At 36.7% G+C, this 140,321-nt stretch overlaps 6 protein-coding genes and 2 non-coding genes across 9 annotated transcripts; all 8 read right to left on the bottom strand.

The window, feature by feature from the left end:
• Positions 1-5,219: 5,219 nt before the first annotated feature.
• LOC133525295 (uncharacterized) lies at positions 5,220-7,434 on the bottom strand. The gene is made up of 4 exons (XM_061861581.1): positions 6,323-7,434; positions 5,666-6,024; positions 5,531-5,556; positions 5,220-5,485 (listed from the first exon to the last, which is right to left on the bottom strand). The coding sequence occupies exons 1-4, from the start codon at positions 7,031-7,033 to the stop codon at positions 5,316-5,318; spliced, it is 1,266 nt and encodes a 421-aa protein (XP_061717565.1). The 5' UTR covers positions 7,034-7,434; the 3' UTR covers positions 5,220-5,315.
• Positions 7,435-11,174: 3,740 nt separating this feature from the next.
• On the bottom strand, positions 11,175-16,309 carry LOC133525296 (uncharacterized). Its single transcript, XM_061861583.1, has 2 exons — positions 15,074-16,309; positions 11,175-11,802 (listed from the first exon to the last, which is right to left on the bottom strand). Exons 1-2 carry the CDS (start codon positions 15,779-15,781, stop codon positions 11,629-11,631), a joined length of 882 nt encoding a protein of 293 aa, XP_061717567.1. The 5' UTR covers positions 15,782-16,309; the 3' UTR covers positions 11,175-11,628.
• A 1,658-nt stretch (positions 16,310-17,967) lies between these two features.
• LOC133525297 (uncharacterized) lies at positions 17,968-20,365 on the bottom strand. Its single transcript, XM_061861584.1, has 2 exons — positions 19,377-20,365; positions 17,968-18,323 (listed from the first exon to the last, which is right to left on the bottom strand). Exons 1-2 carry the CDS (start codon positions 19,585-19,587, stop codon positions 18,154-18,156), a joined length of 381 nt encoding a protein of 126 aa, XP_061717568.1. The 5' UTR covers positions 19,588-20,365; the 3' UTR covers positions 17,968-18,153.
• Positions 20,366-27,763: 7,398 nt separating this feature from the next.
• Positions 27,764-35,952, bottom strand: LOC133525298 (uncharacterized). The gene is made up of 2 exons (XM_061861585.1): positions 34,588-35,952; positions 27,764-28,545 (listed from the first exon to the last, which is right to left on the bottom strand). Exons 1-2 carry the CDS (start codon positions 35,261-35,263, stop codon positions 28,376-28,378), a joined length of 846 nt encoding a protein of 281 aa, XP_061717569.1. The 5' UTR covers positions 35,264-35,952; the 3' UTR covers positions 27,764-28,375.
• Positions 35,953-37,044: 1,092 nt separating this feature from the next.
• On the bottom strand, positions 37,045-41,664 carry LOC133525125 (uncharacterized protein K02A2.6-like). 2 transcript variants are annotated; one of them, XM_061861378.1, is made up of 2 exons: positions 40,658-41,664; positions 37,045-37,156 (listed from the first exon to the last, which is right to left on the bottom strand). In XM_061861378.1, exons 1-2 carry the CDS (start codon positions 41,479-41,481, stop codon positions 37,144-37,146), a joined length of 837 nt encoding a protein of 278 aa, XP_061717362.1. In that variant the 5' UTR covers positions 41,482-41,664; the 3' UTR covers positions 37,045-37,143. The 2 variants fall into 2 exon arrangements, with proteins under 2 accessions (XP_061717362.1, XP_061717363.1); XM_061861379.1 differs by lacking the exon at positions 40,658-41,664 and adding an exon at positions 38,359-39,084.
• Positions 41,665-52,097: 10,433 nt separating this feature from the next.
• LOC133525299 (uncharacterized) lies at positions 52,098-53,842 on the bottom strand. Its single transcript, XM_061861586.1, has 2 exons — positions 53,060-53,842; positions 52,098-52,318 (listed from the first exon to the last, which is right to left on the bottom strand). The coding sequence occupies exons 1-2, from the start codon at positions 53,765-53,767 to the stop codon at positions 52,100-52,102; spliced, it is 927 nt and encodes a 308-aa protein (XP_061717570.1). The 5' UTR covers positions 53,768-53,842; the 3' UTR covers positions 52,098-52,099.
• Positions 53,843-57,596: 3,754 nt separating this feature from the next.
• Positions 57,597-57,686, bottom strand: Trnay-gua (transfer RNA tyrosine (anticodon GUA)). Its single transcript is given in 2 exon segments — positions 57,597-57,632; positions 57,650-57,686. It is a non-coding gene; the product is annotated as a tRNA-Tyr (tRNA).
• Positions 57,687-58,574: 888 nt separating this feature from the next.
• Trnan-guu (transfer RNA asparagine (anticodon GUU)) lies at positions 58,575-58,648 on the bottom strand. Its single transcript has one exon. It is a non-coding gene; the product is annotated as a tRNA-Asn (tRNA).
• Positions 58,649-140,321: the final 81,673 nt, after the last annotated feature.

Below are 140,321 nucleotides of genomic sequence, written 5' to 3' on the forward strand. Positions count from 1 at the left end.
GGCTCCATAAACATGTGGTTGAGATTACCAGATTTGAATAGATTCAACAATCTACAAGACATTGTTGAATTTTCCAAAATATTTACATTAAAGTCGCCGCATATAAATAATTTCTTACTAGAAGATGATATTTTAAGTAGCACAGAATCCATTACACTTTCAAATATTTCAAAATTACTTAATGGCGGCCTATACACACAGACAACAATAAATTGCTCCAATTCTACTGCACTTAGTTCTATAGTCCGTTCAACAGACATGGATACAATATCCTTACGTTCCTTAAATTTTAACTGACTATTTAATATAATTAACGACCCACCATGTATGGAACTAATTCTGGTGAACGAACTTCCCACCTGATGATTATTAAATTGAGGCATTAATTCATTATTTGTTAACCAATGTTCAGTAATACATAAAATATCAACATAAAAATCGTTCATAAAAAGTTCAATCTGTAAATCTTTTCCTCTAATACATTGAATGTTTTGATGCACCAGGTGGATATACTTTCCATGTTTACAGTATTTTTCATTATATTTATTTAAAACTAAATTGCCAGAGACAGAATCTTTTGTCTTAACAGCTAGTTTAAATCATTGGTTATGACTGGAACCAATTCCAAGCTCATAATGGGCTGCTCAATAGGAGCAGAGTTGTCTGCCAAATTCTTGGCAGAAATGTCAAGTAAATAAGATAGCGATAAAGCTATTTGTCTCTTGTAATAATTTGAAAGGTAACACTTACCTTTAGTCAAAAACACCATAGGCATATGGTATTTACTAACAAATTTGTTAGTGTCAATTATGATAAACTTACTACTATATGTACAAAGATTATATAGAGATATATTCAACTTAAATTAAATCATTATTATAATATTTTGACATGTCATAATTATCAAATTAAATAATATTAAATATAACAAAATAAAATAGTAATAATCAACACAATTCATACATCCAATAAATTAAATTAAATTAAAATTCAAATCATCATTATGGGGCCATTATGGGGTCAAAGGGGTTTTGACCAGGATGGGACATTCCGAAATCACCGATTGTCGAATGTGTGGTGAAGAGGAAGAGACAGTAACACACCTAATGTGTGAATGTCACGCCCTCGCCAGACAAAGAATGAAGGACTTTGGAGCAGGCTATCTGGAACCAAAGGAATTCAAAAGGCTACCCATAAGCTCCATCATCCGGCACATGGAAATGGTCAAAAAAGCTCTTGAGTAGCTAATAGGTCTTTCCTTAGGGGGCAACTACACAAAAGATCCCTATGGGTCGAAGTGTATCCACAAGGGCCCCCGGAAATTAGAAGATAAGATAAGATAAGAAGACATAGAAAGATGCCCCTTAATCTACGGCAGGCCCTCAGATTGACCCTAAGGAGGTATCACATTGGAATTCGCACGTCGCTCCGTGCGTGTATAGCGCTGTCACGCTCATGCACCGGTGCGACGTGCGAATTCGGATCAGTGCGATAACCGCGTAAATAGAGCGAGTGTAACGCATAACAGCCTAGACGCTAGACAATAAAAGTGCGACCATCATATCCGTAAGAAGGCACTGAATTATGCTACAGAGATAGGTACGATTTCAGGTTCTTCGAAATTTATGAACGAAAACAATATTTATTCACTATCCCTTTTGGCTATTTAGGGTTTTCAAAATTCATGTCATTATCTTATCTGTGGTTGTGCACGCAAAGGAATGTCAAGTTTTGCCAACCCAAATAATTGCTCGTAGCAACCTAGCAACGCTGAGCCGAGCTCCCTGCCGAGGGGGTCTACATGGTTTTGAAGGGTCGGCAACGTGCATGTATCATTTTTGGCGACCATAAGCGACAGTGTCTGCTTACCATCAGGCGGGCCGTATGCTTGTTTGCCACCGACGTAGTGTGAAAAAATAGGCACACATATATTAATTTAGCAATAAGTAATGCAGTTACAGACAGAACGACAGAGAAGGACATACATTACACAATATTATCTCAACGTACTTACAACAACCAATGAGAATTTGAAATAGAGGTGGATTGTCAAAGAAAACTTTGCAGCCACAGTTACTGCCATCTTTATGCCAAAGGCGGCATCGTCTCGGGTGGCGCCAATGGCGCCATATTAAGCTTTGACCTATGCTCTATTAGATGGCGCCATTTTTTGATATTTAACAAAGTTAACACATATCAGTGAAAGAATAATGATCAAAGTCAAATGGCGGTCTAAAATTTTTAATCATGTGACGAAAGACGGCAGTAAATTTAATGTGGCTTCAAAGTTTTCTTTGACAACCAGCTCTATTTCAAATTCTCTTCGCTACAATTCAACTGAACGGATATACAAATAGATAGCCCTTGATTTGCCGAGGATGCATGGAGACAGAAGAAACAGCCTCTCACGTGGTGCTGGAATGCAGCGGAGTGACTCCATACAGGGCTAAACATCGCGGATCTCCGAGAGACCTCCCCGAGGTTCTACTCAACATTAAAGGTTTGATAGGATTCCTTGAGGAGCTGGGCTGGCAGGACTAGCCCACCCCCAACATATCACGCAAAATAGGCGCAAGTCGTCGAGTTGCGGAAAATCGCCACAAATACAATAGCCCTTGATTTTTCCCATCACAAGGAGTCCGATTGAGGTTTAACAACTTGTTATGGTTTGAGCTGGTTTTGACACAACCTTGCCGATCGTGTTGGTGATTGGCGCGTATCTCACGCACGACTTTCACTTCATTTTGCGTGCATCAAACAGCGTGAGCGATGTATATACTTTATTGTACATAGAGATAAAAAATACGAAGAACACAGTTACAGAGTAAATTAAATACAGCAAATTCGAACTTATCCCTGTATGGGATCTCTTCCAGTTAACCTTTGAGGAAATGAGTAGAACAGCAGTTACGATGAATGAATGACAAATACAAACAAAAGTGTACAATCACTGAAATTAATGAAATGCAAGTTTTGAATACACATTGATACAAATATACATAGATAGAAAAATAACCATAAAATGATGCATACATATATAAATACCTATAACATAAATTAAAAATAAATAAATATTCAATATATAATATAAAAAGTGGCGCTGACATAATCGGACAGACAGACGGACATGACGAATCTATAAGGGTTCCGTTTTTTGCCATTTGGCTACGGAACCCTAAAAAGATATGAAATGAGCGATTGTATTGTCGACGAATGGCGCCTATTTTGTGGGGCATACTCATTTGGACCTTCCAGCTTCCCTAGTTGAAGGAGCGCCCTTGTGAGCTTTCCGTTGATAACCGGATGGCTTGTTTGGCCTGTCTGCATTCAGTCTGGTTTGTCCGGTGTTCTTTATTTATTTTAAACTTTATTACACAATAAAAAGAAGTACAAATGGCGGACTCTACCAGTCAACCATAGGGCAAAACAGAAATTCTCGAATGAGGAGAAAAATAACCCAGAAAAAAATTACAGTAATTTTGTAAAACTATTTACAATTTTGGACATTCATAACATTATTTACAATGTATTTGTTATGTGTGTAGTTTCCCTGTGCGTGCCAGCAGCATTGAGCGTAACTCGTGAGCGATCGCAAAATAAGACCAAAACCGTATCAAGTTGTTGAATCTACATCGGCCCATCGGGCTCCTTGTTTTTTCCCACGACTATGCAAAATTTAGAAAGGAACATATTCAAGGCGGTCCGCTCTGATTCTGATATGATGCAGGATGTTAGTATGCGGTGTAAAGGAAATGGTAATTGTATCGACATAAATTTGATGACCTTGAATGGTCAATCTTAGAGCATTTAACATCCGCCGTCGCTTGCCCCTCTTAAAAACCTCGCCCAATGGTCCTTATTGCATGGACTGACGTTTATCTGACGCATACATTTCACGTGCCCCTCCCTCGCTAAAATCGGCATACTATTTGTACAGAAAAATACAGACAAGGCGTCTTCAATTGTTATACATTTATAATCGATACTATTTTGAACTAGTTGGGATATTTTTTATAGTTGTACACTATCCTTTTTTTATATTACAATTTTTTTATGTTTTTTTTTTACTTCATCACGAGCCTTTTCGACGCTAACGGAAAAAAGCGTTGTAAGGTTTGTATTTCCATTCTACAATAAAATGTTTTAATACTAAAAATTGTAGTGTATAACTGTGATAAAAGGGCCCGTGGATGGCTTTCGTTTAGACAAAACGAAAGAGAATTAAAATTAATAATACAGGTATGGGCAGGTATGGGTAAGACAGGTATGAACATTGTTGTGAATATCATCTCGCTTTGTGTGGTAATAGGTCACATCACAGCGGATGTCATTCCAGATCTAGAGAAGAGCCCAACTGTGGAAATACCTCCACCTTAAGCTGGCCATAGACACTAGGGTATGCCTGCGCAGTTTTGCCTGTACAATTCAACTGCACAGGTAAAGCTGTATAGGAAACTGCACAGTCGTATGCAACACACGCTCCGTTTACCTGTGCAGTTGATAAAACTGCGCAGGCATAACCTAGTGTATATGGCCAGCTTTACAGAAAACCGCAGCCAAATAACACTAGAACCTACTCATAGTGTTGTGTTCCTGCCGGTGAGTAGGGTTGTCAGAGCTCAACGAGGGTGCGGAGTCATAGGGTCGGCAAAGCGCATGTAACTCCTCTGGAGTTGCGGGCGTATATGGGCTATGGAGACTGCCTACCATCAGGCGGACTGTATGCTTGTTTGCCACTGACGTAGTATAAAAAAAGGTATATTCAATTATTATCGTAACACGTTATTATGATCCATGATTTACCTAATTCTTTACCTGTATTGTTTGTCAACATATACCTACTTGTTTATGGATAAGGGCCATAATGACGATATAAAATAAGAATCAAAGATAAAAACAATAAATTACATTATTATGAAGACAAAGGTTAGATATACAGGATTATACACGCACTAAGAAAAAAGTTTACCTACCCTTCAGTACTACTAGGTACTTTTACATCAGTTACAACAGTAAACATAATTAAAATCATAATGAAAAAAATATCATTCAACTTGGCCGTTATTTAAAAAAAAAAAACATAACAAAATAGTTAACGAAGTTATAAACAATGTTTAGTCAGGATCAATATATAAATGAAATATAATTCATATCACATTTAATTGCAACAAAAGGCACACAGTCCCAGCTAGCCTACACATACACATATTATTTTATCTTATTGATATTATACGTGAAAATGATTACAGCATATTATATTTTAAAACTACACTCCCATGTTAAAGTTATACAAAGTTATACGACGTTACACGGCATTAAACAACGTTGTTGAACTGCAGAGTGACGACGGTATATGAAGTGATGAGCCCAACGCACGCGGGAACCAGCGTCATATTGACGTTCACGGTGCCAAACGTTTTGATGTATATCGGTTGATTTAATATAACACGTAGAAACTTTAGTAGTTCAGTTTGTTCTGTATTCTCTGAAAATTATAATATCTACGTAGTTATAATATAAGTTATTTAACCAAGTAGAATAGTCGTTGAGGCTTTACTCAAGGTAGTAATAGTAGAATCGGCTAAAAGCTGCAAAATTGCATAGAGAAATTATGAATTAATTAAAAAGTAGCAAATTAAATTACACATGACTATGCCAAACAAACTATAAAAAAATATTATGTGGATATGAACCAAAGGTTTTGCAAGATATAATTTTACCTGTTTGTAAGCACGCTTGCAAGTGTAGCTGTTTCAAACATCGTGACAAATTTTCTGCGTTGTTCTGTAGATTTTGCGCCGATAGAGCAAAATTTATTACAATCGTGATGGAGAGTATAACAGCAACATACGTCGCAACAGCACTGACAACTTCAAGCGTCGAAGAATAACCCTTAAAAATAAAATTTGTGTAAACTCCTTGTATACTATCTTCATCGGATCGTTTCCATAATTTTTTCATACATTTATATATAAATGTATATATGTAGATATAAATGTAGTAATATAGATTAAGACCAGAGAAAAAAAAATAATTGGATGAGAAAAGCACTATTATTTGATTTTTGCGTCATTCCTACTTAATGGCTTTTTTATTAATAACATATGAACGACGTTAAAGAAAGGAAGAGATAATCATGGGTGACTATTACTTGCCTTGATTCCAATGCAGACAAATCTGTAAAATAATGCTATGTAATATGTAACAAATAAGAAGAGCAACCATGACATCTGCAAGAAACAATTGCGTGTTTTGTAAGTATTGATTACTAAGTACACTAGTATAATATTAAACTTGTTATAATTAATAATTATCAGTGTACCTGTATGCCGTAAATTTCGTTAAAAAGATTAGAACTTTTTTGTACTTTTGAATAGTTGAAAAGCCATTGGTCGAGATTTCTTGATAAGTTTTCAACGTCGTTTTCATCCTTCATTATTGTTACTCTCGCAACAGAATCATTGGCGTGTTCTTTTTTTATAGATCGTGTAATGCTCTGCAATTGCTCAGACATAGTGCACAGTGTGCAGGTTATAACTGCCAACTCGATGTGAAAGCGGAGATTAACTAACACCCTATTGATTACTAATAAAGTGCTAGTGGCGTCAATATAGTAGAACATATTGATTCTTACCACTGCTATTACGCAAATTGATATAAAATATCCGGACCAGAGATAAAATTCCAACTTTAGAGATGTGATCAGATTACTTCTATACACGCTGTCACTTTTGAATATAATATTATTAGTTTGTATATTGCCAATAAACCTCAAGTATGTTCTAGAGTAATAGCATGAAAGCAACATGGAACCAAATGATAGTGTGTTCGTCAGTATAAACTCTACAATACTGTTTATGGTTCCTATCCTCTGGATAATGAATATTACAAATATTGCTAAACTGAATTCGATCAACGATCTAAAAAATACAAATAACTTTCCTGGAATACTCCTCGTCACAAACCTTCGGCTAAAACCAAATATTTCTTCTATTTTCAATAATATTTGTAACCATTTTAGCTCCACAGTCATTTTCTATTAATTGTAATCAGTAAGTACTTATCCAATACTAACTCCGTCGAGGAACGCTAGTTAGTGGGTTTGTTAGTAATTTTGTTGATTGAATACTTCGAGTAAATGTAATTAATTTATCAGAGTACCTTCGATTTGAAAATAATTAGTTTACACATGTACCTAAGTATATTAATAAGACATGTTTGGACAACTTCGTTTATTGTACTTTAATTTTAATCTATTGTAATGCACTTTAATTTTCATAGCTCCGGTGGTTTTCTGTATAATTTTTCTTTTGACATGTTGTTTAATTTTATTATAATTTATGTGCATTTTTAATTTTTAATATGGACATATATATTAATTTGATATTGTTTTAATTTTTGTATTGTGTATGAGCATTTAGTAGCTTAGCCTGAAATAAATAATTTGAATTTTAAATTGCACATTTAAACTACGTTAATAACTACTTTATTTTCTTATAATCGTTTGGGTTTTAACCGTGAATTGTACAATAAAGTTTTACTGTAGGTAGTAGGTAATTATTTTATTAATTGTAGAAAAACACTATTAATTTGATAAAAAAAACTGCCACCTACACGCTGTGATAGGTACGTACAAAATTAAATAACTGCCGTTATTATTAAAACATTTAAACAGTTTTATAACAAAGAAAGTTATAGCTGTAATACAAAAAAAAATCTTGCTATATTATTCTAATCACAGAGATAATACTTCGGGCCATTTCAATAGTAGAGGTAATAAAATGGATTTAAAAAACGTCACTTTTAAAGCTACGACGATGTATAACGCAACGACAGAGAAGCATTACAATACACTTAAATGATTATGTCGTAATCATAGCAATAAGAAATTCTAATTACATTATCAAAATTATGTTGACTTGAGTCAATATTATCCTTCATAAAACTAATACTTTAGTTAAAACTAGTGGCGGTATTCTTCGCGAATGAGTCCGCCTTTAAAAAAAACTCAAAATACCGATTCTACAAAGATCTATATGAATACTGAGCCAGCTAACAAAACTTTGTCATGAGAATGTCAAGTTGGCACGTTGCACTCTACACGCATGTACATACCGTGCCCCCTCCATAGTAGTCGTCATAAAAATTATGTTATATGACATTGTTGAACTGAAGAGCAACGACAGTGTATGACGTTATTGCAGAGATACATGCGGGCACTAGGGCCTTATTGATATTGAGGGCACCAAAGCTTTCAACGTATATTGGTCGAGTTGAAATCACTCTAAATACTTGCATGAGTTTCTTTTGATCCGTGTTGTCTGGAAAAAAAAATACTTTATAATATTAAACACACCTTATTTATTTTAAGTAAATGAGATTTAATCTAAAAGAGAATATGTCGTTGTTTTTCGAGCGTTTTAAACTACCAGATTTTGTGGTTATATTTATCGAGAACGGGTCCTGAAAAAAAATCTGGTTATTACTAACCCAGGCTTTATTAGTTACTGTACAAGTGTACACGAACTGTGTATTTGAGTTTTGGGGGATTTTAATGAATGACGTCATGAGAGTGGTACATTTATTAACAATAGATCATTTCATTTTCCTTCAATTTAAAAATTACAATTTAGTAAGCAAACAAATAATCAAATATGCTTATTCAACTTATAAAATACCTGTATGTACGTACATATGTACGAGTAGTCGTTGTAAGCCACATTTTATTTTGTTGTCGTTAATTTGTAAGTTTTGCGCTCCCCTAGTAACCATATTTACAAGTATCAAGGAATACACTGTCAATATATAAAGCATTGTCACGCTGGCCCAGTCCCATCTTGAGGAAAAACCCTGTAAAAATTCAAACAAAATAAAAAGTTTCTTCCGAAATTTAATACAAAGAAAGTAGCATTTTACTTGTAAAGATAACTCAATTCAGTTCAGTCATTCAATACTTTAAAAATTGTTTGTACATTTAATGATAATTAAATATTTGCAAATGCTTATTGTTTATAAAAAAAGAGGATACTACCAACTCATGGCTGTCATAATCTGTCTGAGTATGAACATGAATATTATGTTTTGTCAAATGATGTAGGCAATATTATACACATTCCCTGTTAACTTATTCTGTAGTTAATGATACTAAACTTAAACACGATTATAAAATATTAAATCAAATACTTTAAAACAAATTGGAAAATAACTGAATAGTAAAAAAATATATATTTAATTCTAGCATAATTTACCTTGACTCCTACGACAGCAATATTATAAAATATCACAACGTAATGCGTAATGAATACGAAAATGCTCAAAGATATCTGTAAGAAATAATTAATATTTAGCTTCATCTGACATAATGTATAATTTTATTATGTTTTTGTCTCACTTTATTATTGGCTACTAACCTGAAATAAACTATATTTTATTAATTTATAATTTGTGACATATTCAATTTATAACTACCTGTATACCGTAGATTTCATTAAAAGTATCACAGCAAATTTTAATTTTCAAATAGTCTAGTCGCCATTCTTCTAATATATTTGTTAATTTTTTTCCTCCGTTACCATTCTCCAACACATTTTTAACGGAACGTTCAATGCACTGCAGTTGTTCAGCCAAAATGCAAAGTGTGACGTATTGAACTACACACTCAAGGTGAAATCGAAGACTGACCAGCACTTTATTTATCACTACTAACGAAACGGCATTGTACAAAATGCTATGAAAACATAACAACGGCATACCAAATGCGCAAGTTAACAACAAAAACCCGAACCACAAATATGTGCCTAGCTTTAAAGTATTATTCAAGCAGCCTCTATACACACTATCAACTTTGAATTTCATGTGAAAATTGCAAATAACGTCGAGGAACCTCAAAAACTGTTTGGAGTAGTAGATAGACAGCATTATAGAACCAAATACTAGCATATGCGTTAACGCAGTCTCCATAACAATGCTAGCACTATTTATTTTACATAAACAGTACAGTGATAAAGCGATTTCAACTAACATACGAATTATAACAAAAACTTTTACAGGAATAGCTAAAGTAACAAACTGTCTGCTAAAACCCAAAAAGGTTTCAAATTTTAATAGTATTCTAAACCATTTTAGTTCGATATTCATTTTTTAGTAATTACACGTTGGACAAAGACCACTATTGATTTCCAATTCAGCCCTCTAACTGGATGTACACGAAAAGTTGTTTTGACAATTCATTATTTTTCGATTTCATTAATTATAAGATATGTATCTATACTAAATAGAGTACCTTCTTTGACATTATTGAATGTTTTTTGTGTAAAAATATTAAAGTATATTACTATTTAGCCGATATCACCTTAATTTGGTTTTATTTGTACTATTATAGCTATCATCAAAATTACTTTTAATTTGGATAGGTATATATTAGTAGTGTGTAAAATAGAAAATCGATTGAAAATTTTAAATTATGTGTCTCCCACATAAAATTAAAACGCGAATGTTAAAGCAAAAAAGAAATATCAAATTTCGTCGCCGATTTCATTTATTAATCTACTCATATTGTAATGAACGTCGGCTAAGATCGTGTGGCTAATTTTTTTTATTGCAATAAGACACGGTTAAATACATTTTAAATTTAATGGTTAATTATATATTACGCTATATTGTAAAATATGCATTTTTCATTATACCAACAATTTAACAATACTCCAAGCATAAAATATTAATTTACGATACAAGTGCAGAAAATAGGAAATTCGCAACGAGTGGTGTTAAATCGACGACCAAAGGGAGTGTTTTAAATCGTCACGAGTTGCCAATTACCTATTCGCACGTGTATTGTACAACGTTTTACAGTACATATGGCTTTTTAAAGTTTCGACACATGCACGGAAAGTGCTCATTCCTCATGTACTGTAAAAAAACTTAAAAATGGTTTACTCAAGAAAAATGTGTCGATAAAGTTAATCAAGATTATACGCGCAAGAAAAAATGTTACCTACACTTCAGTACTACTACTTCTACGGAAATCAGAAATATTTATTGTGTAATCTATGTAGATACATGAAGTATAACTAGGTACATTCTTTGATGTGTATCAATATAAACATTACAATTTTAGCCTTTTCGGATATACAATTTATTTTATCTTAAACTTAGTTTTATTATTTTATCTTAAAGTAAAGTTATACAATTATTTTATGTTATAGATGACTTTGTTTATTAAAAGCTTTTTCAGCATCTTTTAAAAGTATTTCTTTTGTGGCATTTTATTTCGTTAGGCAGATGATTGAAAATATTAATAGCAGATATGGATGTATGTGTTAAGCTAGTACCTTAATGGCTCTCGGAAATATTGTATTTATATTGTGATCTGATATCTTTGCATGAACGTTTTGTGAAATATTTAAGGTGTTTTTTTTACAAATAGGCTTAATTCCAATATATAAATAGCGGTAAGTGAAATTTGTGAAAACTATCACGGTTTATGAGATACAGTCTGGTGACAGACGGACGGACGGACGGACAGCGGAGTCTCAGTAATAAGGTCCCGTGTAACCCTTTGGGTACGAAACCCTAAAAACTACACTCACGTCTTAAAAGTTATACAAAGTTATACGGCTTTACACGACATTATACAACATTGTTGAACTGTAGAGCGACGACGGTATATGACACGATAAGCCCAAAGCACGCGGGGACCAGCGTCATATTGACGCTCACGGCGCCAAATGTTTTGATATATATCGGTTGATTTATTACAACACGTAGAAGCTTCAGTAGTTCCTTTTGTTCTGCATTATCTGAAAATCATTATACCGGGTCAGGTATTATATTGATCAACAACAATTAGAAGTAACAAAGTGGTTTTGTACAAGTTAGCATTCAAACTTTAAAAAGTTGCTGAAATGTTGCTATATTTAAAGGGGTAAAAGAAATTAATTAAAGCCAAAAAGGAGCAACAGCAAACTTTAATTTTTTTTAAATTAAAGTTCTAAGCATTAAATATTCGCAGTTTCATGTTTCTTGACTGCTAAGCCAAAAATGGCTTGTTTACAGCTGAGTTGAGTTCGGACTAACGCACTATTTATGTATGTTATAATATTATATACGTTACATTATTGTTATTCTTTATGAAAATAAATTCATGGTTATTAGATGATAACAAGTTTTTTTTATATCTTCAGTTGATTCAGGATTAATTTGGTATAAATCTTGTAAATGTTTCGGAAGGCTGTTTAGTATTTTTGGAAGTAAGTAATAGTTGGTTCTTATACCGTACTTAATATCTCGTCTCGAAAGCCTTGCTGTGGGAATAAGATAAGGTAAGAAAATTAAACGAAATTATTGTCTTACAAACGTTAATACAAACTAACTATTGCCTTAAGGACGTTTTGTAGCTACATACTTAAAGGTTCTAAATGTATCACTTGTATTATTTCACAATAAACCAAACTTGACACAATTTGACTTGAAAAAAAGCTCAGTGGTAAGCTGGACCGTCTTAAAAGGTCCCGTATCGGAGCACCTTTCCAAAGTTTGTAGTTTTAGTGTGCCAGTTTTACATATCACTTGTTATTATTAACTTCAAAGTTGTTCTCAAATGTCACAAGATTATCTATAATTTTGGTTATATTTATAACGTGACAACCCCATATACAGATAATCAAAAAGTGCATTCAGATGCAGTTCGTTCGGGACAACGTTAAAACTATTTAAATGAGAAAGAGATGTTTTATTTTACATTATTAATTAAATTTATTTAAAATGGTCAAAAAATTACTACGTTTATTATATAATTATATGCTAAACACACCATTTTGTTAATAAACCGTTAGGCAGTGCTGCCCGAAAGTTAATTAGAATTGACCAATAACCATTACAAATTGAACCGTAAACGGTAACGAACGGTTACAGAAATTTACAGTTCAATTTGTAATGGTTATTGGTTAATTCTAATTAAGGTTCGGCCAACACTGCCGTTAGGAACTGCGTTATATTAAAAATGAACGTCAATCTTAACATTTTGTAGGTACCAAACGTTATACACTTTGTAATATTACCTTTTCGTAAGCACGCTTGTAATTGTAGTTGTTTCAAACATCGTGACAAATTTTCCGCGTTGTTCTGCAGATTTTGCGCCGATCGTGTAAAATTTATTACAATTATGATGGAGAGCAAAACAGCAACATACATCGCAATACCACTGACAACTTCAAGCGTCGAAGAATAACCCTTGAAAGCAACAGTTAAATAATTATAAATGTTATAGGAAAATATATATAGATCGACCTTCTCCCACATAACACAAGCCTTATTGCTTGTGTTATGGGTATTAGATGGCAATATATGTAATATAAAAAAGTATAAATATTTTTTCATAGATATATTATTCAGAGTTGCCAATTATATACGGAAGATAAAGTCTGGATTATTTCTGTGGGGCTATCTAAAATGACGTGTCTATGCGGACAAGCTGATGAAATTTAAATAGTTAAAATCGACCATCCGACACTAATTTACTGTGATAACGATGAAAATGTGCTCGAATATGCCGAAAATTGCAATGATAAGGGCTCACATTTGCCTGCTGTTACTGGTGGACATTTGTTAGAATTATGTTCCGCATGTATTAGCCAATTCTGGATAATATATTTTTAAAACAATACTTAATAATTTTTGAACTTGATATAGTGAAAATGTATAAACATAATGTATCATTCTTATTTGCCCATCCTATATGACCACGAGAGTCAAGTTCCTCCTCCTCATGCATTCTTTTGCCGATGAAGTCAACAACGACGCATATTCTTAATATTGAACTCGGATATCATTGTACAGAAATTATTTGTATTCATCATGCCTAGTTGATTTTGAAACTAATATTTATTTTTGCTATTACAAATTAGATAGGAGCCTAGTTAGTGGGTACATAAAAACTGTTTTTGGAAAATATTACAATTAGTAAAAAAATACTGTTTTCTTTTTCTTAGATTCGTAACCACACAATTTCCCAGCTTGATGTCAAATTTCAACGTGCTAGGTCACCTAGAAGTGGGATAGGTTTTTGATGTCAATGAGAAAAATTTCGATTATTTGATGTTTGTATCTTAATAACCGGTTGAGCTATATTCATGAAATATGGGGTTCTAGTTAGCCTTAAGTATCTTAATAAATTAACCGATTTTCATATGTCTGTGTTTAATAGAATTTAAGTGGTTTAAAAGTGACTCCAAAAGGTTCGTGTAATATAATATAACACACGGCCGCTGCGTCGCCAGTTTTCTTGAATTTGGCTTGACACGCTACCATGTACCACGCTAACACTTTGTAATCGGATTATATCGCGTATAATGACATTAAAAGAACACTGTAAAGGGTTCAAACCGTCGGGCTGTATTTTAAATTCATCATCCGCGATTTAATTCAATTTCATAGTTTTTTTCATGAGTAGCTATTCTGGTAACCGAAAACTATTTTATATAGGTATTAATACTTATTTATAACCAGAGCAAACACCCATAGCTCAGGAACAAATATTTGTAATGATCACACAAATAAATCCCAGGATTCGAACCCGGGAGCTCCTGCTTCGTAATCTTCGTATATAATAAAGGTATACTACCGACTAGGCTAGGAGTAAAGTTGTGTAAACCCTTTACATATTAACTTGTTAAGATTAATGGAAACAAACACATTATCATTAATATTTTTAAGGCCAATGTTTCAATTTATACTATAAACTAAGACCAGAGAAAATTTTGATAGTTAGATTCGAAAAGCACTTAGTAAGGTAATTTTTAGGATATAATCATTGATTTCTGCGTGAGATATCACACCTTGATGGTTTTTTAATTTATAAAAAATAACGATGTAAAAGAAAGTGATAAAACATAACAGGTTAATATTACTTGCCTTGATCTCTCTGCAGACAAATCTGTAAAATAATGTTATGTAATGTGTAATAAATAATAAGAGTAACCATGACATCTGAAAAAATATAGGAGGTTTAGTAAGTTTCAGTTATTAAATGCATCAGAATTACATACATATATAAAACTTCTTATAAATAATAATGACATTCGAGTACCTGTATGCCGTAAATTTCGTTAAAAATATTGGAACATTTTTTAACATTTGAATAGTTGAAAAGCCATTGGTCGACATTTTTGATTAAGCCTTCGACGTCGTTATCATCCTTAACTAATGTTTTTCTAGCAGGAGAATCAATGGCGTGTTCTTTTTTTATAGATCGTGTTATGCTCTGCAATTGCTCAGACATAGTGCAGAGTGTGCAGGTTATAACTGCCAACTCGATGTGGAAACGGAGGTTAACTAGTACTTTATTTATAAAAAACATTATAGTGCCTTCAATATGGTAGAACATATTGATGTTTATCGTTGCTATTACGCAAATTGATATAAAATATCCGAACCAGATATAAACTTCCAACTTTAGAGATATGATTAGATTATTACTATACACGCTGTCACTTTTGAATATAATATTATTAGTCTGTATATTACTAATAAATCTCAAGAAAGTTTTAGAGTAATAGCATGACAGCAACAACGAACCAAATGAGAGTGTGTTCGTCAATATAAACTCTGCAATACTGTTTAATGTTTTTTTCTTCTGGAGAACAAATATTGCTAAAACGAATTCGACCAACACTCTTAAAAATACAGATAACTTTCCAGGAATACTCCACGTAACAAAGGTCCGGCTAAAACCAAAAAATTCTTCTATTTTTAAAAATATTTCTAACCACTTTAGCACTGTCATTTTTTATGAACTCTAATCAGCAACTACACCGTTACTGTCGGAGAAATAGTGATAGTCATGACGCAGTTTCCTTATAATTGTTTTTATTACTACCTAATTTAGTTAATTGAATACTTCAAAGATACAAACAATACAATTCATTAATCAGAGCAAATTGAAAGGAACAATGTCATGTAAATTTGTTTATCTTTATTTTTGACGATTACGTTGGAGTGGGTGCGATAGGTAATACCTATACGCGTTTAAAGTAAAAATACTTACAGTAAATTACTTTTTATTTAGCTAGGTGACGTGCATGATAGAATATCGATTGAAAAATTAGCCTCACCCCACATCACTTTAAAACGTGACTGTGTATGTTAACAATTCAACAAATAATTATTAAAGCAGATATGTAAGTTATTTATTTATCAACACCCACATAGTTTCAGGAATGTAGCAATTGTCTATAACTCGCTATCGCGAGAAGACACTGTTGGCCAACTGGGCGAGATATCCTTATTTCTCAACAATTTACAATACAATACAATACAATACAATACAAATCATCTTTATTGCACAACCTCAGAACAAAAATACATGGAAACACATATAATACATGAAGATAGAGGTAAACAACAGGCGGCCTTATCGCTACAGAGCGATCTCTTCCAGACAACCTTTAGGTAGTGGAGAAATGAAACTTTTAATTTAACTAATTAGGAGATGCAAAAAACTAAATTAAAATTAAATAGCAGTAGAGACAATACCTTTAAAATTTAAGTCTACAACAGTAAGACAATGCTACTTACATAATTATATACCTACATATATACATATATACAATACTATATAATTCTATTTCCACTAATACATGAATTAAAACAAACACTTTTACAGGAATAGCTAAAGTGACAAACTGTCTGCTAAAACTCAAAAAAAATTTTTTAACAAAAAACCAGTTTAATTCAATATTCATTTTTAACTAATTATACCTTGGACAAAGACCACTATTGACTCTTAACTCAGCCCTCGAACTGGAAATACATAAAAAGTTTATTTTGACAATTTATTATGTTTTGATGTAATTCATTAAAAGATATGAATGAACTGTTTGTATAGAGTGCATTTGTTGACATGATTGAATATTTTTTGTGTAAAAATATTAAAGTATATTACAATCTAGCCGCCATTGCCCCTATTGAATTATTTGTACTGTCGCTATAATCAAAATTATTATAATTTGGCTAGTTCCGAATACTACTACTAGTAAAGTGTATTGAAAAATAAGGACTACATGTTTCCCATCACGTTGAAGCCCCTTTGACACTTAAATGAAACGTAAGGGGTACACCGAGCGGATGCTGTCCTTGTCCGTGTCATGGAACAAACGCAGAGACAGCACCACCCAGGGTGTAAAGGCTATTAGTCGTTGATTGAATCTAAAATGTACTGCTCTATTGGGTAAAAGCGATGGACTAAACACTATGGGATAAAAAACCGGACGCATCATAAAACGGTATCCATATTTATTTCTGACAGATGCTGACTCGGCCCCACAAGATAGGCTCCGACATCTAGGATAGCTCAAGGGCAACAAGGTGTAAGCGGCTTAGGGGTATTGAGAGGTGTGCGCCGCTTTCACTGTGCCAACACGCGTCTTATGCATGTTTCACTTCCACCCCTGGAGCGGCTGGAGTATATAGCTCTAACGACTCCACTCTGGACGGCCAGGCAAGATAAGCTAGAGGCAGATAATCCTGACTCACCAACCTACCCTCCTTCGGGTGGCAGAACTCTACAGGAGCACTCGGATACGTGGGGTCGCTACTCCCTAAGTCACAAGCTGCCCTGTGTTTTGATTACGTTTTATTATTATTTTACTAACTTATTACAGTTTTGACACGAAGATAACTTTTGTATATGTAATTTAAAAATCATTATAAGCTTTAATAGAAACGGTGTTTAGCTGTCAAATCACTTCTTATAACAATTTATCTTTCGAAATAAAAATGCATTGTAACACTTTCTATTGGTATTTACTATAAAGTCGGCGTATAAACTGTAGAACATATTTTATTTTAAAAATACGCTCCGATTTAAAAAGCTCTTCAAAATTTAATGACGTTACACAAACACACACATTATTACAAAAGACATTTAATATCTACCCTAGACATTCACGTGTTTCGAGTTGATTCAGGTATCTTATTTCTTTCATCATAATACATAGATACTAGTGATGACGCATCGGTATCTACGGTCGCCAAACCCGTTGTCTTAACAGCAATGCATAAATCGTCTGCAATAGACGAAAAGGCCTGTGATTAATGATAACAATATATTAAAACTCCGATACACTTCGATTAAAAGTTATACAACGTTACACGACATTATACGACGTTGTTGAACTGTAGAGCGACGACGGTATATGACATGATAAGCCCAAAGCACGCGGGGACCAGAGACATATTGACGTTCACGGCGCCAAACGCTTTGATGTATATCGGTTGATTTAATATAACACGTAGAATCTGCAGTACTTCCTTTTGTTTTGCATTATCTGAAAATAATTAATACCTAGTTATAATATTGATCAGTCATTTAAATAAGCGTATCAATGAGGCTTTACTCAAGTTAGTATTACTATTACAGATTCTGATTCTGATTACTAGAATCATTTTGTCAAACAATCGTTATCGTAATACCTACGTTACAGGATATTTGTGCTTGTGTTTAAATGCTAATGTTAATAATAATATTATTCGGTTTCTCTCTCTGCGGCTCTGACCACATTTTGTAAGTGTTTTTATATTTTGCTATTATATATAAATTATTAAAAAAGCGCTGATGGCTTAGCGGTAAGAGCGTGCGACTTGCAATCCGGAGGTCGCGGGTTCAAACCCTGGCTCGTACCAATGAGTTTTTCGGAACTTATGTACGAAATATCATTTGATATTTACCAGTCGCTTTTCGGTGAAGGAAAACATCGTGAGGAAACCGGACTAATCCCAACAAGGCCTAGTTTACCCTCTGGGTTGGAAGGTCAGATGGCAGTCGCTTTCGTAAAAACTAGTGCCTAGGCCAAACCTTGGGATTAGTTGTCAAGCGGACCCCAGACTCCTACGAGCCGTGGCAAAATGCCGGGACAACGCGAGGAAGAAGAAGGATATATAAATTATTAAAAAAACCTAATCTCAGATGTTCAATGAATACAGAGAATAATAACATTAGTAATAAACGTTCAACTAAAATAGAAAATGGATAAAGAGGCATAATAAACCTTAGGAGGGAAAGTATAAAAAGGGAAAAAGTTTTTCCACTTTTAAATATTTTCCATTTTCCATGATTTTTTAGTATGTTATTGACACAATAAAAAACTAGGTTTATAGGTTTTCCTTTTTTAATTTCTAAGAGTAATATAGATATAACTATATATTTTAAGTGAAACCTATAAATCTAGAATCTATTATGCTGAAGCTATCGACATAAAAATCAAAGTGATTTGTTAAGATTTAGTTAAGGAAAACATTTTCTCCCGGAATAGAATTTCATAGAAAAAGTACCGTTATTTCGCTAGGCTCGCAAAGACATTCTTCCCTCTTAAACTAAGTGCGTGCCTTATTAATTACGATCGACGTAGGTTTAACATCCACAGTAGTACCAAACGTTATGCACTTAGTAATTTTACCTGTTTGTAAGCACGCGTGTAAGTGTAGTTGCTTCAAACTGCGTGACAAATTGTCCGCGTTGTTCTGTAGATTTTGCGCCGATCGAGTAAGATTTATTAAAATTGTGATGGACAGCAAAACCGCAACAGATATCATTATAGCACCGGCAACTTCAAGTTTCGAAGAATAACCCTTAAAAGTAACAGTTAAATAAAAAAGTGTGTGACTTCCACGACAGTCTTTCGGTTGGAACGAAATTTATTACTTTTGATAAACGTAGTATATTATTGATTTACAAATACAAAAAAAAACTTATTCCCAAAATAATAATTATCGAAACTGCTCACAAAATTTCATTAGCACACTCGCTTTGTCAATAAAAGTATGAAATCCAAGTCCAAAAAAATACAAAAAGTTATATCTGCATACACGTCCGGGGATCAAACTCGGATCGTCGCTGTTACCACCTGTTTCTAATCGGCAGTTGCTGCGCCTCGGTAGGATATACGAAAGTCGGTGAAAAGTGAGGTAGGCTTACTTATTTTCGAGAAATAATTTAAACAAAAGAGGGCCGTGACGGAGAAATCTTATTTTCACTTTTTTTCGGCTATGTAAGAATATCCCCCTCTACCAGAAGTGGGGATGATGTTTTTTTTTTCAGTTCAACCCTATACTTTGAGGTGTCGTTAGATATGTCTTTTAACACTAGGTGTTTTCACGAATCATTATTTGATAAACGAAATATTTTTGGAAAAAAGTCGTTCTGTAAGGAGAAATATATGTTTCCCCCTCTACTTCCCCTAACTTCTGAACCATGGAGCCATAAAATATGAAAAATATCATGAAAGTAGAGCTTAGTAACGACTTTCGAGGAAAACTATAGCAAACGTGATCGGTCTAGCCGTTTTCGAGTTTTTGCAAAAAGTCTATTTTGATGGACGGGTAACTACGGAACTCTACACTGAGCACGGCCCGACATGCTCTGACCGTTTTTTTTTATATTTGGTCAGCAGGTGACTAAGCTTGATATTCTAAAGTAAAAATTTGAGTTATGATGAACAATTACGTCTATTCTTAGTCTCTTTGTTAGCTTTAACACCCTGTCGATCCTAAAGTATTTATTTTAGAGTAAAATTAAAAATAACCAAATTTGTTGGAAATTTTATGGTAAGACTTTAGACCCAGGAAATTATAAAGCTATTTGTAAAAATATTCAGGATATGAGCAAAAATCTGAAAAAAAGGACCTTCAATCCCCCCCCCCCCCCTCTCTACATTCTCAGCACAACCCGTAGACTTAGTATGTTCATTTGGACCCCACAAGGTAGAATTTGCTCATATTAGGGTTAATTTTCTTGAGCTATTAACAGAAAATAAAGAATATAACAGGTAATTTTTACTTACCTTGATCCCTCTGCAGACAAATCTATATAATAATCCTATGTAATATGTAACAAATAAGAACAGCAACCATGAAATCTGCCAAAAACAATAAAGGCTATTGTAATTATGAAGAAGTTGCACTAATATTACTAATATTAAACTTGTTATAATTTATAATGTTATTAGAGTACCTGTATGCCGTAAATTTCGTTAAAAAGATTGGAACTTTTTTTTACTTTTAAATAGTTAAGAAGCCATTGGTCGAGATTTCTTGATAAGTTTTCAATGTCGTTTTCATCCTTTATTATTGTTACTCTCGCAACAGAATCAATGGCGTGTTCTTTTGTTATAGATCGTGTAATGCTCTGCAATTGCTCAGACATAGTGCAGAGTGTGCAGGTTATAACTGCCAACTCGATGTGGAAGCGGATATAAACGAACACCCTATTGATCACTAATACTATATTAGGAAAGCAAGTGGCTGCAATATGGCATAACATATTTATTCGTATTATTACTATTGCGCACATTGATATAAAATATCCAAACCAGAGATAAACTTCCAACTTTAGAGATGTGATCAGATTACTTTTGTAAACACTGTCACTTTTGAATATAGCATTATTAGTCTGTATATTGCCAATAAATCTCAAGAATGTTTTAGAGTAATAGCATGACAGCAATATGGAACCAAATGATAGTGTGTTCATCAATATAAACTCTGCAATATTGTTTATTATTTCTTTCCTCTGAATAACAAATATTGCTAAAACGAATTCGACCAACAATCTTAAAAATACAGATAACTTTCCAGGAGTACTCCACGTGACAAATCTCCGGCTAAAACCGAAGATTTCTTCTATTTTGAATAATATTTGTAACCACTTAAGCTCCACAATCATTTTTTTAATGAATTCTAATCAGTACTCGAAAGTACCCGATACTAACACCATCGAGGAAGTAGTGTTAGTGATGACGCAGTTTTTAAATATATTTTTTTATTACTAATTTAGTTAATTGACTACTTCAAAGAAATAAAAATATACAATTAATCAGAGCGATTTGAAGAAACAATGTCATATCACGTCGTTTATCTTTATTTTTGACGACTTCGATGGTGGGGATACGGTAAATATTAATAGCGATTAGGGTAAAAATATTAGAGTAGATTACAACCCATCAACAACATAGATGTGAAATGAGAGCCAAGTTCAATAGATAGTACAAGTATATGCATTATTGTTGACTTTCCCGATAAAAGAATTGAGATCATGGGTGCCAAGGTCTATGTAGATTTTTCTTGGTATGACCGCCAACCGCTCCCTTCTTGCCGCCGCGAAATAGAGTGGCGCTCGTGCATAATTGATATTTGAGTGTTATCGATAAAAATGTATGGATATAGTGTGTATTGAAGTCATTATTTTTATTTATTTTTGACCTAATGTAGTATACTTATTAATTTTAATTAAAAATCGAGTAGGTACGGCAAAGAAAAAACTGTTTTCATTACAATTATATATTACATTGTAGTTTATACCTATAAGTATATTTTAGTCAGGTTCTTAGCAACTAATCGAATAACTCCAGTAGGTATAATCAAATTTGTTCATGCTTGCTAAAATACAATTTAACAATAGGTATATTTTTTTAATATTATTTGACTTCACGTTTAATTTTTTCCTTATTATTTGTTATTATTTTTTCCTGCACCAACATACACAAATGTCTCTGTTTGACCCAATAGTTACTTGTAGAGAATGCCTTTTGGCATTAAGTTCGCCATTTGTACATTTTTCTTTATGTGTGCAATAAAGTTTAAATAAATAAATATAAATAAATAATTTAACATAATTTGCTTTCGCAGTTCTTCATAACTCTATGTGATAATCGGATTCTGGTGACGATATATGCTATAATAAAGTAGGTTCATGAAAAAATAACTACTAAGCAAAAATAAATTGTAACTATTGTTTTAGTTTCACCCTGATTTTTACTCCCTTTTGTGAAGTACAATCCAGGCGAGTGCTCGCGTCTAACGACAACCCCAAAGTAAACAATTTAAACAAACAGTAAATAAAATCGTTACTAAAATTTAAACCAATTATATAACGTTATGATAAGCATAAAACTTTCGAATCATGGTACTTTTTATTTATTAAAAGCTTTGTATTACATTTTTTATAAGTAAAAACCTTTGTGGCAGAATTTATAGATCGACTAATATACCTTACTCGTACCTTGAAAATCTTAGCTCGCAAATAAGGTCAAATAATTAAAAGAATATAAATTAAGTCAAGGGCAATTATTTCTTAAAACGTTTTAATGTCAAAACAATAAGGTCATGTTCGGAACATATAAATTATCGATAGCTGTGACTTTATCGACTTTTCCTCCCTCTAGTGCCGCCACTCTCGTCTCATACTCCGTGCGGCTTAACCAATCACAGCGCGTGAGTTGGTTGTCTGGCCACGTCCTCAATGATGTGGTGGGGGACAGTTGGAGACAACGAGACTCATTGAAATTATGCTTCGTTATAAATCTCCTTACTTCTTATATCTGTAGCAGGACATGTAGGGTAGAAGTAGGACGGGGTTAGATTGCACAGATTTTCGAACGATACACTAGATTTTTAAGCACGTGTGTGAATTTCTCGGCGTCATTGTGAAACTAAGTAGGTTTTTTTTATTATTATAAGTAGTGACCTTTACATCAATACCTTAAAACTAGCATACAGTTTTAAATATATAACTTAAAATTAAAAATACACATTACGGCTGAAACTTGACAACTTTGAACAAAAAACGGCTGGAACTTGACAACTTTGAACAAAAAACGGCTGAATCTTGACAACTTTGAACAAAAACGGTTGGAACTCGACAACAATGTTGAACACATTAAAAGACGTTGTTTGACTGAAGAGCAACGACGGTGTATGATGCCACGAGCATAAAGCATGCGGGGATAAGCTTCATATTCACGGTGATGGCGCCAAACGCTTCTAGTTTTATCGGTCGCATCAAAACTATCCACAATAAATGATTCACCATTTTGTGCTCGTTTTTATCTGGAAACAAAATATAATATCGATGAGAAAATTATCTATAAAACGCTTTCTTAATTAACTACAAAATAGTAGGTTGGAACGAAGAATATTAATTAAAACAATAAGAAAACATTTTTGTACAAACTGAAACTGATACGCTTAGCTCGAGCACTACAGCATAGCAGCGAGCAGGTACAGCACCAACGATCATGATACGCGACGGAGATACGATGCGGAAAAATGATATGAAATGTGGACCCAGCTACCTTCAGTTTGCAAGACGAGAAGCTCCAAACAGCGAGTCAGTTCTCTAGCACTTTTCTGTATTCTCTGCGCTGAACGGGCCGTTGCAGTCACCATTGTTATTGAAAACGTCACTGTCGCAAAATATGGCAGGGATATAATAAAGTTATGATGATCCTATGGCAGTAAATAGCAAAGTTATAGAACTTAAAATAGACTTATATTTGTTAATTTATATTGAAGTTAAGTTACATATTAGGTACATACTATAAGGTTTGACACCACTGCGGAGTAAAATATCGTAATATAGCGTATAGCGATAATACAAAATGAAGATGCTAGCTGTAACATACAATACCTAATTTAAATCAAACATTCTATAAAATCAACAATATTAGATAACTTGTGAAGCTGCATATACTTGCCTGTAAGCCAAAAATTTCATTAAAAAACACAGTACTTTTTTTTACATTCTTATAATTTTGTAGCCATTTCTCTAAATGAATTAGTAGTGTTGTCTCGCTATCATCAAAACAGTGTAATTTATTTTTAACAGATCTTACTATGCATCGTAGCTGTTCAGATATTATATTAAATGTGTAATAAAGAAAATTGTATTCAAAATGAAAACGCAAATTATTTATCGACTTACTAAAAACTAATAAAATATTCTTTTCTTCATCATTAATTGTTACAAAGTTAACATCGAAAAGTTCAGACGACGTTAAAGTTAAACAATATAGAACTATATATACACACGATTGAGCAAGTGCAATTTTAAAATACGAACTCAAATGATCAGAATATACTTTGTCGTTTTTGAAATCCACGAGGATATCATTACCCTTTAAACAGCCAAGAAATTTTAAGAAAGATTTAGAATAATAGCAAGATAATGACAAACAAAATATAGCATTCATTTGAGTCAAGAACACATAGATCTTTGTATAATTTGGGAATATGATACATATACTGTATAAGCATAAAGATAATTGTAAAAAATGACAGCCAAAGCAATCGTTTTTCCCAGCGAGCTAAGCTGGCAAATATTTCTGAAGACACCGAATATATTTTCAATTAACAAGAGTATTTTAAAAGACTTATGTCCAATATTCATTGCGATATGTGGACGAACATTAACGTTTCGCTTATTGATGTGTCGTGAATGGTAACGTCGCTGAAGTAGTCTTCAACAAATATGAATGTAGATAAGTACGCTATAATCGGAATAAAACTAATGTATTATTCAAAATAATACTTGTGATAAATAAGGAACTAAGGCTTTAGCAGATTAAAACACATATCTTCGAATGTATTGGAAGTTAACCTACTTTAAATAATAATAAACAGGGCTCGAAGAAATCATGCCGATGACGTCAAGCCACTCATAGGATGATTTGAAATAGTATTTTTATTTTTCAGGTGTTTCTCAGAGCGTTTCTACCGCTGTCAGTCAGATCAGTTTTGGTTATTTTGAACAACAGATATGAAAATATCAGATGTGATATCGTTACTCCTGAGGTGACTCTGACCCTCCGGTAGCTTACAGTCCCCTGTTCGCATTTATGTCGAAGTTCCCCAAGATTTATATACCATTTTTGGTTACAGTAAACTATTAGTACCTTTCTTATTTCAAATAAAAAAACTGACCCAACAATCTTCTAGAACTTCATCATAAAATTGGGCAGGGGACTGTCAGCAGTTGAAACGCTGTGAGAAACGCCCATGGAGTGAGCACTCTAAGTTTGTTTATACCTCTATGCCTACAGTAACAAGTTTCGTGAGATTATTTTATTCAAGACATCACCCTGTCACCTAAATTTCATGGAATTAATTACGATTATTTTGTTAGTTAGTGCGACATGTCACACGGGTGGTTTAAATACAAACATCATCCTGTGTGCAAAATTACGTCACTTTTGCGTCCTCCGCATGATTTGTTCGAGCCCTGATAATAAAATAAGGCCCGAGAATTTTAAGACCGTCGCAGACAATATTTTTGTCGCCATACCTTTGGCCTTTGATCTATTAAATGGCGCCACTTTTTGATATTTTAACAAATTTGATACATATCAGTGAAAGAATAAGGATCAAAGTCAAATGGCGTTCTAAAAGTTTTAATCATGTGTCGAAAGATGGCAGTAAATTTACGTGGTTACAAAGTTTTCTTTGACAACACACATCTATTTTAAAATTCTCTTTAGATAATGTTGTTGTTGTATTAGAATTTGCTTTATCAAGAAAGTACGGTAAATATTCCTGAACACATTAATAAATATGTGAAAATATTTATTAAACCAGAAAACAGCCAGTGAAAAAGTTCTTAGTTTACAAAAAAAGTAAAAAAAGAAATTAGCCAAGAAGAATGAAAAATTTTTCAGACTGGTTAAGACTTGAACCCAGAATACGAAGCTTTACCTCCTGCGTTGAGATAACCACCAATATTTGAGATGTTAGCAAGACCATTAAATAAATAGAGATATAATTCGAGTTGATTGGCCACCGTCCTTCATTCTCAACCTCGTGAACAATTGCGTAGCAACTGAACCCCCTGTGTGTCGATTGATTTATTGTAATAATAAAAACAATATATATTTAATACACATTTATTTTCTTATGTATAGACGGATAGACGGACACCGCGCATGATTTAATGAAAGTTATCCTTAATATACAATCTACTAGGGCCATGTCTATTAGCAATAACTTTTGTCCGTGTTGACACTGCAGGACTAGCCTGAAATTTAATAAAATCGTGGTCAATATTCTACCGCAACACTACACAGTTAATTACCATCCAGTTTAAGTACAGTCAAAAGATGTAAACAAACAAAATGAAAGTCGCTTGTGACCTCATACTATTATAACATAAGACACGGATTAAATCTTTTTACTGTACTTTCTTTCTCACCTATAAATGATTATACATACAATAAAAAAAACATACTCCAGTATAATAAATTCAGCCTATACATGTCCCACTGCTGGGCACAGGCCTCCTCTCATGTGCGAGAGGGCTCGGGCTATAGTCCCCACGCTAGCCCAATGCGGATTGGGGACTTCACATACCTACACCTTTGAATTTCTTCGCAGATGTATACAGGTTTTCTCACGATGTTTTCCTTCACCGAAAAGCTAGTGGTAAATATCAAATGATATTTTGTACATAAGTTCCGAAAAACTCATTGGTACGAGCCAGGATTTGAACCCGCGACCTCCGGATTGAAAGTCGGACGTCGTATCCACTCGGCCACCACCGCTTACATAATTAGAGTAAAAATATTGTAACTATGTAGTATTTAAGGGTGTTCTCTGATTATAGTCTGTATCTTTAGGTATTTAAAAAAAGGTAAACAAAATCTACCCTCAAATGGCTCCTTAAGGCAGTTGAGGGTAGATGAAAACATTACATGATCAAATAAAGTAGGTTTAAAGTCAGGTCGTTCAGTGACAGATCCAGGCGGTTTTGTATTTGGTTGGTTAACCAATAAATGTTATACCTACCTGAAAATGTACAAATTGTTTGTTTACCTTTTTTTAAATACCTAAAGATACAGACTATAGGTACAGATAGCTGTGCCGGCGTTGATATCGCTGCTGTATTTGTCAATTTCCTTGATAATGAATCCGCCGCATTACTTTTAATCCGTTACATAAGGAGATAAATAAAAATAAACAAATATAAATATTATAAGGACATTATTACACAAATTGACTGAATCTCATAGTAAGCTCAATTATACTTGTATATAATATATAAATAAATACTTAAATACATAGACAACAGCCATGACTCAGAAACAAATTCCGTGCTCAACACCAGGACTTGAACCCGGGACCATCGGCTTCATAGGCAGGGTCACTATCCACTAGGCCAGACCGGTGGTTAAACAAACAAATTGACATATACAGCGCATGAATCTATGCCACAGCGGCATGAATCTAGTATTAAGTATGGATTGGGCATGAGTGGTGGGAGAACTGACAGAACGGGATTTACGGGATAGTCTTATGTATCTTTCAGTAGGTAGGTAGTCATCTTTTTTATTTCCCAATATATAATTTGTGGTGGGTAACAAATAACCCGACCAAATTACGTAGGTTGTCTTTGGTATGTTGTCAGGAAGGTGAAACCGTGTTTTTAATTTTGTCGCATTGCGTATATTCTGTGCCACACGGGCGCACGCGGTATCACATCTATAGGATAGCTACCATCTATGCACAGCGGTTATATCGCAACAGTAATGCAGCTGCAGTTGTCATCCAAACGTCACCATTACACGACGTTGTTGAACTGGAGAGTGACGATGGTGTAGCTCGCGACGACGGTGAGACACGCGGGAACTAGCGCCATGTTGACGTCAATACCGCCAAAGGTTTTCACTTTTATTGGTCGTGATGAAACTATTTGTATTAGCTGTTTTACTGTCCTGAGCTTCTTTTGATCTAAAATTATCAAATTTATTAATGTTACGATAAAGAAGCGTAAATATTATTTTAATAATAAAGTTTTTTTTTAAATTCCTTTAAACTCTATATTGCTAGTTAAACTATTATTGAATAATTTTATTGTTAAGAGAAGTTTAAACGATAAAACGTAAATCTCAATTGAATGCATACTTGCTTCACCGCGTACGAGAATTTGTTTTAAGCAGCGCGTGAGAGCTGTGGCACTGGTTTGTATGTTCTGCGCCGCATGAACCGTTGCACACATTATACTTATGGAAAATAGTATCCCAAGAAATACAGGAAGAGATTTTAAAACTTGTCGGTAGCCATTTATGGTGATATCATATAAAATTACGTCGTAGCTTATCACAATGTAACGTAGTGCGCTGTTACAAAAAATCGAAGAGAGCTGCAACATTTAAGCACATTAGATTAATAGTATTTAATACGATCGTGAAATAATAGAGAGCTTTTCAATCGAGTGCCATGTTTAGGCCACGAAGCTTGCTGAGTTGCCTAAGTAAGGTACGAGATTGGAAAGCTTGATTATGTCACTTTTGTATACAATAATTTTTCTACGAGTCATCTATAATAATACTTGTTTTACGATAAACCTAATAATTAATAACAATTGGTAAGTAGATAAAGATGTAGTACAAAAGACATAAATTCCCGCTCCGCACCCGTTTAGTCTTTTCTATAGGAGCGGTGGCCCGTGATTGGTAATTTTTTTATAGATGAGTGCAGCGTATCGAAATGAATATTATAGTTGAGTTGGAAGCACGAAGCAATTATAGTTTGGTATTTGAAATCTTAATTCAACCATTATAGTAGACTAGTAGAAAAAAAATTATAACACATAAATTAGAACCAACAGTAGAACTTTAGATAGCAAGCTGTAAAATTTCATAAACACTCATTGGAATTAATTCATTAAGTGATCGTGCACTTTGCAAGCTGAGTTTACCTGTATACCAAAAATTTTATTAAATAATTCCGTGCTCTTTTTGACATTTGTGTAATATTGGCGCCATTTCTCTACAATGATCATTTGATCGCTGCCTTCATGATAAAATTTGCTTTTAACAACAGATCTCATAATGCATTGCATTTGTTCAGATAATGTATGAACTGTATAATAAATATAGTTGCATTCAACATGTAAACGGATTATACTTATCACTCTGGCGAGAGTTACTATCATTTGTTCTCCCTTAGGGCGTGGAAAGTAAGTACAGATGGAACAAAAAATAATTACATATGCGCACAATCGAATGAGGCCAATTTTAAAATATGAAGCCAAGCGTTTAAAATATATCTTATCATTTTGAAAATCAACGAGTATGTCATTGGTGTTTAAGCACCTAAGAAATTTAACGTACTTTTTCGAATAGTAACAAGACAGCAAAATAGAAAGTATAGAATCTAACTGAGTGAGACACGTATATACATCTTTGAAATTGTTGAATTGATTGTTAGTAAAAACGATGTATAAACACAAAGATAATTCTATAGAAATTATAGTCACAGCTATCGTTTTTCCTAGTTTGCTGAAGGTGCTAATATTTCTATAGATTCCAAATATGTTTTCTGTTATATTAAGTATTTTAAATGATTTTTGGTTGATATTCATGTTTAATATTGTATGTTAGGTAACTAGTCTCACGTAAAGGCAGGCAGTTATTGGTTGGTGTGTCGTGAGTTATTACCTAGTCCTCAAAAATATCAAAGAACACCATTATTTGCTACTTAATCTTATTAAGTAAATGTTTAATACATAATAAATGCTTGTAGATACTTAACTGTTTTAATACCTGAGACCGAACTTTGCTCGGAAAACATATAAAAAACTCAAAATGGCGCATTTTCCCAGACACAAGACCTAGCTACTCGTAGATCGATTTGTCGCCTCCAAAACCCCCATGTAGCAAATTTCATCGAAATCGTTAGAGCCGTTTCCGAGATCCCGGACTTTAGTCAAAATATGCGGCTTGGCAGTTTCGCTACCGTCAAATGGGCGCAAGGTGAAAAATGTATTAACTATTCATTATTTTTTTATTATACAATAATTTTGTTAGTAACGAAACGGCCAAGTCACATATTTTGAGAAAGGTGTAGAGTTTGTGAAGTTAGGGCTTGTAAAGTTAGAAGCTTGGCTCTACAAGAGATCTGATAACTTTTTGACAGTGCGAGTCTTATTGTTCGTCTTGGCAACATTTGACATGAAATTTTTTTTGGTGAGATTTCACTTCTTTTTTTTAAGTTGCTTAACTTGCTTATGACAGTCTTCCATCCCCTAATTTAAAGGGTTGGGGGTGATTCAAAAAATCTTGAATTACTCATCTGGGGGATCTTTTATACAATCTGTTTTTTACTGATTCCCCATATAAACTTCTACCCCTTTTTCCCCAATGCCCTTTTCCACCCCCTTTTTACCCTTGCAGGATGATTTTGGGGTTAAAAACTATTCTGTACCCTTCCCCATAACAAAATTATTACGAATTAAACTGCGTTACGCGTGTACAACTTTTACACGCGTAACGCCGTTGCCTAGCAACGAATATGCACAACAGAACACCGTACCAAGCTAACTGAAAAATATTATATGTTGATGGTTGAATGCCAAGACGTTGTGTCACAATATGACGTTAAAAAACAATAGAAAGTTGCTTTACATGAAATTCCTTTACATATCATCTCACTCATCGCACTATGTAGTACTTCCGGACCTAATTTGACGTAAGTCATGTTATCATTTCATAGCAAGTTTGAGGAAATACCATTAACCAAAAAATCAGGACCTACCGGAGAACACAGGAATGAACCATATTAAAAATAAAACTGCTAGATAAAATAAAAAGCTCAGAAATAAGAGAAAAACCAAGATCGTAGATGCTCTCGAACATTGCAGGTGCATCACACTTGCCGCGCGCAACGTGTCAATCGCTTGGACCTTTGCACCAGGCACGAACTTTCTGAGGACCTTTCCCTAATTTTGCGCGCCACTGCTATAATGACGTCAGGGCCCAGCACCCTGTTGTCTTAAACGTGAGGGCTATGAAGTAATAGTTTGCCTCAAGGGGAGAATATTTTCCCCACTTTCTTGATTGCCATTCTCTTTGAACTCTCTTTCCTCGAGAATCTTTAATCATAAACGAAAAAAAAATCATATACAAATAATGAATAGAATTAGGCGTTACTCTGCGGAAGTCCATATTAATTAAAATAAAAAATATTACGTTGCTAATCCGCGGAAAGATAACTTACTAGACAATCAGTGCTAACCCGTTATACTTACTTGCGTATTTTTACATGCAATTAATGTTCCCACCCTTCCACCGTAAAAATAAATTACCTTTGCGGTAGGAAGGTGGGAACCTTAATTGCATGTAAAAATACACACTACTACTATTACTACTGCTAGTAGTAGTAGTTTTGTACTTTCGGTGGTGGGTTGTATTGTATATTTATATGCGTATTTATTTTTGCGGTGGAAGGGTGGGAACATTAATTGCATGTAAAAATACGCAAGTAAGTATAACGGGTTAGCACTGATTGACTAGCACGTTATATTTCGCGCATTAGCAAAGTAATATTTTTTGTTTTAATTCATATACAAAGGAAAAAATTACCAAAGCCTCCACTGATATTCCTGTCGCGTACACAGAGGACGCTGGTTCGATTCCATTAACCTTTTAACGCGTGCGTTAATTTATAATGGATTAACAAGCTAAAGAATAAAATACCGCCTATACAGAAGGAAATTGGATTATATAAAATTCAAAATTAGTATTGAAAATTAGTGTATTCATATTTCAATTGTAGTTAATATTAATCCCATTAAAAACATAAATGTGAAATGAGAGCCAAGTTCAATATAAAATTAAGATATGGTGCCGTTGTTGTCTTCGCCTACAAAAGAATTGAGATCTATATGGATGCCAAGTTCTGTGTTCAAAATCCTGAATTTTTAGATACTAGAATATGCAGCGTTCTGAAATGAATTTATATAACAATTTCTTGTTTCTTGATACTACCACAATGTTTGCTGCTTAATAGGAAATATATATTTAATACAATACAATACAAATATACTTTATTGCACACCTCAATACAGAAACAGTACAAATAATACAACACATAAAGAAGAGGTAAACAACAGGCGGTCTTATCGCTAAAAAGCGATCTCTTCCAGACAACCTTTAGGTAGCGGAATTAAAAAAAAAAAATGTTATGTCAGTAGGTGTTCCAGATGCAATAAAAGAAGTCTAAAAAATCTTAAATTTAAATAGACAATTATTTACACAATGCATTTATTTAACTTCCGACGTTATTCAATTTCAAGATTTGACTTGGCTAGTTTTTACGTACAGGCTATATTATATTATATTTGTCTATTTTACTTTTCTCAAATTTGGTTTGTTAGTAAAAACTAGCCAAGTCAAAGCCAATTTCCCAAAAAACGAAACGACAGAAAAATCGATCTAACTGTCAAAATTGCTTAAAAAAAATCACGAGACACGATTGAGAAATGCGACCTGCGAAGGAGAATATCCAGACATACGAAAGCGTTTTTGCCAAAGCTTCGCTAACACTTGGTCAATAATGCAATAACACAAATAGTATAAGTCAAATCTAAATTGTAATATTTTAAACACACATGGATTTAAAAATGCCAGCTTCATTGTTTTTTTATTTATTTAATAAATGTGCATTTGTGTTGCAGAGGTATCTACGTGAATACGTGTAAACTAAACTGATGTTTGTATATAAATCTAATTAAAACTATGAGAAAATAATTATTTACATCATAAACTAGAACTATTAAATATATAAAAGTTAAGCCCCCGGGGTATTACATTTTACATGGAATTACAATTATTACTTTCTTAAGAAATACAGCTAAAATTAAAAATAATAAGTAACTAATCCAGCTCCACTACAGGTTACATCATGCAAATATTAAAATCAGTATAGAAAACTTATAATTTATAATAGCGCGTGTTAAGAAAACAGTTAATTTTAAGCTGTAATGTGGTCCAGTTGAATCATTTTTATTTATTATTGCCTGAGTAACATGCCACCTGCATGCCACATATACGTCCTTGCGTTATAGGACATTGTTGAATTTGAGAGCGTCGTTATACGACGTTGTTGAACTGTAGAGTGACGACGGTGTAGCTCGCGACGACGGTGAGGCACGCGGGAACTAGCGTCATGTTGAAGGCAATTCTACCAAATGTTTTCACTTTTATTGGTCTCAATGAAACTATTCGTACTAGCTGTCTTACTGCTCTTAGCTTAGTTTGATCTGAAATTATCAAAATATTTGTAAATCATACAGATAACTTGATTTTTATTCAGATACTTTACAAATTAAACTAAAATTAGGCCTAAAAAAAACTAACAGAAATAAAGTAAGCTATGTATTAAACTAAACTAAAAATACCTAAAAAGTAAAAGCCTACAAATACAAAACTGGACCCAGGTCTGTGCCGTTCGGTAGGGAGCCCAGAAGGCTGCCAGCGTTGCCGCGCTGAATGGCAGCATTTTGGTTACCCGTTGCATCTATACGTATTATTTTATAAAATTTAATAATTATAAGTAATTTTAATAGCGTAACATATTACTAGTTAATCAACCAATAATTTTATTAAAAAGTGAAGAAAAAAATAAAACGTTACACGGTGAGGTTTCATCACCTGAATGGATGTTGGCTTCGCCATGTACGAGAATTTGTTTTAAACAGCGCGTGAGAGCTGTAGAACTGGTTTGAATCTTTTGCGCCGCAGAAACTGTCGCACACATCATGCAAATAGAAAAAAATATACCAAGTACATAAGGTACAGCTCCTAAAATGTGTTGGTAGCCTCGTACTTTGATACCAAACAAAATGGCAGTGTAGCTTATCACAATATAACGGATTGCGATGATACAAAAACTCGAAGTGAGCTGCAATATTTAAAACTTATTAAATTAAATACCAATATGAACCAACAGTAAGCACCACTGAGAGGGAGTAAAACTGTACCTGTGTACCATAAATTTTATTAAATAATTCCGTGCTTTCTTTGACATTTGTGTAGTATTGGCGCCATTTCTCTACATTAATCATTTGATCGCTGTCTCCATGATAAAATAATTTGCTTCTAACAACAGATCTCGTAATGCATTGCAGTTGTTCAGATAAAGTATGAAATGTATAGTAAATACAGTTGCATTCAACATGTAAACGCATTATACTTAGCACTCGGGCGAGAGTTAATATTCTTTCTTCTCCTTTGCGGTATTGAATGTAAACATTGAAAACTTCAGTGATGATTAACATTAAACAAAAAAAAGTTAAATATGCGCACAATCGAAATAGGCCAATTTTAAAATATGAAGCCAAGCGTTTAAAATATATCTCGTCCTTTTGGAAATCAACCAGTATGTCATTTGCCTTTAAACACCTAAGCAATTTAACGTATGATTTTGAATAATAACAAGACGACAAAATAGAAAGTATAGAATTTAACTGAGCGAGACACGTATATAAATATTTAAAATGGTTGAATTTAGTAAAAACTATATACAAACACAACGATAATTCAATAGAAATTACAGTTACAGCTATCGTTTTTCCTAGTTTGCTAAACGTGCTAATATTTCTATAGATGCCAAATACGTTTTCTGTTAAATTAAGTATTTTAAATGATTTTTGCTTGATATTCATTTTCAATATTTTATGTTTCTCGCGCTTCGACAAGCAAATATGTAAAATATCTGGTGATGTGTGTTGTTACATTGTCTCCAGAATTTTTTATAAGAACATGCCACTTAACCTTCATCAATCTCTCAGTAAGTAAACGTTTAAATAATAGGTAAATATTAATGTGAGTACTTAGCTATTTGTTTATTCATGTCATTAGTGAAGTGCACGGGGTACGAAATGAACCTTCGATTAATATTGAGGCAATAGTTTAATGCGGTTATTTTTCTTTTTTTTCATATTTATGTAAAAAAACTTTTACATTACACACAATATAAATGTTCTGAGATCACATAAAACTGACCGGTATCGTATCGCAATGCCATGTAATATACAAATACTGTAAAATCAATCAATATTCACGAGTCTAGGTTTTATTACATTATTACTATTAATATATGACTCGTTTTAACAATAAATAGTTATTATTTTTAATTAATTACCTAATCGTTTATTACTTTGAAACCTTCGAAACCTTTATCCACTGCCATCATATATTCTATTACTAATGTTAATCTTTCTTATGCCTTGTCCCGTGTCCGTACGTCCGTTCGTCCGTCTGTCACCAGGCTGTATCTCATGAACCGTGATAGTTAGCCAGTTGAAATTTCTACAGATTATGTATTTTTGTTTCCGCTATAACAACAAATACTAAACACAGAATAAAATAAATATTTCTTTCCAATTTCGAGGTTCTTATCCAATCACCAAAGTTAAGCAACGTCGGGCGGGGTCAGTACTTGGATGGGTGACCGTTTTTATAGAGAATGGTACGGAACCCTTCCTGTGCGAGTCCGGCTCGCACTTGGCCAGTTTTTTCACAAGGGAATACGAAGAGTAAATTACATGATAAGAGAAGATAAAATATGACCGCGGCCGGAAAAAACGTCCCACTTTGTCGCTTGCCATAAGGACGAGATTTGCTTGTATACAAATAACCTGACAAGACGTTTTGCCGGCCGCGGTCACAAATTGTTCCGTTTAAGATAAATGTAACCAGATTTGTACAATAGTTATTTGTTTTACAAGGGGGCAAAGTTGTTGTTTAACCGCTCGTGCTAATATTGATACCCGAGCAAGCGAAAGATTCCAAAATTGAACCACGAACGTAGCGAGTGGTTCGAGAAGTGAAATCTTGAGCGTTGCGAGGGTTTCAAGGCACGAGGGTTAAACAAACTTTGCCTCCGAGTGAAACACAACATTTTTCACCACACCAACGCGAGGAAAATAATAACTATGAAATAGCAAAAAAACAAACCAAATCAAATCCAAATGAACGTAATTCAATATTTATCATCCAAAATCATCATTTGAAAGTCAATTCTACCAGCTAACATAAGGAAACGACTCAAAATTTGCATCTGATTACTTTGTCCCACATGTGGATAAAATGCAACTTTCTCATTAGTTTTTGAACAATGAAGAGGGCCTTTACCAGTTGGTGTGGTGAAAATACTTTGGTTAAAAATATCATGTTTTTTAAAGAAATACTATGACTTTTACGGCTGACCACATATTAAAAGTAAAGCAATAATTATCAATGGGCCTGACAATGCCGATATAAAATTGCGTGATTTGCAACTTTAAGGGTATAAGGCCTGTACCGAAAAATAAACTGTAAATTTCAAGCCGCTGCAATTTTGTTTCTAAGCAAGATGACTACGGCATTCTTACCGCGATAAAAGTCTTATTATTATATTATATATTTGAGGTATCTACAAGTACTTTAGTGAAACAACCGGATCTGATAGATGCTCGTTTATTACTGGTTTTTGTACATTACAAGTAGCCGCGCCTGTGTGCGCGCGGACGCACACATGCAAATACACCACATTTCTCCACCGTTAATTGTAAGACCTGCCAATAGAATAAACAATACATGAGTACTTAACACTACATAAGGTGTATAATAACTAACACACACATAACTAAACCACATAATAACATTAACATTTGTAACTAATATTTTTATCTCTAGGCCTTAAATTCGGTCTAGTAATTGTCGGAAGCGGCGGCGGCAACCGTGCGTCGGCGGGCGCGGGCGCCACCTCCGCGGCAGGTGCGACCGCGGCCTCCGCGGCCTCCGGAACCACCGCGGCCGGCGCGCGCGACCCCTCACGCTCCTCTACTTCCTCCTCCTCCCCGGAAAGCCCGGTATCGTACTCATCGCTCACTACGTCACGCGGCTGAACATCCGCCTGTAGGGGACTGTCAGCCCGGAGGGAGGATGGCGGAGGGTTCACGCACGCCGCCGGGGGCGCGGAACCAGCCGGAGCTGGCGGCGGCTCGAGCGGTGGCGACCACGAGTCCTCGTCAGCCCCGGCATCCTCGGTTTCATTAATAACGTCAAATTCACCACCTGTATACATAAGCATTTGATCTACGTGGCGTCTACATACAGTATTTTTAGATTTTTTAGTATGCACATAAATCAAAAACATTCGGTTACCAATTTTATTTTGAATAGTGCCTAAAACCCAGATCTCTTTTTTTTCAGTAAACCATTTAACCCATACTTGATCCCCGATATTGAATTTTCTACAATTGTCTATAACACATTTGTCAATATTGTCTTTAGTTTTATTAACATCTGGTATCACAAGATCTAGCCGTGATCTTAAATTACGGCCCATCATCAAACTCGCTGGAGTTTGGCCCGTAGAACAATGGGGAGTATTACGGTACTCGAATAATAAGCCCATTAGTTTATCCTCAACTTTTGACTTATCTGTTTTATCTATACATTTAATCATCTTTTTACATGTTTTCACAGAATTTTCGGCCTGACCATTGCTGGCCGCGTGATAAACTGGAGAAGTGACGTAACGAATGCCATTCATTGCACAAAAAGAATTAAATTCGGCCGAATTAATTTTAATATCATTGTCGGATACAATGACATTCGGTACGCCAAATCTGGAAAATATTTCCTTAAGTTTACATATCAGCGCTCGAGTAGTAGTACCTTTGTCCATCAAAAGACACTCTAACCATTTGCTATATGCGTCAATGACAATTAGGTACACTTTCTGATGAATAGACATGTAATCGATATGTACCCGGTACCAGGCAGACGGAGGACGCGGCCAAGGCGCGGGAGCGGCGCGGGGAGGGGCGGCGCGCACGGCCACGCAGGCGGCGCATGAGCCGATCCAGCGCTCGATATCGCCATCAATGTTAGGCCACCACATCTTACCGCGCGCGATGCTTTTCGTCTTGACAATACCTAAATGTCCGGTGTGTAATTCACGTAACAGCTGATCTCGAAATATTGTCGGAATAACCACCCTGTGACCACGGAAAAGAATACCATGATCTATTTGTAAGTCGGCTTTGCATCTAAAATAAGGTACAATAGATGCACAGCTTATCTTTCGCGGCCAACCGAGACTCATATACCTAAAAACTTTTTTTAGTGTAGGGTCATTTCCGGTAGCTTGTCTTATTTTATCAGCTGTCACGGGAGTCACACTGTCGTCTAAAAAGTTTAAATAAGACACGTCATCGTAATCTTCGTTATGCTCATCATTGTTCATGTTAGGCAACGGCGCACGAGAAAAATAATCAGCTACGAGATTATTCGCACTGCTTATATACTGACCCTTATAATTATACGCTGATAAAATAATTGCATATCGCTGTAGCCGGGAAGCGGTCATGACAGGAATGCCGCTATTTTTGCCGAAAATGGACAACAAAGGCCTATGGTCGGTTTTTAAAATGAACGGATCTTGCCTGCCATATAGATACTGGTGGAACTTTTTAACACCAAAAATGATGGCCGCGGCTTCTTTCATTTCATTTCATTTCATTTATTAATTGCATTCCATGGTACATACAGATGTTATGTTAAATTAAAGTTTCTGAAGTTGACTGTAGTTCCTCTCGCTAGCATTGAGCGAGCGCGAGGCGAACGCGAGTGGGAGCTCGGCACCGGTTGCCGGGTCGCGTTGTGCCAGAAGGGCACCTAACCCCCCAGGTCCTGCATCCACACTGAGCACTGGCTGAGCCTCCGGGTCAAAATGAGCCAACACGCGCTCAGAGCCTAACTCCCTTTTGACTGCCTGAAACGCCTCCTCCTGTGAACGTCCCCACTCCCATTTTGCCTCCGCGCGCAGTAGTTCGTGTAACGGACTTAACATGTTCGATGCGTTCGGAATGAAACTACGGTAATAATTTACGAGTCCTAAAAAACTCTTTACCTCCGTTACATTAGTCGGCCTTGGTGCCTTATGAATAGCTTCCACCTTTTTTTGAGACGTTCGTAAGCCGTTTTTATTAATAACGTAGCCTAAATAAGTTACACTACTACCTAAGAAAACACATTTCTCTTTCTGTAACTTTAAACCTGCATCACTAAACCTAGTCAAAACCTCTCGCAATCGCGCCAAATGAATCTCGTTCGTCGGTCCCGTCACACACACGTCGTCCAACCAACAGCTGACTCCGTCAATACCTACCAACAGTGACTCCATAGCGCGTTGAAAAATAGCCGGGCCGTTGGCGAGACCATAAACTAGCCTAGTATATTTGTAAAGACCTTTTGTAGTGCTAATGGTCGTAAGCGCCTGAGAGCTATCAGACAAAACGAACTGATTGTACGCGTTGCTAAGGTCTAGTTTCGTGTAACTTTCACCACCGCCTAGTTTAGCAAACACCTCCTCTATACGCGGCATCGGATACTTATCGATAACCATGTCTTTATTTAACGTGACAGAGAAATCGCCTGCAATTTTGACCTTGCCATTTTCCTTCAAAACAGGCACAATAGGCGTTGCGTATTCAGAAAAATTAACCGGTACGAGTATACCTAAATCTACCAGCCGGTCGATTTCTTCCTCTACCCGTTTTTTTAGAGCAAACGGAACTGACCGCGGTTTGAAAAACTTAGGTTTAACGTTCTCTTTCAATTGCAAGTGTACTTTGAACTTATTAAATTTGCCCAACCCTTCTTCGAATAAACTCCTAAACTGTTCTAATAACCTTGTTACCTCACTCGAGCTCTGATTAATTTTTACATCTGTAACAAATTTGTTATCTACAGTGAATGACAAATTAAACTTCGCCATAAAATCACGGCCCAATAATGGCGGGCCGCCGTTTTCTATAACATAAATTTTCAAAAATCGGTCTTTTAACATAAACTTTACTTTCGCAACGAAAAAACCTATTGGCGTTATTTTATGATAATTGTATAGACACATTTTTAAATCACTTTTATATAATGATACATTAGGGAATATTTTCCTGTATAATTTATCGTTAATAATGGTAGCACCGGAGCCCGAGTCCAGTTCCATGTTCAATTCAAGGTTATTAATAGATACATTAAGTAATATTGGTTTATAATTAACGTACCTTAAACTTAGAAGTTTACACTCCTTGCAATTATCGCAGTCCCCACCTTCTACCGAGAACTCTGTCGCTTCAACATTGTTCACACGACTCTTGGACTGCTTCTTGGAAGTACACACTTTCTTGAGGTGTCCCTTTTCACCACACAGCTGGCACCGGTAGGACTTATATCGGCACCTACTCTCGTCGTGGCTCCTCATACCGCACACCGAGCAGGTCCTCGCCTCGGGGTCCCGGCGGCCGGCGGACGGCTGCGCGCCCGCCCGGTACACCGGCTCCTGCTTCACGGCCACGGCCACTGCATCGGCGCGTGCCTTCTGCGCGCACTCCGTCTGCTGTGCCAGCTCCATCGCCTTCGCCAGCGTGAGCGTGGTGGCGTCCTGCTCGAAGAGTCGCTCGCGCTCCTTGCCGGCGCGTAGCCCCAGCACGAACTTGTCCCGCAGCAGCATGTCCAGCGAGTTTCCAAACTCGCAGTGTACGGCGAGTCCTCTGATTCTAGCCGCCCACTTCTCGACACTCTCCCCCACGTCACGCATAGCCTCGTAGAATTTGGTCTTATCAGCGAAGGTACACCTCTTCGGAGTAAAATGACCGTCGAGCACCCTTAACAACTCGTCGTACCCGACCTCTTCTACCTTACTCGGGTACACAAGGTTCTTCAACAGCCGGTATGTATCGTCATGCAGATGTGTCAGTAGCACTGCCTGTCTCATATCATCTTTAATTTGGTTTAAAACAATGAACTGCTTCAAACGACTACTGAAAATTTCCCATTCTTGGGTGTTATGGTCAAAATGACTTAAATTTCCGATAAAAGTAGTAGCCATTATAAATAACAATTATTTTAAATACACACGCGGGTAAGTCACGGATCGTCGCCAGTGAGGTATCTACAAGTACTTTAGTGAAACAACCGGATCTGATAGATGCTCGTTTATTACTGGTTTTTGTACATTACAAGTAGCCGCGCCTGTGTGCGCGCGGACGCACACATGCAAATACACCACATTATTCCAATAATATAAATAATTCCGGTTTTACGCTGTTCGACTTTACACCGGTAAATAGAAGAGATCACTGAAAAGCGGTATTTTCCAAATAGCAAGAAAATTTTCAACATCTTACATGCCTGATTTCGAAACACTTAAAATTACCTCGAGGGTTTCGTGCGTTTCATAATAAATAACTAATTTAGTATGTTCTCTCTTGAACCGAGGCCTCGAAGCGGCAGATCTCTAGGACCAAGTGACCAAGTGATAACTAGGCCCATCACAAAAATTGCAAATAGAATTTGTGAAAACGAAGCATACCTGTCATAATTATAGTTAAAACTGGGGTAGATATGCGACCAAAGTGCAACGAACTACGATGAAAGTCAGTTCAGTACCCCTAGTGTAAATTTGATCGACATCATAACGTGACGAACGCGTTTGCGTTTAGTCTCATTTTGTATAGGATTTTGAGTTTCCAAAACGTCCCGCTTGGCGCGCTCTTTCTAAATCCAATACAAAATGAGACTAAACGCAAACGCGTACGTCACGTTTCGAAATCGAATTTATTTACACTAGGGGTACAGTTCTTTGTATGAAGGTTAGGATAACTAGAGTTAAAGAAAATGTGTGTTACTTAATTCTAGGTGTATCATGTTCGTAATTAAGTAATGAGTTTTGGAACGCACTACGATCACGTGACGGACGCTAGAAAAAGACGAGTGACAGAATACACCGAGTTCTCAATCAATCATGATATTGTTTTATTTAATAATCACAATATTGTATTTGTCTAACATTATACATGGCGCAGTCGCAGTCTCCATCAATCATGTCAATGTTTAACATACCTGAAAAACTAAACGTATCCGGAAATCTGTCAGAGAATTGGAGAACATTTGATCAAAACTTTAAAATATACTTGGTGGCGTCCGGTTTAGATAAAAGTGAAGATGCTAGGAAGGTGGCGATACTTTTAAATGTCATCGGGGAGGATGGCATTAAAATTTTCAATAATTTCGCGTTGACGGAAGATGAGAAAAACAATTTCGAAAATGTCATGAAAAAATTCCAAGAATACTGCGAGCCTAAAAAAATGTGCTTCATTCAAGGTTCCTTTTTTACACCAGAAAGCAGGAGGAAAGTGAACAATTTGACAGCTTCCTAACTGACGTAAAGAGGCTAGTTAAAAGTTGTAAATTTGAAGCGGAAGATGAAGCTGTTCGCGATCGACTCGTACTAGGTACCAATGATTTGAATACGCAGAAGAAAATAGTAATAGAAGGCGATGCGGATCTGGACACGGTAATCACAAAGTTGCGACTTGCTGAATTAGGACGTCAACAAGCTGCAGAGGTCCAGGGCAAAGTCAAGGTTGACAAGGTGGTTGACAGAAGATCCAACAGCAAACCAGTTCAAAATAATATGGTACTAAAATGCAAATGGTGTGGAGAGCAACATGAGCGTAAACTCGAAATGTGTCCGGCTCGAGGCAAATTATGTACAAAGTGCAATCGGTACAATCATTATGCAACAGTGTGCCGCAGCCGATATGTAAAAGTTATTGCAGACAGTAGCCTGCAAAATCAGGAAGATAGTGATGGTGAATTTTATTGTGGCAGTGTTCAGAAGGTACGTTCTAAAGAATGGACACAAACATTATTAATAGAAGACACCAAGAGTGTCAAGTTCAAGCTAGATTCTGGTTCCGATGTTAACTTGATTCCGTTGGGTATTTATCAAACTATTAAACAAAGAAAAAACCTGAAGTTGGAAACTTCTAAATGTAACCTTTATGCTTACAACAATACAGGAATAAAAGTATATGGCTCCATATTGTTGGAAGTCAAATTAATAAGTAAATGCTATTTTATAGAATTTATTGTGACAGATTCAGAATTTCAACCAACCCTTGGCAGAGATGCTTGTTCAATGCTAGGTTTAGTTGAAAGAAAATACATTAATAAAATTGACCTATTGGAAAATGATATTGTTACAGATGATCCAAGGAAATTGAATTAGTTTCAAAGTACCAAAATGTATTTACTGGACCAGGGAGATTTCCAGCTGAATGTCAAATACTACTGAAAGAAGGGTCTGTACCGATCTCAAAACCACCTCATCGTATTCCTCTAAAATTAAAAGAAAAACTTAAGTCTGAACTTGAACGATTGTGTCAAAAAGGTGTCATTTCAAAGACAGATGAAGCCACAGAATGGGTCAATAGAATTGTGATAGTTGAGAAAGACCAAAATGCAATCCGTGTGTGCTTAGACCCTAGGGTTCTAAATAAGTGTATTCTTAAGAAATATTATGAAATACCAACTATAAATGACCTTAAATCTAAAATATCTGAGGCAAAATATTTCTCGGTCCTAGACTTAAAAGAGTCTTTTTGGCAAATTGGTCTTTCTGAATCTAGTAAAAAGCTTTGTACATTCTCAACAGTCTTTGGCACATACAATTTTAATGTTTTACCATTCGGATTAGACATTTCAGCTGAAATTTTTCAAGAAAACTGTGAAAATTGTTTCAAAAACATTGAAAATACATTTATTTACATTGATGATTTTTTAATATATGGAAAAACAAAAGAGGAACATGATGTGGCTTTAGAAAAAGTCTTAAGGAGGGCACAAGAATTAAATATTAAATTTAATCTTAAAAAATTTCAGTATCTCCCTGAAATAGTAAAGTATTTTGGGCATGAGATAATTAATGGTTGTTTGATGCCTGATAAAAATAAGGTTAAAGCTATAATGGATTATGACTCACCCTCTGATAAACAAAGTTTACAAAGGTTTCTGGGCATGGTAAATTATATGAGAGATTACATCCCAAGATTGTCCGAATTAACAAGCCCGCTAAGAGAACTTTTAAAAAAAGATGTTATGTTTCAGTGGGGAGTGACTCATGAAAAGTGTATTGAACAAATTAAAAATATTCTTGTTAGTCCACCTGTTTTAAGAAATTTTGATCCCAAGCAACCTTTAACTATCCAAACAGATAGTTCAAAAAATGCAATAGGCTGTGTTTTAATGCAATTTAAACAACCAGTTGCATTTGCATCTAAAAGCCTAAGTAAAACTGAATGTGAATATGGTCAAATAGACAAGGAATTTTTAGCCATTTTATTTGCTTGTAAAAAATTTCATTATTATATATATGGTAGGCATACTGTAGTACAAACTGATCACCAACCATTAGTTGCATTAATGAAAAAAGAAATTTATTCCATTGAATCTCAAAGATTACGAAAAATTAGATTAAAACTAAATATATATGATATCGATGTCCGCTATGTTAAGGGTTCACAGATGTTGATTGCAGATGCTATAAGTAGAGCATCTTCAAAAGCTGATGCTAGTACACTTGAACAATCTTTGGACCGCGTTGTTCATACTGTGAATGTAAGTGATAGTTTTCTGATAGAGATTACAGAAGCCACATGTAAAGATGCAGCACTATCCCAACTGATAGAATACTATAATAATGGCTGGCCTACAAATATTGATAAAGTTACAGATCTTGTCAAACCTTACTGGAAATTAAAAAATAACATTGTAGTTGAAAATAATATTGTATATTTAGATCATAGGATTATAGTTCCCTCATCTCTTGTAAAAACTGTTTTGGAAAGAGTACATTCTTCACATTTTGGTATCACAAAAACACTGGGTAGAGCCAAGTCACTTTTCTTTTGGCTAAACATGAAAAGCAATATCATTGATACTATAAGTAAATGTCATTTATGTGAAAAATATAGTGCTAAAAAAGTAAAGGAATCCTTATTATTAGATGAAACTACGCCGTCACTCCCATATCATAAAGTGGGTTGTGATTTTCTAAATTATGGTAATGAAAACTATCTAGTAGTGGCTGACTACTATACTAAGTGGTTTGATCTAATTAAAGTTAATTCCATGACTGCTACAACAGTTATAAATATATTAAAAACCTTATTTGCTACTCATGGTATACCAAGCATTCTCAGAGCTGACAACATGCCATTCAACTCTATTGAATTTAAAAACTTTGCAAAACTGTATAAATTCTCTGTTGTTACATCTAGCCCGCTGTATCCTAAATCGAATGGCTTTGTTGAAAAATATGTTGGTATAGCAAAAACTATGTAAAAAAAATGCAAGGATGAGAATTTAGATATACATCTTGTTATCTTAGAATATAGAAATAGCCCAGTGATAGGTTCACCATATTCTCCATCACAATTGTTGTTTAGTCGTTTTACTAAGTCTACACTGCCAATACACAACAAATTGCTTGCACCAAAAGTAGTCACTGATTTTGATAAGTATCAAGAAAAAAGAAACATTATAAATAAAACCAATTATGATAAGACTGCTAGACATTATAATTATAATCTAGAAAAAGGGCAAGATGTTGTGTATCGCAGAGAAAATGTATGGTTGCCAGCCAAAATAGTGGGCCTTCACAGTTCGCCCAGGTCTTATTTGATCCAAGATGATCAGGGTTCTATATTAAGAAGGAACTCTCTTCGCAATTGAAGCCATCAGCAACTTCCAAGATCCCATCAGATGATTATGTTAGGTCGCCTAGACGATGTGTTATACCTTTAGAGGATGGGGATTCGGAGTTGCCTATGGGTTCGGAGCAGGTTATGGAACCTGGATGTTCGGCTAATTGTGAAGGAAGACCTAAACGTATTATTAACCCTCCAGCTTATCTTAAAGACTATGAGACAGACTTACCACATAAGGGGGAAGATGTATCATGTTCGTAGTTAAGTAATGAGTTTTGGAACGCACTACGATCACGTGACGGACGCTAGAAAAAGACGAGTGAGAGAATACACCGAGTTCTCAATCAATCATGATATTGTTTTATTTAATAATCACAATATTGTATTTGTCTAACATTATACACTAGGCCAAGTCGAAAATCATACAATGTCCTTCGTACAAAAATCGCATTAATTTAATTTATTTATTTCAAAAGACAACAATGGTCCATAATGGTTAGTAACATTTAAAGTTTAAAACTAAGTGTTAGTAGAACAAATACAAAAAGAAAAGCGAAAAGTACAGCAACAATAACAAACAATCACCTGGTAGCGGTCATGATACCCTCAAAATGTCGCACAACAGGTGAGTCGTATCGGCCCGCTACCGTAGCCAGGATGGGGTTGGAGCTGGCCCGCACTCTGCAGAGCAACGAGGAAATCCTCTTCCGTATTATGGCATAGTAGTCATCTGTGCGAGCTTGTGCAAACATGCCCGATGCGCTGCAGAAACGGGGCAGCCCCAACAACATCCTGAAACCATTATTGTATTGGACAGCATTTTGTAGTTGACATAGATTACAGTAAAAGCTCTAAACGTCCTGGGGGCCGATTTTTGAATTTCGCGTGCTCAATTTCGTGTAATTCCCTTCAATTTATCTCCACTACTAGGCATTTATATTCTACTAATATTGGGACCGTGCGAAGTGCATGATGGGCGTAAGTAAAGCGACCCCAGCGCATAAGGTGGTAAAAAGTAGAACTAACTGCGGATAGCGTCTTTAACATTTCGTACAAGTTATATGGCTCGAAATGAAACTTTAATTTAAGATTACTCCTGAAATATTCATTTAAATTGTATGGTGTAAGGGACCATTGTAATCTGTATGAAATGCTTAATATAACTAACTATTTAATTTGATAATTATTAATACTGTATCCGTGTAAATAGCTTTGCAAATGCCACATATTACGTGATCTTTTTCTAGAAGTTAAGAATGGATATAGTAAATTATCCTTAAAAGATAGGAATTCAACATCGCGGACTTTTTTGTAGACCCATGAAAGGGAGACAACCCCACCATACATTGTGTTGTTATAGCTCAAACGGATTAGGCAGCGTTTTCGATTAAAGCTCCTAGCCAGCGTGTATTTTTTCAACAACATCGTTATATATCAACCAATTTTACACAAAACCGCAAATTTTGAAAAAATAAACGGACAGACAGACGGACATGACGAATCTATAAGGGTTCCGTTTTTTGCCATTTGGCTACAGAACCCTAAAAAGGAAATCCCATAAACCTAGTTTTTCATTGTGGCAATAACATACTAAAAAAAAACATGAAGAATGGGAAATATTTAGAAGCGGAAAAACGTTTTCTCTTTTTATATGGAAAATCACATGGTATACTTCCCTCTCAAAGAAACATAATATATTATCTTAAAAAATCGGCCAAGTGCGAGTCGGACTCGCACAGGAAGGGTTCCGTACCATTATCTATAAAAACGGTCACCCATCCAAGTACTGACCCCGCCCGACGTTGTTTAACTTCGGTGATTGGATGAGGACCTCGAGGTCCTCGAGATTGGAAAAATATTTATTTTATTCTGTTTTTAGTATTTGTTATTATAGCGGCAACAGAAATACATAATCTGTAGAGATTTCAACTGGCTAACTTTCACAGTTCATGAAATACAGCCTGGTGACAAACGGACGGACTTTCAGTAATAGGGTCCCGTTTGACTCTTTAGGTACGGAACCCTAAAAAGAAGTGTGTTTACTTTCACTATGGTACTTTTTATATTTTGCCAATGTTTAAAGAAAGATTTATGGTCGTTTTACGCTCTTTCACTGAAAATTAAGGTAAAAACTGATTTTTAAAGGCAGTTCCGTAAGTAGGTACCGAATATACCGGGAAATCTAAATTGTAAAAACCGCGAAATCCCGGTTATTTTAAACAGTACCAGTACTGCAATCCCTAGTGTCAATACCACCAAAAGCTTTTACATTGATTGGTCACGTTGTAACCATTTGCAAAAGTTGTTTTACTATCCTTTACTATCTTAGCTTCTTTGCATCTGAAATGATTAAAATGTTTATTGTGTGAGTAAAAAAAATTGTTTGCTTGTTCTAGTATAGTCGTTAGATTTATAGCTGGCCCTCAACGGCTTATCCATTATCTATTATTAACTAAAACGGCGCGTACCACAGCACTACCTGCTGAAAAAAGGGTCGTATAATTCTAATTGGCACTTGAGCGCGGGCTAGTCTAACGCTCAACAAGCCAGTGTAGGTGTGCTCTCCGATAACGTGCCTTTGTTACGCATATCGAGGACACATTTTAGGCTGGTTCGGTAGCGTTCGACTCGCCGGCACTCAGTAACCGTATAGGGACCACACAAGAACTCGCAAATTATTTTTTCATTTGTTCATTTTGAATCTTATTTCAATTACCATAGGAGTTGTAATTAAAGTGACCGGGCCCTTTTTTTTGCAAGTAGTGGAACACGCCGTTTTAGTTAACAATGGACAAAGGATATCATCATTTTGAGCGGTTTTTCTCGAATATACCGGTAGAAACAACAAAGTCTCTTAATTCATCGCCAGACGTCGCTGAAGAAATTTTGAAGACAAATGTGGCGGAATGTACAGAAATTTTCAAATTTTCGTATGTCACTCCGAACATAGTTCTTAAGACTTTTAGGTCATTAAATATAAAGAAAACAGAAGACCTATGGGGTCTGTCAGTCAAAGTATTACATTCCATTATTGAATCGATTGCACCATACTTAGCTGAGATTTTCAACAGATGCATTGATGCTGGAATTTTTCCAGATATTATGAAACATAGCAAAATTATCCCGTTGTTTAAATCAGGAACAAGAACCGACTCCACAAACTTTAGACCTATTTCAATACTACCGGCATTAAGCAAAGTGTTCGAGAAACTTATTCTAAATCAACTATCGTCACATTTCAACAGAAATAAACTGCTTGATAGCAATCAATTTGGTTTTACCAGAGGTCGATCAACTACTGACGCCGGTGTGGTACTTCTAAAACACATCTTTGACGCTTGGGAAAAAGCTCAAGATGCTATTGGAATTTTCTGTGATCTGTCGAAGGCATTTGATTGCGTTGATCACGAAAATTTAAAGAGAAAATTAAGCCACTATGGGATAAAAGCTAGTGCCCTTGACCTTGTCTCATCGTACCTTTCGAATAGAACTCAGCGAGTAGTTATTAATGGAACTCAATCGGCTGGGTCCCCGGTAGCCCTCGGAGTGCCGCAAGGTTCAATTCTTGGCCCCTTCCTGTTTTTGGTATACATCAATGACCTACCAAAAGTTGTGCAAGAAAGACATGATATAGTGTTGTTTGCAGATGACACTTCCCTTATATTTAAAGTGAACAGAAAGGAAAATAGATTCGAGAGCATTAATGACGCGCTATCTACCGTATTAAACTGGTTTACGGCAAACAATTTGCTTTTGAACGCAAAGAAAACCAAATGCATCAAATTTACGCTACCTAACGTCAAGCAGGTAAATAACAGCAAGATTAAAATAAAAGGTGATACGCTGGAATTTGAAGATCGAACTGTTTTCCTGGGAGTCACTTTAGACTCAAAACTGCAATGGCATGCACATATAGCCACTTTAGCCGGCAAACTTAGTTCAGCAGCCTATGCAGTGAGGAGAATCAGACAGCTAACAAACGTAGAGACGGCCAGGCTGGTTTACTTTAGTTACTTCCATAGTGTTATGTCGTATGGAATTCTGTTGTGGGGAAAAGCGGCAGACATTCAGACAATATTTGTACTGCAAAAGCGAGCTGTACGTTCCATCTATGGACTGGGCGCTCGAGTATCCCTAAGAGAGAAATTTAAAGATGCAAGCATTCTTACCGTTGCATCTCAATACATACTTGAGAATATTATGTATGTTCGGAAAAACATTAACGAATTCAAGCTTAACAGTGATATCCATAACTATAACACTAGAAACAAGCATAAACTTGCTGTGCCCGCCCACCGCCTCCGTAAGGTTAGTACGTCTTTCGTCGGGAACTGTACACGTTTTTATAACAAAGTTCCCACTGATATAGTGAATTTGCCTCTTAACAAATTTAAGTCACACGTTAAGAGCTCTTTGTTAAGTAAGGCGTATTATGCTGTGAATGATTTCATAGATGATAAGGATGCCTTTAAGCCAGTAGCTTGATCTTGATAGTATGATAAAAATGTCAGTAATAGTGTTTTCGTTTTCTTCCTGTGAAATAACCATACTAGCGTCCAGTAGAACTGACACAAGAGAACATCATGTTCTCGTTTGATTGTATTATTTTAGTTTTGGACACTTAGAGACCTTATACACCTCTAAGATTTTATTTTATTTTAAATTTCATTTTATTTTAATACCTATTTTAATGATTTGGACACTTAGAGACCTGTACATCTCTAAGTCAATTTAAATTTATAATTTAGTTTTATAGGTAGGCACTCCTTATGAATAATATGTAGTCGCGTTTATGTGGCGCTATGCCGTCTTTAATGTAACTTACAAGCACAAATGTTGTATCTCACAATTTTTTTTATTATATTTATATTAATACAACCCGGCAGCTTGAACATGTCATGCTCGCTTAAAAGTCTTTACTTACGGTGGCGTCGTTGATCGGGTCGCCACTTTCCCGAATGAAGGTTGAGGGAGGCGATGGCTGAGATACACGTCATACTCGTGAACGGGTGCTGTTTGTGGAGACCGGTCTGTTTAAGCTTACACGGGGTACAGGTTATGTTAAAGTATGTAACTTTACTTTTGAGTGACATTAACGTGAGACACTTCATTCGGTTCTTGTCTGTTTTAATTTTTTTGTCTTTTAATTATTTATATAAGAATTCAAGCCTTGGCGACCCTCTACATCTCTAAGGATAATTTAATATATATTTTTATATTTTATCTCTGACACTTAGAGACTTATACATCTCTAAAGAATTTTAGTATTTTATGGTTTTATTTTTTTATCATAGTTTTTTTTGTGTAATTTGACATTTAGAGACAGTATACATCTCTAATAAAGTATTTATTATTTCATAGATTCGATATTTGTAATTGTTTTTTTTTTTAATTTATTGTTTGTAAAAATGGACATGTAAAAGTGTCCCTGTGGCCTATTTGCTGAATAAATGTTTGATATTTGATATTTGATATATAAGCCGTTGGGGGCCAGCTACAAATCTAACAACTATACAAAAAGTACATTTAAGCAACGCTTCAGAGTTTACATTGTTGTGCACATTCTGCGCTGCTTCGGTGGTTAAAAGCCCTATTAAAAGTTATTTGACATGAATGTGATTCATAACTGTAATTAAACAACACCGCAAGTCTGTTTGAGTGAGTAAGTAAGTTAGTAAATATTCTTTATTGCACCAACAAAGAATATGAGTGAGGTTTGCAGATTTAGGTTGAAAAAAAAATCTAATCACCGGTGACGATATCTGCATCCTGAATGGAATCATAATTAGAAATTAGAGAAATTCAATCGTAATTCATTAAGTTTTAATTTTAGATCGCCACAGTTCTGATAGTAAATACCAAGAAATATAATTATTTTACTTTACTCGACTTTTTTGGAGCGGAAGACGTCGCGTCGTCGCGTTGCGTGGATCTCACATCGCCACGGGCCACGCTTTATACGACATTATTGAACTGGAGAGCGACCACAGTGTAGCACCCGACGACGGTGAGGCACGCCGGAATGAGTGTCATGTTGACAACTATACCACCAAATGCTTTAACTTCTATTGGTCTTGTTGTAACAATTCGCAAAAGTTCTTTTACTACCTTTAGCTTCTTGTCATCTGTAATGTTTAAAACATTAAACAGTGTTTTTTTATGCAAAAAAAAAACTTAAAATCTTCTTCCTCGCGTTGTCCCGGCATTTTGCCACGGCTCATGGGAGCCTGGGGTCCGCTTGACAACTAATCCCAAGATTTGGCGTGGGCACTAGTTTTTACGAAAGCGACTGCCATCTGACCTTCCAACCCAGGGGGTAAACTAGGCCTTGTTGGGATTAGTCCGGTTTCCTCACGATGTTTTCCTTCACCGAAAAGCGACTGGTAAATAAATATCAAATGATATTACGTACATAAGTTCCGAAAAACTCATTGGTACGGCCGGGGTTTGAACCCGCGACCTCCGGATTGCAAGTCGCACGCTCTTACCGCTAGGCCACCAGCGCTTTTTTTTTTAAATGATAAGCGATAATCTAACCTGAATGTTCGTCCGCTTGTTCTAGTACGAAAAGTAGCTTTAAACAACGCGTCAGATCGTTGGCGCTTTTTTGTACATCCTGCGCTGCCTGTGCTGTTGCAGATGTTATCCATATAGAAAACAACACCCCAAAGAAAAACGGTACTGTTCCAAAAACATTGTCATGAGCCTTGAAAGAAAATAGCACGATAAGAAAATATCAAACACAGCTTTATTTCACACTAATGATGAAGACACCTACTGTGAGATCATACGCTACCACAGTATAGCATATCTTAATATAACGTAACGCGATGATACAAAACGATGAAGCCATCTGTAATATAAGTAAATACACATTGAAATAAACAGCATTTCAAAAATATCAAAATGTCAGTGAAACTGAAGATATACCTGTATTCCAAGTATTTTATTAAAGATCACGGTACATTTTTTGATATTTATATAATTTTGGAGCCATTTCTTTAAATTTATTTCTTGTATTGCGTCGGTTTCTTCACAATAATATGAAGTTCTTTCAACAACAGATCGTGTAATGCATTGCAGTTGTTCAGATATACTATGGAATATATAGCATATAAAATTTAGTTCAACATGTAAACGGAGCACACTTAAGGCTCTGCCGAAAATGATCATCACATCTTCCCCTCTACGGAGCGCAATGTTTACGTCGAAGATTTTGGAAGTAATTACCATCAAAAAATAAAAGAATATGTATGACCATAATCGCAGGAGGCCAATTTTAAAATGTGAAGCCAAACGTTTGGAATATATATTGTCATTTAGAAAATCAACGAGTATATCGTTGGAATTTAAACAATTTAAAAATTTCATATAAGCTTTCGAATAGTAGCAGGACAACAAAATAGAAATAATAGAATATAACTGAATCACGCACGTAAAATATGCATATTTGAAATTATTCAATTCGGTATAAATAACGTATAAACACATAGATATTTCGATGGAAATTATAGTTAAAGCAATTGTTTTTTTTATCTTGCTGAGTCTGCTAATGTTTTTGTAGATACCAAAAATGTTTTCTGTTAAGATATGTATACTCATAGGCTTCAGTTCGATATTCATTATTAATAATGGGTCTAGACCGCTCACGGGCTGTTTACACTTGTTACTATGACTTGAAGTAGTTTAGGTATCTTTAAAAATAAATAATGACAATTATTATAAGTGCTACTTTAATCAAATTAGTAGTTAACTGTATGCATTAACACTTTCAGTACCAAGCGACCCATTTCCAATACAATTTTTTTTTATTTGTTAGTTTATTTTCAGCATACATAAGCATTACAGTATTGTACCAAAGTGCTTACATACTAGTCATTTAAAAACATTCAGTAAACAATTTTTTTTTGAACACATCTAGCGTGTTCTTGTCAGTAAATGTGTTCAATATATTAATTAGATATTTCTAATAAATTAAGAAGCTAAGGAAAAGCATAACAGTACATAGAGTTAGACCAATATAAGTTTGCAACGATTTTAATAGCACACGCAGTGCAAGTGTTATTTATACGTCATAATTTCATAGAAGTTATCTAAATCGTTGTAGATTTGTCTTGGTCTGACTCTATCATACTAGGAGAAATTAGATTAAATAACATTTTAAATTCCTTTATATTGAATGTACGTTAATAAATGTTGCGTTTATACCGGGTATTAATTTACTTTTAAGTATAATAAATAATATATATAAGGCCGTCCCCTTTATGACCTCGGGCATTCTAACTCCCTCGAACCCCCTTCCTTGTTTTTCACCTTTACAACTTAAATTTGCACTTCGAAATATCAGACGACCTAATTAAAGAAAAAATACCAAGCTAACATATTGTGTACAGTACCCCTAGTGTAAATTTTATCGACATCATAACGTGACGAACGCGTTTGCGTTAAGTCTCATTTTGTATAGGATTTTGAGTTTCCAAAACGTCCCGCTTGGCGCGCTCTTTCTAAATCACATACATAATGAGACTAAACGCAAACGCGTACGTCACGTTTCGAAATCGAATTTATTTACACTAGGGGTACTGAACTTTATTGTTTTCTTATACAACGTTCACTGTTATGAGTCATGTTTTTAAAAAAAAAAACCCATCTTGTTATTCCAAACTAGTGGCTTACTAAACAACACAAAAAACACACAAATTATTACTATATAACCCTAACTACAAAAATAATAGACGTATCCGATCCAATTTATCCATGTAGCTAAATCTTCACGTACAAGATCGCACTTTGCAAGGTCGCAATTTAACGCGAAGTCTGCCTACTTATATAATAAAATAAATCAAGAAGTAGACATCCACTCAAAGTCACACCCAGATTGCAAAACGCTCCTTACTGAGTGGCTAAAAATGTAAAAATCGAAATTAGACGAGGAAACGGAAAAAGTACTAATCTTTAAATACTGAAAAAAAAAACAAATTACCAACACACACACACACACACACAGAGAGAGAGACACACACAGACACACACACACACACACACACACACACACACACACACACACACAGACACACACAAAAACATACAGACACACACAGACGCAGACGCAGACGCAGACGCAGACGCAGACGCAGACGCAAACGCAGACGCAGACGCAGACGCAGACGCAGACGCAGACGCAGACGCAGACGCAGACGCAGACGCAGACGCAGACGCAGACGCAGACGCAGACGCAGACGCAGACGCAGACGCAGACGCAGACGCAGACGCAGACGCAGACGCACACGCACACGCACACGCACCCTTCATGGGCGAGTCCGACTCGCACTTGGCCGCTTTTTTGATAAATGAACAAGTTAAGGGATGGAATGGTGGTCGATACTGAGACAGTTTTTTGAGCATTGACATATATATGGACGGGCCTTACGGACAATAAGAATGGGGCCAGTACAGCGGTGTCACGCACACGAATTCGAGCCAATCGTGCACTCTAACGTCGCAACGCGATTGGTTGATGCAGGTTGATGAATTCGCACCACGCGCGCGATTGGTCGCAACTAGTTCCGTTAGACTGCACGATTGGCTCGAATTCGAGAGTAACACCACTGAACTAGCGCCGTTCTTAGTGCCTGTAAGGCCTGTCCTTAGATATATATGTCAATGTTTTTGAGTCACTTTTGTGTAAGGTCCTCAGGTAAGGTCAACAGGGCTAAATGTCAGGTCAATTATGGGTTTATTCCGTCTATTTCGGAACGCTCTCAATCGGCCCAATTCGAAGAATGAGATACGATAACGATAAGTTCTGGTTTAGATAAGTTCTCATTTAGATATCGTTTGTATGTCGTATACCTAATTGACAGAAGCAACTCGATTCGGGCAACCAATGTCACTTTGACGTTAGAAATATCGTAGATAGAACTTATTGGGATCACAGCGGAATCGTAATAAACGTCAATTTTGACATGTCGTTTAGCTATCGATCTTTTAAAGATCTTAAACGAGTCTTAATCATTCTTCGAATCGGGCCGTATGTTAAGATTCGTTTCTTATTACTTCTACCACTAGACGACGGAAGATTGTGTAAATTCACTTTACTTAAAAAATCGACCAAGAGCATGTCAGACCTTGCTCAGTAAAAGGTTCCGTATTTCCGTAGTTACCATTCTGTCAGAATAGGCTCGTATTTGAAAGTACTTGTTATGCTTTTGTTTTGAATGTTTATAATATTTTTTGGACCCATGGTTCAAAGTAAGAGGTGGCGACACATTTTTTCACTTTCACAAATATTCACTTTATCAAAAAATGGTTGTTGGAGACCCATATTCGTTATTAAAACCATAATGGTGTGCACCATTGGGTTGAAGGAAGAAAAATAAAAATAAAGAATTTCTGTCGCCATCCATAAATAAATAAATATTATAGGACATCATTACACAAATTGACTAAGTCCCACAGTAAGCTCAATAAGGCTTGTGTTGAGGGTACTTAGACAACGATATATATAATATATAAATATTTATAAATACTTAAATACATAGAAAACACCCATGACTCAGGAACAAATATCCATGTTCATCACACAAATACATGCCCTTACCAGGATTTGAACCCGGGACCATTAGCTTCGTAGGCAGGGTCACTACCCACTAGGCCAAACCGGTCTTCAAAATCCATAATTTATGTATATTTGCCAAATTGCAGCTTTATAGCACTAACGATCACGGAAAAAAGCCGCGGACGGACGGACAGACGGACATGGCGAAACTATAAGGGTTAAGTAGACTACAGAACCCTAAAAACGAACTCAATTAACGCAATAATCCCACAATTGTATTTATCCCGATTGTCTTTATGTAGTGTTTGATCTGACTGTACAAACACTGAGCATGTTAATTACATTACATGTAATAAATAATTACTGATAACTGTATGATTTCAATGTCAACAAAACATAACTTACATATCCATATTAAGTCAATGTAGGTCAAAGACAGAATTTACTTGTAGATAGTTGACATGTTTGATTATCGTGTTTCATTGCAAACAAGCGGTAGGACTTATTTTTAACCGACTTTAATATTCGAGATGTAGATTAGGTGTCAAGACCGCTAAGCTTAGTGTAAGGCCTGAGTGGACGCTCGAGTTGAAGAGTGCAGCGGGCCGGGGCGTGGGGCGTACATGTTAAACAAATGCAAACGTATAGGAGCTGTCTTAGTGCACGCTGCTCACATCTCTTGTGAGCCCGACGCCACACGAGACACCTGAATTTGTTTACAAAATTTCACGAGAATCGGTCGAGAATGGCGACCTGTAGAGAAAGAACATGCGAACGTACCAATAAAATAAAGTAAAAAATAAAAAGACATACGAAAGCAGCTTGCTCGGTCATAAAGCTTCGGTCAATGAGCACTAAAATTAATTTCAACATTGGAAAAAAAAGCAAAAAGATTCCTTCGAGCCGGATTTGAACCAGCGACCTATGGATGACAGCTGCGTTTACCTCTACAGTCCACCGCTCTACCAACTGAGCTATCGAAGGTGATGGAGGGTGGCCGAAATTTATAGTTATAAGACAAATCGTATATTGGAATGTAATATTTGAAGGAAAAACGAGAAAAAATGTGAAATATTATCAAGAAAGATAAGAATCTTAAAATGCTGAAGAATAGTATCGATGTACCTTGCATATAAGTAATAAATCTATGTATTTGCCAGTGAAATTTGACCCTATATTGTAGGAAATAGAGTTGATTTTGCTTCGTTTAAAAATTGAACTAAACAAATAATAGCACAACTCTATTCCGATTGGAAATTATCTGAATTTTATCGCACATAATTAGTACTATGTAGGACCGTGAGCCTAATAGACAATATTGTCGCTATACTTACTCAAACTCGTATCCGATATACATATCTAATATATAGATACGAGGTTTAATAAGTATAGCGACGATATGTGACAAATGGTAAATACTTAACCCCTTATTCATAAACGTGTACTAAAGTTACGATGCCGCTAACCATCGTTTGTCCCTTTCCTCGTAACTTTAGTACACGTTTATGAATAAGGGGGTTAGTGCGGTAATAGTACATTACGATACAAGTGCGAAAAATAGGAAATTCGCACATGTATTGTGTAACGTTTTACAGTAAGTATAGCCCTTTAAAATTTCGATATAGTTACGTAATGTGCTAATTATCGCACTACAGCGAGAAAGTAGCACCTTATGTACTGAAACTAAAATTATAGCAAACCTGCTTGTTACAAATTCGATTTTAATTAGTGGCTTATTAATATTTGAAAATATGTAAAAGACATACCATTCTAACGAATTGAAAACCTCCTCTTTTTTTGAAGTCGGTTAAACAGTTTAAAACCGACCGCAGGATTATACCAGATTCTAAAAACTAAAAAATGCAAAACTGACGCCCCCGGGTGGGCTCGAACCACCAACCTTTCGGTTAACAGCCGAACGCGCTAACCAATTGCGCCACGGAGGCAGATGCTCCCTGCGTCGAAATTCACCATTACGTTCCTTTGACATATATAAAGCTATAGAATGAGGTTACGTCATTATGTGAACTCTGCCATCCTACTATCACGAATATCGAATACCGTTTCGTTCGCAAATCCTTATCTTTGTATTTGTAGTCATTGAAAAATGTGCCATACTTGCATTGGAGAAGGTCGCTTTTGGAACAGCATGACTGCGTGAAATACAACCTTGCGGAAACTCGATACGAAAACGTGCAACTCATTTCATTACAATACAATTAATTAAGATACACATTTATATTGATGTTATTGATTGTGGGTAATGAGTATTATTGTATTTTTATAAGACGAACAATAATGTACATTAACATTCAAACCGATTATTTACTTTTACGATCTAATTAGGTACAAGGAGTCTTGAAGACACTCAACAATTTCATAGTTATTATAAGTAATTGTTTATTATGCTCTTTATTAGCTTTCTTCCTCTTTTGACGACCGGTCTGGCCTCGTGGGTAGTGACCCTGCCTATAAGCCGATGGTTCCGGGTTCAAATCCTGGCAAGGGCATTTATTCGCGTGATGAGCATGGATATTTGTTCCTGAGTCATGGGTGTTTTCTATGTATTTAAGTATTTATAAAATATTTATACATTATATATATCGTTGTCTAAGTACCCTCAACACAAGCCTTATTGAGCTTACTGTGGGACTTAGTCAATTTGTGTAATAATGTCCTATAATATTTATTTATTTTATTATTTATCTAAGTGCATTACGTTAGGCAATTACCGCCTAACAAGTATGGGACATTAAGAGGGAAGTATATGTATACTCGTCCATACAAACAGAGAAATTGTTTTTCCACTTCTAAATATTTTCCATTTTCCGTTTTTTGTATGGTATTGACACATGAAAAACTTTTCCTTTATTTCTCAAATTAAAAAAAAAAAAAAACAAAAAAAAATCTTCAAAAACGCGAAAATCAAAATCAAAGTGACTTGTAAAGATTTAATTAGTCGAACCGTTTTCTCTCGGAATGGAATTTCATGCAAAAAGTACCGTTATTTCGTTAGGATCGCAAACAATACCTAATAATAGAATCTTTATTTCGAACCATGTAAGTCCATAGATTGTTAGTAATATTCTTAACTAGATATAAAAATAGGTTAGTAATATATACACCTACTTATATGTACTGTTCTACAAACGAAACAAAGCAAAGCTATTATTTCCTATAAATTATGTGTCAGTCGAAATCGTCAAACAAATGTAGGCCCCACGAAAGTTCTCATTTTTGCCACGACTGGTGTTTTCATCACTTTTACTTCCCCCGCCACGCACTTTGCATGCAGTCAATAAATAACATACGCAACAACGAAGAGTAGGTAATAATTAATGTAAGTAATCGATAATTACCTACTTAATATTTATACGAAAATACTTAGTTACAAAAACCTGTCGTTAAATGGTAAAACGCTGTAACTCAAGTTACAGCGTTTTAAGTTGTCTTGGATCAAATGATTCCTTTCATGTTCTTCTACCATCCCCTTTTTTAGATTTTTGATATCCGTTTAAGATTAAGGGCCGGTTGCACCAGTTGATGGAAAGACTAACGCCACTTAGCAGTGAACTATGAGATTTCCGATATAATAGAATTTATCGTACTCTTTAACGGTGACAGACAGTTTGTTGCAACAGACCTGTAGGTACCCCTAGTGTAAATAAATTCGATTTCGAAACGTGACGTACGCGTTTGCGTTTAGTCTCATTTTGTATTGGATTTAGAAAGAGCGCGCCAAGCGGGACGTTTTGGAAACTCAAAATCCTATACAAAATTAGACTTAACGCAAACGCGTTCGTCACGTTATGATGTCTATTAAATTTACACTAGGGGTACTGAACTCGGTACGCCTATTGTAAATTTATTCGATTGTGATACGTGACGTACGCGTTTTGCTTTCAGTCTCATTTTGTATGGGAGTTTGATTTTCAGTTTGCTTGGCGCGCTGTTTCTAAATCCCGTACAAAATGAGACTTAACGCAAACGCGTACGTCACGTCACGCTATCGAATAAATTTACACTAGCGGTTCTATAGACAACTGTCAAAACGTGGCAACTATAGTCGAGCATACCAAAATATGTAACAACAGTTAACGCGTGTTTATTTCTTTCAAGCCGAAACGCGGCAAGAGACTGAGAAAATGATAGCACTTAGTATTGTTTATTAAAATTTATAGTAAAATAATTCAATGACGAATTACACTTACAATGTTTTCTGTTTTCAATGAAATCAGTTTATGTATAGTTGTGGTTTATGAATTATTAACCTAATGGCCAAAACGATGCAACTAGAAAATAATTGTGGCAAAATGATGTTACTATGGAGTTACAGCATTTTGCTAAGAAATTCCATAGGTTATTTTTTGTTAGATCTTATTGGCAAAACACTTTGTGGCCAGTATTTAAATAAATACACTAATTTATAAGATGTTTTTGAGTCGGCTATATAAAATTCACGGTTACCTGGTATATGTTGTGAAAATTTCAACGTTATAAGTTTATAAAAAATAGGTGTTTCAAAGGCCGAAATGCGTTTTAAATGAGTTTTTCTCAAAACTGTATTCTTTGACTTTAAGCGTTCTACCATTTGACGGCAGAAACGTGTCTAATTTATTATTTTATTCCTAGATAGAACCTATTCAATTAACCAAGTAAGTTATTTCGACATTTCGGTATTAAAAAGGTGTTAATTATAAAACATACATTTATGCAATCTTTATGTTTTTACCTCAATTTGTCAGAACGCCGATGTTACTTAATAATGAATTAAACACACATTAGATAACTACAGTTACCTCAGTAACATTTGTTAATAATTATACCTAAGAGTGGGCTAATTGAACATTTTTAGTTTTTATAAATGATTTTTTATGTTTTAATCATACGTTTGCCCCTGATTGCCATGTTTTTTGCCACGAAAAATTCCAAGCTAACTATTAATTAGACTAAGGCGCCCGAGGAACCTGAGAGATTTTGACCATTGAATTTCTGAGGCTAAAAGAAGGAAAAGATGTTACCTATATGAGTCTAGATCAATTTCAAAAAAACATTTTTTTTTAAATGTTTTGTATCTATTTAAATTTTACATAAAATTTTAACGCTATTTTGTAAAACTAACTCAAAAGAATATGAACTTTTTTTTGTAAAACCTATTTTTTGCAAAGTGTTACTTGTCATTCTTTGAATGTCAATATTTGGACTAGGTACCATAGTGGCAGCATCGCCATCAAAAAGGTGTTTTGCACTAAGTAATTTTTTAGGGTTCCGTAGCCAAATGGCAAAAAATGGAACCCGTATGGATTCGTCATGTCTGTCTGTCCGTCTATGTCACAGCCACTTTTTTCTATACTGTTAAAACTTGGTAAGTAGATGTGAACTGTGAACCGCATTAAATTCATCACACAAAAATAGAAAAAAAAAAAAACAAACAATAAATTTTAGGAGTTTTCCATACTTAGAACTGAAACTCAAAAATGGATAGGTCTTCAAAAATGATATTGAGGATTCTAATATATTTTATCTCTAAACTGAATAGTTTGCGCGAAAGACACTTCCAAAGTGGTAAAATGTGTCCCCCTCCCCCTGTAACTTCTAAAATAACAGAATGGTAAAACTAAAAAAAATATATACTTATGATGTACTTTACCATGCAAACTTCCACTGAAAATTGGTTTGAACGAGATCTAGTAAGTAGTTTTTTTATACGTCATAAATAGTACGGAACCCTTCATGGGCGAGTCCGACTAGCACTTGGCCGCTTTTTTGTAAGTGACTTTAACTTTGAAATTAGGCGAATTCCAAAAAAGTTTATAGGACATTTTAGTTTTTAAATATGATCAAGAATATAACTATTATTTAAACCTGGAAGCTGGTCACTTCTTCAATGCTTTTAATTCCATACACTCCATACATAAATCAAAACATTGACATTTAAGACAAACGTTAAAATGTATACGTAAAAAATTATACGATATAGATTGGATAAGTCAGTGTTAAAGGTGGCGGTATTGTTTGAAGAAACGTTACTTTTGACATTGACATATCTAATCCATATCGTATATTTAGCAAATGTTTTAGGTATCTTAAAGTTTGAATCGGGCTGAAACAATAGGGTCGTTTCCAATTTTTTGAAACGCTTATATTACGTTCTATACTGACTAAAAGTTGCCCTAAAATTTAACTTTTATACTAAAAACGGCTTTAAATATGTTAAATTAACAAAATATATTTTGACAGATGCTTTCGCACCCAAAACCCTCTTTGAAAATAGTGTGACGTCACAGTTTACGGTTTGACACATAACTACATACACACGTAGAAGATACGAACTGTCAACTGATATTTGTCATTTGTTGTGTATCGCCTAACTGTCAACAGTGTCAATCCGAGAGTTGTGACGTCATCAGAATGTTCAATGACGTTTCGAGTTTGGTCACGTGACGTGTGCGAAACGATATTTTAAATTCAATATTTATAAAAATATGGTCATTACAGGTCCTCTAATTAAGTAGTTTAACATGTTCTTATAATCCAAAAGAATTTATTGGGATACAATTCTGTCCTAAGATTTGTAGATGGAAACAACCCTATTGTTGACATGACAGAAAGTGTTAAACATCTTGTCAGGTAAATGCACATGATAAATATTTTTAGATGGGTTAATACTTTTATTTTCTTCGCAGTTTTCTTAATTTGTATTTAAAGTAAATTGTTTTAATGATTCCGATCACAACCTTAAAAGCTCAAAGTTGGCTCGATGGAAAAAAAACACAAATTTGTGTCTAATTTTCATTTATTTTCAGCTGTTATCAAGTTATTTCTTTCCACGGATTGAAATAAAATTAAAACTATTTCGACACAGTATGACGGCCAATGCAAATTGAAATATACGTGGGCGTCCAGACGAGACAATCAAATTGACAGGACAACCGGATTGAATTTGATCAGAAATCAAATTGGGGACAATCTCATCTTGTGCCCACTGCCCACGTACAAAATTTAATCACCAATTTTAGATTTATGGTGACAGTCGAGCGGACATTAAAAAATTGCCCCCGTAAAGTAAAAAAATAGCATTTTGCGTCCGCTTCTCCTGATTTGATCTGTCAAAATATTACAATCGAAACAAGTGGGATTGTGCGAAAAATTGTTCCGTCTAGACACTGCTTCGCTCAGTGAAAGTGGCCCTATAATAGATTAGAATAGTCGGGTAAACTACGACTATTCTAATCTATTTAGAATAGTCGAGTAAACGCGTGTGGACGGGACACGACTCACATTGTTATCTTACTACATGTTTAAAGGGCTATTAGGTACGGTAAATACTTACTCTATTTACATTTTTTTTTATGGAGGATAGGCAGGCGTTCGACCACGATCACACCTGATGGTAAGTGATGATGCGGTCTACGGTGGAGCACGCTTACCTGTGAGATACCTATTTACTCTAGCCTTGAAGAGATTCAGATTGTACTCATACGGAAACACAGACTCGAGCAGGGCATTCCACTCCTTGGCAGTTCGCATAAGGAATGTTGAAGCGAAACGCTTCGTGCGTATTTGTGGAATACCTACCATGAAGCGATGCCGAAGTGCCGATTGTCTGGTAGTCCGATGGTGAAATGGGGACGGAGGAATAAATAAGGTTGTGCGATTCCTCAGCACACTCTCCGAAATGTATGTAATGTATGTGTATGTGTTAAAATGAAATTAAGATACATTATTTAAGACTATATATCTTATTTTAAGTTTTCCAGTTTGCATTATGCAAGAACCCCTCTGTAGGTGAAGGCTTCCTCCAAAGTTAGCCAATCTTCCCTTGATTGAGCTGTTTGTATCCAGTTTTGTCCTGCTGTTTTTCTGATCTCGTCTTCCTATCGTGCGTAGGGTCGCGCCTGGTTCCTTTTCCCTACTGGACCTTTCCATGTTGTCAGAATTTTTGTCCATCTCAGTACCCCTAGTGTAAATATTTTCGACAGCGAAACGTGACGTACGCGTTTGCGTTAAGTGTCAATTTGTATGAGATTTTTGACTTTCCAAAACGTCCCGCTTGGCGCGCTGTTCAAAAACCCATACAAAATGAGACTTAACGCAAACGCGTACGTCACGTTTCGCTATCGACTAAATTTACACTAGGGGTACTGGTCTCGTATACGTGACATGTCATGGCGGTAGTATTTATTATAAACAAACAAATTAGTTAGAACCTTAGGTGGGTCATCAATGAAAGTTCGTGATCATACTTATTCAGCAACATTTTGTACTTGTAACCAATGCTTTGTTTCTACACAATTTCTTCAAACCTGCCGGAACAGAATTTATTACACCGAAGATCGATCGGCACTCGTTATCAAGTTCACTAATCAGCAGATGAGATCTATTCGTTAATTACATTTACCACTTACCTAATCCATTGTTTTATATACAATTATGATAGATAATCAAAAAGTCAATCAATATTATTAGTCTGTTGTAAGACTCATATTTTAACGTAACTCCATGCAAGCGCCTTCACTTCAAACGGCTCAGTTTATATGGTATATTGATCGCCTGATGGTACCTAAAGTTTTTTTATAAATGCCATAGTAATTTAAAATTTATTTTTAATTTTATTCTTGATTGAAGTGTGCTCTAGCAAAGAAAGGTTATTTATTTATTTAATCTTTATTTCACAATACATGAAGGTACAAATGGCGGACTTAATGCCTTAAAGAAAGTTTAGTTTCGCGGTTGTTTCTTTCACGGCATTTGGCCTTGCTTTGGACTTAGGAATGATTTCTTGTATATATACATTAGTTTATTGTAAAATAAGTAGCAAAGAGAATTCAGTATAGAAGCGTATTGTCAAAGTATATCTTGTAGTCAACTAAATTTACCGCCATCTATCGACACAAGACTAAAACTCCATTGAATTAACTATTTTTTGGTTACTGTAAAACTTTCCCGCACCCAAAATCCCGGGATATGGTAAAAATTCAATATAGGGACCATGCGCGTTGGAAGGCCTGCCATCTTGAGGCCTGAATCGGAAATATAAACACGTTCATTGACACTTCACGCTAAAGCAAGTGCTGCCATCTAGTAGGTTCTGCAATCTTGTGGGCTACATTGGAAGCATAAACTTCACATTTACAACTTGCGCCAAAAATCTGACGTCTCCTGTGCTGCCCCCAACAGTTTATGCTCGCTATGGATAGGAACTACAAATTTTGCGTCCCTCCCTAGTGTTATTCTTTGTATTCTCGTCAAAATAAACGTATATTCTATTATTAAATAATTTCGGTCAAAGGTGAGGCCAGTCGGCATCGGTAACAAAACCCATGATTAACATTAACAAATGTTATTGGGCCGCGAACCTTTTCAACACCTTCACCTTTTGAAACTAGGGCGAAAACTATTATAAGTTTAAAAGGTTGTATCTCCGTAGCATTTGTATGTAACTTATGACCTTTTTATAGTTAAAAGTTTGTATGTCCAGATTCATAGATATGCAGCTTTTTTGTTTAGCATATACCTATATAGGCGTTAGTAGTAATAGTAGTAGCAATTATGTATAATTTTATTGTATTTAATAAAAAAAGTTAAATATAATATTAGATGGTAAAAAATGAGTTATCTTTTACGACTTTAAACATTATTATTATTATATGTTTGTTTTTTAAGTACTTATTTAGGTTTCAATTGTATTTTTGAATGCCTATAAATGAAACCTAATCTGAGTGGGATATGTTATAAGTATACGAAATATTTTCTGTTAAATATGTTTTTGCAGATTTATTTAATATGTATTGCATTATAAAGCAATGAAATACAAATGGGGACCTGATGCACAGCAGGCATTCTCCATCAGTCAACTGTTGGGTGACACAGAAAGGTACAGTCAAGTGTAAAAATATGGTATACATATCTTGCTCAAAAATATGTCCCATAGCATCTTATTCCAGTGTAATAAGAGCGTAATACCATATTTACACTTCTAGCTTAATCAAAATTAGGGCCCGATTCGAACTTCATGATACGTCAAATATTAGGTCTAGATACGATATGGATCAGATATGTCAGTGTCAAAAGTGATGATTCGTTAAACAAAAAGATCCACATCGTATCTAGACCTAATATTTGACGTATCTTGAAGTTCGAATCGGGACGTTTAGTCAGTTTTGCCATACCCTAACCTAACAATTACGGACAAACTAACCTTTACCATTATTATTATAGTAGAGTAATAACGTCAATTCAAAACATTCACTTCCTTAAGGCCGCGATATCTTGATCGTTGCAACTTGCCGCCAACTCCGATCCAAGTATCAAGGATGATTAATTATTACTTTGACGGTTTAATTACATACTTACAATTTAATTGTAATAAGTGTCAAGCGTAAGTTGATTTTAAGTTAAGAGTGAGTGTAAGATAAGATCAGCGGAGTCAAATCCATCTGTGAGAAAATAAAAACTTTTTGATTTCTCATTATACTCTGACTCGAAAAGAAGAGAGCAAGCTCTTAGTGGCGGAGAGGAAGATCTGGCGGAAGATTCTGGGACCTATCAGAGATGAAGATGGAACTTGGAGCTAGAGACGCTGGTTGCGATGCCCAATATAATTGGCGAGATCAAAGCCACACGACTCCGCTGGCTCGGTCACCTAGAGAGGATGGGAGAGGATCGTGCTGTGAGAAGAGCGTATGTGGGGCACCCGGGTGGAAAGCGTCCGTCTGGGTGTCCCAGATACCGCTGGAGTGACGAAGTCCTAAAAGACCTGTTTGCCCTCGGAATACCCAGCTGGCGCGAAGTGGCGCAGGATAGGGCAGAGTGGCGCTCTCTTGTGTCAGAGGCCAAGATCCTGTTTGGGTCACTGAACCAGTGAAGTAATAAATAATAAATAAATAAATATTATAGGACATTATTACACAAATTGACTCCCACAGTAAGTTCCATAAGGCTTGTGTTGAGGGTACTTAGACAACGATATATATGTATAATATATAAATATTGATAAATACTAATAGTAAGTAAGTAATTTCTCATGCTCCGAAAGAGGGTCATTATTGTTCTAAAAAGTGTGCAGAAAGTACGTTTCTGCACTAGAGCATTTTACTTTTCAAACCGTTGGTGGTCCCTGTCATAAAAAAATGTATACCCCATCCCATATTACTGAAATGCTAAAAACCACAGTTCAAAGGGTACACCTAGCATATCAACACCTGTTAAACCCATCACAAAAGGTCGCGTTGCGTCACGATGTCGTCACGACAGACGACAGTGTCGTATCGTGGGAACGATTTGCGACACGCCTCATTGAGATGAGATCTGCATTTGCTACATTTATGATGTAATCAGTATCTATTGTAAGTAGTAGTAGCCTTGATACGTGAGATGTATCCAATAGTAACTGTGGAAGTACCTTACAGAAAACCGCAGCCAAATGACACTAGACCCTACTCATAGTGTTGTGTTCCTACCGGTGAGTAAGGTTGCCAGAGCTCAACCAGGGTGCGGAGTGTTAGGGTCGGCAACGTGCATGTATAACTCTTCTTTTCTTGCATGTGTACATAGGCTTTTTTTTATACTACGTCGGTGGCAAACAAGCATACGGCCCGCCTGATTGTAAGCAGTTTCCGTAGCCTATGTACGCCTGCGACTCCAGAGGAGTTACATGCGCCTTGCCGACTCTAAACCCACCTCCACCTCGTTGAGCTCTGGCAACCTTACTCACCGGCACACAACACTATGAGTAGGGTCTAGTGTTATTTGGCTTCGGTTTTCTGTAAGGTGGAGGTACTTTCCCAGTTGGGCTCTGCTCTAGATCTGGAATGACATCCGCTGTGCTGTGCCCTACCACACAAAGCGAGATGACATTCACAATGCCCATACCTCCCTTTTGGACGTAGTTTAAGGACGTACCCGGGTCCAAGGCTACGGAGACTTACCATCAGGCTGGCCGTATGCTTGTTTGCCACCGACGTAGTATTAAAAAAATGACTGGTAACTACTATTTTTCGTAGCTAGAAATGTAATGCTAAGGAATTAGAGCGTGTAGGAGTTTTACATACAAAACTTCTATTGGCTCTACATTCTTTGTATCACAATATTTAGCAACAAAAGCTACTATATGACATCATCATCATCATCATGATACCCCTACAAATTTTATTCCTTTCCGAGGTCATAACGAGCAAAAAATGCCATATGAGTCTCGGTCAAATACTTTTTTGGCGAAAAAAGATTGTTGGCTTTTGCTGCTCCACTCATTATTTTATTTTACATCTTGGCGAAAAAAAAACATTATAAAGAATAAGTTAAGTTTTTATTTTATTTGCAAATACAAATTGCGAGATTCCTTTAAAACTTAATGTCTGTCTATATCAAGTCACATAGAGAGATAGATAGAATACTCTTTATTGGCACACCTCAGTAAAAGATACAGCTTAAATAAATAAATATTATAGGACATTATTACACAAATTGACTAAGTCCCACAGTAAGCTCAATAAGGCTTGTGTTGAGGGTACCTAGACAACGATATATATAATATATAAATATTTATAAATACTTAAATACATAGAAAACACCCATGACTCAGGAACAAATATCCATGCTCATCACACGAATAAATGCCCTTACCAGGATTTGAACCCGGGACCATCAGCTTCGTAGGCAGGGTCACTACCCACTAGGCCAAACCGGTCGTCAAAATAAAGCTTAAAGAAAAGCAATTGATTAGTGATAGAGGCAGACAATAGGCGGTCTTATCGCTAAAGAACGATCTCTTCCAGACAACCTTACACACACATACACACACACACACATAGTGACATTGTCACAGCCAAAAGTACGTGATGCCGTTATTGTATTTATTTTAAAAAACGGTTTTTACCAAGTTATTAGACAAATAAATTTTCACATGAATTGTCATTATCTCTAAAAGAAGATCGGTTTCAGGAAACTTTGTACGACATTTTAGTCTCTAAATATGTGGATGTTGTATAGGTAAAAAACTTAAGTAAGTCACCTGTTGTATGTAGTTGTGACGTGTTCGAATAGACATTTGTTTTGTTTGTGTGTGTGTCTTTTAAACATGTATTATCTATTCGAACACGTCACAACTACATACAACAGGTGACTTACTTAAGTTTTTTACCTATACACCTTTAAAATCTGTCGGGTTATACTCTAGCGCACGGTGTATATGTTAAGTTAATTTTAATGTCAATTTTCATGTTATTTAAACAGGTCGGTTTAAAATAACAGCGTAACTTAGATTGTATGGGAGGCTTTTGGCGGCGGATTCGTATGAGTTTAAATTTAACCCTTAAATCGTTACTTAAGAGTTTTAATAACCCAATCAATTAAATATATTAGATAATTAATCTTACCACTCTGTCTGATACGTGCGAATAGTTTTTTCATAATAATAGTACTTTGTTGAACAATAGGCGGGTTGCTACACTAATTCTTTCGATAGGTATGTGGGAAACGTAGCCTGTGGCTATTGTTTTTAATGTAATTTGTACACTGTACATGCCAAAGACTACCATTCACAGACAAAGTCAAACACAGTTCAGGTAAGAAAGCATATCAAATATTTTTTGTAGGTATTTCGTGGCAATCAGCCAGATTTCTAAAGGTATACTATTCACAGACAAAGTCAAACACAGTTCAGTGACACAGTTCAGGTAAGAAAGCATATCTTTTTTTTATGGTAGAGGAGGCAAACGAGCAGACGGATCACCTGATGGTAAGCGATTACCGCCGCCCATGGACACCTGCAACACCAGAGGGGTTGTAAGTGCGTTGCCGGCCTTTAAGATGGGAGTACGCTCTTTTCTTGAAGGTTTGAAGGTCGTATCGGTCCGGAAATACCGCAGGCGACAGTTCATTCCACAGTTTAGCAGTGCGAGGCAGAAAGTTCCTGGAAAAACGCACAGTTGAGGACTGCCAACAATATATCAAATATGTTTTGTAGGTATTTCGTGGCAATCAGCTAGATTTCTAAAGGTATATATACCTTTAGGGTTCCTAGGATCCCTTATAGTTTCGCCATGTCCGTCTGACCGTCCACGGCTTTGCTCCGTGATCGTTAGTGCTAGAAAGCTGCAATTTGGCGTGGATACATTTCCACCATACCGATACGTCGGAAAGGGACAAACGATTATTAGCGGCATGTCAACTTTAGTAGACGTTTATGAATAAGGGGTTAAATAGCTAAACAATTAAAGTCCGTGTCGATCTTTAAATAAAATGAACCGGTGACGTTGGAGTTGGAGGCTGCGGGTCGTTTTGTATCTATTCTCCATCTACTACGAAGTGATTTGTGGTACAGAATAGTATTGTACAGATCCCAGCTATTTGTTAGTGGTATAGCAACAAGACAGTCATTTTTTATGAGAAGGACGCATAAAAGAAGTGTGATCTAGAATAACTATGCATTTTGTTCGATCTATAGTCTGTTATTTTAGCATTAGAAAGAAGGTACGACCCGAGTACGTCCTTAAACTACGTCCAAAAGAGAGGTATGGATTGTGAATGTCATATATTCGTGTTAATGAATGCATAAATGACAGATAACAGTAGAGGAGTAGGAAAAATACTAAAAAGTGGCGCCATCTAATAGCTCAAAGGCCAAAGTTATAGCAGCATCGTTTCGAGCGATGGCACCATAACCTTTAGGTTATGCCCGGTAAGATGGCGCCACTTTTTGATATTTAATAAATTTAACACTTATCAGTGAAAGAATTTCTAAAACTTGACGTTCTAAAACTTATAATCATGTGTCGAAAGATGGCGGTAAATTTACGGTCTCGTTTTCTTTGACTATCCACCTCTATTTCAAATTCTCTTTGGTATCACTTCCCGCCATCTTGAATCTCGAGCACATTAATCTTATTATACGTACATTCAAAACCCACGTTAACAAAATCCCATGCTATCAGCAGAATCTACTTAATTTGAATTTAAATACATAATCTATTACAAAATAGTCAAATAGTGCGTGGAGATCAGATTTAGATGTAAGTAGATATTCACGAAACACTCTAGAATCAGTCTAGTATAATTTGACCTCTGGATCAAATTCGTTCAATTCAGCGTCAAATTAGGCAAAAGACGTGAACTGGTTAGGTTAGTCCTTGAGTTGTATTATAATTGGGAATATTACGCGAACCTCTGAACAGGGGGCGCCACTACCACAATCCATCAAAATCTGAGGGTCTACCGCGAAACAAGAAAATCGAGAGTTCGTTATATAACCTCTCTATCACTTACATATTCGAGCGATAAAGACGCAGATAGCTAAATTCCGTTTTTTGTGTTTTCCGGTAGGCCCTTTGTAAACAAACCGCCTTGATGCATCAATGTCATATTTTATTATCTGTGAAAACTTGTCAAAAAAACAGTTTAATTTATTCTGTGGTTTACTAAGGTGCTAGTGCTGCACTCAGCGGCAGAACATTGGAGTAATCCCTATTGTTATAACAGGTTATGAATTTGATCTACATTTGTTACGGATATGATCAGTCAAGCTGGGTCCAGACGGGTGTAACGTTTAATGTAATCCATCGTGTAACGTCATAGGAATTCTGCGTGTGGACGGCACTATTAACGCTCGTGATGCCGGATCCATCGGATTGGTTTTTGGGCAAACACAAAGTCGCTCGCACAAAGTTCTATATTACACGTAATCGTACATTATACGTTACACCCATCTGGACCCGGCTTCAGTGTACAAAATTACATTTATTAAACCATCAACGACACGTACAACAAATCACAGAACATCGCCACAGTGGTCGATCGAGCGAACGCGAAACTTAGGCAAAAAATGGTTTTGAATGTTTGGCTGACTGTCCGGCCGTTGTCCTCGGGTCGCATTTATTTTTCAACCGAATCTCGTGAATATCTACAAGGTGCATATGTACGTCATTTTTCAGTGGTTCGCATTTTTTTTTTATATAAATTGGTCAAATTTCAAATTTAAATGACGTAATCGACGAGCCAGGGTCCTGCCACTTGAAGTTTTATTCAAAATGGCGTTGCTATGGAGGTTCACGGGTTTACTGCTCACAAAACCGCTAGTTTAGCTGAGGCGGAGCTTTGTGAATACTAGGCTAGGACCGTGTAGCATTTTATAAACACAACAAAGGGGATATACCTTGTTGCAACAAGTACGCAGAATCAGCAGCTACGTACTTCATGAACAGGGTTGTCAATATAATATATTTATCAAATAAATAACCGACTTCACAAAAGAGTATGCCATAATTTTATTGTCGTCATAAGCACTATCAGCAGTTTCACTTGACCGAAAGTCGCTTTTTTGCTCTGTATGTTTAGGTATTTAAATAAATGTAAACAAACATTTTGTACATTTTCGGGTAGTTGTATCATTTATTGGTTAACCAACCAAATACAAAACCGCCTAGATCTGTCACTGAGGGACTGAGACTTTAACCTACATTATTTGATCATGTAATGTTTTCATCTACCCTCAACTGTCTTAAGGAGCCATTTGAGGGTAGATTTTGTTTACTTTTATTAAAATACCTAAAGCTATATAGTATATTTAATATAAAAATACACACATCAAGATCTAAAAAAGATATATTTTTTCTTTTTTTTGGGACAAAAACCGTAAAACACAGGTTTAGACAAAGAAATAGAATACAAAGTATAATAGTGTGAGACCAACAACATCGTCCACATATTTGGCCCGATTCGAACTTTAAGCTACGTCAAACATTTGCTAAAGATACTATATGGATTAGATACGAGTATGTCGGTGTCAAAGGTTACGTTTCTTCAATCAAAAACGTTGCTTTTGACACTGACATATATCCATATCATATCTTTCGGAATTTTTTGACGTATCTTAAAGTTAGAATCAGGCCGTAAGTTTTTACTACACTCACTACAGTATAAATAAAACTGTACATTATGCTGCTTAAATTCTTCCATGTAGGCGAACTTTACGACCATTGGGTTTCGTGTTTTTATTTTAATTTAAATATACAAATACGTGTTTTATTTTGCATGTAAGTACCTAAATAGTTTAAGGCCACTCATGTCTTTTATAAGATGGAACACATCAATATAGACCAAGATACTCATTGTCAGAAGATTGAAATATAGTCTTATCTATAAAATTCAAGTTTGTAACTTATAAAAATGTATATGTACCTACTTATTTTAAATATATCTAAAAAACTAAAACAGTTCGCCACCGCGCAGTGTCAGGGATATATTTTTGATCTATATTTTATATGGTTGCGCTGCGCTGCAAGCGCTGGTGGCCATGGCCTAGCGGTAAGAGCGTGCGACTTGCAATCCGGAGGACGCGAGTTCAAACGGCTCGTACCAATCAGATTTTCGGGACTTATGTACGAAATATCCTTTGATATTCACCAGTCGGTTTTCGGTGAAGGAAAACATCGTGAGGAACCCGGACTAATCCCAATAAGGACTAGTTTACCCTCTGGGTTGGAAGGTCAGATGGCAGTCGCTTTCGTAATACTACTGCATACGTCAATTCTCGGGATTAGTTGCCAAGCGGGCCCCAGGCTCCCAAGAGCCGTGGCCAATAACGTGAGGAAGAAATAGTTGTTACAGGCAACCCTAGCTCATATCGCGCGACACAAAGCCAAAGGCGATGTTGCGACATTAAGCGAATGCCATGGGATCAAGGGTTATTGTAGCTCTGGATCTATAGAGCAGAATTAATTTGATACCATGGTAAAAAGGCCATAGACTCGTGCGTCATTTCATTTAAATTGGTACCTACAGTAAACTTTTTTTAGACTTGGGAATTTTTGTGACGATCCTAATGGCCTCCTAAGACCCAGCCATTCAAATGAAAAATTCAAAATGTACCACTAAAATTTTAACCTATAGTGCAGAGAATACAGTTGATATTATTTTGTTTGAAAATTGAACGAAATAAAAAAATACAACTCTGTACTAATTTAATATGATTTTAATGTCACCTTGGGCCTTGGGCCTTATTAGTTTATAAAAAAAAGTATCCTAAAATTTCCATATATTTTTCGATCTTTCCATTCCGTAACCGTCTACAAATTTGATGAAAAATGATAACGGAATGGAAATACCAATCTTGGGGCACATTTTTTTTCCTACAAGGATCAAAAATTAACATAATAAAAATGTCTGAATAAAATAAAATGAAGTGTGTATGTAGTTTAAAAAAATGGCTCACGCCCATATTAGGTAGCTCTGCCTGCGACCTCGCCTGCATTAAGTCATTTAATTAAAATTAAATTAAAAACTAAGTATCCTATTTATGCCATTATTGTCCTTAACTACGGAAGGTGGAGATAAGGAACGAAATCTCCATGTACCAAAAAGTGTCATCAAAAAACTTTAAATAGGTGGCGCTACAATACCTAGAATACTTGAACAAAAAAATGAAATCATAGACAGCGCAATTCACTCCATCAATAACGCCTAGGTTCTTAGCTACTCTAGCGCTACTCTGGAGAGATTTGGAACTATTATTTATAGCTGACAGCTGGACACTTTTGCAACAGTTTTTCCATAAGAGATGCCACTCCTCTTAATTCCACACTACATATCCTTAACAGATTATTAGTCAGATTACTAGTAACTTTTTCCGTCACAAATGGGGATGGACCGACTCCGCGCTGTGTGATTGTGGCATCGAAGACCAAACTATGGAGCACATCATTCGGAGATGTCCTCTCCGCGCCTACCCGGGGAAACCAGATGATCTCGTCAACCTGACGCCCGAAACTGTGCAGTGGCTGCATAACCTGGATGTTGCCTTATAATCTTTTATGTAACTTTGCCTATTTGACAATATCGCCATACGATTAAATAAAAGTCAGATTACTGATCAGTCAGTGTTAAAAGTGACATTTTTGGTTGAAGGTTGACATATGTGCAATTCAACAAGTCCTCTAAAGGAGATTGGAACCATCTCGTATTTGGAATGATGTCAGATCCATGTTAGATCATCATCATCATCATATCAGCCCTTTATCGCCCACTGCTGAGCATAGGCCTCTCTTCCAGTACGTCACTTACCCTGGGCTATACCACGAAAATCAAAGTTCGTCAATTGTGGCATTTTTCTCTGTCATTCTAATTACGTCTTACTGAGAGTGAAAGTGAAAGATCCCCGCAATTTGTGAATTTCGGTTTTCCCGGTAGGCCCCCTGGTCCTGTGTTAATCTGATCCAGAAGTCACCCTAGTAGCGTATTTAACATGTTCGATCAGGATCACATTTATATTGTAGGTATTTACTGTAAGTCGGTTCAGTGTTTTTAAACGTGACGAGGACAGAAACAGACAACTGACGTGAGCTATAAATCATTGCTATTTTTAAAACTTTTTGTACTAGATTCTAGGTGTTAAGAATGTTCGATGAGAACCAAGTGAAGACTCCGTAATTGGAATAACCTATAGCTGACAAAAAGTACATAAGTAAAGATTTCTTTGATCTTTACATACCTAACCATTCGGATGAAACAAAAAACTTACTCAACCGTCCATCGAAAACGACCTCCAGTTTTTAACACAGCACATCTGCCTAAAAACCTGACATAGTTCACAAAAACAACGAAAGAAAAACCATCAGACGAAATAAATGAGGTCAGTGACATAATGAAACATGGTATTTTAAAAGACTAATAAAAACATTGGCAAAGGAAAATAAAATGGTTTTTGACCTCGAGCACGGTTTAGCATAGAGTGATAATAAAACCGGACACACTAATAAGCTATAAATTGTTGAGTTCTGGCATAATGTTCTCAATTTAAAAAGAAACAAGATCAATTTATTTTATTTATCGATATTCTGCGTTTTAAGTTAAGGGTTCTACTTTAAAAAAGGTCTAATTCTAAGGTCACTGGCCGTAAAAATAATGGCTTTGTTGACATTTCGTTGGTTCGAAATTAACGTGAATTTGGTCACATTTTGTATCATTAAGATTGAGAGATGAGTATGCTAATGTGCATGTTTCGAAAGGTTTCGTTGTAGATTTTTAGATTTTGACAGCGGTGAGGCAATTCCAAATAAGTTTTATTAGCAGTGATAATTGAATACCTATAGGGAGCTAGTGGAGCTGATGCGGTGCCCAATATAATTGGCGAGATGAAAGCAACACGACTCTGCTGGCTCGGTCACCTAGAGAGGATGAAAGAGGATCGTGCTGTGAGAAGAGCGTATGTGGGGCACTCGGGTGGAAAACGTCCGTCTGGACGTCCCAGATACCGTTGGAGTAACGAAGCCCTAAAAGACCTGTCCGCTCTCGATGACTAACCGGCGTGAAATGGCGTAGAATAGGGCAGAGTGGCGCTGTCTTGTGTCAGAGGCCAAGATCCTGTTTGGGTCACTAAGCCAGTGAAGTAAGTAAGTAAGCAGTGATAAAACAGTTTTCATATGCACTAAGCTAAAATGAAAATACACCCGTATTTTCAAGCGTAAGTCATATCCTGCTAAGTCAATTATATACCTATAAAATGTTTGTCCTACCATCCTCCAGAGAGGCCTCCTCTACAATCACCACTACACATACAGTAGCGGAAAATAATCTATCATATTGGTGTTTTTTTTTTTTAAGTATTTTTTATGAGAACGACTAAGGCTGCCTAAACGATTATCATGTGAAAGTCCTTTAGATGGAGAGTAAAATCATATACTACATTTGTATGACACCAAATAAGAAACTCGTTTTGTACGAGTTTATTAAAAAGTGCATAAAATAACTAATACTCGAAATATAGGTAAAAGTGGTTTATTAATAAAGAAAACAACAAAAATTACAGATTCTGCACTGAAAATGTAAATATTAGATTAGTACTTGGTACTGAAACCCATTGCATCTTCAGCTTGGCATCTTCGGGGCAGTGATGCAATCAACTTCGTGAGGAAAGTACTTGGAATGCGTTCCCACTCTTCCTTTAATTGTTCAAATCTTTCGTTGACATTTCTTGCATTTCTTGCACTCATATTCAATTCAATTCAAATATACTTTATTCATGTAGGCCTAGCAACAAGCACTTATGAATAGTAAGACAGTATTACATATAATTATCTTAATCTAATTATCAGAGCAATTTATTGATGTTGTAAATATTATTCCATATATAATACTAATGAATATAATTCATAGATCAAATTTAATACTAAAACTTGCACAAAATATAGTCATACAAAAAAAAATAAAAAAATGTATAAAAAATACTAGTCTAGATTGTTTCTAGAATAAATTCTAAATGTCAAACAAATATAATAAAAACAACAAAGGAAATACATGCATTGGAATATCCATTTCATCATCATTATTCAAATATAATAAATAATTAATCATTTCGAATCACAATTAATCCCACGTTGTTTTATCATTCATGTAGTCTTGTGTGGTATAATAAGCTTTAGAAATAAGTTTACGCTTTACATGATTCTTAAATTTATTAATTGGTAACTCAGTAATATGGTTTGGAAGTTTATTATAAAATCTCACACAATTACCCATGAATGATTTTTTAATTTTATGGAGCCGAGTGAAGGGCACGGCGAACTTATGTTTATTTCTAGTATTAATATTATGAATGTCACAATTTTTCTTAAAATCGGCAATATTTTTATGCACATACAGAATATTCTCATAAATGTATTGACAGTGCACTGTCATGATGTCAATTTCCTTAAATTTATCTCTCAGTGAGTCTCTATGGTTCATTTTATATATATACGACTGCTCCTTCCATAGGTTTTCTATAGGATTCAAGTCCGGACTTTGGCTGGGCCATTCCAAAACCCTCACTCTACGTTTTTTGAACCATTGTTTAACAAGATTAGACGAATGTTTCGGGTCATTATCTTGCTTAAATATAAACGCTCTGCCGAAATTTTGGCGTGCCCAGGGAAGAAACACATCTTGTAATATTCCTTCATAAACTTCCTTCGTCATAATGCCGTTTATTCGATGTAAAGGACCAACTCCACTTGCATTGAAACAGCCCCACACCATAAGGGAGCCGCCGCCGTGTCTGACTGTAGGGAGCTGATACTTGGGGTCATAGCGAGCATTGTCGGGACATCGTACCCTGGTAATTCCATCTGTTCCGAACAGTAAAAACTTGGATTCATCGCTCCAGATTAACTTTTCCCACATTTCCGCAGTCCAAGAAAGATGTTCTTTCGCATATTTTTCTCTAGCTGCTCGATTTTTCTTGGAAATCAGTGGTTTCTTTGCAGGACGACGAGCACGAAGTCCACCATCCATCAGGCGATTTCTTACAGTACGTACGGACACAGAAACTGAATTTCCACACGATATTTCCCGCATAATGTCGCTCGCCGTGAGTCGTGGATTGTGTCTTGCTATTCGCAAAATGTTGCGGTCTACCAAACTTGATGTGCAGCGTGGGCGACCAGGTCTGTTGGGCCTTTTGAAACCTCCGTGAGCTTTTACCCGTTTCAAAACCTTGGATATAGTAGACTGATGAACTTCAAATTGCTTAGCCAGCGTCGATTGTGTGAAGCCATTTCTATAGCCTTTTATAATTGCTTCTTGTATAGCTACTGTTAAGTTTTTATTTGCACGAGGTCTCCCTATGACGGAACTGATATTTCTTACAAATATGATTATGAATTAGCACGATATTCCGTTTTTTATCGACTTAAATACTACAAGTGACGGACGCTAAATTCCAGAAAAATTAATTCAAATTGATTCAAAAGCTATTTTTTACATACTACGTCGGTGGCAAACAAGCATACGGCCCGTCTGACGTATCCTATGGACGCCTGCAACTCGAGAGGTGTTACATGCGCGTTGCCGACCTCAACACTCCGCACCCTCGTTGAGCTCTGGCAGCCTTACTCATCGGCAGAAAAACAAACTAAATTACAATTACAAGGTTAAATATGTTTGATTTCAAATGATCAGACAATTAAATATTATATCATCTGGAACTCTAACCTTTTAAGGTCAAAACCGCAAAAACCAATGTCAGGAGCGTTGACCTCAGGTTCGTTTTTGCGTTCGATTGTTCTGCTATTACGATGATTCTCAAATCATGATACTTATCATTATCATTATCATGGCAAAAACGTAAATTCTAGTCCATTGTTAAAAGATCTAGGAAACAAAGTTAGTGCGTTGGGGCAGAGAAAAATAAAATTTATACTGTTAGAGTTAAAACTGAAATAGATGTTAGGGCTTGTGCACAAATCACGCGAGGTTCGATAGGGGGGGAGGGGGAGTCACGAAAAAATCACGAGGGATCACGTTGGGGGAGGGGGGGTATAAGGAAACCTCACGTGTATTTTTCTATGGTGAACGAAACTAAGAAAAATATCTACCACATACTTTTTCCCGGTTTTTTTAAACATAAATCTTCACTTGGCACTTCAAAATAGCGAGTCTAAACAAGATGTACTCTGATACAATACTATCTTAAAATTAGGTCGAACGAAAAAATTTACAAAAAATACACGTGAGGTTATGTGGGGGAGGGGGGTTCGCCAAGAACCTCACCAAATATCACCAAAGGGGAGGGAGGGGTCAAAAAGTATTTGAAAAAACCTCGCGTGATTTGTGCATAAGCCCTTATTTACTTAGGCCATCTTTTTTTAAATTTAATGTATACATATAGGAGGAGGAGACCTGCTTGCACTTACTTTGTTCTGCAGGAAAATAAGAAGATTTGAGGAGAATAGTGTGGGAATGCCGCTAGGACAGTAACCTGCACCTCAAACACCAGGGAATTGGGATGAATGAACGCATCGAGCAATCGACAACCCGTGCCTGCTTCCGACAGAATAACTAGAATAAGTTACCTACCGTACAGAAAAGAAACTTCCAATAAAACCGAAGTTTGATAGCGATTCAGGGACGAAGCATGCTGTCCCTTTCTATGTATGTATGGCACTATCCCTTTCGGCTGTTTGGGATTGTCAAAATTCAAGTCATTATCTGTGGTTGTGCACGCAAAGGGACCAACCCTAATTGCTCGTAGAAATGCTAAGCCGAACGGTGCCGAGCATGAATGGAGAATGGGAGATTAACAGTCTTAATTTTGGTCATGTCTCTAGACAGAGTCGGAAAACGGCATTTATTCACGGCATGTATCAACGTTGCCGCCAGTAAATGTCAGAATGCGATCAATTTGATTGGAACTTCATAATCTTCCGCAATAAAAGCTAAAAATATTTCCTACCAAACATAAAAGCAGGTGTTAAATATCAAAAAGTGGCGTCATCTTACCGGGCATCGGCTAAAGGTTGTGGCGCCATCGCTCAAAACGATACCGCCATACCTTTGGCCTTTAACCTATTAGATGGCGCCACTTTTTGATATTTAACACATATCAGTGAAAGAATAAGGATCAAAGTCAAATGGCGTTCTAAAAGTTTTAATCATGTTCGACTCATGATGCGTATGCGGCAGTACATGTAACGTGGCTACAAAGTTTTCTTTGACAATCCATCTCTATTCCCAATTATCTCTGATAAAAGGAAATATTATAGGTACTATAAAAATAAATAGCGGCTTACAAAATATCTGTGTATCCCTAAATTTATGAATTTATATGAAATTTATGAATACCTATGCAATTTATAGTTTCTAAGTAAATGATAGTCTAAAATAAACGAACAGACAAACCGGCAGAGACGAAGAAACTTCTATTTTGGCATTTTTGGCTAACGAGATCTAATAAGATTTTGTTGAAGCAACACGCACTTAGCCCTACCACCGCCATCTGTTAGAACTAATTTACAACGCGCGCTTTGGTAGCCAAGCAATGCATTAGAAGTAAACTCTTTCTCTGATACCTGGTATTGCTACTAGATGACGCTGTAATAAACATTTGAAAATAATTGTATTAATGGTTCTTATTTACATTTGTCATTTTGTACGCCAGGACGTTTGTATGTATGGTCAAATAAAACTTTAGAGTAGAACTCAAAAGTTCCTCATTGCAAGAACTATTTATATGTCAACTTTCAAGAAGATCGATAGATGGCGACACCATGACGACAAAAGCACTAGGCATAATTTTATTATTGAGACTAAAAGTATGCTAAAGTAGTTTAAATAGTAAATAATTAGCTAATACTACTTATATAGAGAACCGCCCCAAATAAACCATGACAATGTTCAATCAATCAATCAAATCATTTATTTGTTAGAATACAGTCAAGTGGATGTTATCAACTACATTTCAAAGAACAGTGTATTCAGCCAGCTAACGGGCATACAAATCTTATATTCATAAATAAAATTAATCTAATGTATACTACATTATACTAAATTTAATAACTATGCGGAATATGGTCAAAATATTCATTTAAAGAGTAAAAAGCATTTTGTACAAAAAAGTCCAATAAATGTTTCCTAAATACAGGCATTTCAGATTCTCTTATTGAATTGGGTAATTTATTATACAATTTGGGTGCCATACCATAAACACTTAGTAACAATAAATCGAATATTATGTATTATCCTCAATAACTTGATTTTTAGGATTTAATAGGGATAGGTAATTAAATTACGGTTTGTATTTTTTTTTCTAATACGCGAACAAAATAATTATATTACTGTAAGGAAAGGCTAATTATCATACTAATGTACCTATAATATATGTAAAATTTAAATATAAATATAGTATTTTAAACAATTACCTCTTACCAATTATCGTAAAAACTGGTACTATAAAAATAATTCGAATAATTATTTTATTTGGTATTTACTAAAAAAATCCAAAGAATAATTTGTAAAAAAAAGATTCCCAAAATAATGAAATATTGTCCTTTCTGTAAAACATCAGGCATAAAAAGTCTATTAAAAATCACTTCACGTGACCAATAAATCATATAGTCATTGATATCTTCGAATTACAATTCTGCAACAGCATTTCCCCTCGTTTTCGCAGATTCGTGGCGCCTTTTCCGCGCGCCCTGATTGGCCGGAACTACGTGACGTCATCGCGCCCACGCGTTCGCTGTGACGCAAGCCGATCGATAAATATACTCGTCTCGGTCTAACCTTTAGTTTTAGATGTGCGGTTGTATTGGTTGTCTCTGTCTGGCGCGTATGAATGCTTCGAAATTCGAATCCGTGGGTGTTTCGTGCGTAACCGGGCGCGGTGTCAATGTGTCCGATTTACGAGCATTTTGATGGAGTTTTGTTTTGTAAATATGGTTGACCTGCATAAACATGGCTACCGTGGAATCTATTTAAATAAATAAGCGTTTAACCCTTCGTTTTGCATCCGCAGGAGGAATGTCTATTTGAAATGTACGTAATTGACAGAAAATCAAAAATATAACAAATCTATAACAAAAAAATAAAACCGACTTCAAATATTACCAAAAGCGCCATACATGTACCTATAACATTTGAAGAGTTCCCTCGATTTCTCCAAGATCCCATCATCAGACCCCGACTTGGTGCCAACGGACCATCTTGGGGTTATACCCGTTCGATTAAAAAAAAATGAAAATTGGTTCACAATTCTCAGAGATATCGAGTAACATACATACAAAAAAAAAACAGTCGAATTGAGAGCCTCCTCCTTTTTTGAAGTCGGTTAAAAAGTAATGTCTATCACTTGAAGGGTTAAGTAAAATTAGCTTACTGGGAAATCATGATCATACTCGTAGACGAGACATAGTCATACGAGGGATAAAATAGTATTTTATACGATCGTGATATAATGGAGAGCTTTTCAGTCGAGTACCGTGTTTTGGCAACGAAGCTTGCTGACGAGTTGCCTAAATAAGGCACGACATTGAAAAACTTGATTATACCACTATTGTATACTTTTTCTACGAGTCATCTATAATAATACTTTATTTACTTAAATAATTAATGAAAATTGGTAAGTATATCAATAAAAAAAAGGTAGACATATTTTCCATGGGAGCGCGGCGGCATGTGATTGGTGTTTTTTTTTAGTTGACTACAGCATATCGAAATTAATCTTATAGTTGACTTGGGCACCCATACATGAAAAGTACTCAATTATAGTTTGGTATACGAAATCTTAATTCAACCATTACAGTCGAAGAGTAGAAAAAAACCTTTTTTTTTTAGTTTTGGACATCTAAAGAGTTTGGATGTCCAAAACCTTGATATATGTTATTATTTCGCCATTACACGTTTATTACGTCCAAAAAAATATTATTACATGATGTTGTATTGTAGTTCGGGCGATTTTCCGCAACTCGACGACTGGCGCCTATTTTGCGTGACAGATATTATTATTACATGATACTAACTAAATATTTATTGGTTTTAATAAGAAAAATCTTTATTGACAACAACAATATACATAATGGATATATACAGATGATTACTATAACTAGCTTATATCTAAAATAGGCCCTTGAGGCATTGTACCAAGGATGCTGGCGGCATTTCCTCGTTGTATCGCAATACTGATACGTTGTGCGAGGAAGCCGCCAGCTCTTCGGTAACCAGTTACGTCAACCAAATGTCATTACAAATTAAGAGGATATTTCACTAAAACATTTTTTAATTATAGGCTGAATGAAATTATCATTGCCACGTTGGATGTCCTTGACATAAAAAAAAAATGATTAAAAAGTAAACCGGCGCCCGCCATTTTCAGTATTTTAACTTAAAATTTAGTTTTACTTATGTACGAAATATCATTTGATATTTACCACTAGCTTTTCGGTGAAGGAAAACATCGTGAGGAAACCTGCATACATCTGCGAAGAAATTCAAAGGTGTATGTGAAGGCCCCAATCCGCATTGGGCTAGCGTGGGGACTATAGCCCGAGCCCTCTCGCGCATGAGAGGAGGCCTGTGCCCAGCAGTGGGACGTATATAGGCTGAGTTATTATTATTATTATATATCAAAATAAAGCAACTTAAATTGCAACTGTGAGAATGTTTGTATGAAATTAGTTGTTGTGATTATTTTTTGCAGTGTTGCTAGTTGCACCAAACACAATTAACAGACTGATCAACAAACCCGACAACTCGGGGCACATTCAAGGGATTTGATATCAAAAAATAATTTAAGTATTTGGCATAAATTTAATTTTTCGTACAAGCTTTTATCGCTGACTGTACTTTTTTTCCACAAGCAACTAATACTCATCGAGACAATTCTAAAAACCCCAAATACAATTAGGTTGCGTTGTTTTATCACAGAGTTCCTATGGCCACCTCCTGTCTCCATCATCAGATCAGCTTGATGTTACCATAATATTGCATTGTCACCCGACTTAATATGTATGCAATTTTCAGCTTCATCGGAAACAGAGTGGGTCAAATTTAACTTGCAAGATTTGTCCCATACATAGTAACAGGGCAAGTTAAATAAAAGCTTGTAAAAAGATGTCGATATATAATAACACATATGCTCATTGAACATTCTCGAAATAGTTCTGATAAGAATTCCTTTCAGGCATATTTTACAAAATAAATAAGGTTTGTCCCGAAATGGTTTATGTACCTAATGGTATTTTTATGACTTAAGGTATATTTCACTTTTAATGTACTTTTAGCAATAAAGGAAAATGGAGTAATGTTTGAGAAATAATAAATAACGACATAAAATGATTAGAATAAAACATTTAGTGCCAATCTGGAAATACTAACCTGGCATAAATAAAATAAATTCTTCCAAAAAACACGTTTTAAAATTTTTGTATAAAAATATTTAGTATGTTGAACATTTAGATGTTGACAGTAACATCGATATATTTAATTGTCGAAAATAGTTATTTGTTTTACAAGGGGGCAAAGTTGTTGTTTAACCGCTCATGCTAATATTGATACCCGAGCAAGCGAAAGATCCCAAAATTGAACCACGAGCGTAGCGAGTGGCTCGAGAAGTGGCATCTTGAGCGTTGCGAGGGTTTCAAGGCACGAGGGTTAAACAAACTTTGCCTCCGAGTGAAACACAAAATTTTTCACCACACCAATGCGAGGAAAATACTAACTATGAAATACCAAAAAATCAAACCTAATCAAATCCAACTGAACGTAATAAAAAATGTATCATTCAAAATCATCATTTAAAAGTCTATTCTACCAGCTAACATAAGGAAACAACTCAAAATTTGCATTTGATTACTTTGCCCCATCCAGGGATCGGAAACCGGTATTTTTTGTATGGGAACGAAAACGGTATTTTTTCGTTCTTTGTTAATTACTTCATTTATAATTAGGCAATCTAATAATACGAAGTCGTTATCTGAAAACACAACTGAGTCCTACATTTAGAGTATAAAATAAACCGAAATATATGGTTATTTCGATGTTTTTGCAAAAAACCGGTTCCGATCCCTGGCCCCATCACATGTGGATAAAATGCATTTTTCTCATTAGTTTTTGAACAATCAAGAGGGCCTTTACCAGTTGGTGTAGTGAAAAAATCTCTGTTTCCTTGTGTCTGTGACGTATAGAACTCCTGCGCTTCTTGTGGGGCAACCGTAGATCGTCTGGAGCACCACGGACTTGCTTGCTCTTCGGGCGCCGGCCGCCTATCCCATCATGCGGCACCCAACGACATCCTGAGAAGGGCGCTCGTCAGCGCCAACGTCCCCGCAGCTCTGGAGCCCCAGATCGTACGGGACGATGGTAAGCGCCCCGACGGGATGTCGTTGATCCCCTGAAGGATGGGCCGTGCGCTGGTGTGGGACGCTACTTGCGCCGATACGCTGGCAGCGTCCTACTTGCCAGCGACCAGCAGAAACGCCAGGATGGCGGCTGACGCCCGAGAACGTTTTAAAACTAATAAATATAGCTGTCTCGGCACCAACTACGAATTCGTAGCTTTTGGTGTCGAGACACTTGGTTCGTGGGGCAAAGGTGCGCGTGGGCTTCACAGAGAGCTTGGAAAGCGATTGAGGGAGGCAACGGGAGACCCTCGCGCAGGCAGCTTTCTCGCGCAAAGGCTTGCCTTCGCGATAGAGCGCGGGAATGCTGCCTGCGTGATGTGCACCCTGCCAAGAGGCCAGGGTCTGTTTTAGGTATCTTTATTTTTAGGTAGGTTATCTTTAGGTATGGTATTTATTACTAACTTTTTTTAAGCCTGTAACTAACACTACTATGGATCTCAAATGGTCTGAAATAAATCATATTTATTTTCTTATTACACGAGCAGTTTATTCTGATATTTGCCTCATATTTGACTTTGTCAACCTTTTAAAAATTGTCCAAAATCAGAATCGTTAAAAAATCTCGGTCAAAAACTTGACTTACTTGGTCCAAAGCATTTGTCTATGTGTGACGTGTATCAACTCGAATCGACCGCAAAATCTGACCTCAAGACGTCAGGATCCCCATCACTGATGGGCAGACAGCCAATGGGATAAAGTAGCAAACATTACATAACGTCTAGTCAGTGCGGATGTCTCAGACGCAATGACGCACGGCGGGAGACCCTCCGGCGCCGGCCCGCCGAGGTCAGACACCATTCAGATTTAGCGGAGATCTGATTGATTCATGGTTTTTCGGCCCGATTCTGAGAATGATTAAGACACCTTTATCTTGGAAAGATCTTTATAAGATCTATAACTAAACGACATGTCAAAATTGACGTGTATTTCGATAACGCTGTGATCGTAATAAGATCTATCTACGATAATTCTAACGTCAAAGTGACATTGGTTGCCCGAATCGAGCTGCTTTTGTCAATTATACGACATACAAACGATATCTAAATGAGAACTTATCTAACCGAAAACTTTTTTTTTTATATACTACGTCGGTGGCAAACAAGCATACGGCCCGCCTGATGGTAAGCCTATGTATGCCTGCAACTCCAGAGGAGTTACATGCGCGTTGCCGACCCTAACCCCCTTCCGCCCCTTTTTGAGCTCTGGCAACCTTACTCACCGGCAGGAACACAACACTATGAGTAGGGTCTAGTGTTATTTGGCTGCGATTTTCTGTAAGATGGAGGTACTTCCCTAGTTGGAGGTACTTATCGTTATCGTATCTTATTCTTCGAATCGGGCCGTATGTCTGCCATGTAAGCCGAGTCCGCAGCAAGCCAGGACGAATTTCATCTTCCCATACAAACGGAGTTTCGTTCTGATAAAACTACGTGTTGGATTGTAATGAACTAATGAAACATTGCACATACAATGGTATATCTATGCTTGTAATTAGTTTATAGAGCTCCAGCTTATAAAATAAACGAAATAGAGCAAAAACAAGTTTTGTACGACCAGTCTGGCCTAGTGGGTATCCTGCCTATGAACCCGATGGTCCTGGGTTCGAATCCCGGCATCTATTTGTGTAATGACCAGAGATATTAGTTTGAGTCATGGGTGTTTTCTATGTATATTAGTATGTATTTATCTACGTATGTATGTCGTCTCCTAGTACTCATAGTACAAACTTTGCTTAGTTTGGGGCTAGGCCGATTGTGAAATAAGTCCCCAAATATTTATTTATTTTTGATATGGTAAATATCTTTGGAAATAAGCAGTATAATTTAAACATTATAGGGTTCTCTAAATCATTGCTGAAAATTATTTTGCCAAATGTCTTTTCCCAACCAATTTTTCGCATAATATCATTTCGCCGAATGATCAATTCGCATCTGAACATAATAATTTGTATTGTTTCCCAACCTAAAAGTTAGCAACTGTATACACATGGACAACAACTTAAAAATAGTAAAAATACACTTTTTAAAACGCAATGTTTGAAACATAAAAAATTTTTTTTTGTAATCTAACATCATTCGATGCAAAAAAGTCGGTTCTGGCTGTTAGGTCACAGTTCACTTAACATGCTCCTCCTCGCTTCACTCGTCGTCGCGCCTATCTTATCTCTGTCCAATTACTAGACGTTATCGTATTATTTTTTTGCCAAATGAATAATTTGGCTAAAGAAATGTATTCTAAATGTTGTATGTCGTAATAATAATCTACTTGACAATAATTCTACCAAGTAAAACGTTGTCGTACTGAAAGTTTGCCGAATGTTGGTTGCCAAAGTAAATTATCTGCGAAAAATTGGTTGGCAAGTGAAATTCGGTCAATTAAACTTCGGCGAAAAGGCAGAACACCTCGGTATAGACTTATAGATATATACTGTATTGATATTTAACTTTTTAAGTAACTGCGACCTGTAGCCTAATGTTATTAATAAATTTTCATTTCCATTTACAGTATCTTCCTATAATAATGACTAGATTTTTATTTTTAAAAATATCGTGAAAGCTTAAAAAAAGGAAAAAAAGTTAAAAGACATCGAAAAAAGCGCTGCGAAGGTACTCATCCATTTTGCTTGTAATGTACATGAACGATACAGTAAGTATACAGTAATAGCCTCCGTTACTATTGTGACAGACGGGTTACTACAAAACCCTACTCTGAGCATGACCCGACATGCTTTTGGTCGGTTTGTTTTTTAAACGCACTAATAGACCGCGGGCCAGTAGCATATTTCGTCAGTCATCGTCTCCCGGCTCATACTTTGTCAGATGATAGTTTAGATGCTGTTTTAAACTTAAAAACCGTCAGCCGGTTCTATCGCGGTGGATTGACCGTCAGCTGTAAAATGCACATGTAAAAAATATGCGCCTACCACTTTATGTGTGGCAAAGTATGCGTAATGTGTAAATTGCGTAATCCGTTGATGGCTTTTCAGGCGATTACGCCTGATGAAATGCTGCATGCAAAGTTTCATGATTTGTTTTTGCTATCATAAAAGGTATAGCGCTTATTTTTTATATGTTCATGCAACCAGCTGATGTTCTTACCACCGCGATATAACCGGCTGACGATTTTTTTAACTAACAACAGCATCTCAACTATCATTTGACAAAGTCTTGACGACCGGTTTGGCCTAGTGGGTAGTGACCCTGCCTACGAAGCTGATGGTCCCGGGTTCAAATCCTGGTAAGGGCATTTATTCGTGTGATGAGCATGGATATTTGTTCCTGAGTCATGGGTGTTTTCTATGTATTTAAGTATTTATAAATATTTATATATTATATATATCGTTGTCCAAGTACCCTCAACACAAGCCTTATTGAGCTTACTGTGGAACTTAGTCAATTTGTGTAATAATGTCGTATAATATTTATTTATAATGTCGTATAATATTTATTTATAATGTCGTATAATATTTATTTATAATGTCGTATAATATTTATTTGACAAAGTATCAAACGGGAGGCGATGACACTTTTTTTTTGTTTTACGTCTTTCGGTGGCTGCAATTCCTCAACCCACCAACGGAGCGGCAGCTGACGTCCACGAGGGTTCATCATACCTAGCCGTTATCCACTACACGAGTTTTCAGCCGGGAGGCGATTGGTCATGAAAATTGATCCTGGCTCGCGGTCTATAAGCGCAATGTAGGTACACTTAGAGCCGGGTTAGAACTGGTGTAGCATTTTAATATGCCTACTTGAATAATAAAATCTTTTCTCAAACTTGCAATGAAATGTTGACATGACTTACTTCAAATTAGGTCCAGAAATACTACATATCCGGTGCGATGAGTGAAGATTATATGTAAAGGAATTTAATACAGGCTTACACACCTAGGCCAGTAAAGCCAACCTTCTTTTGTTTTTAAACGTCAAATTGTGACACGTCTTGGCATTCAACCATAAAAAACCTACAAGAAAAATTCTGCCGTTATGTTTTTTTTTCTTTTTTCTGTTTTTGTTATTATTTCAGGATTATCTAAATTTCGATAAGTAATAATAAAATACCATAAAAAAGCATAATGGTGTGCAGCGTAGCGCCAGAATGATACCATTTTTGTTCCCCTTCAATAACCCACGCACTGAACATGAAGCAATCATCATCATATTTTTATTATTCGACCCGATTCGAAGAATGATTAAGACACGTTTCAGATCTTGGAAAGATCTTTAAAAGATCGATAACTAAACGACATGTCAAAATTGACGTTTATTTCGATTCAGAACAGGCCTAACTGGGGCTACGCGCAACGCGCATGTAATATCTCTGGTGATGCAGGCGTCCTGTTTACCATCAGGCGGGCCGTATGCTTGTTTGCCACCGACGTGGTATTTAAAAAAACACGGTGCAGAGTTAGCTTAGACGTGCTCCTTTACCATTGTAGGAACAAATAAACGTCCCAAAAAAAAATTTTTTTAATAAACACTAACACAAATAAAACTTGTATTAATTTATTAATTTAGATTCTTAGGTAATATAGGGAGAAAGGGGAGGCCTATTCTTATTTTTTCTCACTCCCGCCAGTCTAACACTGGCAAAAATCGTCTTAATGAATGAATTAATGTCGTCTAACCACCAGAGTCCTCTTTGACCCCATTAAAACAAATAACAGTCCTCAGACGTATCAAATAGCACTAAACAAACAAGCAATAAATATGATGTTGATGTTATTGTCGTCTAAATTAAGGAGAAAAACAACTTCTATTTATAGCAAGGCTTCTACGCCGTAGATATTACGTTGCGACTCCAAAACGTAAACCTAGTCTATGTCAATCTTTTAAGTCTTCTATTGTTTTAATTTAAAAAGGTTTTTAAAAAGACTGCGGCTGCTTGCTTTTTCGCCAGTTTAAATTTCGAATTTTCATTGTAAGTTTCCAAACACAGCTTACTCTTACATGCGCGTAGGTGGTTTTGGCGGGTAGGAGCGCGCAGGCGCGCCCGCGGCCCGCAGTCCTACCACCATTCTTCAGTTCCAAGACCGCTGCCGCGCAGAACGGACGTCACGTGCGCGGACGACCAAACTAAAACATCTATAGCAAAAAAACGATCAAAAACACCGAAATTAGATATAAAACCTATCGAAAAGGTTATATTAATCGTATCTAAAAGTGTCAGTGTGGAGTTTTGGTGATAAAAAAGCCTTGGCGAGGTGGAAAACGGTAAACAACCATCGCTGTGCTATAGCGATTTTTGTGAATGAAGTTAAGATGGCTGGCTGTATAGGGTGAAGTTTTGCGAGGATTTTGGCTGTTTCGATCATATTGCGTTGATTTTTGGTCCCATGGCTGTTTGAGTTCAGATGTGGGAGGTGGGTAGCTGTGTGTGTGGATCGAAGGATGAATGGTATGACGTCGATAGGTTAATGTGTGTTTGATAACGCTTTACTGCACTATCTGCTCAGTACCTGGGCGCTCCTCGATCCTTATTTTTAGATCGGGTCGCAACTCGCCCGTTTCTGCTTTTTAATGGAATTTATTGATGAAACTTATGTACGACTTGAAGTTGGGTACGGTTCTATAAGGAGCTTGGGTTTATTTCTGGATTTTCCAATTTTAGAACACTACCTTCATTGTCAACTGAGACATTTCGAATAACACAACCTTTTACGTGGAATATATAGTTATGCGTTTTGTTTTGGGACGGTTTTCTCTATAATGTGCGATGAATTTCAATAAATTGGGACCTTTTAAAGCCAAATGGGTTCACTTCGCGATAAACGTCACTTTTATTTGTATTTATTGGTCACCCCGTTCTGAAATATGAAGTTTGCCTTATTTTATGAAACTCACTTAAGGTAAGGTGGCGTAAGAACATATTTTGTATACTTTTAACTATAATATACTTACTCGACCTTATCTTATATTTTAGTAAACCTGAAATATTTAAATTTTACTAGGAACTCCACGGAAAATCATTTATTATCATATTCGTGTGATGAGCACGGATATAAAATTTGTTCATGAATCATGGGTATTTTCTATGTATTTACAAATGTTTACATATTATATATATCGTTGTCTAAGTACCCTCAATAGAAGCTTTATTAATTAAATAAATATCGTTTATTTCAGATATAAGTCCATCGGGGTTAGCATCATTCAGCCCGATTCGAAGAATGATTAAAACACGTTTAAGATCTTGGAAAGATCTTTAAAAGATCGATAACTAAACGACATGTTGACGTTTATTCCGATTCCGCTGTGATCCCAATACGATCTATCTACGATATTTTTTAACGTCTAAGTGACATTGGTTGCCCGAATCGAGCTCCTTCTGTCAATTATACGACATACAAACGATATCTAAATGAGAACTTATCTAAACCAGAAGTTATCGTTATCGTATCGCTTTTCGCTGATGCAAGCGTTTTTTCTGTGCGTAGCGGGAAAACGCTGTGCTACGAGCTACGCCGTAGCGCTCGCGCATAGTGTCACATCGGTTGTGATTTTTGGGCCGAATCGAACTTTAAGTAGTGACACTGGTATATCCAATCCATTTCATATCTTTCGGAAATTTTTGATGAATCTTAAAGTTCGAATCGACTTTTTGTAAAAATTAAATTAAATTAAATTAAATAATAATTTATTTCAGGCATTTACAGCCCATATATGTGTTAGTAACATACAAAATAAAAAATAAAAATTAATGTTTAGATGTATTAAATTACCTAATGTAAAAATACCGCCATTCTAACTTCCCAAATTGATGTAAATAAACATTTCAAGACAATCTTACTCAAATCGACATAGCCTAAAATCAGAGAATTATTAAGAGGGTAGTTGATGACCGAATATACGTTTTTTCAAACAAAAAAGTCACTTTTCACACTGATTTATCCAATCCATATCGTATCTAGACCTAATGTTTGACGTATCTTAAAGTTCGAATCCGGTCGATAGATTAGTGGCTTAGTATATTGATAAATACCCCCCCGCCCCATTTTTTTCTATATTATGAGAGTTAGGAACAAAAAATAAATTCGATACAATTTTTTACTCTATTTATGATACAAAAAATATCGCCAATAACAAATGCGGGAGCATAGCTAGAGTCAGACCAAGATAACTTGGCAACGATTTTGACAGCCCAGACAGTACAAGTGTTATTTTTAACGTCAAACTTCTATGAAATATGACCTTGACTTATACTTGCACAGGCTGGGCTATCAAAATCGCTGCCAACTTAGGTTGGTCTGACTCTATGGTTAAAATGCATAAAATTACGTAAATATATTTTCTATAATGTTAACATCCAGAGAGGAAAATGGGGACTGCGTTTTTATAAAGAAGCGATCGTTGGTTTTCCTGTCAATATAGTCCGCGGGCTAGGCGCAAATTTCGTCGGACATCGCATCCCGGCCGATAACTCGTAAAGTAGTTAAGGGTGTATTATGAACCTTTTTGAATGTTAGCTGCCGCTCCGTTGGTTAAAATGCTTTGTTGTCTCATAAATGATCAGCAGGTTAGTTTACTTGTGATTATAAAATCACAAAATATAAATTAAAAAATCAAATTTAAATCAAGTGTATTAAAAAGAAATGTTATATATTTTCCATTTTCTAGCGTGTATCACTGTTTGTGCATACTTAGTAGTTCTCAAACAAATGTTACGAATTCTCAGTCTTGTGACACACAAGACTCTGAGAATTCGTAACATTTGTTTGATTTTTTATAATTATGTCGGGGTTCTTTTTAACAGGCTTAGGGTCTCCCCAAACCAGTCGACGCGGAGTCGGCTTTCGCCGAGTGTTTTACACCACACTATTCGCATTTAGCCGATCGACCGTCTCCGCGGTTGGACACCTGCGTTTAGCAGTCTCATCCTCCTTGCGGCCGTAGAGACGCCCGATCGCCTGCGACTTGCTATCGCAACAGTTGTAAAGCGACGGTCGGCTCTCCCGTGCTCCGTCTTGCTGTCGAGACGTCAGACAGCACACGTACAGCCGTTGAGTCCGACGAACAGATGTAGGACAGCGGGTGATCGGCAATCGTAAATCTCATTTTTGGAGACTGGTTGTTAGTAACAACCTGAGTTTGAAATTGAACAGACCTGTAAGATTATTTTCCTTGGTAATTGTTACATATTATATAATAACCTGTGATGATGGATATTTTACGTAGACGGGCATGGAAAAAAAGGCTTACCAGCATTTTTACCGTCATCGGCTCTGTTCGGCCGTCGTCAGCTATGTTCGGCCGTCGAAGACGCTGAACGGCTTCCGCCAGCTCTGACCGGTCCTTATCGTAGGTACTCGGCCGTGATCGGAGCCGTTCAACTCTTTCCGGCACCGTACGGCGGTATAAGGAGATTTATGAATGCGAACGTGTGCGGTAGGCTGCAAACAGCGTCGTACGAATGCGAACAGCTTTACGGCAAAACGCCGTTTTCCCGTCGAAAGACGTCGTTTTGCGTGGGCCGAGCCGATTTACGACTTATTCGCTCTTATTGCGTTGACATAAAGCTTTTTCCGTACGCGATTTGCCGAAACGGCATCGACTAGTTTGGGGAGACCCTAAGATGTCTCTAAGTATGTGTTCAGTCCAAATTTAGTTTTTTCAACTATTGTTTTTGCAAGCTTTTATTGATTTTTACAAGCTTTTATTTTTTTGCACCTGTCCCGTTGTCTGTCGGTCTGTAATCAAATCTCGCAAGTTACATTTGATCCACTTCCGGGTTTCTGATCGAGCTGAAAATTTGCATACATATGTAAGTCGGGTGACAATGCAATATTATGGTACCATCAAGCTGATCTGATGATGGAGACAAGAGGTGGACATAGGAATTCTGTGATAAAACAACGCAACCTAATTGTGTTTGGGATGTTTAGAATTGGCTCGATGAGTATTAGTTGCCTGTGGAAAGAAAAGTACAGTCAGCGATAAAAGCTTGTACCAAAAATTTAATGTTTGCCAAAAACTTATTTCTCTGATCAAATCTGGGAAATCCTGAAGAAAGGCCAGGTCAAGAGCACCCTAAACCGACGAGCGTGTATGAGGAATGTTACGAAATCTGTGGTCTCTGCCTACCCGTTCCGGTAATGGGCGTGATTATATGTATGTATGTGTATGTATGTACTTATTTAATTTGCAATGTTTGTTTGTTTTAATTCGGTTAAAATCTTGCAATGTAAAAAAAGGTAAAAAAAAAGATTAACTTCCTATAATTTAATTGGGCTGAAACTTCACATACGTAAGTCGGGTAACAACGCAATATAATGTTCTATCGAACTGATCTGATGACATACGAGGTAGCCATAGGAACTCTGTTTTGGGTTTGTTAGGATTGTCTCGATGAGTATTATTTGTTTGTGGAAAAAAATTATAGTCGGCGATAAAACTATATACAAGGTGCCCGTGAGCATTGCGAGACATTTTAACTAAACATTCCTGGTAATATTTAGAAACTAAAATGTCATATAACATTTTCTGGATTAGGCCTAGTTTCAGAGTTTTCCGATAACATTATTTCGCCATAAGTCGCTAAAAAACACATTTTTGACTGCGGTATTGCCACTTTGAGGTCTAGTCTGGACATACTTATTGATTGACATCGAAAAAGTAAAAAAATGTATTCTAGAGGCTAGCCCCAAATAATATAAAAAAACTTTTTAAACTTAGGTTATGTGTTTATCAATAAAAATTATGTTTTATGTACAGGAGTGTTCAAAAAAAGGGGAAAAAAACATTTTTTTTTTTGTTTTGACAAAATGCAAATAATGAACATTCCTGTACATGAAACATAATTTTTATTGATAAACACATAACCTATATATGTAATATTAACATTTTTTGCTTCTGTTGCCATCAGGAATGCACCGTTAAAATCTCCCGTAATGCTCACGGGCACCTTGTATACAAAAATGTCATTTTTGTTAAAGTAAACGTGTTAACCAAGAGATAAAACGCACTCATTTCCGCCGAGGTAGTTTGGCGCTCGAACGCAGTGAGAACTTCAATAATCCGAGGCTGAAATGATGCCTTTCACGTGACTCAAACACTCGACTTTTCTTTTCGAATACGTGGAAAGTAAACTTCATGTTTTTTTTAATCAAGTATATTTTTATAGCATTTTTTTAGGGTACTTTGAATTAACCATCTACGTAAAAAGTATCGTTATTTATGGAATGGGGAGTGAAATATCAGAATGGAAATTGTATGACAAATCCATTTAAAACCAAATTTCACTGGTTTATCGTTAAAAAAAAATGTACTTTGAAAGTAAAATGCTCTAGTGCAGAAATGTATCGCTTTCTGCACACTTTTTAGAAAAAAAATGACCCTGTTTCACAGCATGAAATATATATTTTATTTTATTTTATTCGGGATGCTTACTGCCTTAAATACATAGGTTAATAGACTTATCTACTAGATGCAAATTAAAAGCTTCCACATACATAATGCTAAATAACACAAATATGAAGGTCTCAAAATAGCCAAATATTATACTATATAAATAGTATTCAGGTCAGAAACTATGAACGCAGAGTTACGTCGAGTATCGTTAACTATCTATTGACAATAATATTTTTATCTTACTAAACACCAAACTAACTATAAACTTATTACTTTCGCAGGTGAACAAAGTGACGGTGCACCAAGTGATAGTGTAGTGAGCATGAGCTGAGCTCGTGACCCTGAGCCGATGGAGGAACGCGACCCACTATGACTGGCCCGGGACCGAGCGGCCAAGCTGACGCGACAATATGACACAGGTTAGTTACACAGCTTCAGTTACTTTACTAAGGCACTCAGCACACGGCGCCGTAACGTAAAGTCCTCATCACACGGCGCGTAAGCGTAAGAGAAGCGTAAGCGTATCGCAATACGCGCGTAGAACGAGAGTGCTACAAGCACGTACAGCTTCAAACAAGTCCGCACACGAAGCGTCGTCGTAGCGTAGCGTATGAGATTTCTGTCGTCATTACGACAGGCGTAGCGTGATACATGCGTAAAAAACAAAACTTCTGACATATATATCAAACAATAATGAGCTCAAAATGATACTTAAACGTAAATTGGTTTAGTTCAAGTACCTATTTCATATAATTAAATATAATACAATGTACACAATGTATAAATGTAACTTTCCGGTTGTCCTAATACCTACCAGATATTAGTAAAAATAAAATAAAAATACAACATATCCGATAATTAATGAAACAGACAGTAATGTCAAACCTGCTTACTGTATTACTACTTATTGTATTTTTTTTTTCTCCTCTGAAGACTAGTAAATAGATTTTAAGTATGGCTCATGATTTCATTTTCTTTATGCTGTTAGTATGTATTCTTTATGCTGTTAGTATGTATGTTAACATTATGTACTTAATAATGAACCTCCAGGTCTATGATTCTTAAGTATGTTAAGTACTCTACATTGTACTTCAAATTCATTTGTATATGTGACTGTTTGTGTTCTAAATAAATTAAAAAAAAAAAAAAAACAATAAAAAAATCTTCATCTGACGTAAAAGTAAGATCGTAGTTACATCCGCCGATGAAGGCCCCTCTGTGCACGAAGCATAAGAGAATTGTAAGCGTATCGTAATACGCGCGTAGGACGAGAGCACTACGAGCACGAACAAGTTCAAACAAGTCCTCACACGAAGCGTCGTCGTAGCGTAGCGTATGAGATTGCTGTCGTCATTACTATGTTATTAGCGTAATATGGACGTAAGCGCATCATGCGCAGAACTCTACGCGCCTCGTACTCGTACCGTTTTTAGGGTTCCGTACCCGTATCCAGAAGTGTCCGCGATTTTCCGACTGTCATCCACCCAACGAGCCAACGGACGCCAGGCGCTGCTTTCATCCGAAAGCGGCCACCATTCCGTAAACATTTTGGTCCACCTGCTACCACTCTGCCTGGCAATATGTCCCGCCCAATTCCATTTTTAGGGTTCCGTACCCAAAGGGTCAAACGGGACCCTATTACTGAGACTTTCACTGTCCGTCCGTCCGTCTGTCACCAGGCTGTATCTCATGAACCGTGATAGCTAGACAGTTGAAATTTTCACAGATGATATATTTCTGTTGCCGCTATAACAACAAATACTAAAAACAGAATAAAATTAATATTTAAGGGGGGCTCCCATACAACAAACATATTTTTTTTGCCGTTTTTATAAATAATGGTACGGAATCCTTCGTGCGCGAGTCCGACTCGCACTTGTCCGGTTTTTTACTATACGAATACACTTACGCTCCATGTGTTGAGGGCCAAAGGGTTCCAAGGCGAGGAACTCGGAACTTTCGGCCCGATTCGAAGAATGATTAAGACACGTTTAAGATCTTGTAAAGATCGATAACTAAACGACGTGTCAAAATTGACGTTTATTTCGATTCCGCTTTGATCCCAATAAGATCTATCTACGATATTTCTAACGTCAAAGTGACATTGGGAGAAGTAACTTTGTAAACTTCTTATTTCTCTATGCCCGAATCGAGCTGCTTCTTCGAATCGGGCCGTTTGTTATATATGACACAAGCTTTTGCCAGCGACTTCTACTGCGTAGAATTATTAGGCAATTTGGGTATCTTATTTTTTATTCAATCCGCTTTTTATCTATTCCCTACGCAAAATTTCACCCCTCTCTTCACCCCTTAAAGGGATGACTAATTGGTCAAAAATGTATAAATATTCTTTATTCTAACTAAAAGTTGTCTGTAGCCACAAGTCCCACAACACAAGCCTTATTGAGCTTAGTTGGGAATTTATTTTGAATTTGACATATTAATGAATTATTAGAATAGAATAAATAGAAAAACGTTTATTGCAAACCATCTACAAACAACACCACATTAATTAAAAAAAAATTGTATATTACGATACAAGTGCGAAAAATAGGAAATTCGAAACGATAAATTAAAACACGACCGAAGAGAGTGTTTTAAATCGACACGAGTTGCGAATTACCTATTCGCACATGTATCGTACAAAGTTTTACAGTACATATGTCCTTTTAAATATTCGACACAGTAAACTAAAATGATAATTTTCGCACTAGTGCGGTAAAGTAGCACCATATGTACTGTAAAAGATCTTATAACTACTAGTAACCTAACATGCAATAGTTACAGTGATTATTATTATATATTCATTATTTAAATTAATTATAATTTTATCATAATTTTTGATTTAATTGTTAATAATATTATTGTCAATTATTTATAATTTTGTTTTGAAAATATTTGAATATGCTAACATGTAGCAATAATGATCTGTATTTCGTTTAAGTACTAATAATATTTTATGGAATTTAATGTTCTGATTTATTTATTTATTTTTATTTTGTAGTCAATTTGTGTCTATTTATGTGTCTAATTAATGTCTACAATTTTTTTTTTATATTTCTCAGGCAATCTTGTAATTTGCAAATCGAAAGCGTTTCAGACGGCTAGAATCGAATGAAAATTGTCTTGTACAATGTGAATGGAGAGGCGTCCGTCGCAGCCTGTCCGTCTAGACGTACGAAGAAAGGACATCAAATAAGCTCTAAACGTGCACTTCAATAATAACAGCTGGCTCTTTTAATAGTTTAGAACATGAGAAAGATCGTTATACTATATAAAAGACTAAACTTTTTATCTTCGAGAAACAAGAGGAGTCCAAGCGATATCTTACCGTACAAATCGTTCTGTACCCCTAGTGTAAATATTTTCGACAGCGAAACGTGACGTACGCGTTTGCGTTAAGTGTCATTTAGTATGAGATTTTTGACTTTCCAAAATGTCCCGCTTGGCGCGCTGTTCAAAAACCCATACAAAATGAGACTTAACGCAAACGCGTACGTCACGTTTCGCTATCGACTAAATTTACACTAGGGGTACTGTTATTGTCTGTGTGAGGAAACGTGCACACAGTCGCACTTCTCACTCACTACATACAAAACCCAATCTGTAATGACGACACAAATACATAGAAAGTGACACACGTCGAAAACATCTTGGACACCTCGATCTCTTTGTGTACGGGCGAGTCCCAACACGCACCGCGCTATGCCCAGTTGAGCATGTGCTTCGGCAGAGGGAAATAGTGCGAATGCCGACTCCCTTCCCGGCGTTGCTCGAAGTTTTTTATAGATATTAAAATTAAAATTATTACGGCGCAATACCTATCAAATTCGATGTTATTTTTTAGGGTAGGGTAATGAGATTTTAGGATAGGGCGTTAATACTTATCTTAAATCATATTATAAATAGGTTTTCGCAAATCTTGGTTCAAACTTCTTCTAGATAGATTTTTATCTTTGTATGTAGTGAGCACTTTATTCTTAGGTACAGTCGCCATCAGATATATTGGAGCTCGGTACCCAATAATATCTTAACACGCACTCTAACGCCTTGATAATAGTGGTGTGTTCAGATATTTGAGAGCACCTCGGCCGCTCCGATATATCTGATGGCGACTGTACTTATTTCCATATGTCAACACCTAACAATCTATCGTAACTATTTGTAAAATCCAGCTATCACTTCAACCTAATTAACATAGACGCACATACAATAAAACGCCCATGGAATGCACCGAACTCATTACTCCGCCTGTTTCACTTGGCTGGCTGAATGGTTTGAATACCAAATTGTACTCTTTGTGCTCCTTAATAGAGCGGCTGAGCTAGCCAAACTATTCATAAAAGGTTTTTACCCTTTACGGGTTCCCAGCTCAATAAGACCCCTAGATTAATACCACACAGAACATTTCTATCTTCACTACTTAGATGGTTTTGCAATCCTCAAATGTGTGTTTCTCCAGGAACTTAAGATAAAGATAGTTTATTATTCAAGTAGGCACATTAGAATGCGCTTATGAACGTCAAATAAAGCTACACCGGCTGTAACCCTACACCTCTGACCCGAGAATATTTAAATCCCCCCTCAATTGGAGCCATCCCAGTATGGACCGGCAAGAAACTCGGCGGGACACTTTTTTTCAAATACATTACATCTTATTATTAACATGCATTAAATAAGAAAAAATACAATTTAGATTAAATATATAAATCATGCAATTACAAACACTAGCTACTTTTCTTTATAAAAATTTGATTAAAAAATAGATTTGTATATCAAATCATACAAATATGCAGGTCTTTATTTACTTAATGCCTCGCACAGCTAAAATGTGTAATGAAATGTCGCCCGCGGTATCTCCGGACCAAGAAGAAAAGAGGCCTCCCATTTTAAGGGCCTGCAGCTATCTTGCAAGCCCTCTGGTGTTGTAGGAGCCCTTGGGCAACGGTAATTAATAATAATAAATAAATAAATTCTTTACTTGGCAGGCAAGAAACCCAAAAAAAATATTACAATGCACATAATAAAAGGTGTAAAAGAAAACTTAAAATACAGTAAAGAATAAAAATATAATAATAATAATGCTTAAAACCTAAAACAATGAAATAAAACATTTACAAAACTTATGCACTAAAAATGGCCGTTCTCGGACCGGTACAGTTTTCGCCAATGTTTGTTAAATTCGTCACTGTAGTCTTTAGCTACCAGTGACAGAATTTCATTGTTGGAGGCTAGCAATCTCGCCCGGAAGGCAGCCGACCTGGCTCTCAGAATGGCGAAGAAGTCAGGGACTCTCGCGTCCGCGAAATTGCTTACCTATGAGGCGATTTGTCTGCTCGTTGGCCTACTGTAACTAAAAAAACAAAATAAGTGTTAGTATTATTAGCCCTCACTTAAAATATTTCATCTACAGATTTACAAAAACAATACATCATTTTAAACCTCATAACAAGAATGAAAATGAACGAAACCGTTACCGAGAATCCGTCCTTAGATTATATTAGAATGCAGCTTACCCACACTCAAAAATAAAGTCCGCATATGTCGGCTATAATAATCGGCGGTCTTTTGGTGACCTCTCTAGCTCGTTGCATGGACAGAGATATTCTGGTCTATATGTGTTGAAACGTGTGGTATCGTGAACTGTCTTTTATCATACAATGTGCTCTATATGTGCGCAATATGGTTGCTTAGTTCTATGTTCTCTATTCAGTACGAAGCTGTTATTAATACGAGTAGTAGAAGAGGTAAGCCTAAGAATCATTCGTGCCTCGACTTTAGATGTTGCTGAACGGCCCTTTAGATTATGAATTTTGGTTTACAAAAATTACGTTTGACAATTCAGTTACAACAAAACTTATGCCGCCATTATAGCGCCATGTTTGGTTGTCAAACTTGGGGGGCAAATTTATTCTTAGTTTAAGGCCTGAGTAGACGCTCGAATTGGACGTGCAGCGGGGCGGAGTGTGCGGCGTACATGTTAAACAAATGCAAACGTATAGGAGCGGCCGGCCGCTCTGTGTGTGTGCAGTGTACGCTGCTCACATCACGTAAGCCCGACGCCACGCTGCACGCCCCGCCGAACGCTTCGAGCGTCTACTTTAGGCCTTTACACTTACTCTATACGAACGTTTCCACTTAAGTAAGTACTATTTTAACATTACCCATACCAAATACCGATAGGTTTTGATATTTTAACATTTGTTCATTCTCTCTCAAACCTATCTGATCATATTGACAGCGCAACGAGATTGCAGAGTGTCATCATTAGGTACATCTTTACAGATGATTCAAGCAACATCTGGATATAGCGATAGCGCCGCTCGTGGCTAATATATAACCCAATTCTTGAACGGCATAATCGTCTACATTTCTGACAAGTAAAATGAGGGTCCGCACCAAGACGACCTTTATCGTGCATGTGTCTTATTGCCCGTTTTCGGGCCAAGTCTGGAAACCAGGGCCTATCATGGGTTTCGCGACCTCATAGTTCTTCGTTCTTCCACTCAACGCGGTTTGTTGCTAAGTCTTCCCATGAGTTGCAGTTATTAATAAACGCTACCATACGCGCTTTACGCAGTCCTTAAATCGGAGTAATGGGCGTCCTACGATGCACTTGCCTATAGTGCAATTTGGCTCAGCATCTGATCTGATCGTCTTGACGGCGCGACGAGATTGCGGAGTATACCTTTATATATTTAAATAAGTATATATATTTTTAGGTAATATTTAAATAAAAGTAAACAAACAATTTGTACATTTTCGGGTAGTATTAACATTTGCTTTACCAACCAAATACAAATCCGCCTGGATCTGTCACTGAACGACCTGGCTTTAACCTACATTTTTGATCATGTAATGTTTTCATCTACCCAGAACTGGCTTAAGCAGCCATTTGAGGGTAGATTTTGTTTACTTTTATTTAAATCAGTACCTAAAGATACAGATACCTTTTTGCCGCTGACAGTACAGAGTACAGCAGACCCAGTCTCCTCAAACACTGAATCTCCGAATATAAATAAAGCACTTCAGTGCTCACAGTAATTTGACGGATGACATTTGATTGTCATTGACTCAGGTCATACAATGGGCCAGGATAAACAATGGTGACGTATATACAGAAATATTAATAGCGCTATGAAATTGAATGTGAGAAATTTATGCTAGCAACGTTCTAGTTAAACCTTTTATTGTTTGTAACTATATCGTTGGTAACTTTAATTGTTACAGACTTTTTAGTTAGATGGTTTTCTAATAGTAGAAAGTTTAGTTCGAGTTTAGGAATTAATTCAAACTAGCAGAACCTGAACCTACGAGGCCTTAAGGGCAATAATGGGCTTAAGGGAAAGTATTTTTCCAACATTACATTTATATTGTAAACATGATCTTTAAACGTTAATAGATCTTGTTTGTACAAGCATCGATGTGGTGACGCGCGGCAACCGACCTTTCCATCTATGTGACGTCACAAAACCGACCCTCTGTCTCTAATTGAGCTGCATATACGTCATATTTCAAAATAATCCTAATCTATACCCACGTAAAGTCTAATTTAAATCGATATGTAAATTTATTATCACTTATTGGACACCTACATACGTAACTCCTTGTTCACGTTGATTTAAAAATAAACCTAATACATGAATACTTAAAGTCTACTTTGAATTGACGTGTAAGGTATATAAGTCCCTTTCAAACGTCGAAAGACAATTAGCTGAAGCGATTTAGCGGAAAAATGTTTGGTCATTTTCTTGCGAATTCTATAGCAGAGTGTAGACTCGTACTGACCAAGTTTAAACTTTATTTCAAAGACATAAGGCCTACCTATGATTAGTTGAATGTTGATATTAGTAGAATACGAGGACGTTGAACGGAGCCATATTCTAAAACGAACAATTTATACTAACTCAATATGAACAAGTGTGTCTCTCTCGTACACATATGTACCTATAGTTATTAAATCCTACATTATTTTAAGACAACTGAATGGCATAGTTAATTTTCATATTATTTGTACTTTTCGTAAGAAGTAATTAAGCATTGTTATAACACGGACATTATATTTAAATCCACCAAACAATTAGAAACTATGACATATCAATGACGTTTCGAATATCGATCGTTCGAGATAGTACTTGCGTTTAGTAGCAAATGTATAAACTCATACTAAATACTAATCAATATGTAAACAGGCCCTAAGGCAACTGTACATGCTCGTAAGGGCCTTATCAGGTAACAATAAATCATTGATTATCTCCAAGATGGAGTTGATTAGCACTTGGATATAATTAGACTATACACTGAGAAAGTAACTTAATTTAAGCTCAGGAATGCGTCCTTAAAATTAACGAATTAAAAATAAACGCTGTTATGCCAACTATACACCGACACACCGACGTGAACAGAGTAAAGGGAGGAGGGAGGGGAGGGGGTATTTTCTTAGCAATTTTAAAAGAAAAGAATAAAAACATTTATTCCATAAAGCACACATACGAAAGAATATGAAAGAAATAAGATAAAAAGAAAATGATAAGAACAACAAAACAAAACAACAACAGATAAAATTATGTACACATTAAAAACAGAAAATTACACACGTGAGTTTAGCAATGCAATTCGCAAACGAGGCAAATTGCAGCACTGTTACTCTGTCAAGGCTTATACTCTGTATATTTAGGTATTTAAATAAAAGTAAACAAAATCTACCCTCAAGTGGCTCCTTAAGCCAGTTGAGGGTAGATGAAAACATTATATAATCAAATAATGTAGGTTATAGTCAGATCGTTCCGTGGCAGATCCAGGCGGTTTTGTATTTGGTTAGTTAACCAATAAATGTTATAACTACCCGAAAATGTACAAATTGTTTGTTTACTTTTATTTAAATACCTACGATACAGAGTATAGGAAGAGATAAATATAAAGTTTGATATAATTATGATATTGACACACTTTTTCATTGCAAACGTAGTCAAACTCCACGGGGTCTTCACAGAGCAAAAGCCAGGAATTTCCATGTACCAAAAAGTGTAATAAAAAAAACCTTAAATAGGTGGCGCTACAATACCTAGAATACATGGAAAAAAAAAACAATCATAGACAGCGCACTTCACTCCGTCAATATCGCCTAGGTTCTTAGCTACTCTAGCGCTACTCTGGAGACATTTGGAACTATACTGTACTATTTATATAGCTGACAGCTGGACACTTTTGCAACAGTTCCACCACAAGAGATTTCACTCCTTTTAATTTCACACTCCATACATGAGCCAATACATTTTCGATATAATTTCAAACGGCAAATGGATAGTTGAAATTGAAGTGAGGCCACGGATACAACTTTTACAGGTCGAAGGTCGTTTTACTTTTCATGGTAAAGCTATTTTCCGTACCCACCCTTACAATTATAAGATCGTTTAGTCATTCAACCTCATTTCTAGGTAATGGGCGTCAATTTTGTAATTAGTAAACACTAATGACTGATATCATGGGTGCCAAGATACAAGCTCTGCCTTTTATATTTCTTCTTATTTTAAAATATGGCTTCCATCAAATCTATGATGATGCCAATGTCAAGTTTCGTTGTAAGTTTTAAGTGTGCTCGTAGAGCATGACGTTGTTCGGTAGTTGCTTTTAGTAAAGAGATAGCTGGACTGTACTAAAAGCCACGATGGATTGCCGGGTGTTGATTAAAATATGGTTAAACGCGTTTCAAGATTAGTTTTTCATTAGATGCACCCGTCCACAATAGTTAATTGCATAATAAGCTATCAATTTTATACTTTCAACAATATGAACGAGCAAAACACAAGAAAATAATCTTGAGACGTCTTCGCCATCTTGAATCTCAACGACGACGAGTCTGCCTTTTATATTTCGAGATTTGAATAAACTAGTGCTGCCATCTGCCAACTGATGTCACTTTTGATAGTATAAACAAAGAGAATTTGAAATAGAGGTGTATTGTCAAAGAAACATTTGTAGCCACAGTCAATAAGTGGCGCCATCTTACCGGACATCGGCTAAAGGTTGTGACGCCATCGCTCGAACCGTGCCGCCATACCTTAGGCCTTTGATCTATTAGATGGCGACACTTTTTGATATTCAACAAATTTAACACATATCAGTGAAAGAATAAGGATCAAAGTCAAATGGCGTTCTAAAAGTTTTAATCATGCGGCGAAAGATGGCAGTAAATTTACTGTGGCTACGTTTTCTTTGACAATCCACCTCTATTCCAAATTATCTTGCTTATCTTCTAACGGCAACCTGAATGGACCAAAACGTAAGGTTACCGGTCTGGAAAAGCCGAAATGCTGTATTAAGGAGATACGATGGGTGATTAATTTTTGGGATATACTGATGGCCTACCGCGAACCACGTTCGACGTGTTGCCTCTCTGTCGCACTTGTAAATTCGTACGTAAGTGTGACAGGGAGGCAACACGTCGAACGTGGTTCGCGGTAGGCCTTCTGTTACAAAATCAAATAATTCCCGAATCACTTATTATTTCTGAATTCGATACTTTCAATCACGCATGACCTCATTCCGATTGTGGTCTTACTTTTGATATTTGGCAGGCAATCTTGTACATTGTAGATCTGTGATCTGGTATACATCAAAACTAGGTTTTTGCTCTCAAGTTTACCAACCCAACAGTTGGTACACTTTAACAAGTAACTACAGTAGTAAGTAGTAAATTAGGTGTTGCAAGTTGGCCGTAAGTTGCAGCAATTGGGGCGATCGTTGGGCGGCGGGCCAAGAGCGCGGCGTACTACGATTCGAAAACTACACTTGAAAACAATATAAACGGATTATTTTATATCCTTTCATATATGGTAACCAGAATATTGACTGGACACTGTAAGTTGATCAAACACATGTTTCAAATTGGAAAGAAACAAGATGCGACATGCAGGTTCTGCCAGGAGTCAGAGATGACTGCAATGCACATTCTCTGCTCTTGCGGACCACTAATGTCAAAAAGAAGTACCCACTTAGGGCAACACGTATCGCAACCATATGAGGTACAGAACATTACGGCCCAAAGAAGCTGGAATTTCCTGGATTCAACGGGCATTAGTAATGAACTTTAAAGGGCTGTTACAATAGATCACTGTCTGGTCGACATGGCACTCAAAGGCCCACAAACACCAATAATAATAAAAAAATAAAAGGTATCGCAACATCGTTTCGAGCGATGGCGCCATAACCTTTAGGTTGTGCCGGTAAGATGGCGCCACTTTTTGATATTTAACAAACACATACCTATCAGTGAAAGAATAAGGATTTTCAAATTCTCTTTGGTAGTATGACTCTTTCGCACTCTTCATATACGTTCGAAATATTCATATCCATGATTGCTTCCCTTTTATTCACTTCAATTATCTTTACCATAATCACCTAGCTGCAAAAGTGCATACCCATTTAATGAATGGATTTCATTCATAAACTGGGTAACTTTTCCAGCTGGGCGTGCATTCAAGGAAGCAGTTTCAATAAGTCGCACAAACAATATACGATCCTGTTCCTGTATGGCTCGTACCGAATCTGCTGCCAAATGCGTAGCCGATGGCGGAATCACCCTGTAGCACAGGGCATAAGCGCTGAGCGATCAATAAAAATAATAGGCACATATTGAATTTTATAACAAAATCTAGATCTTTAATAATATAGGCTACTAAATTTATTGACGGCGCCACTGAACTTCAACAGGCAACACATGATGCAGACATTCATCTCCTTCTGCCGCATAAGGGCGTCTTTTACATTTGCTGTTTGACATTTGACGTTTGGCATTGACATATGTAACGAATATTTTCATCTAACAGCAAAAAATTACAACGGTGTATTCCCATCTGTCCCCGCCGGGCACAGATGGGAATAGGCGCTGCATACAAATCATTCCCATTTCTGCCCGCTTTTTGTGGCGGTGGTCACGTGGGGCGGGCACAGATGGGAATACACCCTTTACAACAGATAGATTAGACCAAAATACTACGTATTTCATCAATAATTGTACATGAATGCCTTGATTTATCAATATAAACTTATTTATTTTGACATACTTACCCGTCACATGAGCAGGTCATTCATAAACATCCATCTTTAAATCAGATCACAATCCGCCAACTTTATATTATGGCCAACCGCCTTAAGGGGCTCCCCGCGGTTTTCATCGATTTTTGACTAGTTTTGAGTCGTTACTCCTTCGTAAAGCAATTTTCTGCCAAAAAGTAATTAATACCTAATAATAAGAAAATTAATAACCATCCTGCTAATTACTTAGTTTTTGAAGTCGGTGCCAAAGGTCGATCGCCTAGAAAGTTTAAATTTTAACATATTTCCTCGTACCGCTTTTGACTCGGCCCAGCGCGTTTATTATTTTGGAACTCTGACAACTCGCAGTGATGCCTTCGGTAAATGACCGTTGAAATAGAATAGTAACATCTCGGTATACTTTATGCCGATGTGACGCTCTCAGCACACGGAGCGTTAGTGTAAGAGACGCGTAGCAGTATCGTAATCATTAAGATATAAAAAAAGCCATTTATTTCTTAATATCGTTGCAATATACAAATGTGAATGCATGCATTATTAACAATATTAATTTTAATTCATAGATAATTGACATTATGTCATTAATTTGTTATTTAATTTGATTGAAATATAATTTAATAAATAACTTAATAAATATTAATTGTCTAATGAATATATAACTCATGTCTTGGATATTAAGGACCTCTCTCGAGTATAGGCCTCCTCCAACTCTTTCCATTTATCTCTAATTTTGCCTTTTTCCATCCATTGTTGTCCAGCTACTTTAATAATTTCATCTGACCATCTTTCTAATGGTTTTCCTTGCCTGCGTTTTCCCGCTGGGCCCGGCCATGTTGTCACCGACTTTGTCCACTTGTTGTCGTTCATTCTTGTGACATGACCAGCCCATCGCCGTTTCGATTTTTTGCAATATGTCAGTACCCCTAGTGTAAATAAATTCGATTTCCAAACGTGACGTACGCGTTTGCGTTTAGTCTCATTTTGTATTGGATTTCGAAAGAGCGCGCCAAGCGGGACGTTTTGGAAACTCAAAATCCTATACAAAATGAGACTTAACGCAAACGCGTTCGTCACGTTATGATGTCGATCAAAGTTACACTAGGGGTACTGAGCGTCAATTACTTTAGTTTTTTGTCTTATTTCTATGTTTTTCTTCTTATCGACACGTTTTATATTTAGAATACTCCGCTCCATGCTTCTTTGGCACGTGTTGATTTTATTTTTTGTGTACGAATTGAAAATCCACGTTTGACATCCATAAGAAAGGCATGGTAATATGCAGGAATCCAGTATTTTCTTTTCAATCATTAAGAACGAGAGCGCTTTGAGCACGAATAATTTCAAACAACTCCGCATAAGAAGCGTCGTCGTAGCGTAGCGTATGAGATTTCAGGCTGCTTAGATAAGATACCAATCGGTCACGCTCCGTATCGTAGCGTAGTTCTTCTTCTTCCTCGCGTTGTCCCGGCATTTGCCACGGCTCATGGGAGCCTGGGGTCCGCTTGACAACTAATCCCAAGATTTGGCGTAGGCACTAGTTTTTACGAAAGCGACTGCCATCAGACCTTCCAACCCAGAGGATAAACTAGGCCTTGTTGGGATTAGTCCGGTTTCCTCACGATGTTTTCCTTCACCGAAAAGCGACTGCTAAATATCAAATGATATTTCGTACATAAGTTCCGAAAAACTCATTGGTACGAGCCGGGGTTTGAACCCGCGACCTCCGGATTGCAAGTCGCACGCTCTTACCGCTAGGCCACCAGCGCTTCCACTCTATCACTCTTCCGTATTAGTGTGACACAGACATTTGAGTTTCGTTCGCTACGGAGCGTTCAGCTGGCATCTTGTCGACGCAGTCTGTCGTCATTGCGACAGGAGTAGCGTAAAAAAAAAAACTTCTGACATAATAGAACAATAAATTAGTACATTACGATACAAGTGCGAAAAATAGGAAATTCGAAACGAGTGGCGATAAATTAAAACACGACCGAAGGTAGTGTTTTAAATCGACACGAGTTGCGAATTACCTATTCGCACATGTATCGTACAACGTTTTACAGTACATATGGCCCTTTAAATGTTCGACACAGTGTGTAGTGTGTGTATGTGCGCTAAAGTAGCACCATATGTACTGTAATAGTACATTATGATACAAGTGTGCTAAGTTGGTCATTACACACGAGGCGATATTGTGCGATGTGGGTAATGACCAATGCACACGCGTTTCATTCGACGTTTTTCAACACACTTGCGAAGAAAAAACAAAACTTTTTTGTCAAAACAGTAAAAGTACAATTTTCAAAATGGTGGCTTACAGTTTTAGCATCGAATAATTGTACCAAAGCGTGCTGGGCTTATATGCACTTATTCACCAGTTCATTGAAGTAAGCTACCAACACATTTTCCAAGAAAGATGGACGTTTTCCATTGAATAAAAGTTTCATATGCCGCGAAATATTTTTCACCCGATTTTAATGGTAAAAGAATGATACTGTTTTTCGGTACAGGCACTAGGCATGTCTATTTCAGTTTATGCATAAACACTTTTACGCTCCTCAAAGAAATTTCAAGTACCATAAAATTCTTCAACTATGCAAAAGATTGCCTGGCTTGGATAAACAGTGATTCTCTATCAAATAGCTGTGTATGTCGTATTCCACCTAAAGGTCACCCTTGGAATCTATGGGAAACCATTATCAGGAATTAAATATAGATAGCGGTTCGGTAGTGTATGACCAATTTTTCTAGCCAGGAAATATTTGGCTTTGTAGGCAATGTTGAAGAAGTTTACGTTTTCCAGTTGTCATTAAGACCCGGTGCAGACGGATTGCAACCTGACTGCAACTTGTTTGAGAACTTATTTATTTAATCGTATGGCATACATATCGTAAAAAGAGACAATATAATTAATTAAATGTCTGCACATAGACCAGTCAGCCACTTCATGGCTTCGTCGCTCAGGTCTTCGGGAGGACCGGCGACATGACGCGTTATAGGGCAGTCTTGAATTATGTGCTGGATGGTTTGAGAACTGCACGCTGACGTTGCGGTTGGCGTGCAGTCGGCGTGCAGTTCCCATACAAATTGCAGTCAGGTTGCAGTCTGTATCAGCGCTGAAACACATGATGAAACATGTTGAAATCATAGTAACAATGTTGTGATCATAGAGTGTTGAAAATTTATTTGAGGGTTTGCCTTGTGACCTGTTTATTTCTAGGTCGATTAGAAGAATTTTAAGAGAGGTATATGGGCATTGTGAATGTCATCTCGCTTTTTGTAGTAGGGCACAGCCAGCGGATGTCATTCCAGATCTAGAGCAGAGCCCAACTGGGGAAGTACCTCCACCTTACGGAAAACCGCAGCCAAATAACACTAGACCCTACTCATAGTGTTGTGTTCCTGCCGGTGAGTAAGGTTGCCAGAGCTCAACGAGGGGGAGGGGGGTTTAGGGTCAGCAACGCACTTGTAACTCCTCTGGAGTTGCAGGCGTACATAGGCTACGGAAACTGCTTACCATCAGGCGGGCCGTATGCTTGTTTGCCACCGACGTAGTATAAAAAAAAAGCGGTTCAACTTTAGCTGCTAATGCAGTTAAAACGGCTTCATTATGGTTAGAATTGAAAAGATGAACTGAACATTCGGGTTCCGCAAACTATTCTATATTCGACCCATCTATGTATGCAACCCATTTTCTTATAAGGAACAGTTTAGGTACCCGGTCCCGTTGCAGCAAAGTCGGCGACCCCTCGACCCACTTTCAGGACGCACTGCCCCGGCCACAAGATGCCTGGGTGTAATTTAACTAGTTATACCCACGACGTTGCCTACAGATATGAGTCTGTAGAACGGTTGTAAAGTTTTCGGAAAGTTTTACAACAAAAAAAATCTACTAAACTAAATTCTCTTACTTTTCTTCTTGCACCACTTCCACGTTTCTGTTTTGCCCTATGGTTAACTGGTAGAGAGTGCCATTAAATCCACCATTTGTACATTTTTTGTATTTTGTACAATCAACTTTAAATAAAGAAATGAAAACATTCCATGGCAAGTAATAAAAATATTCGTAATTTTAGAAACGGGAAAATTTTAGACTTAAGGCGTTCGTTTGTGTCACAAATCCTCCTCCTTAAATATTACGCAGCCAATATATATTAATATCAGTTCAGACGGTTAAAACATTTAAATACTTAATATAAAGAATAAATCTTCTTCTTAGTCGTATACTCTTGTCAGAGTAGTCGTGGTCATTGCGGTCGTTGTACGGCTTTTTTCGCTGTTTCCCGCCATGCTTCTCTATTTATTGCCTGCCGCGCGCACAGATTCAGAGGTGACCCGGTGGGAGCTTTCACTTGGTCGGTCCATCGCATTGAGGGCCGCAATCTGGGTCTTGTGCCATCCACTCTGCCCTGAACAACCAGCCTCTCCATCGCGTCGTCTTCCCTGCGCGTAACGTGACCGTAGTAGCTAAGGATGCGAGAGTGAACGATTGCCGAAAGTCTTTGTGTAACTTTGAGCATAAATAAGAATAAATAGATAATGAAAAAGCACATTAGGTACTATCGGGGACATTCGCGGCGAACCAGTTCAGAAAATTTTTGCCTCGTACATGTAATAATAACTTCCGCTGCCGAATTTTTCCCGAGGGGCTACAGTATGAGGTTCTTCAAAAAAGGAGTGTACAGGTTTTTAAAGGGTCGGCAACGCACATGTAACACCCCTGTAGTTGCAGGCGTCAATAGGCTACGGTGACTGCTTACCATCAGGCGGGACATATGCTTGTTTTCTTCTGCTGTGGTATAAAAAAAGGTCATTGAAATTATTAATAAATTGGCAACTATACCCACTGCGGTACTTACGGCCCGATTCGAAGAATGAGATACGATAACGATAAGTTCTGGTTTAGATAAGTTCTCATTTAGATATCGTTTGTATGTCGTATAATTGACAGGAGCAGCTCGATTCGGGCAACCAATGTCACTTTGACGTTAGAAATATCGTAGATAGATTTTATTGGGATCACAGCGGAATCGAAATAAACGTCAATTTTGACATATCGTTTAGTTATCGATCTTTTAAAGATCTTAAACGTGTCTTAATCATTCTTCGGATCGGGCCGTTATATCCTAATATTGTAAAAGAAAATATCATCGTTTTTCGGCCATCTCATGAGTTCTTGTCATGATCTTCAATATAATTATTGAAATAACAAAACAAATAACCGAATCGAGAACCTCCGATTGGAAATTTGGAGTCGGTTGAAAAAACCATCGACACTTGCAGAAAACGATCAAATTATTTTTTTTGAAGTGACTTGTACTTAGTGGATTTGGCCCATTTTTGCTGAAAAAACGGCTCGGGCCAAATCCGACACATCACCGATCACATTTATGGTAGAGGAGGCAAACGAGTAGACGGATCACCTGATGGTAAGCGATTACCTGTCACCCAATGAGCTAATATATCAGTATTTTTAAAACTTTTTATGAGCCTCGGCATATTTGCAATCATTATGTTGTTTACGAATCAAATGTGTATGTGTATTGCATTGTATAGTTAATTATTTAAATATTTCGGAATGGAGTATCGAGACAAACCATTGTGGACTTTAACAATACTTTTTGATCAAATATTCTGTAATTGTGATTTATCTCTAATTAAAAAAAAGCGGCCAAGTGCGAGTCGGACTCGCCCATGAAGGGTTCCGTACCATTTATGACGTATTAAAAAAACTACTTACTAGATCTGGTTCAAACCAATTTTCGTTGGAAGTTTGCATGGTAATGTATATCATATTTTTTTTTTGATTTTTCATTCCGTTATTTTAGAAGTTACAGGGGGGGGGGGGGACACACTTTTTTTCACTTTGGAAGTGACTCTTGCGCAAACTATTCAGTTTAGAAAAAAATGATATTAGAAACCTAAATATCATTTTTGAAGACCTATCCTTAGATACCCCACACGTATGGGTTTGATGAAAAAAAAATTTTTTTTTTAATTTTTATGACGTATTAAAAAAAACTACTTACTAGATCTCGTTCGAACCAATTTTCGGTGGAAGTTTGCATAGCAATGTATATCATATATTTTTTTTAGATTTTTCATTCTGTTATTTTAGAAGTTACGGGGGGGGACACACACTTTTTACCACTTTGGAAGTGTCTCTCGCGCAAACTATTCAGTTTAGAAAAAAATGATATTAGAAACCTCAATATCATTTTTAAAGACCTATCCATAGATACCCCACACGTATGGGTTAGATGAAAAAAGATTTTTTGAGTTTCAGTTCTAAGTATGGGGAACCCCCAAAATTTATTGTTTTTTTTCTATTTTTGTGTAAACATCATAATGCGGTTCATAGAATACATCTACTTACCAAGTTTGAACAGTATAGCTTTTATAGTTTCGGAAAAAAGTGGCTGTGACAGAATCGGACAGACAGACGGACATGACGAATCTATAAGGGTTCCGTTTTTTGCCATTTGGCTACGGAACCCTAAAAATCGTCTCCAACCTTGGCATGCGATTTTTTTCCCTGCTCTCAGCTGTTTCTAATCTATTAATATTAAGTATTTTCAAGCCTATATACTCTACAGATTGAAGAGGATAGCCTATCATTGTAATTATTGATAAATTCGCGATACACCGTCCCCATGGCAGTAAACTGTTGGCGCAGGTCATCGCCCCCGTGACCCACTTCTTCGATGCCCCTACCCGGCTGGATGGCTGGATTCTAAACGCCGCTTGATTCTAATACAATAAAATACATATCTTAGGTATTTAAAACTGACAGTTCTATAAGCTTAGGGAACTGTCAGTTTTAATAGCTAAGCAACTTAGCTAAGTTGGCAGTGATTTTGATAGCCCAGTGCAAGTGAACGTGAAACGTGATAATATTAAATGAAAAAAAAAAAACGTCGTTGGCAAACAAGCATACGGCCCGCCTGATGGTAAGCAGTCTCCGTAGCCTATGTACGTCTGCAACTCAAGAGGAGTTTCATGCGCGTTGCCGACCCTAACACTCCGCACCCTCGTTGAGCTCTGGCAACCTTACTCACTGGCAGGAACACAACACTATATGTAGGGTCTAGTGTTATTTGGCTGCGGTTTTCTGTAAGGTGGAGGGTCCCCAGTTGGGCTCTGCTCTAGATCTGAAATGACATCCGCTATGCTGTGCCCTATTACACAAAGCGAGATGACATTCACAATGCCCATATACCTCTTTTTTGGACGTAGTTTAAGGACATACCCCGGGTCTCTTCAATCGTCAATCGAATTGCTTTTTTTTTCAGAGCTGTTCCAAATTTGAATGTCATAACCAAATCGATTTTGATCTAATTATGAAGCAATTACAACATTATCACAGATAAGAAATTTGTTGTAACAAAACAGTTAATCGTAATGTTTGTCATTATTTACGGATTTTGAAGGCATCATAGAGGGTTTATGATATATGTGTAGATAAAATCTTTTTTTTTTCAACCACAACTTACATTACATGCTTTTATATCTGTGTCACAAATTGTGACACAAACAATAACCAGCAGAAATAATAAAATGTGTAGTGTTACCCCAATCATTATTAGGAATTAGATATATACTTACGACTTTTTACTAGAGTTTTTTATTCAAACTAGAGAATGCTTGGTTTTGGCTGGCAATATTTATATAGACATTTTGCATTATTGCAGATGGGTACACTATAGAAGATAAGGAAAATAGTATTTTACAGTACATATGGGGCTTCTTTATAGCACTAGTGCGAGAAGTAGCATATTACGTTACTGTGTCGAACATTTAAAGGGCCATATGTACTGTAAAACTTTGTACGATACATGTGCGAATCGGTAATTCGCAACTCGTATCGATTTAAAACACTCCCTTCGGTCGTGTTTTAATTTATCGCCACTCGTTTCGAATTTCCTATTTTTCGCACTTGTATCGTAATGTACTATTGTGCGACAGGTAAGAGCCTCTTGCACATGAGAGGAGGCCTGTGCCCAGCAGTGGGACGTATATAGGCTGAATTATTATTAAGTTACAAAACGAAAGGAAGTTGGGAATTCTAAGACCTAATGTACCGTTGCATACAATATTATTTCTAACAGAGGACCTAATACCTAAAATTATAAATAAAATCAAAGTAAATATTGGTTTGTAGATCTGTGCCTAAAAGTCAAAACAAAATAAAAAAACAGTTGCATAATATTGTATGAATATTCCTGACTACTGTTAGGATTCTAAAAACAAGCCCCCCCCCCCCCCCCGCGCGCCGCACGTCTAATGAAGTTGATTTTGTTTATTTTTTTATTCCAAATTTTATATTAAAGGAAAAAATGGAAAAGCGGAAACCTACCAGGACCTCGCAAATTTTTCCATTCCTTCCCTTATGGGGTGACGTGGTGGGGGTTCAAGTCCTGCCGGAAGCTATAAAATTTGGAGTATCGCTCGCAGATTTTTTTTTTTATTCTCTGTTTATTTTATTTCCATGTTAGAGGTACAATATCTATGTTTGGAGATTATCTTACCTAAGTTAAGCCTTAATTATACGAGTATTATTTATGTACACAATTAGGTTTTATGTATGTATTTATACGTCAGGTGACAAGCAAAGCAACTACAAAAAAAATAATTAAACAAAAATCAACCTTATTTCAGTTGTGAAATGGTTCATTATGGCTATAAACTTGTGGTGGTAATTAGTGAGTTCTACTTGTCACTTGACGTTATGTAAGTAGATCTCACTAGCGGTCATCGCCTGTCACTATGCCCGTCACTTTCGCACTTACATACTTGTTAGAACGTGACAGGCATGGTGACAAATGATAAAGAGCCGACCATCTTAGGCCTACTGGAGTTGAAAAAAGCGGCCAAGTGCGAGTCGGACTTGCCCATGAAGGGTTCCGTACCATTTATGACGTATTAAAAAAAACTACTTACTAGATCTCGTTCAAAGTGTTCAAACCAATTTTCGGTGGAAGTTTGCATAGTAATGTATATCATATATTTTTTTTTTGATTTTTCATTCTGTTATTTTAGAAGTTACAGGGGGGGGGGGACACAAATTTTTTCACTTTGGAAGTGTCTCTCGCGCAAACTATTCAGTTTAGGAAAAATTGATATTAGAAACCTAAATATCATTTTTGAAGACCTATCCATAGATACCCCACACGTATGGGTTTGATGAAAAAAAAAATTTTTTTTTAATTTTATGACGTATTAAAAAAAACTACTTACTAGATCTCGTTCAAACCAATTTTCGGTGGAAGTTTGCATGGCAATGTATATCATATATTTTTTTTAGATTTTTCATTTTATTATTTTAGAAGTTACGGGGGGGGGGGGGGACACACATTTTACCACTTTGGAAGTGTCTCTTGCGCAAACTATTCAGCTTAGAAAAAAATGATATTAGAAACCTCAATATCATTTTTAAAGACCTATCCATAGATACCCCACACGTATGGGTTTGATGAAAAAAGATTTTTTGAGTTTCAGTTCTAAGTCTGGGGAACCCCCAAAATTTATTGTTTTATTTTTTATTTTTGTGTAAACATCCTAATGCGGTTCATAGAATACATCTACTTACCAAGTTTGAACAGTATAGCTCTTATAGTTTCGGAAAAAAGTGGCGGTGACATAATCGGACAGACAGACGGACATGACGAATCTATAAGGGTTCCGTTTTTTGCCATTTGGCTACGGAACCCTAAAAAGATGTTTACTATTTTAGTTTTATAATACACTGTACTAAAACTACAATTTAGGTCTTATTTATAGAGGATAATTCAACACGTAACGGTTATAAATTTCGCAGCGTTAAGCACTTAATAATGTCGAATTAGGGCCGACGCCACTTACAAAAATATCACGCAATATTACACAAAGCAAACTGCTTCACATCCGCATCATAATAATTTCAAAATAAGTCGGTGTTAGATCGTTCCAATGCGAATTGAACAAAAATTATGAAAAAATACAAAATCTTTTCATTTGGAAGTGGCATTTTTTAAAGAAAACTGTATAACAGCAACAGTTGCCTAGCAGCAATAGGGAGCGTGCATGAACTGCAGGAGGCAGCACAGGAGCCGTCAGATTTTTGGCGCGAGGCGTAAATGTGATGTTTACTGTTCCGATGTAGCCCACAAGATGGCAGAACCTACTATGCACAAGAAAACACGTGACGTGTGAATGTACATGTTTATTGTTCCGATTCAGGCCACAAGATGGCAGATCCTCCAACGCGCACGGTCCCTATAGCGTTAAAGTTTTGCCTAAGTTATAAAAGCGGAATACGCCGGTAGATTTTTCCCTTATTTAACACGTTCATCACTGGCTAAGTGTTGGGCAATTTTTATAATGTACCAATAAACGGCAAGCTCGGCTTTAAGTGCACAATTTGGTAAAATTACGCAAGGTTTTGTATTAAATTTTGTAATTTTTAAGAAGCACGAAAACTATGAAAGTTAACATTAATTTAAACGTAGTATAAAACATTCATAATATAAAGGTTATAGTTTATACATAGTGCATTTCGGATCGGTTTGACTCCTTGGCGCTGCGTAGAGATGTACAAAATTCTATATTTCTTAATACAAAATTCTTTATTTCTTAATAATATACATTTTTGTGATGCAGGGGATGGAGCCGCCCGGTAAGCAAAACAATGCTTGTGTTGGGAGGCACCGCTCTTCCCTAGATTTACAACTAATACATATATATATATATTATATATATATGTATATATATATATTATAAGGTCTGAATGTCGACTGAGACGGATGTTCATGTACGTGTGTGTGTGTGTGTGTGTGTGTGTGTTTGTGTGCGCGCGTGCGCGTGTGCGTGTGCGTGTGTGTGGAAGATGTGGCCTCGCTCTGCATTTTCTATCGCATGTACAACGGGGAGTGCTCCGAGGAATTGTTCGGATTAATCACTGCCGCTTCTTTTCGCCATCGCCCTACGCGACATTTCCATCCTCACCACTTAGATGGTTGGCAGTCCTCAACTGTGCGTTTTCCAGGAACTTTCTGCCTCGCACTGCTAAACTGTGGAATGAACTGTCGCCTGCGTTCCGGACCGATACGACCTTCAAACCTTCAAGAAAAGAGCGTACTCCCATCTTAAATGCCGGCAACGCACTTACAAAACTGGTGTTGTTGGTGTCCATGGGCGGCGTTAATCGCTTACCATCAGGTGACCCGTCTGCTCGTTTGCCTCCTCTACCATAAAAAAAAATACTTCGGTCATATAAATATGAGCCTCGGTATAGAGTACCATTTTGTACCATTTGGCGTTGAAACTCTAGGTCCATGGGGCCCCAGCGCGCGCAAGTTTTATGCAGAAATCGCTAAGCGTCTGGTTGACGTAACTGGTGACCGAAGAGCTGGCGGCTTCCTCGCACAACGTATCAGCATTGCGATGCAACTAGGAAATGCCGCCAGTATCCTTGGTACAATGCCACAAAGGCTTATTTTAGATTTAAGCTAGTTATTAATAGTAATACCTCTGTATATATCTATTATATAAATAAAGCATAGTAACTTAGGTAATTAATACAATACAACCTATTCTTAATAGTATCGCTCGCAGACGTTTCTGCTTGATACATAATTAATTTATATTTAGGAAAGTTTACCAATTGAGTGTTGAACATATAAATGTTATTTATTAATTCGTCACACGTAACTCGTAGGCCCTTAACAATAAGTACTTACCATAAAACTAATACGTTTTTGGCAAAAAAATAATTTTTGGTACAAGCATTCATCGCTGACTGTACTTTTCTTTTTATCTTTTTTGAAATCGGTTTTTTTCGCCCGATGAATTGCCTCGGACAATATGGGCCGTTTTATCACAAAGTAAATAGCAGCGCCGCGCGCCGGAGCAGAGTCCACTCAGTACAAAGTGCCATTTTCGCCGCACGCACACAGACGTTACATTTACAGGCGTTCTCGGGCACTCTCGGGCAGAGCTTAGTTGGGCTGTGCGCGCGTTGCTAACTTGACGTCCCCGCCGCTACGTAGGTACCTACATGTACTGTCATGTACCTCAAAATGCAGTCTCTAAGGAATGTAAACATGATAAGATGTATGTATAAACGAATCGATGTATGTATGTCAGTAAACTTATATAACCTACTCCTTTTTAAAATTCGAAATTAATACAGAAGCAACCCGCGGAAGGTCCGTTCCCGCCGCAAAAACGGCGGGAACGGACCTTCTGTTTATTTTTTGTTTTGTGGGTTTTTTTATTTGTACAATCTACTATTTAATACAGTAGGGCTAAGATGGTCAGATCTTTATCATTTGTCACCATGCCTGTCACGTTCTAACAAGTATGGAAGTGCGAAAGTGACGGGCATAGTGACAAGCGATAAAAATGGAACCATGCTGCCACTGCAGACGACGCCAGTTTCATTCGAGTCTATCTAAATTACACGACCTACAACGATATTCCCATCTATTTTAAACCGTTCGATTTCGTATTCGAAATTCAAAATAGCGTTGCAACGGACAAAATTCGCTGTAAAATTATTTGCAGCAACAACGCCTGCATAACGGTTTTGGAATTGGAAGTTGAACGAACTTTCGCCGGGCGACCAATGAGAGGCCTTCACGCGCAATGCGACGACCCCATTGGCTGCAGCGGACAGAGGGCAAGAAGAACGGTTTACAATGTAATTTGGATAGTGTGAAAATCTTTTTGAGGTATCATTCGCCGTATTTCACCTTCCCATACAAACGGAGTTTCGTTCTCATTTTAAAACTAAGCGTTGGATTGTAATGAAACTTTGCACATATGACATGAGGTATATGCCTGTAATTAAATTAGTTTATATAGCTCCAGCTTGTAATACAAACGAGATAGAGCAAAACCAAGTTTTGTCGAAAAACTTGAATTCGCTGTTTCATTTCGCTGTCGCGTTTAAAAAATATGTACTAATTCGAAGCCGTTAGAAGACCGGACTAAGCACTGTATTTATTTATATATACAACAATGTACAAATGGCAGACTTATTGCCAAATGGCATTCTCTACCAGTCATCAAAAACAAGAAAAAAATTAATTAAAAAAAAGCAAACTTATATACTTATAAACTACATAAATACAAACTATAAATATAAGACACACATATACATGATATAAATATAATAATGATGAATATTATTTGAACTCTTGTTTTAGCAAATGCTTGCGTAACATCCGCTTGAAAGAAAACTGACTTGGAACTTGTCTGATGTTTAGAGGGAGGGAATTCCAGAGACGACTGGCCTGGACGGCGAAAGAATTGGTCACAGATTAGGGATTGCAATCCGGTCCGGCGGATCCGGTAATCCGGCCGGATCCGGCACTTTTCAGGAGCTACCGGATCCGGTAAAAATCACCGGATCCGGACCGGATCCGGTAAAATAAAAAAACGCCTAAATACAGCACGCGCTGTGCGTTTCAGATGAGGAAAAGGCGCTGGATGCGAGGTATGAAGTTGAACAGAACAAAAAATGAATGAAAAAGTTTAAATTTAGTAAGATAAAAATATATTTATTATGACGATGACTGGGAACAGAAGAGGATTTCTTCTTCTTTCATGTTGGTGGCACGATATGACGATTACATAAATACTGTAATAGAAGGAAAAATTTAAGGATGGAAATGCCATGGAAGGCATTTGTAATTTATGCTAAAGAGAAGGTTAATGTTGTGTCATAATGTTGGGATAGGAGATTAAAAGTAAACAAATGAGCAGGATTAAGTCGGCGGTACTCAACCGACTACAGTTGGGCTCATCAATATGTGTGAATGAATATATGATAATAATGATAATTTCTAGTTTTCTCCGATATATATATATATGATAAAATATAGATTCTTTTCTATTCAAATTTAAGAGAGAATTTATTGTCTTTACAATTTCATCCAATCTTATGCAATTTCCTTCATCTCCTGGTACATGCTAGTCTACGTCTAGCCAATACTTTATTTGATCTATGTAACTTTTCTTAGGGAGTCCCTTTCCGCGATGGTTTTCAATCCTACATTCTATTATTTTTCGCATGTGATCGTCGTATCATGTTTTGTTCCCTATAATTTGACCAATATACTTTTCTATAAATTAAAAAAGGACATTTTTTTAAGTCATACAGTCTACTACTTTCTCGGACAAAAAATTAGAGCAAGATAATACTCGCGCATTTATACTAGAGCGCATTTAATATCATAATTGGTTAAAAGTAAAATATCTTCTTTTGTTACTAGAATCAAAGAGAATTAAGAAGACCAAGAGTGCTCACTCCATACAACGGTTTTGTTACCAAAAATACTATTATTTTCGTAGTCTACATCTAGCGTCAAGTAGCGGAACTCTCAGTACTGCTACTCGACAATATCACGATAAAAAAAGTCTAATGCTCAACGATTTTCATCTAATATTATAACCAGAGTTGAAAATATAGTTCCGGTTACTCTGGTTATAATATTAGGTAGATGTCGACTACGAATATAATAAGCGTTTTGGTACCACAATTGATGTATAGACTGAGCACTCTATGTACTTCTTATTTCTATATGCTAGAATGGATGTCAATACAAAGAATTCAATCAAAGAACAGTTACGAAAACTTGTCCTTTCAAGGAGCTCCACACCACATCCTATCATCAGGCTTTGGAAACTAATCAAATATATAATTGTAAACGAAAATTTGAGCACTTGTGAATGGTTAAATATAATAAATTACCAATTTCAAATTTTGTTTTTAAAGTGATATTGATATTATGACACTTTTTACTACCAAGTTCTATTTTATTGTTAAGAAGTTATTTATTAACTTCAAATTATAGATTTAGGAATACGTATTACGCAAAAATTTTGAAAAATGAGTAATTTAATTAACTTTAATATCCCTATACCAAACCGGATCCGGTCCGGCCGGATCCGGCCGGATTATGGCCAAAATCCGGCCGGATCCGGCCGGATTGAAAATCAATCCGGTTTGCAATCCCTATCACAGATCCAGTGCGGTGCGGTATGTTCAGTTTGGGAATGCGGGAGGTACGCAGCTCGCACCCTAGACGAGGAGCATTGAATACGAATTTACTTTTGAGATATACAGGAGCAGAAGGCATAAATAGGATAGAATACAAAACATAAATGATTCGGAACGACCTACGACGACGTATGGGAAGCCAATTTAGTACGAGAGGTATACATTTTTAGCAGATGGCAGCAGGTACCGGCTCCGTTCCAGTGCAAACCTCGCTCTAACTATCCCTTACAAACACCGATCATATGACAAGTCTTTTACTGTGTACTCTGTTAAATTATGGAATTCCTTACCGTCTTCTCTTCGACAGTGTCAATCGATCGCATCGCTAGGCGAATTTAAAACAGTTGTGGTTTTCGGACGGAACTTAAAAAGATGTGTGTGTAGTTAGTTTTGTATATATGTATTGTATAGTATAGAATGTATTATATATTATAACTATTTACATATTTGTTTTATTTAATATCCCATTTATATATTGTAGGTTATGAGACTTATAGGTTTACCTATCTTTTAGGAAATTAAATATTTTCTTTTTTGCCGTTTAGTACAGTTTTCATGTCTACCGTTCTCCAATTCTTCCTCAATTGCTCAAAGATTAACTGGAAGAGATTCCTGAAAGGGATAAGTTCGCCTGTACTAATGATGTGTGTTCTTTCCTGTGTTATATTTCTTTTTGTACAATGTGTTTTACTATTACTACTAAATAGAACGTATTGCGGCTAAGCATTTAGCATTCTAGATATTTAAATACAATCCTAAATGCTCAAATACCAAGTTGGATGCCGCCCAGAAGTCCATGCAAGCGATACCTCTCATATTTAGGTCAATTTTCAGATCGTAGTTTACAACTCAAACGTAGCCACTGCAATCCTACTGCATTTGCTGTCAGCGAACTTAACTAGAACACTTTTATGCAAAATAAATACATTTTGGCACGAAATAATGCCAGAATGCTGGCACGCCAGTTTTAAACAAGCAATTGATCTATATTGTTGTCTACTTTTGTTCCTTATTGCCAAATTGCCAAATAGGTTACTCTAGTTCGTAGTACAGTCACGGACTTTAATAGTTGAGCCATTTGGGGTTTACTTTACATTAGCTTGAACCCTAAATAAATAGCCCAATAATGAAAATGCGTGACCACTTATTTAGAATCTACTTAAATTAAGAAAATAAAAATATTCGTGTGATAAGCACGAATTCCCTTTCCAGGATTTGAACCCGGAACCATCGGCTTCATAGCATAGGCACGTTTTTTTTTGCTTGATACAAAATTAATTGAGTGGGTAGCGCACAACTGCATGGTGAATTTCCAATATGACTTGGAACACCGGTAGCCGTTTAAGAAAAATAACACTAACGGTAGATGTCGCTACGGTTCCTCCCTAAAAAAAGGCCCATATGGTGGAAATATTTGCTGTCTATGGATAAGGTCTTGGTAGCTCAGATGGCAGAGCACTGGGATGGTGGTCCAGTGGTCGTTAGTTCAAGTCTTACCCAAAACACTTACAACCCCTCTGGTGTTGCAGGTGTCCATGGGCGGCGGTAATCGCTTACCATGAGGTGATCCGTCTGCTCGTTTGCCTCCAGTATCATAAAAAAAAACAACGGTTTGCACTCCGGGAGTGTCGGCAGAAGTGAAATCTTGAATAAGTGTTAACTTTGTGCATTATTGATATTTTGGAATGTTTAGGGAATAATTTTGCACGAATTGCTTTAATTATCAGTATAAAAGTACTATCATTTATGTGGTTAAATACAATATTCATTTATTGCGCTATCGTACACAAACATCACAATTTATATTTCATTAAAAATTTAACACTTCAGAACTATTAAAATTATTTAACCATTAAAATGTTTATCTCTCAAAAAAATCAACTTCCATTCATAATTTCAACGACTCTTACATCATCATCATTACTAGAACCATCATGGAGTTTTTCGATCAGGTCGCGTGTCCGTCTTACGAATTTTCAATCTGTCGAATTTGTCGGTCATGTGACCTGTTCCGAGTTTAACATTTTTTCCCCATCACAAAAAGTGCACAGCGCCGCTGAAGAAGTTTTCACTTTCACACACAAAAATACAGTAAATTTTTGCTTTTATAAATTTATTCTACGATTGACAGTAATTATTAGCCAAGTGATAAGGAGTGCGTCTTAGTTACCGGATAGTTACCGGACCGTGAATTTGAACCAGTTTCGTAACAATGAGTTTTTGGAGTGTATACTTAACTAAATATCATTTGATATGAGTGACTTTTAGGTGAAAGAAAACAACGTAAGGAAGAAAGAATGCAGGTTGCATTCGCTGGTAATAAATATAGATCTGTGAGAAGCGAATAGGTATTGAGGGTTCTCAAGGGTCGGATACGCATAATGGCCAACGATAACGAGAAGTTCTGGTTTAGATAAATTCTCATTTAGATATCGTTTATGTCATATAATTGACAGAAGCAGCTCGATTCGGGCAACCAATGTCACTTTGACGTTAGAAATATTGTATTTAAATCTTATTGGGAATCGGAATCACAGCGGAATCGAAATAAATGCCAATTTTGACATGTCGTTTATTTATCGATCTTTCCAAGATCTTAAACGTGCGGGCCGTAAGTGTCTCTTCAGATATTGCAAATGGACATTTGGTCGATGATGACCGCTTCCCACATGGTGGCTTTGTTAGTCGACTATCGTGGAAAATGAATCCCAAGCCCGCTTGTAAAAATTAAATGAAATATATGCTAATGAAAATGTACATATTTTCATTGCTACCAAACAACAAAAATGTAGGAAAACATTTTGCCTATGCACTTATCAGTTTTGGAGGCCGGCGTTCTATTTCAGTGAAATCTCACTGAAACCTCGCCTGAACTTATCTTGCATGGAGTTGATAAGGATGCACCTAGCTAACCTGGGTTAAAGTTACTCGAGTGAAATATGAGTTTGGAGAAGTTAGTTTCAGGATGTAGGTCGGGAAAACATTTTATATTTTATAACTTTTTTATACCATTATAAAGGAAAAGCGTGTGGACCGGATGGTAAGAGGACACCGCAGTCTATGGCCGCTTGTAACTCAATCAATCATATATTTTACTGATCTTTTCTGTTCGTCATCCTAAGTGAGAAAGAACGTACCGGAGTTTCATCTATCAAAATTAAATTATGACAGTATATTATTTATTTAGTGTAAGTATACCATAAAAATAACGAATTTAATACTATTTTCTTATAAAAACATGAGATTAATTTTCAATTTCAAAAATAAAATCGTAGTTACATTATCTGTATAGGGTATACAGTATGGGGTTCTTCAAAAAAGGAGAGTACAAGTTTTTTAAAGGGTCGGCAACGCGCATGTAACACCTCTGGAGTTGCAGGCGTCCATAGGCTATGGTGACTGCTTACCATCAGGTGGACCGTATGCCACCGACGTAGTATTAAAAAAAATCTGTATGTCACTTGACCGAAAACGTCGACCGCCCGTTTTTCTCGTGAGTGTCGTCATTATAGCAGAAACAAGTGTTAAATTTTAAACAACGACGAAAAGTTTGCACTGCACATTTGACGTGTTTTTGTTACTGCTATTTATGACGTCACGATAATGACAATTTTTCTTTTCGTATAACGATATTATTTTCATGAAATAAAAATAGCAGTTGGCTATCGAAGCTATACGAACATTTATAACTATTTATATTAAAAAATGGAATTGGGCGGGACATGTTGCCAGGCAGTGTGATGGCAGGTGGACCAAAATGTTGACGGAATGGTGGCCGCTTTCGGATGAAAGCAGCGCCTGGCGTCCGTTGGCTCGTTGGGTGGATGACAGTCGGAAAATCGCGGACACTTCTGGATACGACTAGTCCAGGACCGGGATCAGTGGCGTGCACGAAGAGAGGCCTTTGCTCATCAGTGGGCGACTGGAGGCTAAAATGATGTTGAGAATAGCCTATTGTATAAATATAATGCGAATCCTTACCATCGGGCGATTTGTCTGGTCATTTATCTCCTATATCATACAAAAGACCGACCTATTGTACTTACTTAAGTACTTACTTGACCGGCGCGATGACTCAAAATGAGTCTTGGCCTCTAACACAAGCCACTTTGCTCGGTCCAGAGCGGACTCGCGCCAGCTTTCGTTAACGCCGAGCTCACGGAGATCTGCCTCCACTCTATCCGTCCAACGATATTTAGGCTGACCAACAGGTCGGCGTCCAGTTGGTCCACCCAAGTAAGCTCTTTTGACTGCCCGATCGTCACCCATCCTTTCGAGGTGGCCAAGCCAGCGGAGACGATGTGATTTGGTCTCACCTATTATATTCGGCACTTATTGTGGTGACGAAAATTCGACGTAGAAGATATCCCTAGTACCTTTACCGTGAATAATCAAAACTTCAAACAGTTCAAACTGGAGGCTCGCCGTGTCCAAATACGTTGAATAAATCAATATACGGTTTTTGACGTAAGTAATCCGATTGGAATGATGTCGAGTGGATGGACGGAGATAGGGGCGCGGACCATTGAAAGCGGATAGTTATACAGCTTTTATTTGTTTTTTTTTTTAATACTACGTCGGTGGCAAACAAGCATACGGCCCTCCTGATGGTAAGCAGTCTCCGTAGCCTATGTACGCCTGCAATTCCCGAGGAGTTACATGCGCGTTGCCGACCCTATCACTCCGCACCCTCGTTGAGCTCTGGCAACCTTACTCACCGGCAGGAACACAATAATATGAGTACGGTCTAGTGTTATTTGGCTGCGGTTTTCTGTAAGATGGAAGTAATACTTTCCCAGTTGGACTCTGCTCTAGATCTGGAATGAAATCAGCTGTGCTGTGCCCTACCACACAAAGCGAGAGGACATTCACAATGCCCGTACCTCTCTTTTGGACGTAGTTTAAGGACGTCCCCGGGTCCAAAGTACTTATTGGGACTAATCATACACTGTAAACATAGGTTAAATATTACAATAATGATCAAAATTAAATATAAATTATGTCAATAGGTATATAAAATTTCAATTATCAATTCGAAAAATAATACAATTGGATAGGATAAGAGGAATAGGACAGAATAGGATAGGATATTACGGTAAAGGTACCGTTCAGAAGCGGACTACACTAGCATTGCAGCCACGACATTACTGTCAAAAATCCGGGCAGCAAGTTTTTTAAGGACTTTTGTGGCAATAATGTTACGCTGCAATACTGCTGCAAAGTACATTACTGCCGCAAATGTAAAATCACCTATTTGACGTTTCCTGCTGCAATGCAGCTGGCTGCATTTCTGCTACAGTAATGCTAGTGTAGACTGCAGCAACGGACTAAGCGTATGCTGAGACCCAGGCGACGCAGTTCCACGCAGCGCAAGGCAAGATTTTGTAAAGTATGGAACGTCCTTTAGCTATGCACGGTGCGGTGCAAGGTCGTTCTATACTTTACAAAATCTGCTCTGCTCTGCTCTGCCATCTGTCCTTCTGCATCTGACCTTCCAACTCAGGGGGTATACTAGGCCTTATTGGGATTAGCCCGGTTTCCTCACGATGTTTTCCTTCACCGAAAAGCGACCGCTAAATATTATATGATATTTCCGAAAAACTCATTGGTACGAGCCGGGGTTTGAACCAGCGACCTCCTGATTGCAAGTCCCACGCTGTTACCGCTAGGCCGCCAGCGCTTTTTGATATCAGGTTTGTCTATACTGTATTCGATATAGAAGCAAACATTAAATATATTACAACGGGTCACTCACGTATGATAAGTCGAAAACGCTCGACATGTTTCACTCCGTTCCGAGGAGTGTGGTCAGGAATGGGTCAGGAGCTTGCGTTGACGGACCGGCGCAGACTGCTAAATTTGTGATTCAGCGTAAAGTACGGGAGGCTATCGAAATTAGTACTTGGACAGTGTGGACAAACCATTAGCGAATGACGTAGTGAGTGGCGTGTGCAACCCAATACATGCCGACATGACAATAATGCCGTAAACGAGGGTAGTTTCTTACAACCTAAATTCTGACTCTATTTTATTTTTAGTAACAAGAAATTTATTCTGCACCCGCTGTCAATGCGGCTCCGCAAATAGCTATCCGATAGTCCCACTCAACCAGGCCTTGCATGCAAGCCCGAATGCTAAACCCTACCTCGGACACACCCCAATTTCAACTCTATCACAATGCATTAAGGTAGACTTCTAAACAGTACACTCGTGAGAGATATCACGTTTAATAAGTGAAACAAAAATTCGAATGCCCAACAACGCTTGCACTTTAACCTAATCTCAACGCAATCACCATCTGTGTAAGGTCGATTTTAAAACAAGTTTCTCACGAAAGATGTGACGTTTTCTAAATTGAATAAAATTTCGAATACGCTACAACGGTTACAGCTTCAAACCTCAACTTTATTACTATGTAAAAAGGTTTATTTTAAAACGTTCTTGCGAAGGATATGTTGTTTTTTTAATTCGCTCAAATTCCATTTGATTTTTGCAGTGAGTTTTTGAACTCGTTTTGGCTCGGCGGTTTTGACAGCTGCTTAAGTGGGATCAATGTGTCGTGGGTTGGATTTATTTAGGTTTGGAAGTTACGTAACCTGTAGCAAACTGTTGTACTGTACCCCTAGTGTAAATTTATTCGAAAGCTAAATCATCAGCAGCGTAATCGCAACAAGGAGTCGCTGATACATCAGCTGGAGCAGATGACAGCACGGCGCGGCCCATTTATTCCAAAACCAACTTACGCTATCGATACACGGATAAAAATACAGTTATTTTTTTTTTTACTAATTAACTAACATAAAATAATTCATTAACTCTATTTATAACTAAGCGGAGTATTTACAGTGTGTAAATCCAATACGGAGAATAGATTAGATTAAATTTATTTTTTTATTTTATGATATAAATTTCAATACAAATTTTCCTAAGCCAAAATTATAAGAATTCACATCACGATCGTCAAAAACTAGAAACTAACATGAAAGAATTGCATAAAAACCATAAAATAATATAATATTTTATCTTCTAAAAAAGATCGTCAGGATAAAATAACAAGGGACATAAATTAGAAAAAATAATCTAAATTGTAATTTCTTAAATAAGTAAGTTTTTCAGAATAAAATAAAATAGTCTGTTGTGTAAGGCAATCAAATTAATTTCAAGCAAAAGTTAAATCCATAAAATCCTTATTACATGGGGTTTTTCAATAAAAGGTTTCTGAGTTTGCGCCTAAATGTTTCGTCCGATGTTTAAGATTTTAAATCAGCGGGTAGATGTTTAACAACTTTGGTCCTATTATGTGTGGGTTCTTTGTCGCTAGTGCCACAAAATAATTAAAAAATAAACAGAAGGTCCGTTCCCGCCGTTCTTGAAAATACATACCTAAACTTGCCCGACTCACTAGGGTTGCTTCTGTATTAATTTTGAATTTAAAAAAAGGAGTAGGTAATATAAGTTTACAGACATTCATACATTGATTCGTTTATACATACATCTTATCATGTTTACATTCCTTAGAGACTTCATTTTGACGTATATGACAGTAGGTACCTACGTAGCGGCGGGGACTGACAGCAACGCGCGTACAGCCCGACTAAGCTCTGCCCGAGAGTGCCCGAGAACGCCTGTAAATGTAACTTTTGTGTGCGTAAATGTCACGTCTGCATGCGTGTGGCGAAAATGGCACTTTGTACTGAGCGAACTCTCTGCTCCGGCGCGCGCCGCCGATATTTACTTTGTGCTAGTGCCGTCCAATGAGGAATCGTTCTTAATCAGGGTGCTCGGCGAGATTGTGTTTCGGACGTACTCTATCGTTCGTACATATTTATATTGTCTGGCACAAACATGATCACCTCAAATAAGTACTGATAATAATGATCCCCTGTGAAACAAAAATGTCCTTGCATAAGTGTCTACTATTCACACCGAATAAATTACACCACATATAGAATTTATCAGTGTAATCATTAATTAAGAAGTTTTTTTTAAGTTACACTTTATTATGACCCCGTAATTGTTATTTTTTAATTTACTAAGCGGCATTGTACAGCAAAAGTTGCGAGACAACATGACGGCACAGCCAACAAGAATTGACAGTTATTTTAACCTTTTGACCGCCAAAGACGTCATATGACGCGCGCAGCTACAGCCCAATATCAACCTTCATGCGTACCGACAAGGTTCACGATTACGCGCCGCGTGCGATAGGCGTGGCGTTTAAAAGGTTAAAAAGGTTGTATCTCGTAACCTGCGTGTTGCTTTTCATTGCGGGCCGAATTTGTATGGTTAATATTTTCACTGTATAAGCAAAAATTTTCTCAATATACTTCTTAGGTCCTATGCTAACCGTTTAGATATTCGCCCGTTTTCGATTTACACACTGTATGTACCTGTTGCACGAAATACTATGAACATTATATCTGCTCTAGTACTAATATGAACTTCTGACTATGACCTGTACCGGCCCAATTCGAATAATGATTAAGACACCTTTAAGATCTTGGAAAGATATTTAAAAGATCGATAGCTTAGTCAAAATTGACGTTTATATAGATACCGCCGTGTAATAGGCAGAGCGCCGGGGTGGAGGGGTTGAATCACTCAACACAGTATACAGGTTAACAGATGTATTGTCTCCCAGCTTGTACACTTGAATCCCCAAATACTTGCTATTCTATCATTATATATAATTATTGTACGTGACAGAAGAGGAAATCCCTTATCGAGTGGAGGCGCAAGATCTATATTAAATGTGCTGATCACTCAATATGCACTGACGTGCCAATATGAGTGTCTGCCTATCGCACTAATCGCACCGCGATTATAGTTTGAGTGTGCAGAAACAAATTCGATACAATCATATTTAGAATGCAAAGAAAGAGGCATCTCTAAATAAACATCGGTAATTTTCGATACTCGTACCGTAAGTATCCGACCTTAATAAATTAAAAATCCCCGATTTGCTAATCGCCGAGAATATCCGCTCACCTCAACATCAAAATCCACAGCCGCAACTTCTTTTCCTTACCATATTGCTCTACTAAGGACTCCAACTTTTAACACTTGGCCCCCCTAATAACTTATCTAGACTACTCATTAAACAAAATAAACACATATATAACACATGAAAATTAAAAAAAAAAAACAAAAACTAATCATAAACATATCACCTAAACATTTTCACGAAGAATCGCTCGCCGTACCGCTTGACACTCCAGCACCCGGCAGCAATGCGTAACCAGACGCGTAGCCGACGACATCCCGGACCTCCGACAAATCCAAACCCGCCGAAGCCAATGAAGCAATACTGATACTGGCAGCGGTTACCATAACATTTTCCTTCGTTTATCATTATGATCTCATTCTCCGTTTCAGACCACCCATCTTGGTACGTTGATTACCCAAATTAACAAAACAATAAATCACTGGGTAAGCTCGACGCCACCGACTCGTCCTCAAAGTCCTCGTCATTGTCGTCGTCCATGATGATTTTATATCCGCAGTATCCTCACACAGAATTCGTGTCTACGGTCGCCATGTAATAGGCAGAGCGCCGGGGTGGAGGGGTTGAATCACTCAACACAGTATACAGGTTAACAGATGTATTGTCTCCCAGCTTGTACACTTGAATCCCCAAATACTTGCTATTCTATCATTATATATAATTATTGTACGTGACAGAAGAGGAAATCCCTTATCGAGTGGAGGCGCAAGATCTATATTAAATGTGCTGATCACTCAATATGCACTGACGTGCCAATATGAGTGTCTGCCTATCGCAGCCGTGATCCCAATAAGATCTATCTACGATATTTCTAACGTCAAAGTGACATTGGTTGCCAGAATCGAGCTGCTTCTGTCAATTATACGATAAACAAACGATATCTAAATGAGAACTTATCTAAACCAGAACTTACCGTTATCGTATCTTATTCTTCGAATCGGGCCGTACGTAGGTAGTTACGTATTTAATAGCAATAGGTGTAGCAACACATGTTAAGTGGTATTTGACGCAATAAATGCATCTTGTAAGGCTTCGATGTCCACTCGTAATGCGCTTACGCCTAATTGTCCCCGTTTACTATCTACTCTATTTCTACTTTCATACTTTAAAGTAGCTTGAAACACTTGTATAGCAAAGATAGTGTTCCAATATCCCGCTAGATGGCGCTGTTCCCTCCGCGCTGATTCGTAGATCGCGGTGATAAGATTTTTCTTAGATTGTATAAGTATCCTGTCATGTTCTTTGTTTACCAATCAACCTCAATAAACCGCCTATTTCGGATGAACCGTTTTGTTTGATTTGTTCGCAGTACCTACCTACAATATGATAACCTATCTGTTCAACTGCTTAAGGCCTTCGGCACACGGAGCGTAAGCGTAAGAGATGCGTAAACGTATTGTAATATTCGCGTAGAACGAGAGCGTTATGAGCACCTATGTCTATACGTTTGGTTTTTTCTAATATTCTTGTTTTTATGAAAAAAAAAAATAGGTTACTTCAGAAAGCGCTAAAAACGGCCAAATAAATGCGCCATGATGAGACGCCTAGAATACAAAATCGGCAACAATAATCGCAAAAATCAAACCGGTCAATCACAGATAATTTCTTTCACATACCGTTCCCAAAATTTCGTTACGTTTGGCTATGTTTTGGAGGAGGAAAATGTCGAGAGTGAAATCTCGATCTTTGAGATTTTTACGAAGGATTTTTCGCGTAATTTGCAGTTGTACTTATCGCACTAATTTTAGAAGCCGCCCGCCGTCAGCGCGACGGAGATATTTATCAAAAATTCTCAAATATGTAAAGGGCCTCAGCTGGTATTTCCTCTTAGGGCTTCTCTACACGATGGCCCATCGTAGGCCAGTCTAAGGGACGCACCTATGCGGTGGAATGAGATAGCAATACCACTTGCTTCCTCTAAGGAATAAATGCGTCCCTTGCACTGGCCTACGCTGGGCCATCGTGTAGAGGAGCCATTAAGTACAAGACACGAAGTGCTACGTCGTAGCGTTTGCTACGGAAATTCGTTTGTATATATTCCAATTAGATGCGTCTATTAATATCAATTTATTCATTTTATTAAGTATTGAATAGTGTAAAAATACTGTAAATTATTTTGTTGAACTAAAATTTACCAATTTACTTTGAGAAATTTGTCTAGTGGCTACCGACAAAATAAAACATACGTACGGTCACACACTTATTTGTTGACCTATTTACGGTCCAAGCTCACTTGGTTGTTAATATTATCGCTATTAAATTTCCAACGTAAATTAAAACCTCCTAAATGGCTCCACAATGAAAATCCGTGCCTGTACCTTCTAGATGCCACTCAATTCAGTAATAACTAGACTGAGGTCTATGATCTCGTTATCAGTGAGATAATTACGGCTTGATTCGAAGAATTAAGATCTTGGAAAGATGTATAAAAGATCGATAGCTTAACGACATGTTGAAATTGACGTTTATTTCGATTCAGCTGTGATCCCAATAAAATCTATCTACGATATTTCTAACGTCAAAGTGACATTGGTTGCCCGAATCGAGCTGCTTCTGTTAATTATACGATATACAAACGATATCTAAGTAAAAGTATAAGTAAGTAGTAAGTAAGTATAAGTAGTGTAAGTAGTAGTAGTGGAAGTATATGTTTAAGTTTATGATTTCATTATATTATATTATTAGTATTTAATTTGTAAATAGTAGGTAGTGATATCTTATACTCAAGTACAAAGCCTGCACCTAATAAAAGTCTCTTTTTGACTCAGTGGTTGACTGGTAGAGAATGCCTTAAGGCATTAAGTCCACCATGTGTACTTAATATTTTATGTGCAATAAAGTATAAATAAATAAAATAAATATCTAAATGAGAATTTATCTAAACCAGAACTTATCGATATCGTATCTCATTCTTCAAATCGGGCCGTTAGAAGGGTCAATAGGATTATGTAAGACATCGCTGAATTCCCATGCACAACGAGTAAAAACTTGCACCTGTGACGTCACAGCGCATATACGGCTGCGCCAAAAAAAAAAGTTTTTTTTAAGTTTATATATATCTCGTTATTACTAGGAAACATGGTTGCCCTAAATTTACTTGGCGCCGTTCCGTGGAGCAAGAGTTGGGTGTAATGGGGATGGGGTGGGAGGAGGTTACCCAAGCTGCTCAAGACTGGAGTCAGTGAAAGAAAATGGTTCAAGTTCTATTGTAGCACAGGATGAAAAGAAGAATACCCTAGAGCAATAAAAAAACAACAATATGTACCTATAAACTATTACAATAAAATGTGTATTGTTGACGTGTTTAATTAAGGGGTTTCCCGCGATTTTCATCGATTTTTGGCGAGTTTTGAGTCGTTACTCCTTAATTTGCACTACAGATAGAATTATAAGACAAATGGCTATCGGTTCTTTAATCTTTTATCTCCATTTTTGTCTGCCGGATTTTGAAAGAAATTAATACTTTTTTTTATGATTTTTATAAACATTGTCTAAACAAACACTATTTTCGTAACTAGATTGCTATGAAGGATCTTACATATATGTAGAATACATATTTGGGTTCATCTTTGACGTCTCTAAAAATTTGTCAGAGAGGTTTATTTTAAGTTAATTAACAAAAAAGTTATGGCTAGAAAACCAGTTTTTTGGCCTTAAATTCTTCAACTTTGATGCCAAATATCTCGAAGATAATGAACTTTGAAGTAAATATGGGATACTATATTGATTACAGCCGTTGCTGTTAATATGATTAGCTACTAAAAACATTAGAAAACTAAAGGATTCAGATCGAAGGTCATTGGCGTTAGGGACCCCCTTAATAAACAAACATAATAAAATAGTTTTCGTCCATGTAACCAATTGTCACATAACCCATCAAACAAAGTTGACCGTTATATCGTGTTACTAATATTTACGTATCTGCACATACGGGACGCGAAATCAAATAATGGCGCCACATGTGTTCCCAACCTTTTATTAAGAAAGTTGTGCAATTCTCTCGGCCATCGGCCCTCGGTTATTAAAGGGTGCAGTTTGATCGCTTTTGGTCCATAGATCTAGAATTACGCTTACGTTTAAAATGGAAATAAAAAATAAAAAATAATGGAAATGTGCAAAAGGGAAGCCATCATGTATATGAAATTACATGAGTGCAAAAGAGACAGACGAGAAATGAAAAAACGTGACCATTTTTTCCCCAGGTCCCAGCTGGCATACCAATAAAGGCAAGCCAGAGCTGAGAGTCCTGCGGGTCCCCTTAGGTTCCACTCCGACCAACCGGGTGAGCACCGCGGAAGAATGCTAGCGCTCCGACGATGCTCCCCAAACCGGCAGGAGGGTCTAACGCCGCAGAGGGTTTAATGGGTAGTCTTCTCTCCCCTTTCTGATTTAGAAAGGTGCGAGAGCTGTGAGTCCCACATACCCCCCACTATATGCCCGACACCCCATTGCCTGGGGAAGATGATGAAAAAAAAGGTTCCACTCCGACCGACTAAGACACGCCGGAGACGGAGACCCTGACCGACTCTCGGGAGCACTCGGGTCCGTGGGTTCGTTATTCCCCAACAGCTCGCCACAAACTGCCCTGCCCAAATGTAAATTATTATTATACCTTAAATGTACCTGTTATTGATGACGCAAATTAAGGCTTCACTGAAGTGCTTGAGCGGTCTAAATTTAACACAGTCCTTATGCTTATCTTATTATCTTATTAAACATGTATAATAAAAGTATACAGGCTGATTCATGAGACGTGAGCTGGACTAAGCCTACACAATCAGTAAATGTTAATGAATCGTTCACCATCATATTTAAGTAAAACAATCACGCTTTTTATCTGTTATTTAACGTTTTGTTAAGGGCAAATTTGATTATCTACAATCATGGATACCCTACAACACATAATTAACAAACATAAAACCTCTTTATCCGTTATGACAGCACTTTGATTATGAAGAAAATAAAATGTCACACTTCAGTGAGATACGATTTTATAAAAGTAACCACACTCCGATGTCATTCAATTTGTCACTTATTATGGATAAAACAAAGAGGGTGACCATAAATATCGTAAATAAAATAAAACTCTTTTTTTTTAACAGTAAAAATTAAATTAACGTTAATCTCACAAATACTGGTACGAAACAGTTGCTGAAAATTTACTGAATATGCAGGCTTGATCCTGCTCACGTCTCCTGAATCATCCTGTAGATTGTTTTTTACCTGCCTCATGAATAATCTTTAATAGAAAATCCCAACTTGACAATTTTTGAAATGCCATTAAAATTATTTACCACTATTCCTCCAGAACAGTATTTTGACAAAAATGGAACCAATTTGTAACTATTGAATTGAATTGAATCGAAATCATTTTATTTCAAGCAAAAAAACTATATTGTCTACTGCCAGCGTATTTCGGATCGGCTTGACTCCTTGGCGCTGCGTAGAGATGTGGCCTCGCTCTGCATTTTCTATCGCATGTACAACGGGGAGTGCTCCGAGGAATTGTTCGGATTAATCCCTGCCGTTTCTTTTCGCCATCGCCCTACGCGACATCATTTCCATCCTCACCACTTAGATGGTTGGCAGTCCTCAACTGTGCGTTTCTCCAGAAACTTCCTGCCTCGCACAGCTAAGCTGTGGAATGAGCTGTCGCCTGCGGTATTTCCGGACCGATACGACCTTCAAACCTTCAAGAAAAGAGCGTACTCCCATTTTAAATGCCGGCAACGCACTTACAACCCCTCTGGTGTTGCAGGTGTCCATGGGCGGCGGTAATCGTTTACGATCAGGTAATCCGTCTGTTCATTTGCCTTTTGTATCATGAAAAAAATACTAAATATAGTTTAAAACAAAACTATTTATTTTAATCGGTTGAGAAATGACAGAGTTCTGAGGTAAAAACATAAAAGAATAGTTAATATTTTAGTAGCCTATTCTGTACCTATCCTACACATCAATACATAAATAAATAATAAATATTATAGGACATTATTACACAAATTGACTTAAGTCCCACAGTAAGCTCAATAAGGCAAGCCTTCGTTCGTCGCAACACAAGGTTGAGGGTACTAAGACAACGATATATATAAAATATAAATATTAATAAATACTTAAATACATAGAAAACACCCATGACTCAGGAACAAATATCCATGCTCATCACACGAACAAATGCCCTTACCAGGATTTGAACCCAGGACCATCAGCTTCGTAGGCAGGGTCACTACCCACTAGGCCAAACCGGTCATCGATCAATATTTCTGTCAATTGTGTGGGTCTCTCCTCCTACATATGTGGGACTCCATAAGGCCCAAAACTAAAAATATCTATCGCGCACAAAATGATTAGTATTAAACTAAAGCAAAAATGCAAAAAGTAAATACTAAAGTCTCGAAAGGCAGGAATTTGTTGAATTCTGTTAAACATTTTAACATAAATCCGTACGGTACGTGCGCCGCTCCGTATAAATTGAACGCTTTTTGCACTAATGTTCCTGAGATTTCGAAGAGAGCCTTAAATTTATGTACATAGAAGAGCAAACTGCCATGTATTTTATTATGCTAGAAATTTTACCTACAGTGGGATCGAGACTATCCAACTATGTCCTAGTTTTATTTGCAATGAATTAATGTTAGTTGTAGTAATACCCGCTAGATGTCGGTGAACAGTGCGTGAAAAATTCTACATCGCGCTGTTAAGATTTTTCCGGAAACCATGACTACTGACCGGTATTAACTTCTATGTATTGCCAAGTTTTAATAAATGTTGTATCTCGGTCGACTCATTACATTACTATACACATATACTTACAGACAATAGTACATTACGATAAAGTGCGAAAAATAGGAAACCTGCAACGAGTGGCGATAAATTAAAACACGACCAAAGGGATTTAAATCGACACGATCAAATATCGCACTAGTGCAGTAAAGTAGTACCATATGTACTGTAAAACCAATTATTACATTAATTGCATTTTATATAACTATACGCATTTTCTTACATCATCAACGCAACACGAACGTGAAATTGACAAGCACCCACATCTGCTTGACACACTAAACCGCCATTTTGAACTTTCCATCATCGCGTTGCTAACCGGACTGAGATTCTGTCATAAACTGTCAATCTGCCGCGGGGTAAGGTAATTCCATTCAGTGGGGAGAAGCGTGTCCGTTCTGTGCACACATCTACAATGTACACGATTTCTTGACAAATATCAAAACTGCGACCAACATCGAAGTGATGTCAAGTGTACATTATTTGCTTTTAGAACAGTAGATATATTCTAAGATATAGTCATCCACCATATCCTCGGAATGCAGATTTTCGTATGCCTCACATTATGATGAATTCATAAATTTGGTAAAAATTGTCACGTTTTTACAAGCTTTTATTTGCTTTCACCTGACAGTTGTCTGTTTGTAATCAAATCTTGCAAGTTAAATTTGATCCACTTCCCGGTTTCCGATTGAGCTGAAAATTTGCATACATATGTAAGTCGGTTAACAATGCAGTATTATG

The sequence above is a fragment of the Cydia pomonella genome, chromosome 14 (assembly GCF_033807575.1).
Source record: "Cydia pomonella isolate Wapato2018A chromosome 14, ilCydPomo1, whole genome shotgun sequence".
Classification (NCBI taxonomy): Eukaryota; Metazoa; Arthropoda; class Insecta; order Lepidoptera; family Tortricidae; genus Cydia; species Cydia pomonella.

Excerpts from the sequence above, each read along its gene's own strand:
- LOC133525295 (XM_061861581.1), bottom strand. The coding sequence starts at position 7,033 with ATGACTGTGGAGCTAAAATGGTTACAAATATTATTGAAAATAGAAGAA. Across the intron at positions 5,557-5,665 it reads CCACATAATATTTTTTTATA|TAAAGCCTCAACGACTATTC; the intron begins GTTTGTTTGGCA and ends TACTACCTTGAG. Across the intron at positions 5,486-5,530 it reads CTCAACGACTATTCTACTTG|AGAATACAGAACAAACTGAA; the intron begins GTTAAATAACTT and ends TATAATTTTCAG.
- LOC133525298 (XM_061861585.1), bottom strand. The coding sequence starts at position 35,263 with ATGAATATCAAGCAAAAATCATTTAAAATACTTAATTTAACAGAAAAC. Across the intron at positions 28,546-34,587 it reads ATTATTTAATAAAATTTATG|ATCAAAAGAAGCTCAGGACA; the intron begins GTACACAGGTAC and ends TGATAATTTTAG.
- LOC133525299 (XM_061861586.1), bottom strand. The coding sequence starts at position 53,767 with ATGAATATCGAACTGAAGCCTATGAGTATACATATCTTAACAGAAAAC. Across the intron at positions 52,319-53,059 it reads TACAGGTATATCTTCAGTTT|GTTTTTTTTTTGCATAAAAA; the intron begins CACTGACATTTT and ends AGAAGATTTTAA.
- LOC133525296 (XM_061861583.1), bottom strand. The coding sequence starts at position 15,781 with ATGACAGTGCTAAAGTGGTTAGAAATATTTTTAAAAATAGAAGAATTT. Across the intron at positions 11,803-15,073 it reads GCATACAGGTACTCGAATGT|TCAGATAATGCAGAACAAAA; the intron begins CATTATTATTTA and ends GTATAATGATTT.
- LOC133525297 (XM_061861584.1), bottom strand. The coding sequence starts at position 19,587 with ATGATATCTGTTGCGGTTTTGCTGTCCATCACAATTTTAATAAATCTT. Across the intron at positions 18,324-19,376 it reads GATCGTAATTAATAAGGCAC|ATAATGCAAAACAAAAGGAA; the intron begins GCACTTAGTTTA and ends AATTATTTTCAG.
- LOC133525125 (XM_061861378.1), bottom strand. The coding sequence starts at position 41,481 with ATGGCTACTACTTTTATCGGAAATTTAAGTCATTTTGACCATAACACC.